Source organism: Leiobunum rupestre, chromosome 3 (assembly GCF_980474605.1).
Source record: "Leiobunum rupestre chromosome 3, qqLeiRupe1.1.hap1, whole genome shotgun sequence".
NCBI lineage: Eukaryota > Metazoa > Arthropoda > Arachnida > Opiliones > Sclerosomatidae > Leiobunum > Leiobunum rupestre.
Window position 1 is genome coordinate 54,070,549 of NC_143386.1, and position 143,881 is coordinate 54,214,429.

General features: G+C 37.0%; 7 protein-coding genes, 1 long non-coding RNA gene and 16 other non-coding genes across 27 annotated transcripts; 17 read left to right on the plus strand and 7 right to left on the minus strand.

The window, feature by feature from the left end:
* Positions 1 to 35,225: 35,225 nt before the first annotated feature.
* LOC149952605 (uncharacterized) lies at positions 35,226 to 36,276 on the minus strand. Its single transcript, XM_090168644.1, has 2 exons — positions 36,125 to 36,276; positions 35,226 to 36,057 (listed from the first exon to the last, which is right to left on the minus strand). Exons 1-2 carry the CDS (start codon positions 36,170 to 36,172, stop codon positions 35,344 to 35,346), a joined length of 762 nt encoding a protein of 253 aa, XP_090024770.1. The 5' UTR covers positions 36,173 to 36,276; the 3' UTR covers positions 35,226 to 35,343.
* Positions 36,277 to 39,812: 3,536 nt separating this feature from the next.
* On the plus strand, positions 39,813 to 39,885 carry TRNAT-UGU (transfer RNA threonine (anticodon UGU)). Its single transcript has one exon. It is a non-coding gene; the product is annotated as a tRNA-Thr (tRNA).
* Positions 39,886 to 40,778: 893 nt separating this feature from the next.
* On the plus strand, positions 40,779 to 40,851 carry TRNAT-UGU (transfer RNA threonine (anticodon UGU)). Its single transcript has one exon. It is a non-coding gene; the product is annotated as a tRNA-Thr (tRNA).
* Positions 40,852 to 41,330: 479 nt separating this feature from the next.
* On the plus strand, positions 41,331 to 41,403 carry TRNAT-UGU (transfer RNA threonine (anticodon UGU)). The gene has a single exon. It is a non-coding gene; the product is annotated as a tRNA-Thr (tRNA).
* Positions 41,404 to 41,468: 65 nt separating this feature from the next.
* On the plus strand, positions 41,469 to 41,541 carry TRNAT-UGU (transfer RNA threonine (anticodon UGU)). Its single transcript has one exon. It is a non-coding gene; the product is annotated as a tRNA-Thr (tRNA).
* An 893-nt stretch (positions 41,542 to 42,434) lies between these two features.
* Positions 42,435 to 42,507, plus strand: TRNAT-UGU (transfer RNA threonine (anticodon UGU)). Its single transcript has one exon. It is a non-coding gene; the product is annotated as a tRNA-Thr (tRNA).
* A 65-nt stretch (positions 42,508 to 42,572) lies between these two features.
* Positions 42,573 to 42,645, plus strand: TRNAT-UGU (transfer RNA threonine (anticodon UGU)). Its single transcript has one exon. It is a non-coding gene; the product is annotated as a tRNA-Thr (tRNA).
* Positions 42,646 to 42,710: 65 nt separating this feature from the next.
* Positions 42,711 to 42,783, plus strand: TRNAT-UGU (transfer RNA threonine (anticodon UGU)). The gene has a single exon. It is a non-coding gene; the product is annotated as a tRNA-Thr (tRNA).
* Positions 42,784 to 43,262: 479 nt separating this feature from the next.
* On the plus strand, positions 43,263 to 43,335 carry TRNAT-UGU (transfer RNA threonine (anticodon UGU)). Its single transcript has one exon. It is a non-coding gene; the product is annotated as a tRNA-Thr (tRNA).
* A 203-nt stretch (positions 43,336 to 43,538) lies between these two features.
* Positions 43,539 to 43,611, plus strand: TRNAT-UGU (transfer RNA threonine (anticodon UGU)). The gene has a single exon. It is a non-coding gene; the product is annotated as a tRNA-Thr (tRNA).
* A 341-nt stretch (positions 43,612 to 43,952) lies between these two features.
* Positions 43,953 to 44,025, plus strand: TRNAT-UGU (transfer RNA threonine (anticodon UGU)). The gene has a single exon. It is a non-coding gene; the product is annotated as a tRNA-Thr (tRNA).
* A 65-nt stretch (positions 44,026 to 44,090) lies between these two features.
* On the plus strand, positions 44,091 to 44,163 carry TRNAT-UGU (transfer RNA threonine (anticodon UGU)). The gene has a single exon. It is a non-coding gene; the product is annotated as a tRNA-Thr (tRNA).
* Positions 44,164 to 45,194: 1,031 nt separating this feature from the next.
* TRNAT-UGU (transfer RNA threonine (anticodon UGU)) lies at positions 45,195 to 45,267 on the plus strand. The gene has a single exon. It is a non-coding gene; the product is annotated as a tRNA-Thr (tRNA).
* Positions 45,268 to 45,332: 65 nt separating this feature from the next.
* TRNAT-UGU (transfer RNA threonine (anticodon UGU)) lies at positions 45,333 to 45,405 on the plus strand. The gene has a single exon. It is a non-coding gene; the product is annotated as a tRNA-Thr (tRNA).
* Positions 45,406 to 45,470: 65 nt separating this feature from the next.
* TRNAP-UGG (transfer RNA proline (anticodon UGG)) lies at positions 45,471 to 45,543 on the plus strand. The gene has a single exon. It is a non-coding gene; the product is annotated as a tRNA-Pro (tRNA).
* Positions 45,544 to 47,451: 1,908 nt separating this feature from the next.
* On the minus strand, positions 47,452 to 47,524 carry TRNAT-UGU (transfer RNA threonine (anticodon UGU)). Its single transcript has one exon. It is a non-coding gene; the product is annotated as a tRNA-Thr (tRNA).
* A 65-nt stretch (positions 47,525 to 47,589) lies between these two features.
* Positions 47,590 to 47,662, minus strand: TRNAT-UGU (transfer RNA threonine (anticodon UGU)). Its single transcript has one exon. It is a non-coding gene; the product is annotated as a tRNA-Thr (tRNA).
* Positions 47,663 to 51,866: 4,204 nt separating this feature from the next.
* LOC149952622 (uncharacterized) lies at positions 51,867 to 52,793 on the plus strand. Its single transcript, XM_090168645.1, has 2 exons — positions 51,867 to 51,963; positions 52,031 to 52,793. The coding sequence occupies exons 1-2, from the start codon at positions 51,916 to 51,918 to the stop codon at positions 52,742 to 52,744; spliced, it is 762 nt and encodes a 253-aa protein (XP_090024771.1). The 5' UTR covers positions 51,867 to 51,915; the 3' UTR covers positions 52,745 to 52,793.
* A 386-nt stretch (positions 52,794 to 53,179) lies between these two features.
* LOC149952623 (uncharacterized) lies at positions 53,180 to 61,179 on the plus strand. 2 transcript variants are annotated; one of them, XM_090168647.1, is made up of 2 exons: positions 53,180 to 53,249; positions 60,352 to 61,179. In XM_090168647.1, the coding sequence occupies exons 1-2, from the start codon at positions 53,232 to 53,234 to the stop codon at positions 61,063 to 61,065; spliced, it is 732 nt and encodes a 243-aa protein (XP_090024773.1). In that variant the 5' UTR covers positions 53,180 to 53,231; the 3' UTR covers positions 61,066 to 61,179. The 2 variants fall into 2 exon arrangements, with proteins under 2 accessions (XP_090024773.1, XP_090024772.1); XM_090168646.1 differs by lacking the exon at positions 53,180 to 53,249 and adding an exon at positions 60,147 to 60,284.
* Positions 61,180 to 65,781: 4,602 nt separating this feature from the next.
* On the minus strand, positions 65,782 to 72,519 carry LOC149952624 (uncharacterized). 2 transcript variants are annotated; one of them, XM_090168652.1, is made up of 2 exons: positions 72,446 to 72,519; positions 65,782 to 66,609 (listed from the first exon to the last, which is right to left on the minus strand). In XM_090168652.1, the coding sequence occupies exons 1-2, from the start codon at positions 72,461 to 72,463 to the stop codon at positions 65,896 to 65,898; spliced, it is 732 nt and encodes a 243-aa protein (XP_090024778.1). In that variant the 5' UTR covers positions 72,464 to 72,519; the 3' UTR covers positions 65,782 to 65,895. The 2 variants fall into 2 exon arrangements, with proteins under 2 accessions (XP_090024778.1, XP_090024777.1); XM_090168651.1 differs by lacking the exon at positions 72,446 to 72,519 and adding an exon at positions 66,677 to 66,814.
* Positions 72,520 to 72,905: 386 nt separating this feature from the next.
* LOC149952625 (uncharacterized) lies at positions 72,906 to 95,005 on the minus strand. Of its 2 annotated transcripts, none has more exons than XM_090168649.1 (2): positions 94,922 to 95,005; positions 72,906 to 73,664 (listed from the first exon to the last, which is right to left on the minus strand). In XM_090168649.1, the coding sequence occupies exons 1-2, from the start codon at positions 94,937 to 94,939 to the stop codon at positions 72,951 to 72,953; spliced, it is 732 nt and encodes a 243-aa protein (XP_090024775.1). In that variant the 5' UTR covers positions 94,940 to 95,005; the 3' UTR covers positions 72,906 to 72,950. The 2 variants fall into 2 exon arrangements, with proteins under 2 accessions (XP_090024775.1, XP_090024774.1); XM_090168648.1 differs by lacking the exon at positions 94,922 to 95,005 and adding an exon at positions 73,732 to 73,808 and having other exon boundaries at positions 72,907 to 73,664.
* On the minus strand, positions 88,320 to 89,311 carry LOC149952626 (uncharacterized). The gene is made up of 2 exons (XM_090168654.1): positions 89,215 to 89,311; positions 88,320 to 89,147 (listed from the first exon to the last, which is right to left on the minus strand). Exons 1-2 carry the CDS (start codon positions 89,260 to 89,262, stop codon positions 88,434 to 88,436), a joined length of 762 nt encoding a protein of 253 aa, XP_090024780.1. The 5' UTR covers positions 89,263 to 89,311; the 3' UTR covers positions 88,320 to 88,433.
* A 375-nt stretch (positions 95,006 to 95,380) lies between the features above and the next one.
* On the minus strand, positions 95,381 to 96,360 carry LOC149952627 (uncharacterized). Its single transcript, XM_090168650.1, has 2 exons — positions 96,208 to 96,360; positions 95,381 to 96,140 (listed from the first exon to the last, which is right to left on the minus strand). The coding sequence occupies exons 1-2, from the start codon at positions 96,253 to 96,255 to the stop codon at positions 95,427 to 95,429; spliced, it is 762 nt and encodes a 253-aa protein (XP_090024776.1). The 5' UTR covers positions 96,256 to 96,360; the 3' UTR covers positions 95,381 to 95,426.
* A 40,443-nt stretch (positions 96,361 to 136,803) lies between these two features.
* Positions 136,804 to 137,395, plus strand: LOC149952628 (uncharacterized). The gene is made up of 3 exons (XR_016479925.1): positions 136,804 to 136,865; positions 137,190 to 137,285; positions 137,344 to 137,395. It is a non-coding gene; the product is annotated as an uncharacterized LOC149952628 (long non-coding RNA).
* The last annotated feature ends 6,486 nt before the right edge of the window (positions 137,396 to 143,881 follow it).

Genomic DNA, 143,881 nt, shown 5'->3' on the forward strand with positions numbered 1-143,881 from the left:
CACAAAATTCAAAAAATATTTCATGGTTTTGAAAATTATATTTCTTTACCGTCACTTCGTAAAAATTATTATAGGTGATATCAACTTGTTTTTTTCGTGTCTTGATATCTTAGAGAACAATAAGGCTATTTCGACAGATATAATTTTATTCGTTAGTTTCAGACCTAGCTCTTTAACTTTATAATGGGAAGCTATTTTCTGCCACCTACCGGTTAAAAGAGACATTTTTATGAATTATTTTCCTAATCAATAAACAAAAAGAAACTAAATTATAGGTTAAATAGTTTTTCAACGAAGTTTGAGCTAACATTTGAGTTATTTGCGAAGCTACCCTTCGTCGTGCAGTGACCGTTAATATTAATATTGGGGAATTTTGACCCGGGAAACTCAAACATTGTCGACAATAATAGGCCCTAATAGTCTAAATTCCTCTTAAATAACGTAAATTTCTATAAAATTCGTGGGTAAATTGATAAATTCCGAATGTGATTATTACCGGTTTCAATGGCGCCTCCGGAAATACCACCATTAAAACGATCAAGCTTGATACGTACGGTAAAGACGAAGATGAGTTGTCGATTGAATCGTGGAACGAAAACACCACCTGTCATGGAAGGAACAATTTATTGTTTTTTTATATACTTTCTAACGAGGGGTCGGACATTTACCAAAATCCCGTACACTTTGTCTAGAATCGCAAAATCTTTCAACTCTCTCTTTGGTAAATTAACATTGAAATCCCAAAATCACTTCAAAAAGAAATGATAAAATCGCCCAAATCTCTACGAAATCCCGAAATCCCGTACAAAATAATTGGTAGATTATTTCAGAAAGGTGGGTAGGCGCGAGACATTAAAAAAAGCTCTGACTTAGCCTCCCCACAATCTTTATAAAAGTTCTTTTAATTGCTTTTGAATTTTCACGGATCATTTTTGCTCCGGCACTTGGTTTTACCATTAAAAAAACTCTCAAGAGCTTACGTTACTTACTCTCGTAGTGAGCGTTGCCGTCTCCATTGATTATTATAACTAGGCACCGATTCCTTGGAGACCTATCGAAATTTCCGCTATACAATGATATGTTTTTTAAGATCGTCCTAAGCTTGCTATTATCGCTAACTTCAACAAGTTTTTATGGAAAGGAAACCGTTCTAGTGTTACATCTAAGCACTTGTTAAATGAAAGCCTTATTTTGTTCTATATTTTTCCGCAAGAAATATACGGATGTATTTACTACCATTAAAGGTTAAAACAGGTTTTCCACCCTTAACCATTTTAAATTTTAAGAAATTTGAAATAAATAAGCTAATAAAATAGTGACCCTTGTAAAAAAATAAATGATAGAAAAAATGATAATGATAATAAAAACATACGATGACTGGCATAAGATTTCGATAAACTTATCAGTAGAAAACGCGATAATTCGATCATCGGTAAAAACGTCAACAAGTAAAAATTTTCCAGTCGCTTTCTCTTATCACCTTGTTGCATAGTCATCATAATCGATTCTTTAGCCCTCAGTTGTATAATACCTTTAGTATCCGGAGCGTGAGTTGAATGAACATCTGGAGCTGATTGAGCTATATCTTCGCTTTAGTCCCATTCGACCGAAATCCCATTCGACCGAAGGCGGTTTTTGAGGTGTCCCATTCGACCGAATTTCGCCAAAACGTGCGGTTTTTATGTGTCCCATTCGACCGAATTTCGCCAAAACGTGCGGTTTTTATGTGTCCCATTCGACCGAACGCTTTTATGTGTCCCATTCGACCGAACGCTGCTATATAAATTGGCTTTTGCTATGTTTTCAATTTAGTTACTGAAGTCGTTTGCAATGGAGCGGATAGCTAATTAAGGAGGGTATATGAATTATATTTTTATCTTCACCTAGTCAAGAAAGGTAACTGAACCAAAACTGAAATAGTAAACTTAACCAACTCTAACCAAACCTAACCTAACCTAAACATGGATCTTCGATAGTACATACCTTATAAATAAAATACCAAATCACCCCGCCAATTGGGCTACATTTTAAAATTCTTTCGGTCGAATGGGATTCGGTCGAATGGGATTTCGGTCGAATGGGAATAAACGATATCTTCACCCAAAGTAATTATTCTAACTTTACAACCACCGGTTCTACATTCAAAGAATCGTGACTGGCCTTTGCATTTATTAAGTCTAAATAAATCCCCGTTGTGCAAGTAGACAAATCCACCTCTATTTTCTAGACGTTCCATTTCAACTAGAGGTCGGGGATGGTTAACCTTTATTCAATAAATAAAGCTCTCAAAATTATTCGTAAAACGTTTTGATCAAGTAATTTATATTTCTGTATTATCCGATTAATTTTTTTATAAATTTGTAAAATTAATCGAAAAAATGACGTTTTTTCGATAAAAACCTCAAATTTTACGAATAATACATGTTTTTAATCATTTTCCGAAATATTAACCGGTAAATTTCTTTGTTTACATTTTTTTCCCGAAAAAAAATCCATTTAAACATGGATAATGATTAACCGTTACCGACCTCTAATTTCAACAAACTGTGAACTGAGCGTACCATAAAGGTATTACGTTTTAGGAAAAAATACTTCAAATTTTATAGTATTAATAAAAAACATTTAATTAAACGAAGACCAAAAAATCGTTTCCAACAGACTTAAAAATATATTAAAACGCTTCCATAAAAAATCGCTCGATTAGAAAAATACAAAACCCGCCTTTGGGCTAATTTCATCAAAAACATTGGCGGAATTCGGTCTAATGGTAATTCGGTCGAATGGGATTCGGCGCAATGCGAAGATACCAAAATAATTGTTTTAAAGATTTCTTAAAGGTTGACAAGGTGGCGTAACGAAGCACACAGTGCTTCGAAAAAGTCATTAAATAATAGGCAGATTCAAATAATACTTGCATATTAAAATCAAGGAAAGGACTAAGAGTGACGTGGTATAAAGATTATCAAACTTAGGGAACAAAAGGTTTATTATAAAATTCAGGTTATACCGATAAATTTAAATTTCTCTACGTTGGAGAGTTTCTCTCTTTCTAGTTTACTTTTGATAGACATACGATTTTTCTGTTTAATAATCGTTTTGTTGACAGTTTTAAGGTTGAAGCCTCTTTCTAGGGCGATAGATCTAATGTAATTAAGTTCATCGTTTAATGTAATTTTCTTCGAACATAATATAAAAGCTCTAAATATTAATGTTTGGAACACACCGATTTTTTGGCTCATAGGGTGGCAAGATTTGAAATGCGGTACGCTTGGAACACTGCACGATTTCCTAAAGACGGTAGTACTTAAATGGTTGTCATGTCTGGTAATTTTAATGTCTAGAAAGGGGAGTGTATTATTTAATTCAAATTCATGGGTAAATTGTATGTTGGGGTCAATAGAGTTTAAAGCTAATAAAAATTCAGGAAATGTGTCCAAGTTCTTAAATTAAATTGATTGGTAAAAATTTGTTTCGATTAGTGAGAAGATACAAGGTTATTTGTTTACAGAAATGAGAAGCAAGCTAAGCCTAGTCGCTATTAAAATTGACCATTTTATACCATCTGTAAGAATAGTTTTCCATAAGACGTTAATTGTTCAAGTTTTTTTTTTCAAAATTGAGATCTATGAGTAATGGCTAAATTCATGTATTAGCATAGGCGTGCGCAGGCATTTAAAGCAAGTCGGGCCAGCTTATTTGTTACGCCCTTTTAAGCTCTTGCGCCCACTATACGTTTTTGCGAAACTTTTTATATACCACGGCTCTGCTGTGTAGTTCCTTTCTTTCTCAATAGATATGGCTAGAAATTGGTATAGTAGAGTATGTGACGAAACAATAGTACTCTTTTTTAAACTAGACTAAAAACCAATATAGTTTACAAAATTACATTGCCGCGTGTTGCTTTAACAAAAACGTGTGCTACTTTTTAAAATTAGATTTTCATAATCCCATAATAACACATTTTTACTACTAATGTTATCCTTTTTAATCCAGGTATCTAGTTTTCGTGTTTGATTTATTACTAGCTTTCTACCTGTAGCCTTTTTAGACGTTCCTTTTTTAAAATCATTGCCCGATTACTTTTTCGATTTATTTCTACGCGCCCTTTTCTCCCAGATTTTTTGCGCCCTTTCAGTTTTCAGGTCGGGCCATGGCCCACCCTGGCCCTATCGTGCGCACGCCTATGTGTATTAGGGTAGAAAGTTCGAGTCGCGAATGCACGAAGGCCGGAAGGAGTGCTTCTTGGTTTCTAATCGAAGAATGACCGAGGAATGGCGAATTCCTATAGGTTAGCGGTGCGAGATAGAAATATCTGCGATAAGGAAGGCGAAACTGTTGGCGAGGACGACCCGAGGCGAGAGTATCCCACTGGTATTTTCTAAGCACTCTAGCCACGCTAATGCACATTATCCGAAAACTCAAGGCAAACCATGGCCTAAACCATACGTAGCTCTGGATTTAGAAATGATCAGTATTCCATTGTCTGATCGATATTTGGAATATTTGGAAGGACTTTGTTTAAATCTTCTCACGCTTCAGCCGCAGTGGTTTTCTAAAAAAATTTAAATCTGTTATCATTGATATCAATTAAATATTGGTTATTTATAATAAAATATAATTACGAGTTCTTAGTTATTTCTGAATTTAAACCTGAATGAGTATTTAAATAGGCCATTGTACCGTAAAAATGAAATTACGCAATGGTCGATCCCTTAGATGCAGACAGTTGCTCTTTTATATGTTCTATAAAGCAGCGAATCAGAATGAAATTTTTAAAAGGGAGGAGGCTGCAGCAAAATAAACTATATGGGTGCCATGTAATTCATTTCTTGGCAAGAGTACAAACTCAATTTTTACTTATAAATTTAAGTTGAAACACCTTACTCTTCTTGATTGAATTAAAAATAAAACAAGTTGGCAAGCCAAAATATACCTCTCCTCGGAAGCATTGTCCCTAGTGGTAATAATTTCTCGAGATGACCCTCTAAGTTATATCTCCCCAATTCAGAGTTATTTACTAATAACGTAATCCCGGTTCAATCCCGCCCGGTATAAAATTTTAATTTGAATTAAAATAATTGAGACGAAACAACCGAGATTAATTTATTCAGAATATTATAAATTAAGTAGTTACAACAGTGAGTTAGACGTACTAAAACAATGCACAATTGACTTTAACCCTATTTACGGTACAAGTTTAGCAGTTAAAAATAATACGAAGCCAATTTTAATGAAAGAAATATCTACAGAGGGTATTTGTATTTTTGTCGCTTACGAAATACTTGCCGCATAGTTAACGCTCATTTTATTTCAACTATCGCCCGATCAAGATACCGTAGATATCTGGTAGTGGACGACTCGTAGACTGTCGGAACCTGTTGACGTTGTGACACATACCGCATGAAAAAGACCAAAACCGTCCAATTTCCCATATCATATAATGACTCGCACACCCAGGATATCAATGACTGCATTAGGAATCGTAGATATCCAAATATCCACACCAACAAAAAACTTATTAACAAGAAGCGAAAAACTTACCATTCACAAAGCACAGAAAGCCACTTGACTAAACGTATATCAATAAATGACCGTAGAGGGAATAGTTAGGGTTCTTTATAAATAAACACAAACGAACCCAATTGATGAACTGCATTAAACATCTTAATCAGCCGAGAAAACGTTTAAAATAAATTACGACCGAGTTGAAAACCAGACCAACTCGATATGTTGTTAATAAATGAATTATTAAGCTTGAAAACCAATACGCTAAACCTAATAGATAAGAATATACGACTGAAAAAAACTAAATAAATTACAAAAAACTAACGGGTTCTACCCTTTATCTTATCTGCTGACTGCGCTAAAACAAGATTTGACCATTAAATTTTTTGAAAATGCGACGTATACACTTTGAAGGTTCCGTCAAAAATTATCCTTCCCCAAACGTAAAGGTTCTCAAAACATTAATACACAAAAAATAAGTAAAAAGGTTCCTCCAAAAAATGAACCATTTTGCGGAAGAAGTAAATAATTTTAAAAGAATAAAAGATAAAACAAATATACAACCGCAAAAATAAAACGTCAAATAATAGAAGAAACAATCTTAAACTCCATTCATTAAAAAAACACTAAACAAAAGTACCAAATTGAAATAAAGCAACTTATTATATTAAACAAGATTAAGTCTTTATAATTTTTTCGTAAAAAAACCACATTAGGCCTTCACAATTTCATTCGTAAAAAATTTCAGGACTTTGTTAACTATAATGCTTACAATGAGTGTCTTATTTGCAGTGTAGCTTGAAGTTATCGTTGGTTCTGTGGTAGAGCGCTCGACTGCCTAACTGAACGGCCCGGGTTCGAAACCTGGGTGACGCATTTGTTTTTAATCAAATGAGAAATCGCTAAATTAGAATTTCTTCGATGCAATAATTTCAATTTCAATTCTATTTCAATTAAACCAAAATTTCGTACTCTATTAAATACGCTTCCTATAAAGCTGAAGGTCTAATTTTCAATAAGGCGTAACAAGTGTCGGTGGTTCTGTGGTAGAACGTCCGCCTGTCAATCAGGAGGTCTCGGGTTCAAATCCCGCCCGATGCGATCGCAAATTGATACTAAGACGAATACCGTGTACAACTGGTGGAAACCCTGCCATTGAACGTTGAGAGGTAGCATTACACTCAGCACTCGGTCCGTCCCAAAGTCATTAAGAAGAAGTTGGAGAGAAAACGCCCATATAAACACAACAGACTCAACATGCACATCCATCAGAACACAAACACAACAAATTCAACACTCACAACCTACGCATAAACATTACAAAAACGTAATACACCAAACCGTCACGACGGTGAGCGAAAAAACACCATCCAAACCAAACCGCAAATGCATCCGTTAACGCTCACCGTCGCACGGTGGTTTTGCCAACCCTTTGAGAAACTGCGTACGCAGTGATTACACTTTGCACCGAAAATGCGAACGCGTTCGCAGTCCTGACAGACAGACACACCCACCCACAGACCCACACACAGACCCACCCACAGACCCACCCACAGACGAACCCACAGACCCACCCACAGACCCACAGACAGACACGGTCGTTGTATAACCCCTCCTAGGGGACTTTGTCCCCTCGGAGAGGTAAAAACCACGAATTTAATGCGTAAGTAAAATTAGTTATTTATTTAAAATAAATAAAAACAAAGCCGACTAGTTTCGACGCAACATTGTGTCATTCTCAAGGCGATAAAGAAGAGCGGCGAAAAGTTGTTACAATATATATACAACAAATTTATCAAAACTAGAGATAAAATAAACATTCGAATTTAAATATGCTTATCAATTATTTTTTGTAGATTGCTCCAGTAAGGTCCATCTGAGATATTAATTAGTGAATTTTTATTTTGGTAGATTTCGATAGATTCGCGTGTGTCTCTCTGCTTCCAAAATTTTGGTTCCGCGATTATTTTCGCCTCCGGGAAATTTGCATAATGTGTTCACTAATACGTTTTTTTAATGATCGTTTTGTCTGACCAATGTAACATTTTTCACAGGAACTACATGGAATTTTGTAAATACCTTGTTTTAGATGGTTTTCGATTTTATCTTTGCCGTTTTTTAGTTGATTTTTAACAAGATTTTTAGGTTTAAACGCTATATTAACATTGTTCTTTTTTAATAAACTACTTATTTTTTCCGAGGTTATTCCTTCATAGGACAATGTTACATATTTTTTTTTTATTCTTATCCGTTATTAAATTTGTATTATTTTGGTATCTACTATTACAGATTTTTTTTTACTCTGGCTATACAGACTTTTAGACTATATAGAAAATGAAACTCGATAATAATTGAAATAGAGAGCTATAGTGATCACTCTCAACAACTGGATGTTTCACTAACATCAAATTTAAATCAAAATAAATATTAAATTGTCTTTCTAAGTTCACAACGCGTGCAACACGAACCGTTTTTAGCTCTCTCGATAATTATTATTTCAGTTGTATACAATACAATGATTCTGGTTGAAAATTTTACTATGAGATATTTGAATAAATTACAGGAATCTCAAGTAAAAGATATTTAAGAAACTTTCTGAAAAAAATACAGAACATTCCTGGCTACTGTGCGTCCAGGAGTTCCATGTAATTTCTACCCAATATTTTTCTCTCAGTGTACTTTAGTACCTTCCTCTTGTACATTTGAAGAAATAACACCTGTTATGGAACATTTTGGCGAAATTATTTGTAACTTTAACTTTGTTTTGCGCCAAAAAGGTCTCTATATCGTCGAACAAGAGGTGGGCAAAACAGATAAATTAATTTCCAAAATATTTATTAACCATAAAAATTGCGATTAACTGTTTATTAATAGATATTATCCACGGATTTAACATGCAAAAAATAATTTTATTTTTCGGATAATCGTGGGTTGGGGATAAAAAAGATAAAGTGATTAATTCTTATACAAACGCCGACCTCTACTCGAAATTTCTTATACTCAGAAGGCCTAAGTGGATAAAGTAGGTTTCTAAATATAATAATAATCAGCTACGCTAATTCTCAAAGCTTAGTCATCGAGCATTAAGGCGACCGGGCTAGAATCCGTATGAGGATGGTAGCATGTCCTTCAAACAACGCGAGCCAAAAGCTCCCTACACTAACTTTTACCGTTAACTTCAACAAGATTTATGGAAAGAGGAAACCGTTGAGCTGGGGGAAAACCCCTCTAACCAGAAAGGGAGAAATCATAAAACCTATTAAACCTAAATACTAATTAAGAGAAAACATATTTACTAATAGAGCCAAAATGTTAACTTATAGATTTCTTAAAATGACTATACGGGGTGTTTTGAATTACTCTGACTGGGCATTTTTTTTCAGAAACTGCAAGAGATAGAGTTGCGAAATTTCAGGGTATTATTTCTAGTGTGGTATTGCTTTAAATCCTAAATTTCTGAAAAATCTGAAATATTTTCGGGTTTTTGTAAAAAATATTTTTTCACCGGTAGGTGCTAGAAAAAACGTTTCAATAAGAAAGTTGTAGAGTGCTGTCGAAAATGTTCAAAGAAATTGGTTTCATTGGAAAAGAACACTTTTTGGTGAAGGGTCGCTCGATACGAATGTAAGTTGTGATTATGAAGAGTGGTCCACACGTAGTACGTCGATAACCCGAGATGGTCACTATTACTATTTAACCTTTTTACAAATGACCTTACTAACCTTGACCTTGATAATATTTTAACTTTGCATCTTGATTCTGATCTAGTTATTGATACATTGTACGAAAAATCGAATGCTAAAAGGTCAAAAATTAAAGATTGGTTTAATGGTAATATGTTGGAGATAAATAAGGAGAAAACTGTGTATATGGTTATTACTGCTCGTAACAAACCAAGTTATAATAATCTACTTAACATTGTAGTTGATGAAATGAATTTAAAAAAGTTTCGGAGGCAAAATACTTAGGTTAAAAAAGTTACGACATTTATCTATAACGACGTAATCGTGAACTTTTTATTGTAACCATTGCTCGCCAACTGTATTTTTCTTTTATTTACTCTCAGTTATGTTACTGTATTTTTATTTGGGGTCATATCTCCTTATATAATTTAAAGCGGCTAATTGTTTTGAAGGAAATAGCCGTGCGAATTATCGATAATGCCTGTTATCTTGCCCATACAAAGCCAATTTTATTTTAAACTTTTATTAACGATTAAAGAAATTCGTCTATATAATGAACTCGTTTTTATTTTTTAAATCATTAACTAACCCAATTTTTAATGTTTTTCAATATAATACTGCTTCTAATTACAATTTTCGAAATCAGAGATATATATCAACAGATAAACCACGTATATATTCAAAATTAAATTCTATATATTATAGTAGTGTAACAAAATTTAATTCTTTGGGTATTGCCGAATTACCCTCTCTGTTTTTTTTAAATAAATTATCCCGTAATTATGTTTTAACAAATCCAGTAAAGCTGAATAAAAGTATTCAATCCATTCACTGTGTTGGCGGCTTTAAAGTCAGACTTTGACTTAGCCCTATTCTTTTTTTTTGTTAAAACAAATAATGTTGCTCAAATAAAATTATTACTATTACAAAAATTGTAAAAAGTGTTTCATAACATGTTATTTTATAGGAAATAAACGAAGCTTGAATTCAATTGAATTATTATTATTATTATTATCGTAGTGACGGTTGCTGCTGTTGACGGTGGGCCTCTTTCCTGGCACATTCGTTCGTTAGCTTTAACTAGTTACTAGTTAGCACCGCGACTTCACGGCAAAAACGCTGAGGACTCCGAAAGAAGTTAGTTCGCACGAAAATTCGGACACAGAGTCAAATGACCATTTGCCACGGCGCCCATAATTTCCAATCTTGAACTATACATTCACAAAGCGGGGTTAATCCCCTTGAAAGTCCCTAATGGTAAATTCGTACGTAAGGATCCTTTACTTAGCGGGAAATACAATAACGAGGAAATTGATAAGGGTGCGGTCCTAGCCAAACCCTTTCTCTTCCCAAATATAGGCCTTATACAAACCTATGAAAATAATATTAAAGTTTTGTGAAATATACCATAAAAGAAGGTTACACTATAACTATCGCCCTTGGTGGTGGTACACATGAATTGTAATTACTCACACTGCTGTGTACAAAAGGGGAGGTGGCCATACAATTATGGGACTTTTCGGATATTTGGATGGCTGGCGTCAGTTGTGCTACTGTCATCTGTAAGGTTCTTCCACTCCGTATGGCTGTTAGTCACTCATCTGGGTTGTGGATGCTATCACAATTAGAATACCGGTAATTTAAGATGATTGATATATTAGCTGCATCGATAAATACATTTTAAATCAATGACTTATATACGAATGTTTTTACTTGGGCATGGTTTCTTTGTTCATAGTTGCCTAAGTGTTTGAATTTTCCGAAACTTTAAACGGAAAATGTAACTGTACTAACCTCAAACTTGCCAAGTACGTTAATACAACACCAACATCATTCATGTATGCGACCACTCTTTGCCCGTCATCTTCGAAAATGATCGCGTAGAAAGCTTTCCCAGGGTGTCATCTTTTGCCCGGAAAAACCTATAATAGATAAGAGTTTTGAAATTTCCAGGGTATAAGTATGAAGTAGGGAAGTATCTAATTTGTAAATAAAAAGAACTGGTGTATTTGTCCTGTATTAGAACAGTGTGCGCTGTTACAAATTAAAAACAAAATTTTAAATCATTTATATAATTGATATTAGTGTTTTCAAAATATGTTTATTAGAGGTGTACAAATTATTGGTGTACACCAAATAGTACGATTGAATACCAAATCGAATAGAACTTGAAAATGTTAGTAAATATTATTTTTCGCTGATCAAATAGTCAAGGGGCTGTGGGGAATTTAAAATATTTGGTTTTTCAAATGGCTGGTGAACTGCTCGTACACGCTTTTATGAGGCGTGACAGTGTACGTTTACTCAGTCAGCGGTTATAGGGCTCTTATTGGCTAAATTATTGAGCCTCGGTTTGTTATGAAATTACGCGGAATAGCGTAGTAAAACCAAGACCAAAACAGGTCAAATACGTTAAAATATTTGGTATTTTATTAATTAACTCGCCTTGTTTTGTCTTTCAGAAATATTCGACAATTTATCTGTGATTTCCAGTAATTTTCTTAAGCGACTTTTCGTGATTACCGACGATTTTTATACCTGACTAGCCGAGAAGCCCGCCCAATGTGATCAGTGCCGTATTTCCGCCTAGGCCAACCTAGGCCGTGGCCTAGGGGCCCATCCTTAGAAGGGGCCCTCCAGTGACCGTAATTACTGTATTCAAAGGCATAAATCTATAATATCATTCGTAATTTATATTGGATAAATTCCTAGGTAGAAGATTTTGTTTTAAAATTACCAAAATTTCTGCCTGGCAGTTTACGGACGCAGCCTTAAATCGCAATGTTGCAAAATTATCGCATATTTAGTCGACGATTGTTAAGAGCTTTTATTTAGTAATATAACCGTAGAGCTCAGACTTCTACGCTGAATCAGGGAAATTCAGGCACAGCCTAGTTCCAGGGATAAGAGTAAATGCAGCGCGTGAAAAGAGGGCCCTGACTCCTTATCTGCCTATGGGCCCAGGATCTCTAAGCAGGCCCGTACACGGGGGGCGCCAGGGGATGCTCAGCGCCCCCAAATGAGTACTTGAGCATCCCCATTCCGACTGACCCAAAAAAATCGATTGCTCAATTACCGAAAGATATGATCTAAAATATTTCTATATTAATCAAAAAGGAAAATTACTTTTACTAGAGAGCTAGTATCAGTAAATATTTGAAACCATTTTACTAAAGTTTTTAAAAATTGCTTTCGCGCGTCTCACTGCACCAGAAAAACTTTTCAATTGTAGAAATATTGAACCAGCTTATCAAAAATGTTTTGACGGATATTTTAGGGCTACAACCGGATTAGTATATTTACTAATTTCATAGGTGGGGAGATAAAAATTACTCAAGGTATTGGCACCCCCAAAAAGAATTTGAGCGGCCCCGAGTTTTGGCGGCTGTGTACAGGCCTGTCTCTAAGTCCGGCCCTGCATGTGATAATTACCGGGGTACCTCTCCCCCTTTTCCCATGTGATAATTACCGTGGTGCCCTCTCTTCCTTTTCTCCATGCGATAATTTCCGAAGTACTCCCCTCCCCCTTTCCGACGCGAGAATTTCCGTGGCCTCCTTTACCCCATAGTCGAACCACTGCAAGAAGGCCCTTCCTCCCCTTTTTTCCCATGTAATAATTACCGTGGTACCCCCTCTCCGCTTTTCCCATGCGATAATTTCCGAAGTACTCCCCTCCCCCTTTCCGAAGCGATAATTTCCGTGGCCTCCTTTACCCCATAGTCGAACCACCGCAAGAAGGCCCTTCCTCCCCTTTTTTCCCATGTGATAATTACTGGGGTACCCCATCCCCATTTCCCCATGTGATAATTACCGTGGTACCCCCTCTCCGCTTTTCCCATGCGATAATTTCCGAAGTACTCCCCTCCCCCTTTCCGACGCGAGAATTTCCGTGGCCTCCTTTACCCCATAGTCGAACCACCGCAAGAAGGCCCTTCCTCCCCTTTTTTCCCATGTGATAATTACTGGGGTACCCCATCCCCATTTTCCCATGTGATAATTACCGTGGTACCCCCTCTCCGCTTTTCCCATGCGATAATTTCCGAAGTACTCCCCTCCCCCTTTCCGACGCGAGAATTTCCGTGGCTTCCTTTACCCCATAGTCGAACCACCGCAAGAAGGCCCTTCCTCCCCTTTTTCCCCATGTGTTAATTACCGTGGTACCCTCTCCCCCTTTTCCCCATGCGAGAATTTCCGAAGTACTCCCCTCCCCCTTTCCGACGCGAGAATTTCCGTGGCCTCCTTTACCCCATAGTCGAACCACCGCAGTAAGGCCCTTCCTCCCCCTTTTCCCCATGTGATAATTACCGTGGTACCCTCTCCCCCTTTTCCCCATGCGAGAATTTCCGAAGTACTCCCCTCCCCCTTTCCAACGCGAGAACTTCCGTGGCCTCCTTTACCCCATAGTCGAACCACCGCAGTAAATCCCTTCCTCCCCCTTTTCCCCATATGATAATTACCGTGGTACCCTCTCCCCCTTTTCTCCATTCGAGAATTTCCGAAGTACTCCCCTCCCCCTTTCCGACGCGAGAATTTCCGTGGCCTCCTTTACCCCATAGTCGAACCACCGCAAGAAGGCCCTTCCTCCCCTTTTTTCCCATGTGATAATTACTGGGGTACCCCATCCCCATTTTCCCATGTTATAATTACCGTGGTACCCCCTCTCCGCTTTTCCCATGCGATAATTTCCGAAGTACTCCCCTCCCCCTTTCCGAAGCGAGAATTTCCGTGGCCTCCTTTACCCCATAGTCGAACCACCGCAGTACGGCCCTTCCTCCCCCTTTTCCACATGTGATAATAACCGTGGTACCCTCTCCCCCTTTTCCCCATACGAGAATTTCCGAAGTACTCCCCTCCCCCTTTCCGACGCGAGAATTTCCGTGGCTTCCTTTACCCCATAGTCGAACCACCGCAAGAAGGCCCTTCCTCCCCTTTTTCCCCATGTGTTAATTACCGTGGTACCCTCTCCCCCTTTTCCCCATACGTTAATTTCCGAAGTACTCCCCTCCCCCTTTCCGACGCGAGAATTTCCGTGGCCTCCTTTACCCCATAGTCGAACCACCGCAGTAAGGCCCTTCCTCCCCCTTTTCCCCATGTGATAATTACCGTGGTACCCTCTCCCCCTTTTCCCCATGCGAGAATTTCCGAAGTACTCCCCTCCCCCTTTCCAACGCGAGAACTTCCGTGGCCTCCTTTACCCCATAGTCGAACCACCGCAGTAAAGCCCTTCCTCCCCCTTTTCCCCATATGATAATTACCGTGGTACCCTCTCCCCCTTTTCTCCATTCGAGAATTTCCGAAGTACTCCCCTCCCCCTTTCCGACGCGAGAATTTCCGTGGCCTCCTTTACCCCATAGTCGAACCACCGCAAGAAGGCCCTTCCTCCCCTTTTTTCCCATGTGATAATTACTGGGGTACCCCATCCCCATTTTCCCATGTTATAATTACCGTGGTACCCCCTCTCCGCTTTTCCCATGCGATAATTTCCGAAGTACTCCCCTCCCCCTTTCCGAAGCGAGAATTTCCGTGGCCTCCTTTACCCCATAGTCGAACCACCGCAGTACGGCCCTTCCTCCCCCTTTTCCACATGTGATAATAACCGTGGTACCCTCTCCCCCTTTTCCCCATACGAGAATTTCCGAAGTACTCCCCTCCCCCTTTCCGACGCGAGAATTTCCGTGGCTTCCTTTACCCCATAGTCGAACCACCGCAAGAAGGCCCTTCCTCCCCTTTTTTCCCATGTGATAATTACTGGGGTACCCCATCCCCATTTTCCCATGTGATAATTACCGTGGTACCCCCTCTCCGCTTTTCCCATGCGATAATTTCCGAAGTACTCCCCTCCCCCTTTCCGAAGCGAGAATTTCCGTGGCCTCCTTTACCCCATAGTCGAACCACCGCAGTACGGCCCTTCCTCCCCCTTTTCCACATGTGATAATAACCGTGGTACCCTCTCCCCCTTTTCTCCATTCGAGAATTTCCGAAGTACTCCCCTCCCCCTTTCCGACACGAGAATTTCCGTGGCCTCCTTTACCCCATAAAACACAGACCTACTAGTTTCGGCACTACCTAGCGCCATTGTCAAGGAATAAAAGAAAAAGGGGAGAATTAATCAAATACAATATATATAGTAGTAAAAAAAAGCAAACAAAGAATTTTTTTTATACATAAATCAACGGGTTACGTGCTTAACTGCTTATCAATTAATTTTTTATAGATATGAGGGAGGAAGGGTCCATCTGAGAAATTTAAAAGGTGGCTACTCCGTTTATAAATTTCAACAGATTCACGAATGTCCCTCTCCTTACTAAACCTTGGCTCAGCGATTATCTGTGTTTTATTTTTAAAAAAACAGTTTTTATTATTTTGTTATTACTTGAAAAACCATAAAGGGAAATTTCTCCATAGGCAACAGTTTCACCATGGCAACAAAATATGTATCTGACCAATTTTTAAAAAAAAACTAAAATTTTTGAAAATATAAACTATAAATAAAAAAAAATAATGAAAAAGTTAGAAAATTGATTAAATTTTTTTCCCGAAAATCGTTGGTAAATATAGACGCTGGGTATTTACCACCGAAAAAAGGGGTTCAATAGACATTCCGTTAATTTAATAGTGCATGTAGGTGTACAACAATCGGATTCCATACCAATTCCGTGGAGTTTGCCTCCCCACTGGTTTAAGGGGTTTTCCTCCGAGTTTTTCAGTTTCCCCTTGCATAAAAACTTGTGGAGGTTAACGTTAATAGTGGCATGAAGGGCTTGCCACCACCCTCCTACGCATTGTAACCCGGCCACCTGAATTAATGGCTCTAAACGTCGCTTGATGACTTAGGCCTAAGGTATTAGCCTAGCTGATTATTATTATTATTATCCTTCATATGGTTCCATTGATTATGTACAAGGGAGAAAGCATAAACATAGCTGAATTTTAATGGTTATTTTTTAAATAAAATTAAGTCTAAATTATTTAACAGAATTCCAAAACTAGCCCGTTGTTCAAGCTTCACCGTGTAATGGCGAAAAAATGAATTTTGTTCAACAATATTGAGGATGATATGATGTCACTTGTGTTAAACGGAAAAGGTGCTCTTATTGTATACTGTCCTAACATTAATTTCTACCTTCGCCATTCCAAACATCACTTCAAGAAGAAGAATATTTTGGCTTACATCAGCAACGAAAGATACGAAACTGCATTCACTCGGTTCCTCTTTAATAAGAACATTTCCATTAGTCTGTTACAGAAAATTGATTACTTGTAAGTTCAACTTCGTCCTTTTTCTGAAAACATAAGTTTTACCAGAAGTAAATGAACCGGAGTTATCGAAATAGCGCTCAGAATCGGAGGGCGTTTTCCTTATGAAAACAAGTTGGCAAGCCAAAATATACCTCTCCTCGGAAGAATTGTCCCTAGTGGTATTAATTTCTCGAGATAACCCTTAAAGATATATCTCCGCAATTTAGAGTTATTTGTTAAAAATATTAACCCATTTCTATCCCGCCCGGTATAAAATTTTTATTATAATTAAAATAATTGAGACGAAACGACCAATTTTAATTTATTCAGAATATCATAAGTTAAGTAGTTACAACAGTAAGTTAGACGTACTATAACAATGCACAATTGAATTAAACCCTTTTACAGAACAAGTTTATCAGTTAAATATAATACGAAGCAAATTTTAATGAAAGAAATATCTACAGAGGCTTTTTGGAATTACTCGCTTACGAAATACTTGCCGCATCTTTAACGCTCATTTTATTTCAACACTCGCCCTTGATGAAGATACCGTAGATATCTGGTAGTGGACGACGTTGTGACGCATACCACATGAAAAAGACCAATGCCGTCCAATTTCCAATATCATATAATGACTCGCACACCCAAGAAATCATTGACTGCGTTAGAAATCGTAGATATCCAAATATCCACACCAAATGTATTTACAAGAAGCAAAAACCTTACCATCAACAAAGCACAGAGAGCCACTTGACTAACCGCCAGCTTTTAAAGCAATTAACGTTAAATTATCTCCTTTGAATTAACAGAACTATATATAGGTCGTTAAGAAAGTGGACCACCCACAGGGTCTACCCTTTAACCCTCTAATCTCGGTTGACTGCGCTAAAACAAGATTTAACCTTTAAAAAATACCAGATTAGGCCTTCATAAATTCATTAATAAAAAAAGACTTTATTACCTATTATGCTTACGATGCCTGTCTTAATTTCAGTGAATCTAAGCAGCTATCGGTGGTTCTGTGGTAGAGCGCTCGACTGCCAAGCCGAATGGTCTGGGTTCGAAACCTGGGTGGCGCATTTGTTTTTAATCAATAGAGAAACGCTAAATTAGAATTTCTTCGATGCAATAATTTCAATTTCAATTCTATTTCAATTAAACCAAAATTTCCTACTCTATTAAATACGCTTCCGATAAAGCTGAAGGTCTAATTTTCAATAAGGCGTAACAAGTGTCGGTGGTTCTGTGGTAGAACGTCCGCCTGTCAATCAGGAGGTCTCGGGTTCAAATCCCGCCCGATGCAAATTGATACTAAGACGAATACCGTGTACAACTGGTGGAAACCCTGCCATTGGACGTTGAGAGGTAGCATTACACTCAGCACTCGGTCCGTCCCAAAGTCATTAAGAAGAAGTTGGAGAGAAAACGCACATATAAACGCAACAGACTTAACATGCACATCCATCAGAACACAAACACAACAAATTCAACACTCACAACCTACGCATAAACATTACAAAAACGTAATACACCAAACCGTCACGACGGTGAGCAAAAAACACCATCCAAACCAAACCGCAAATGCATCCGTTAACGCTCACCGTCACACGGTGGTTTTGCCAACCCTTTGAGAAACTGCGTACGCAGTGATTACACTTTGCACCGAAAATGCGAACGCGTTCGCAGTCCTGACAGACCCACCCACAGACCCACCCACAGACCCACCCACAGACCCACCCACAGACCCACCCACAGACCCACCCACAGACCCACCCACAGACTTTGTCAAATAAAAGCAAAGGCTAATTTCCATCCTCGTCTTTTGACGCGATAAATTGCACTTGGGAATTGTGGGTATAGAGCTATTTCTATGTATAAAAAATGGGTTTCATTAAAACAAAAATGTTTTTTTCGGCCTAGGAGCGCGCAAAATTTCAAATTCGACATCAAAATGTAACTTCATAAGGAAAACGCCTCCAACATGGGGATAATAGCTGTCTGATAACTTCGGTTCATTTACTTTTGGTTATACTTAAAAATGTGCTGTCCATAAAATATAATATTACACATTATAATTTATTCTTTATTTGACTAATTATTACAATTTTTAATTTTTCTAGTATAGTTTATAGTTGCGAAAGCAGTAAATGATAAAAACTAAAAAGAAATTGATATCCGATTTGTGATCCGACAATATCAGATTTTTTTTTAAGTCAGTTCAGATATCGGATTCGGATTTTGACGTCATTATATGCGCAGATCAGATTTCCTTTTAATTTATCAGATTGGCTATCCAAGTATCTTTGGCTCTATCGTACGAGATCTAAAATATGGTTGTAATAGGGCTCTGTCAATCCACTTTGCCCTCTACTTTTTCGTAATTTACCGACCACTTGTTTTTTAAAGAAACCTATAGTATTATTTTTTAAATATTTGGGAATAACGATTGACTCAAAATTAAACTGGAAATTGCATATTAATAATATTTCGAAAAAATTACGTGCATGTCAATATAAGTTCTACGAACTGAAGAACTTCCTACCTATATGTTGGTTAAAAACAGTTTATTTTGCTATCGTTCAATCGATAATTTTCTATGGTATGTTTGGATGGGCTGGAACGTATAAGGCTACTCTGGAACCCTTTGGAGTTATCCAGAGAAACATTATTAGAATTTGTTTAAAGATAAATCACTACGAACAGAATGTTCACCTATATAGAGACTTCTCAGTCTATACTATTAATCAACTGTACGCTAAAATCGAGAATCATTAGCTTCTCAAACGACTTATAGTACCCGTGGTATTACGAAGAAAAATTTACCAATTGAGAAAATGTTTAAATCAATTGGCCAGAATCATATTACTTATCTAGGGCCAAAATTATATAACTTATTGAACACTGAAATTAAAAACTGTACTAATATAAAACTATTTAAACGCAAAATTTGTCAATGGATCAAAAATTATGGTGACGAAAGATTGAAAAATGTGTTTTTTTCTAAGTTATTAATATTTAAAAAAAAAAATAAAAAATGTGAACTGATTAACCTTTAATTTTCTTTCCTAATCTTAAATCTTAAGTAAAATGTAACTCGATTGTTTTTCAACCTCAAAGCCTTGATTTGATTTAAAACTATTATTATCCCCACCACGCACAGGTTTCCCTCATGTGGTTGGGGTGAAGAATTAAACAACTATAAACATATTTTGTAATGTCAACATCAATAAATTATTATTATTATTATTATTATTTTATCTATATCTGCCGTAGTTAAAAAAGACCCTTTCACAAAAACCTTATAAACACAGTTGTCTCTTCAGATATCGTTTTATTACTCAGATAACAGCTATGAATGTTTCTAAGCTATCGTTAACAGATATTTAAAAGTTACCGGATCAGACCTAACTGTTTTAAAAGCAGATATCGATAAGATGTAGAATAAGATTCAAAAGATCAAACTTTTAAGCGCTAGATAGCCTTGGCTTGTTATGCAATTTTCTAGATTAGCATAATAAAACAAAAAAAACCCAGATCCAAACAGGTCAAATACGTTAAATTTTTTGGTATTTACGTTACACGTTTTTACATGTTTGGTGCTATTAAAAGTCAGAGGAGATTTCTAATTTTTATATTTATAAGTTAAACTAGTTTAATATTAACTAGTTTCAATTTATTTGAATGCATATTTTAAATATATAACAACTCATTTTTAGTATTACACTAAAATGAAGCCATTTATGTGTATTTCAAGTTAATATTATTTTTATTTATCATTTTTAAACATTTAACGAGACGATTGTTGTTTTAACTAAAAAGCATCACGCTCTTACAATTTATAAAATTTGAGCTTTTACTCAAAAATAAGGGAGTATACAAATATTTTCTTTTTATGTTTGTGATTAACAAAGATTTGTACTTCTAGGGCAATCAGATTCACCGAAACTGATCAATTAATGCCTTTTAAAAGGCATTTGGACTATGACGTTAACCCAATTAGTTTTTCGAAATCTACTTCTGTTAACGAATTTGCACACATGAGCGTGGACTATATCGCCAATGCGCTTAAAATTTGGTACATTGGGCTTTCTATATACGCTGTTACAAGAGTGATTGAATTTGGAGTTCATTTTCTTCAACTTGAAGCGAAATTTTAATGGCAAATACGTAAAAATTCGCTTGAGATCCAACGTTATTGCCTTACCGAGAATTAAACTAATATTACAGAAATATTCAAGTGAAAGTAGTGGATGTCATTGACGCTTTAAATTAAATAGACGGTAAAATACATGTTGTTGCTGCTCCATCAAACTGAGCGCTAGCTTGGGAGAAAACGTCAGATTGGTTAATATTTGAGCAGGATGATCAAATTAGTGAATAAGTAGACTAATCTATAATAAAATTAAAATAACACGACTGATACTTCATGGTGTAAAAAATTTTAATTGTTATAAACGTTAAAATTGCGAGCTTTCGGGTACGTGACCCCTTGTCAAGCACTAGGTTTACAATAAACTTATCTCAATTTTCATTATTAACAATTCATTTTTTACATTAATTCATTTTTAATTCCCCCCAATTTTTAATACAAATTTTCCCTTTATCTAAATTTAATTTCCCGTCATTTTTTACTGAGACGGCTTCTTTAAAATATCCTTTAAAATAGTTCGATTCTCGGGTCAAAATTTTACCATTATCAAAATCCATCGTGTGTCCCTTTGTTGTCCAAACATGATTCGCTATTCCGTTGCTTTTTTCCCCTATTGTTATACATTTTTAATGCTCTTTTTTTCTAATTTTAAATTTCCGTTTTGTTTCTCCCACGTATGATTCATTACATTCACAAGTCAATTTGTATACGATTCCAGTTTAATCATTTTTATATATTTTAGGTCTATTTTTAATTAATATTGATGCCAATGTTTCTGATTTTTTACTTTTTAAATTAATATCTATGTTTTTTAGCTGTCTATTTGTTTTTTTCAGTTATTCCTTTTTTGTATGGGAGAATCAACATATTTCCAAATTTTTCAATTGTTTTGGGGTAATTTACTAAGTATGAGTCGAAAATATCATTTATTAATTTTTGAGGGTAACTAATCTACTTATTCGCTTATTTTATCATCCTTTGCAATGCAGTTCAAAGGTGGTTCCTTTTAACATACTCTGTGGCCGATAAACAAATATCTATGGTAGGCCTAAGTCACGATGCCTTACAGAGCCCGTAGCGCCATCTAAGTAAACAAAACGGTTATATTTCGGAAATAAAAGCTTGGCTAAACACTCGTTAAACGATAAATTAAGCTATAATTTTGAACTCGTTGAATTAAAGTGGAAATAATTCATTCAGCGAATCATCAGAGACGCGAAGAACAATAAGTAACTTTAACGACTAGTGAAATCGCAAAATATCCCACCATTTCTAGGGAAAAAAGTCAACTATCTTTAGAGGAAGAACGGAAAACTAGAGACATAGCTAGTATTCGTATTCACGTAGAACGCGTCATTAGAAGTGTAAAAAAGTACCATATCCTTAACACTGTTTTCCCTAATAGCATGCACACGCAACTTGAAAAAGTTTGGAGAATATGTGCTTATTTGCATAATTTTTGTTATGAACCATTAGTTAAAGTTGAAAACAGTAAACTTTAATTCATTAAAAAAAGTGAAGTTGAATCCATGAATATGGTTATTTTTGGCATTAAATTTTTTTTCTTACTTAAACACAAAAATATCACTTTTTCACTTAAAAATTAAAATATCACTATAGCTTGAAATATCACTTTTTTGACTGATTTTTAAAAAAAGGTACAACATGACTAGCATAAAAATTTGCTAATTTGGGTAACATTTCATTTTTAAATAGATTTTCATCAAACTTAATTCTTTCTAAAAATGGTGCATTATCACCGCAATCAACGATTAAATCGCACCATGATAGCCCACTAATACCTAGTTGACCCTGAATTTGAAAATAGTGATTATGTTTTTTATCACATACTAAACAACCATTTTCATTTAGTTTTAGGAACTTAGAGGTTGGCTCTTTTTTTTCAACAGCATCCTTGATAGAAATATTTTCAAACTTGCATTTTGACAAAGTTTTTATTTCTAATAACCCATAATCCCCATTGGTTTTGTCTAAAACTAACCTATCAGGAGAGGTACCTAACATTGGTAAAGATGGGTTAACACAAAATCCTACTAAAAATGTTTCCACATCCCCCCTTATATTCTTATATTTTTCTGTAGCATTGTTCTCATTTGCTAACCCTTCTTGGACGTATTTATTCCTTGATATATCAAAACCCACAAAAAGATTTTTTACAAACGTTTCGGTTGCACCTTTCTTTCTTTTGCACACAGATCCAAATTTAGAAGCGGTTATTCTTTCTATTCGCTCGGTTTTCCACATCTCGCAGTTAGATTGGGCCTTGGTTTCGGACTCCAGCGCTGCATCTAGCGTGAGTTTAAGGACGGGGCTAGTTTTGGCCATAGCACCTTCAATAGCGCTGAGAGAATTTGCATTGCACTGGCTCATGTCAAATATTTTAACTGGCAATGAAATTCTATTAGTAGATTCTTTGGACGTTTCTACCGCTAGTAAATCATTTACCACAGCTATCTCAGGAATGAAGTGGTTTTCTTCCTGGATTCGTGCAAAGAATTTACGCTTAGAAGAATTTTTAAATTTGTTGCACAGCTTCTCTATCCTACTTTTAATATCCTCGTTGTCCTGGACTGTACCATGATTTTTAAGAGATTTAAACTGCTTTAACTTTTCTACTCTTTGCTTCAGAGGTTCGTTGATTTACCAGGTACGTGGCGTACGAAATGCAGATTATTAAAAGTTTTTGTTGCTAAGGCACCCTTGGCATTGGGAACACCCCAAACTCGTTTCTTTTCTGTACAAGATTGATCATCAGGAATGAAATTTTGGTCTTCACGATGACAATCTAGCATGTGCCACAAGAGTGCTGACACGTGAATACAAACACCCCCTTTACCTGCCTTGCAATTGCATTTTCCTTTATCTACAACTCCAGATCCGTTGAGTTTAGCAGAAACATCATATTTTGTTGCTAAAGTAAAGGAAGTCTGAACTTTACCCTTTATGAATAAAGAATAGTTCATGTCGAAAGTCAGATCAAACAAATTATCACCAACACTAAGTTGCACTTTTGACACCTTGCCAGCTTTAAACATTCTGTATCCATTTTGGAAATGTTTCTTTGCCTTGTTGCGGTTGAAATGTTTTTGAATACAAGCATATTTCATTTGCTTTGTCCAATTTCCTTTTGGTAGAACAAGGTTCTCCTTATCCTCATTATTAATGTCACAACTGTAATTTATGTTAATTGAATTTTTAGTTAATCCATCTTAACAAAGTTAGTACTCAGTAATAAAATTAGTTTAGTAACTCACCTTGTTTCTTTAACCAATACATTAGATTGATCACCCATCTGGGCCATTTACTACAAGGCTTAAGTATATTTATTTCTAAATTTTATCTTTGAATATATTTTAGAAGAGAAGTGGAAGCAACTAAACCGCTATTACTATAAAAATTAACATGGAAATGATTTTGAGAAGTTAATAAAGCAACTAAACCGCTAATACTATAAAAATTAAAATGTAAGTGATTTTGAAATCCTAAAGTGAAATTGTGCCCTCAACTGTAAGCAGACTACGGTTGTAAAAAAAACGATCTTTAAACTAACCCCCTTTTTGGGTGTAAAATTGTCACGTGATAAAACACTTTATTGACCTCCCCCGTTCATTTCCACCCGTCCCTGATCTTTTCTAAAATCACCTATTGGAATTTATTTTACCGTCTATTGGTAGTTCGAAAATATCTGGTCCTTCTGCTGTTTTCAATTTCAAGACATTCCCCTTTCAGAGCTATTGGTATCGAGTGTAGAAGGAATGTGTATTATATATTTACCTAACATTTAAAGTATAGCCTTTGTTTATTTGCTAAGATAAAAGTGTAGTATATGTTTGACTACAACAAAGACATGAAAAATATAGCGCAAAACATGTGATTTTATAAAGGATAATATAAATAATCTATTTAACTTAAATGAGGTAATCACTGTAACAAGGAAAACATCACTAATTAAATTACCACAGTGCAAAACATCGAAAAAAATTCAATCCCTTTTTTATACTGGAGCAAAACGATTTAATAATATATATTGTGAAATAAAACATATTACCTCTTTATCGGCATTAAAACTTAAACTACAGAAATATATATTAGATAACGACCTCTGTTAAAATTGTATAAGTGAAAAGTCCAGGAAATTTCAAAATTTGTATCAATGCGTTCCATAATTTTAATTTAATTTTCTTTTTTTTTAATTCCATGTGTGATATATTTTTTTATCTCTTTTATTTTATCTCGATTTATTTTTTGAAGAAACTGTTAAATATATACTTGAGTTAACTTTAAATAACTATGTTTATATGAAAAGAGTGAAGGAAATAAATCTGTACTGCTAAAAAACCAAAAGGGCTATAAGTCGCAGGTCGACTTGGCCCTTTAATTACAACATCTTATATCAGAATGAATAAAATAAATTGAATTGAATTGATGATTTATAATTGCATAAAATTTTTCAATGGTCAAAACCTTTTAATTTTAAACATTTAATAATGTTTAAAATACACTGATGCCTTATGAAGTTGAAATATTTTAAGTATTTTTATTTAGCAAAGGCCCACTAATTTAAATTATTTACCGTTAATAATTCAAATGCCATTATGAACAAAAATTTCCATAAATATGCACATATGTTTCCAAGTTTCCAAATATTAAATACATTGTTATTAAATTCATATTCTCTGGATATTTAGACGTGTATAATCTGACTGTCACAATGCGTTGATATCACTGAACTTTGATTTGATGAAAATATTTTAACCGTGGTTATGATATTTAGAAAAATGGTACGCGCAGTATACCGCCCGATTCTCTTACTCTCAATAAAGTGTTTTCTGTCCAGTTAACAGCCCTGGAATATCTTTAAATTTTGTCTAATTTATACCTGAGTCATAAGCTTAATTTAATTATTCATAATGTTACAACTACTCGGTAAATTAAAAGGAACGTCAAAATTTGAAAATTTGTGATTTTAGAGTAATTTTATAATAATAATTTATTATAATAATAATAATTTATTATAATAATAATATTTTATTATAGTAATATTAATTTATTATAATAATAATATTTTATTATTATAATAATAATTTATTATTCAATTCAATTCAAACTTTTTTATTCTGTATAAAAACATGTTAGTAGTAACACTTTTAAAATTTATACAGAGGTTAAGTTATTGTTATATTATTATGTATTTATACAATGTGGATTAAAAAAAATGGCACAAATGTGTTACTTATTTGTTTGTCTGGTTGATTTACTTACATTTAAGTATTTAAAGTTTAAAAAAGTTTTAAAAAAATGAACCATTTGGTTAGATATTATCAATTTCTTTTAAGCGGGCCATTGTATTATTTTTAAAGGAGTTAAGATTCTGGTTATACAAGTCCAACGGGTAGTTATCGGTATTATACAATTTGTTAAAGTTATTTTGAATGCGAGTGATAGGGTTAACAGATTTAAAATTTTTGATTTAAAACATTTCCTTGTTACGTGTATATTACTCTTGGGTATTTTAAAGTGAAGACATGATATTAAACCCGAACAGCAAATTTGATTATTAATAAGCTTGTAAATAAAAACAGCTTCTTGCAAATTAAGTCGGTTAAATATCGTTGTAAGTTTACATTTTAACAAGGTTTTATCGTAGTTAGTATCACTCGATTTACAAATTTTTTTAATGTATAAGTATGCAAATTTCGTTGTACCCTTAACCTTTCGGCTTGTATTTTTAAATAATGAATGCAACCCCCCCAGATTTGTGAACAATACTCTATTTTAGAACGGATTAGTGAGACATAAAGTTGAATAAACAATTTCGGAGAGTTAATCGATTTAGCTAATTTTAATATCGCGTACAATTTAGAAGTGCAATGAGATTTAGGGTTATTAACATGAGTATGAAAGTGTAGTTTTTTGTCAAATATTATTCCCAAGTCTTTTACTGATGTCTCACTTTTTATTAGTACGTTAGCTAGTTTGTACGGGTGATTAACGGCTTTATGTTTAGGAGTAAATGACATTAAAGTGGTTTTAGCGCTGTTTAGGGGAATACAGTTGTCAATGCTCCAAATATTTCCTTTTTCGAGGTCGCTGTTCAGTGCCTGGCAGTCGTTAATGTTATTAATTTGTCTGTATAGTTTGTTATCGTCTGCGAACCCCTTACGGCCAGTGGTGGTAGTATTGCTGTTATTGTTGTTGTTATCCATTATTATAATAATAATTTATTAATATAATAATAATTTATTATTATAATAATAATTTATTATTATAATAATAATTTATTATTAAAATAATATATATATATATATATATACAGGAAATCTTCATTTGATCAGCCCCGGCATTTTTCTCAAGAACAATAGCCTTCTAGAAATGTGCCATTTTTAGTATGTACTCTCTCGGTGGAGATCGTTGTTATTTGTGAATTTCAGAAAAATCGTTAAAGGTTTCACGGTTTTAGAATTTGTAGTTTTTGAACGCTAGGTGGTAAACGAAAAGTTTCAATGAGCAAGTTGTAGAGCATACTCGAAAACCTTTAATGGGGTTGGTATGGTCAAAATCGTACATTTTGTCACTGAAATAATAGGTCATGAAAAATAACAAGCTGGTACTACCCAAATGTTTTTACGCCTCATGTTATTGTAATGATTGTCTGTGAAAAATGAACATGTTCTGATTCGTTTATAATGTGGGTCCGTTCAGTATTTAAAGTGCCACTGCTTTGTTTGAAAAACATTATCTCTACGTAATCCAGTAAAAAAGTATGAACCGTTATACTCGTGAGCAGCGCTCCAGGATGGTTGAGTTATAGTACGGTGATGGTCATCGAATCGCACGTTTAACAAGTCGGTTGTTTCGAATGTTATATCCTGACAGTCAACCAAAGGAGACGGCAATGTGAATCCCAGATTCCGCGGACCTGGACGTCATAACTCTAATATGGAAGACACAGTCATCGCCTACTTTGTCGCTTACCCTCGAGCATGTATAAGAATGGCATGCTCCGATTTGGACTTGTAAAAATATTATGTCTGGAGTGTCCTTAACCACCATAAATTTAACCGCCCGAATAACCATATGCCATTGGGCCATTTTTCTTCCGAATCGGCTTAAAGGGAATATAACCTCAGGTATTTGGTGTGGAACACCAACATTTGCAGCTCTAGCCGCTCTTGCCTTTGGCTTTAGAAATGTTTAGCGCCACTGTACGGGAAATTTTAAAAATTGTAGGGGTCTTCCATAAAGATTGCTTTGCGGGTTATATTCCCTTTAATGGGGTGATCTACTTCGCGTTTCTACGAAATGAAGTAGCAGAAGCATTGAAGATGTCCCTTTAGTCGACCTGCCACGCCTTTGGTTCTTGCATGACGGTGCACCTCCTCACCAGGAACGACATGTGGTGCAATACCTCAACACCGAGTTACCTGAGCGTTGGATTGGGAAGAATGGTCCAGCGCGATGGCCTCCTAGGTCCCCAGATTTGACATCGCTGGACTTTTACCTGTGGGGATTCGTCAAGGAGGAAGTATACAAAACGCCAGTCACTAGCGAAGACGACTCGCGCCAGAGAATCATTGCAGCGTTCCAACTCGTTACTCCAGATATGGTCCGTGGTTCGTTATAGAATATGCTTCATACGGATTTGTATAGCAGCGGACGGTGGCATTATTGAACCGTATTTGTAAAAAACTTTCTGTAATTCCTTATTATAATAATTGCACTTGTTTTAACACTTGATTTGTAAAAGTAAAATAATGATTTGGCTCAAAACATGTTCTTTTTTTTCACAGACAATCATTACAATAACATGAGGCGTAAAAACATTTGGGTAGTACCAACTTGTTATTTTTAATGACCTATTATTTCAGTGACACAATGTACGATTTTGACCATACCAACTCCATTAAAGGTTTGCGAGTATGCTCTACAACTTACTCTTTGAAACTTTTCGTCTACCACCTAGCGTTCAAAAACTACAAATTCTGAAACCGTGAAAAATTTTACGATTATTCTGAAATTCACAAATAACAACGATCTCCACCGAGAGAGTACATACTGAAAATTGCACATTTCTAGAAGGTATAGTGTTTGAGAAATATACCTGGGCCGATCAAATGAAGACACCCTGTATATGTGTGTGTGTGTGAGTGTGTGCCTGTTTTACAGTCAATGTGAGGACAAGTCCTGGATTTTAACTTACAGCACTGGGACCAAACTCGCTTATGGGGACAAAAACCATGGTCCCCACATGGCAAACGTTATAAAATGAGATAAAAATATATCTCGATTAATTTAAAAAATTTCGACGTACAAAACAAAAAATAGTCAAATTCCAAGATGTTACATTAAAAAATTTCTAAATTAGTTTGATTTTAATAGATTTATCAATATAAAACTAATGTTGTCATTTGAACGTTAAAACTAGATTGGGGTGTTTAGAGAAAAACACAGAAACAAATTGTAACACATCTAGATTAACCATGACTGATAAGTGGCGCACCAAACGAGGCCTACGGTAACTAAAAACGTCACTTCCGGTATGAAACACACTATTAATGGTTCCCACAAGGTATGCAACATATGAATATGATAAATGTCACAGTTTTTTCCCCTACAAGGTATATGAATTATTATGACGTCACATCAAGTAAAATAAACTTTTAATGGGTCCCCATAAGGTTTGTCATTTGGTCCGTATAAGTTTTTCCTATTTAAAGAAAAAAACACGTCATAGCAAAAATACCTAGGGGCAATCTCAAACCGACTACGAGATTTGGAAAGTATTTAAAAAAAATTAAATTCATTTCAACATTTTGGAATTTTAATAATAATTTCAGAAGTCTTATTTTGATTTCCCAGATTTTGACGTTATTTCTAGATTGTGACGCTGATTTCCGGATTTCGCGATTTCATTACAGATTTCTGGATTTCGACACAGATTTTGAGATTTTGAAACTAATTTCAAAATTTTAAGGGATTTTGGAACTTGAACAATAGTTTCAGAAATACTATTTTGAATTATGAGATTTCGACGGTAATTTCTAGATTGTGACGTAGATTTCCAGATTTTAAGTCAGATTTGAGGATTTAAAGAGAGATTTCGGGATTTTGAGAGTGATTTCGGGATTTTGAGAGTGATTTCAAGATTTTGAGGGTGATTTCGGGATTTTGAGATTTTGACTTGGATTTCAAGATTTGACGGGAATATCGGGAGTTTGATTTAGATTTAGGTCCTCACAACGTGATTTAAAAAAAATACAAATGATTGGAAAATCAAAGTTAACGTCCTTATATGTGTTGTTTCATTCGAGACACCCGTAAGGTACTTAGTGTGGTTGTTTAGAATATGAAAAAGAAATTAAAGAGACAGTAAGAAAGGTGGTAAGCTACGGTGAGAATCGGACTCGTGATCTCCTGTTTACAAGACAGGCACCGTAACCATTAAGCCATGCGGCCCCGGAACCGGAGTAATTCTTATTATAATATGAAAAACATATACAAAATAAAGTAATAAAGGTGGTAGGCCACGGCGAGAATCGAACTCGCGAAATAAATCCGTCTTAATATTCTGAAAATTAATCCTTAAGAATTTTCGAAATCGGTTTAGCCGCTTCAAAGCAACGGTCGAAAATGTCCAAAATCACTTCTTTCTGCAACTTTGAGAGTCAGTTTAAAGTTTTAGTTTGGCACTTTCAAAGATAATATGGCCCTCGTACCCTAGATTCGAAATAACTGCCTCGAGCTGACCCACTTCCTGCCGGAACTCCGAAAACATTAGCTCCATAGTTACCATAGTAACCATTTAAAAATAAGACCATGGCCAATTTTGATGATGCGCTATTCGCGCAACCGCGTGTCACCAAAGATGGCCGTACTAGGACAATACAGCGACCGATGGAGGCCAATTTTTCAGAGGTCACGTGCCGGAAGTAGGTAAACTCGTCGTTATTAAACCATAAACCAGAAAGCTGTCAGAATTCGAATCTAGTTCTATATTATCTTTCTCACTATAGAAATGTTATGCTAATTATCTGGTGATGGTTTCTTTTAGTAATGGGACTCTTTGACCTATTTTATTTATCTGTGTTATTGAAACTCTGGACCAAAAACCGTTATAACCAAAAATTCTATTATTTTTTATTTTTTGTAAAATATTGGTCTTAGCGGTCAAACAAAGTTACTAATTTTTTTATGGCTGGGTGAATAGTACTTTTAGCCTAACGAGAAGAATATCGAATAGCCCAAAATTGTCTAATCAAATACCAAGGCGAATAGTAGATTTTTAACCAAATGTCGAATAGCTAGGCCTTATGCAAATAATACCTTCTCGAATATTCGTCGAATATAGGTTTAATTTTGGTCAAATAACAAGTCTAATAGTCGAAATATTTATAATTTTAAAATCTTAATTGTAGAACTGAATTATCTATGACGTAAATAAAAAACTAAAAAGTATCTGCTGAGAGCGAACTAACCAATGACGTACGTATATTATAGTATATTATAGATTCGTTTATTTGAATGTTACCATACGCCGCCGTCCTAGCCGTCAACCGCCAGGTGAGAGCTCTACCATAGAAATTTCTTCCCCCAAAACGGGTTTTAGCTTCACCCGATTGGGAGACCGAATATTTACCGAATAATAGAAATGTTATTCGAATATCTAGACGGTCATTCGTCTGGATATTCGACGGAATTATTCGGTGAAGTCGGTTATTCGCTCAGCCTTAAATTAAGGAAAAGAACCTTAAACGAGGTTTTTTATTATTATCAGAATTTTATTAATAGGTTTTTGGTAGCTTTCAACTGCATTTTTTATGTTTACGAGTAACGAATAAAAAATTTCAACACAGCCTTGGGTGTTTTTAGAACTGAAATAAAAATAGTCGTGGCGTCAATTTTAAACAAGGGTTTTAACATGTTTTAAACCAAATTTTGAATAAAACTCTATGTGTTTAAAACGATTGAATCAAACGGTTTTAAACATGATGTTTTTCAAGGAAGATTTTACAGAAGTATATTTTAGGTATTGAGGAAAATCAGAGAAAGATTAATCGATTGGTGCATTGCTATGTCGAAAAGTAAGGTAAAGGACTTGATACTAAAGAGTTACATTCAAAGGTCTGCTTCTTATTTAAGCCTCTATATACACGTATTACTTAATTGAACTCCAGAGATTCTAAGTTTCGTTAGAATAAATTTCACGAAGTCTTTCGTAACTTTGTGAAGTACATCATAGCAGTGTTGGGCACGGCTCCTCTTATTGTGGGCGGATTTGTTATTATGAGCGAAAATGAGCGGTAATTTTTTTTAAAAGAGTGCAAAACAAAAATGAGAGGACGGCAATTTTACCGCTCAAAAAAAGAGCGGAAAGAGAGGAGCGAAAATTTTACCGCTCAAAAAAGAGCGTAAAAAGAAAAACGAAAATTTTACCGCTCAAAAAAGAGCGCAAAGAGAGGAGCGCTGATTTTACCGCTCAAAAAAGAGTGGAAAGAGAAGAGCGAAAATTATACCGCTCAAAAAATAGCGCAAAGATGGGAGCGAAAATTATACCGCTAAAAAAAGAGCGGAAAGAGAGGAGCGAAAATTTTATCGCTCAAAAAGAGAGCGCAAAGAGAGGAGCGAAAATTATACCGCTCAAAAAAGAGCGGAAAGAGAGGAGCGAAAATTTTATTGCTCAAAAAAGAGAGGAGCGAAAATTATACCGCTCAAAAAAAGAGCGGAAAGAGAGTAGTAAAAATTTTACCACTCAAAAATACGGGCTTGTGAGCGGCTCTTTGACGAAAATGCCCAACACTGAGTACATGTAATATAGTTTTCTATACGCCACCTGTTAGTGCATTTCGATAGTCACATTGTGTAGAATTTTCACGATGACATAAAATTTAAAAATTATAGATACTAGCAGAAGATTGTAGTATATGCATTTCGGGTGGGAGGTAGAATCTAATTTAACTTATCGATTTCTATTTTACATCCTTTTGACGAGTTGTGACCCGCAGTCGTCCAAATTAGATTACACCAAATAAAGTAAGTCAAAAATAGTACGTCCATAAATAGTACGTCCATAAATAAAAATGTTCCTTTTTCCAGCGCCTTTACGTGATAAATAATTCGAAAAGGAGAGTTATATAAGAAGGTCTTGATTTAGATAATACGTCAAGACTAGCAAACAACAGTAGGATCTACATTTTCAAAACAAAGAAATACAAGTTGGCAAGCCAAAATATACCTCTCCTCGGAAGAATTGTCCCTAGTGATATTAATCTCTCGAGATAACCCTTAAAGATATATCTCCGCAATTCAGAGTTATTTACTAAAAACGTAATCCCGGTTCAATCCCGCACGGTATACAATTTAATTATAATTTAAATAATTGAGACGAAACAACCGAGTTTAATTTATTCAGAATATTCTAAATTAAGTAGTTACAACAGTGAGTAAGACGAACTAGAACAACGCACAATTGAATTTAACCCTATTTACAGAACAAGTTTATCAGTTAAATGTAATACGAAGCAAATTTTAATGAAAGAAATATCTACAGAGGGTATTATAACGACCGTTCGCCTTTTGGTTTATAATTTTCCAATTTCAATTAAAAACCTTGCGGCATAAAACAATGCAGAAATAATAACTTACCTGCAAAAAAAAATATTTAGCCATACAACTGTATTTTAAGTGCCTTCCAAGAAATGTTGCCATACACATTAATTTTCAGTGCCAACCAAATAACAATACCGAAAAAACCCAAGATAAACTATTTCACAAAAACATTATCAACAAAACAATATCACCCAAAAGCTTAATACAACCAAAAAATTAAAATATGCAAAAAACGTAATCGACCAAACTTCGGAGCCAAAACCACCAATAGAAAGATATATAATAACCCAGACGATCAGGGCTCAGAACAAAAATATGCAAAATAAAAAAAATATAATAATAACCTAATCGATTAGGCTTCAGAGGCAAAATAACGAATAGAAAAATATAAAATAACCCAATCTATCAGGCGTCAAAGGCAAAAGAACGAATAGAAAAATATATAATAAAAACCCAATCGAATAGAAAAATATAATAAAAACCCAATCGATCAAGCTTCAGAGACAAAATAACGAATAGAAAAATATAATAAAAACCCAATCGATCAAGCTCCAGAGGCAAAATAACGAATAGAGAAATATTTAGTTATAACCCAATCGATCAAGCTCCAGAGGCAAAATAACGAATTGAAAAATATATAGTTATAACCCAATCGATCAGGCTTCAAAACCAAAATATGCAATAGAAAAATAAATAATAAGCCAATCGATCAGACTTGAAAACCAAAATATGCAATAGAAAAATAAATAATAATAAGCCAATCAATCAGATTTCAGAACCAAAATATGCAGTAGAAAAATATATAATAATAAGCCAATCAATCAGTCTCCACAACCTAAATATGCAATAGAAAAAAATTTAATAATAACACAATCGATCAGGTTACACAGCCAAAAAATGCAATAGAAAAATATTTAATAATAACACAATCAATCAGGCTTCACAAACAAAAAATTCAATAGAAAAATATTTAATAAACCCAATCGATCAGGCTTCAGAGCCAGAATAACAAATAGAAAAATTTATATTAATAATCCAATAGATCGGGCTTCAGAGAATCAATCCAAACACCAACACCAATAGAAAAATTAATAGCAAAAAGCCAAACACCTTACCTTTGACAAAGAACAGAAAAGGCACTTTTTTTTTATTCAAAGAAGAAAGGGCTGAATTGAGTCTGAGAAGACCGCGAGCCCGGCGAAGACACCATCTGATTAATCAGGGCGAGATATGTGTAACGGCCACGCCATCGGGGGGTTACGTGGGGACAGGGGTGGGGACACCCGTGGCGGAAGTATTCCGACCACCCGTTGGGGGATTGGTGGTCGTCCTCACACGGCCATCCACAAACTCAGCCTTTTATTATTTTCAATGGGAAAATTTAATATTTTGTTTTGTCAAAGACATTTTTCGTTGCCATGGCAAAACGGTTGCCCATTGAATAAATTCCCTTTAGGATTTTTCATGATACATGAAGGGCTACCAATCCCCCGAGTTTGAATAAAATCGGTGGGTTACACTTCGGGATGTCTCCTTGTTAGTTGGTTGTCGTTTCGGTTCCTGAGCAACACATTTACTTTAATAAATTTTATAGAACTATTTTTAACTCAAAACTGTTAGGAAACTTACCACAGAAGCCATTGTCATGAAGATAATTCAGATGACGGCCTTGTTCATCTTCGCTTTACTTAGTTAATTGTAGTTCAAGAGGGGTAGGGGGGCTCCGATAACTTCTGACATTGTAAGCGTTACATTTGGGATATTTATACTCTTTCTGGGGTTTTTAATTAAATGTTTTATCCTTAAGTTAAATTTACATGAATTTTTTCAGCTCTTTTTTTAAATACTAAGCTCACATGTAGTGAGATTTTGTAATCTATGGAAGTGAGGTTTTTTATATGGGCCAACCATGAATCTAAAATGTAACCGAAAGGAAACAGGCTAATTATTTTCGGACGTAAGTTTGGTCCACGGTTTTAAGGACGCTTTGGTTAGCGAAAGTAAGGTAGACCATTAGATAAAAGGAAATCAAGTTTAATTCGAGTGAAAATCTATTTACACATGACATAAATATTTATGGAAATAAATACAGTGTTTAAAAACTAGTAACAAGGCTAGAAGATGCTACATGAACTTTCACATAGCTCCGTGGAAAGTTTTCGAGACGCGGGCGACTTTGTCGTGGAATTTCTTCTCGACCAGGTCTCTGGCCACACCGAAGGAAGCCGCCTTCGACGCCTCCATGTCCGCGATCATCTTTCCTACACCCTGGACAGCTTGGATCTTAGAGTCCATCTTCGAGAAGATGGGACCAGAAGTCTTAGCTCTATAGATTTCAGGGATGGGTTGAGTATAGGCAGACTTGGAACCCTTGACGACCTTCATTTGGGGGATGACCACGTGGTACTGTTGCAGGTTCACCTCTGGTCGGTGCACGATGAGAGTGTGGGGCACCTTGTAGACCATGGGCTTATGCTGAACCACGGGACTGGGGATGACGAAGATGGCCTGAGGCACCCTGAAGAGGGCGGGTTTGGTCTGGACGATGGGCTTCGGAGCCTCGATGACCGGCGAAGGGATGTTGAGGATCACTTTCTTCTCCTTCAAGACATTCCCAGAGAAGGCGATGTTAGCATGAGGAACATCGTGGACTTCCGGTGCGCCTTTGGGCATCTCAATTGTTGGTTGGACGAGAGACAAGGACGGTTGAGGAATGTCGAAGACGGCAGCTGGCAATTCCATTGCCTCTTCGTGAACAGTGTTCAAGGGCGGGGCCATGTCCAAGGGCAACGGGGCTGCTATTTCGACTCCATGAGCGGTCTCAACGTCGATCGATTTCTGGCCCAGAACCTGAATAACACATTCACTTTAATAAATTGGATAGAAACTAACATTTAACTCCTGTTAGTCAACTTACCGCAGAAATGATTGCCATGAAGAGAATTGAGCTGACGGTCTTGTACATCTTTCCTTTATTGGGGAAATTTATTTGAAGAGAGGAAGCTCCGATAACATCTGATACTATGAGCGTTACATTTGGGATATTTATACTCTTTCTGGTGTTTTTTATTACACTTTTGATTTTTAAGTTAAACTTGTATGATTTTTTTGGCTTTTTTATTATTAAAGAGTAAGTTGCAAATTATTTGTACCGCCTTAATATTACTTTTAAACGAAGAAATTACGTTTAAAATACCCGAATATAAAGTTTCGTTGCTTTACGTTTCGTAGATAATTAGAAATTATCGGAACTGAGGAATAAAATATAATTTCAGGACCATTGTACTAGATTTTAATGTAAATAATAATAAAGAGGGTTTCAATTTTACCAAAAAAAGTTGTAATTTGTTATAAGTTATTTATTTTGTCTCCAAATAACACCAAACAGCTGATGTACTGTTATATTAAATGTAGTAAATTGAAATTAAAATATGTACATTGAGATACAAATTTCATTGTTTATAAAATTATAACATACACAGATGATAACTTTTTTCATGTTGATACTTATAAATCAAAACAGCTGCTGATTCAATATTATAACCAGGCGACGAGCCTGCGAAGCGGGCGATTTGGGTGGTGGGATGCCGTTTGGTTTTTTTACTATAGTAATTTTTTCAACGCGGTTACAGGTAAAAGTGGTTGTTGTATAGTGGTAAAACTTTTAAAGTAACTCCAATTATAGTTTCATTGAGTACCTTTGCTATATAATTTCTATTAAATGTAAAATTTATAATTTATTTTCAAAAAATATTGAATATTTCCAGATAAATATAAATAGGTCTCACCAGATGGCGGTAGCGTTTTGGTCAGAAATTTTAACCCTGTTGTGTTAGCCTCTTTTACTGACTTTGGTCCATGAAAAATAAAATAAAATGGCGTCCATATGCGATGCATAAGCTCGAGAATCTTAAGCCTTGGTCTTTTAGTAAAAAAATATGTGATATAAAAATAAGTATTTAGCGTGGTAAATTGTGGTGTAGTGGTTATAGGCGTTAAATTTCGTCGTAAAGTGGTGGGTACGAATCTAGAAAGGGTGAAGATTTTTAAATGAGTGTCATTTGGATGTTCGAATCCAATCCGTGTCAGTAGGAGTGTTTTAAATAAATATTAAATGTAATGAAATTAATATATATGTAATTAAATTAATATAAGTCAAATTAAATTAATATATATGTAGTTAAATTATTATAAATGTAATTAAGTTATTATAAATGTAATTCTTTGAATATTTGTATGCTCTCACTTTCAAGATAAACTTTGGTGGCTTTGGTAGCTCCTACTGGATTGGCTGCTCATAACATAGGAGGAGTTACTCTGCACCGTTTGCTAATGCTACCTGTTCAACGTGGCAGAACTGTGAAATATTACAAATTAGGTCCAGACACCTTGAAGATAATGCAGAACACACTGGGCCATTTGAAGCTACTATTAATTGATGAGTTTTTGTATGGTATCTTCGGCTTTGCTAGCTTATATCCATTTAAGATTATGTGAGATAACTGGTAAAGAACAACCGTTCGGTGGCGTTTCAATTTTACGATTTGTTCACTCTTTATACATTCTTAAGAAAACGTTTTATCTTATATTGACCTTTTTCTTTAATTAACTTGGTAAATTATTTAACTGATATTGTATCATTAGAATCGTTACAGCTAAGCTAAGAAAACTTGTCTCGGCCATCGAGCCGAAAATACGTTCTAGCGCAAGAGCGAGAGATAGCATTTTCAGCCAATAGTGTGTTTTTTTCTTTCCCAGAATGCTTTGCGAACATCCCAAGAACCGTTGAAAATTTTCAAACCAATTTATTTAAAGGTGTATTTGATACAATGCGATTCTAATATTAGCCATTCACTTTGAAATGTTTTATGGTTGTACAAAGGATTTTAACTCAGTAAAACACTTAGGATGCGTAAGGTCTAGCATATTACTTCAGAGCACATCACTTGTCGATAAATAAGTCCAGTTTATGACGTTTATGGGAATATAATTACAGATCTTGTCCGTTATTTGATTTCACTACTTTTATGACCTAGAGTAATATAGGACGTGACGTTTTTGTTTATAGGACCTTGCAATTTTTAACCGAATGGGTTTTGGGTGGATTATTATTATTTCTAGGAATCCATACCTCTACTTGGAATGCTTATCTTGCCGTATCGCGTATGGTAAGATCACTCTGACGGCCCTGGCCCAGCCTACGATAAAAAACCCTTTGCGCTCACACCCCTCACACGTTTTTACACAGAATCCTAAGGATTTGTGTGTATTAGTCTCATGTACAGTGTAGCCGTTGCCGCCGATGCCGCCGATACCGATGGCGCCGTGTCGCGCATACCTCTTCAACGGTTATAACTAGAAGAGTCAATGATATCTCGTTCGAATGTACATACATCGCCATTGATAGCCTTTCATAAAGTTTTCAAATCGGAGCCCAAGAAGTTGGGCATTTGCCCAGTTTACTATTTTCGGTGATTTCGCTTTATGTGGTAGATATTTTCATTAATATTAAGTCCGATAACGTTAAAAAAATTATTGGATAGGTTAGGATTCAGCAGACCTACAACTTCGGTTTTATCATTAAATATTAAATTTAAGTATAGTTTTCAGGGTAATTTACGGGACCCCAATTTTCGTGTTTTTATATTTTCGCCTAAAAATCTACATGCAGTTTCTTAATTTAAGTCCGACTTTCATGAAAGTTATATATTTGAATAGCTGTGGTTTACATATAGCCTAGAATTGTAAAAACGTTCCTTAAATTTAATTCTATGTAAGGTTTTTTGGGCAGCGGATACGGACACCCGAAATTTTCAACATTGTAAATCTGCGTGTTTATAGAGGTCTACGCACTTTCCACGTATGACCAGAAGTAACAATTAAGTATAACACTGATCTACCTAGTCTTCGGCGTATGACCAGAAGTAATAAGTGTGACACTCAACGGCTGACTAGTAGTAACAAATAAGTGTTATCAGAAGTAAAAAATAAGAGTGACACTGATCGAAGGAATCTTCGATGTTTTCAAAGTATGACTAGAAGTAACAAATAAGTGTAAATTTGTATATATGTGTGACCGTGGGTATATTTTGGTTGTGATGCCGGCGTTGATGGTTACTGTGAAAAGCTCAAACAAACTTAACACATTAGAAGGATTGTGTGTATTCTGACCGTCGTCCGTCTTTTTATTAGTTAAGTTAACATAGTGACGTCAATAAAACCGTCAGCCGCATCGAGACGAAAATCTACTGCGAAAGCATTCAAAGTAGAGGGATGGATTCCTGTTAATTCATAATTAAATGATCACCAAAATGTTTAAGCATAAGTGCAGTTCCGCTGTAGGGTGCACTTACTCTGTGGTTTGTTTTGAAGAATTACAGAGTTCAATTCTCACCGTCGCCTACAGCCTTTCTTACTATCTCTTAAATTTCTTTTTCGTATTCTAATAAGAATTCCAACGGTTCCGGGGGTGCTTGGCCTAGTGGTTAAAGCGCCTGTCTTGTAAACAGGAGATCGCGAGTTCAATTCTCGCCGTGGCCTACAGCCTTTCTTACTATCTCTTAAATTTATTTTTCATTTTCTAATAAGAATAACGTAGTCCCTGTGGCCGCGTGGCTTAGTGGTTAAAGCGCCTGTCTTGTAAACAGGAGATCGCGAGTTCGATTCTCGCCGTGGCCTACAGCCTTTCTTACTATCTCTTAAATTTATTTTTCATTTTCTAATAAGAATAACGTAGTCCCTGTGGCCGCGTGGCTTAGTGGTTAAAGCGCCTGTCTTTTAAACAGGAGATCGCGAGTTCGATTCTCGCCGTGGCCTACAGCCTTTCTTACTATCTCTTAAATTTCTTTTTCGTATTCTAATAAGAATTCCAACGGTTCCGGGGGTGCTTGGCCTAGTGGTTAAAGCGCCTGTCTTGTAAACAGGAGATCGCGAGTTCGATTCTCGCCGTGGCCTACAGCCTTTCTTACTATCTCTTAAATTTCTTTTTCATATTCTAATAAGAATTCCAACGGTTCCGGGGGTGCTTGGCCTAGTGGTTAAAGCGCCTGTCTTGTAAACAGGAGATCGCGAGTACGATTCTCGCCGTGGCCTACAGCCTTTCTTACTATCTCTTAAATTTCTTTTTCGTATTCTAATAAGAATTCCAACGGTTCCGGGGGTGCTTGGCCTAGTGGTTAAAGCGCCTGTCTTGTAAACAGGAGATCGCGAGTACGATTCTCGCCGTGGCCTACAGCCTTTCTTACTATCTCTTAAATTTCTTTTTCGTATTCTAATAAGAATTCCAACGGTTCCGGGGGTGCTTGGCCTAGTGGTTAAAGCGCCTGTCTTGTAAACAGGAGATCGCGAGTTCGATTCTCGCCGTGGCCTACAGCCTTTCTTACTATCTCTTAAATTTCTTTTTCGTATTCTAATAAGAATTCCAACGGTTCCGGGGGTGCTTGGCCTAGTGGTTAAAGCGCCTGTCTTGTAAACAGGAGATCGCGAGTTCGATTCTCGCCGTGGCCTACAGCCTTTCTTACTATCTCTTAAATTTATTTTTCATTTTCTAATAAGAATAACGTAGTCCCTGTGGCCGCGTGGCTTAGTGGTTAAAGCGCCTGTCTTGTAAACAGGAGATCGCGAGTTCGATTCTCGACGTGGCCTACAGCCTTTCTTACTATCTCTTAAATTTCTTTTTCATATTCTAATAAGAATTCCAACGGTTCCGGGGGTGCTTGGCCTAGTGGTTAAAGCGCCTGTCTTGTAAACAAGAGATCGCGAGTTCGATTCTCGCCGTGGCCTACAGCCTTTCTTACTATCTCTTAAATTTCTTTTTCGTATTCTAATAAGAATTCCAACGGTTCCGGGGGTGCTTGGCCTAGTGGTTAAAGCGCCTGTCTTGTAAACAGGAGATCGCGAGTTCGATTCTCGCCGTGGCCTACAGCCTTTCTTACTATCTCTTAAATTTCTTTTTCGTATTCTAATAAGAATAGCAATGGTTCTGTGGCCGCGTAGCTTAGTGGTTAAGGCACTTGTCTTGTAAACATTAAATCGAAAGTTCGATTCTCGCCGTAGCCTACCACCTTTCTTACAATCTCTTAAATTTCTGTTTCATTTTCTAATAAGAATTACGTTGGTTCCTGGGCTGCGTGGCTTAGTGGTTAAAGCGCCTGTCTTGTAAACAGGAGATCGCGAGTTCGATTCTCGCCGTGGCCTACAGCCTTTCTTACTATCTCTTAAATTTATTTTTCATTTTCTAATAAGAATAACGTAGTCCCTGTGGCCGCGTGGCTTAGTGGTTAAAGCGCCTGTCTTGTAAACAGGAGATCGCGAGTTCGATTCTCGACGTGGCCTACAGCCTTTCTTACTATCTCTTAAATTTCTTTTTCATATTCTAATAAGAATTCCAACGGTTCCGGGGGTGCTTGGCCTAGTGGTTAAAGCGCCTGTCTTGTAAACAGGAGATCGCGAGTTCGATTCTCGACGTGGCCTACAGCCTTTCTTACTATCTCTTAAATTTCTTTTTCGTATTCTAATAAGAATTCCAACGGTTCCGGGGGTGCTTGGCCTAGTGGTTAAAGCGCCTGTCTTGTAAACAGGAGATCGCGAGTTCGATTCTCGCCGTGGCCTACAGCCTTTCTTACTATCTCTTAAATTTCTTTTTCATATTCTAATAAGAATTCCAACGGTTCCGGGGGTGCTTGGCCTAGTGGTTAAAGCGCCTGTCTTGTAAACAGGAGATCGCGAGTACGATTCTCGCCGTGGCCTACAGCCTTTCTTACTATCTCTTAAATTTCTTTTTCGTATTCTAATAAGAATTCCAACGGTTCCGGGGGTGCTTGGCCTAGTGGTTAAAGCGCCTGTCTTGTAAACAGGAGATCGCGAGTACGATTCTCGCCGTGGCCTACAGCCTTTCTTACTATCTCTTAAATTTCTTTTTCGTATTCTAATAAGAATTCCAACGGTTCCGGGGGTGCTTGGCCTAGTGGTTAAAGCGCCTGTCTTGTAAACAGGAGATCGCGAGTTCGATTCTCGCCGTGGCCTACAGCCTTTCTTACTATCTCTTAAATTTCTTTTTCGTATTCTAATAAGAATTCCAACGGTTCCGGGGGTGCTTGGCCTAGTGGTTAAAGCGCCTGTCTTATAAACAGGAGATCGCGAGTTCGATTCTCGCCGTGGCCTACAGCCTTTCTTACTATCTCTTAAATTTATTTTTCATTTTCTAATAAGAATAACGTAGGCCCTGTGGCCGCGTGGCTTAGTGGTTAAAGCGCCTGTCTTGTAAACAGGAGATCGCGAGTTCGATTCTCGCCGTGGCCTACAGCCTTTCTTACTATCTCTTAAATTTATTTTTCATTTTCTAATAAGAATAACGTAGTCCCTGTGGCCGCGTGGCTTAGTGGTTAAAGCGCCTGTCTTGTAAACAGGAGATCGCGAGTTCGATTCTCGCCGTGGCCTACAGCCTTACTTACTATCTCTTAAATTTATTTTTCATTTTCTAATAAGAATAACGTAGTCCCTGTGGCCGCGTGGCTTAGTGGTTAAAGCGCCTGTCTTGTAAACAGGAGATCGCGAGTTCGATTCTCGCCGTGGCCTACAGCCTTTCTTACTATCTCTTAAATTTCTTTTTCATATTCTAATAAGAATTCCAACGGTTCCGGGGGCGCTTGGCCTAGTGGTTAAAGCGCCTGTCTTGTAAACAGGAGATCGCGAGTTCGATTCTCGACGTGGCTTACAGCCTTTCTTACTATCTCTTAAATTTCTTTTTCGTATTCTAATAAGAATTCCAACGGTTCCGGGGGTGCTTGGCCTAGTGGTTAAAGCGACTGTCTTGTAAACAGGAGATCGCGAGTACGATTCTCGCCGTGGCCTACAGCCTTTCTTACTATCTCTTAAATTTCTTTTTCGTATTCTAATAAGAATTCCAACGGTTCCGGGGGTGCTTGGCCTAGTGGTTAAAGTGCCTGTCTTGTAAACAGGAGATCGCGAGTTCGATTCTCGCCGTGGCCTACAGCCTTTCTTACTATCTCTTAAATTTATTTTTCATTTTCTAATAAGAATAACGTAGTCCCTGTGGCCGCGTGGCTTAGTGGTTAAAGCGCCTGTCTTGTAAACAGGAGATCGCGAGTTCGATTCTCGCCGTGGCCTACAGCCTTTCTTACTATCTCTTAAATTTCTTTTTCGTATTCTAATAAGAATTCCAACGGTTCCGGGGGTGCTTGGCCTAGTGGTTAAAGTGCCTGTCTTGTAAACAGGAGATCGCGAGTTCGATTCTCGCCGTGGCCTACAGCCTTTCTTACTATCTCTTAAATTTATTTTTCATTTTCTAATAAGAATAACGTAGTCCCTGTGGCCGCGTGGCTTAGTGGTTAAAGCGCCTGTCTTGTAAACAGGAGATCGCGAGTTCGATTCTCGCCGTGGCCTACAGCCTTTCTTACTATCTCTTAAATTTCTTTTTCGTATTCTAATAAGAATTCCAACGGTTCCGGGGGTGCTTGGCCTAGTGGTTAAAGCGCCAGTCTTGTAAACAGGAGATCGCGAGTACGATTCTCGCCGTGGCCTACAGCCTTTCTTACTATCTCTTAAATTTCTTTTTCGTATTCTAATAAGAATTCCAACGGTTCCGGGGGTGCTTGGCCTAGTGGTTAAAGCACCTGTCTTGTAAACAGGAGATCGCGAGTTCGATTCTCGCCGTTGCCTACAGCCTTTCTTACTATCTCTTAAATTTATTTTTCATTTTCTAATAAGAATAACGTAGTCCCTGTGGCCGCGTGGCTTAGTGGTTAAAGCGCCTGTCTTGTAAACAGGAGATCGCGAGTTCGATTCTCGCCGTGGCCTACAGCCTTTCTTACTATCTCTTAAATTTATTTTTCATTTTCTAATAAGAATAACGTAGTCCCTGTGGGCGCGTGGCTTAGTGGTTAAAGCGCCTGTCTTGTAAACAGGAGATCGCGAGTTCGATTCTCGCCGTGGCCTACAGCCTTTCTTACTATCTCTTAAATTTCTTTTTCATATTCTAATAAGAATTCCAACGGTTCCGGGGGCGCTTGGCCTAGTGGTTAAAGCGCCTGTCTTGTAAACAGGAGATCGCGAGTTCGATTCTCGACGTGGCTTACAGCCTTTCTTACTATCTCTTAAATTTCTTTTTCGTATTCTAATAAGAATTCCAACGGTTCCGGGGGTGCTTGGCCTAGTGGTTAAAGCGCCTGTCTTGTAAACAGGAGATCGCGAGTACGATTCTCGCCGTGGCCTACAGCCTTTCTTACTATCTCTTAAATTTCTTTTTCGTATTCTAATAAGAATTCCAACGGTTCCGGGGGTGCTTGGCCTAGTGGTTAAAGCGCCTGTCTTGTAAACAGGAGATCGCGAGTTCGATTCTCGACGTGGCTTACAGCCTTTCTTACTATCTCTTAAATTTCTTTTTCGTATTCTAATAAGAATTCCAACGGTTCCGGGGGTGCTTGGCCTAGTGGTTAAAGCGCCTGTCTTGTAAACAGGAGATCGCGAGTACGATTCTCGCCGTGGCCTACAGCCTTTCTTACTATCTCTTAAATTTCTTTTTCGTATTCTAATAAGAATTCCAACGGTTCCGGGGGTGCTTGGCCTAGTGGTTAAAGCGCCTGTCTTGTAAACAGGAGATCGCGAGTTCGATTCTCGCCGTGGCCTACAGCCTTTCTTACTATCTCTTAAATTTCTTTTTCGTATTCTAATAAGAATTCCAACGGTTCCGGGGGTGCTTGGCCTAGTGGTTAAAGCGCCTGTCTTGTAAACAGGAGATCGCGAGTACGATTCTCGCCGTGGCCTACAGCCTTTCTTACTATCTCTTAAATTTATTTTTCGTATTCTAATAAGAATTCCAACGGTTCCGGGGGTGCTTGGCCTAGTGGTTAAAGCGCCTGTCTTGTAAACAGGAGATCGCGAGTTCGATTCTCGCCGTGGCCTACAGCCTTTCTTACTATCTCTTAAATTTATTTTTCATTTTCTAATAAGAATAACGTAGTCCCTGTGGCCGCGTGGCTTAGTGGTTAAAGCGCCTGTCTTGTAAACAGGAGATCGCGAGTTCGATTCTCGCCGTGGCCTACAGCCTTTCTTACTATCTCTTAAATTTATTTTTCATTTTCTAATAAGAATAACGTAGTCCCTGTGGGCGCGTGGCCTAGTGGTTAAAGCGCCTGTCTTGTAAACAGGAGATCGCGAGTTCGATTCTCGCCGTGGCCTACAGCCTTTCTTACTATCTCTTAAATTTATTTTTCATTTTCTAATAAGAATAACGTAGTCCCTGTGGCCGCGTGGCCTAGTGGTTAAAGCACCTGTCTTGGAAACAGGAGATCGCGAGTTCGATTCTCGCCGTGGCCTACAGCCTTTCTTACTATCTCTTAAATTTCTTTTTCGTATTCTAATAAGAAAAGCATTTGTTCTTTGGCCGCGTGGCTTAGTGGTTAAAGCGCGTGTCGGAATATTAGCACTTACAGATTTAGGCACTCTAGCCTTGGAGGGACCAGCTTCATTGCTTACAACAGCTTCAATACCCAAATCCATTTAATTCCCAGTTTGTTAAAATTCCGTTACTGACACGGGTAAACTTGTTTTTGCTGATCTTTTTAGATTAAAGGTTATTTGTGGTAAATCAGGCCTAAACTAAATTCTTAGGCGATTACACTCAACTATTGCTTTACAGTGACACAAAGTACGATTTTGACCATACCAACTCCATTAAAGGTTTTCGAGTATGCTCTACAACTTACTCATTGAAACTTTTCGTCTACCACCTAGCGTTCAAAAACTTTAAATTCTGAAACCGTGAAAAATTTTACGATTATTCTGAAATTCACAAATAACAACGATCTCCACCGAGAGAGTACATACTGAAAATTGCACATTTCTAGAAGGTATAGTGTTTGAGAAAAATACCTGGGCCGATCAAATAAAGACACCCTGTATATGTGTGTGTGTGTGAGTGTGTGCCTGTTTTACAGTCAATGTGAGGACAAGTCCTGGATTTTAACTTACAGCACTGGGACCAAACTCACTTATGGGGACAAAAACCATGGTCCCCACATGGCAAACGTTATAAAATAAGATAAAAAATATATCTCGATTAATTTAAAAAATTTCGACGTACAAAACACAAAATAGTCAAATTCCAAGATGTTACATTAAAAAAATTTCTAAATTAGTTTGATTTTAATAGATTTATCAATATAAAACTAATGTTGTCATTTGAACGTTAAAACTAGATTGGGGTGTTTAGAGAAAAACACAGAAACAAATTGTAACACATCTAGATTAACCATGACTGATAAGTGGCGCACCAAACGAGGCCTACGGTAACTAAAAACGTCACTTCCGGTATGAATATGATAAATGTCACAGTTTTTTCCCCTACAAGGTATATGAATTATTATGACGTCACATCAAGTAAAATAAACTTTTAATGGGTCCCCATAAGGTTTGTCATTTGGTCCGTATAAGTTTTTCCTATTTAAAGAAAAAAAACACGTGATAGCAAAAATACCTAGGGGCAATCTCAAACCGACTACGAGATTTGGAAAGCATTTAAAAAAAATTAAATTCATTTCAACATTTTGGATTTTTAATAATAATTTCAGAAGTCTTATTCTGATTTCCGAGATTTTGACGTTATTTCTAGATTGTGACGCTGATTTCCGGATTTCGCGATTTCATTACAGATTTCTGGATTTCGACACAGATTTTGAGATTTTGAAAGTAATTTCCAAATTTTAAGGGATTTTGGAACTTGAACAATAGTTTCAGAAATACTATTTTGAATTATGAGATTTCGACGGTAATTTCTAGATTGTGACGTAGATTTCCAGATTTTAAGGCAGATTTGAGGATTTAAAGAGAGATTTCGGGATTTTGAGAGTGATTTCAAGATTTTGAGGGTGATTTCGGGATTTTGAGATTTTGACTTGGATTTCAAGATTTGACGGGAATATCGGGAGTTTGATTTAGATTTAGGTCCTCACAACGTGATTTAAAAAAAATACAAATGATTGGAAAATCAAAGTTAACGTCCTTATATGTGTTGTTTCATTCGAGACAACCTTAGTGTGGTTGTTTAGAATATGAAAAAGAAATTAAAGAGACAGTAAGAAAGGTGGTAAGCTACGGTGATAATCGGACTCGTGATCTCCGGTTTACAAGACAGGCACCGTGACCATTAAGCCATGGGGCCCCGGCACCGAAGGAATTCTTATTATAATATGAAAAACATATAAAAAATAAAGTGATAAAGGTGGTAGGCCACGGCGAGAATTGAACTCGCGATATCCTGTTTACAAGACAGGCGCCTTAACCACTAAGCCACGCGGCCACAGATCAAATGCTATTCTTATCAGAATATGAAAAAGAAATTTAAGAGATAGTTAGAAGGTTGGTAGGCCACGGCGAGATTCGAACTCGCGATCTCCTGTTTACAGGCCAGGCGCTTTAACCACTAAGCTACGCGGCCACGGTACCGGTGTAATTCTTATTAGAATATGAAAAAGAAAGAGCGTTGAGCTTACTGTACGCTTTTTTTAACTTCCGGTTTCTACGTCATGTTGCTCAAGGAAGTCAGCGGTCGGAGGAGCAGGTTTTTCCGTTGCTCATCGGTGTTGTGACGTCATTCAACAAAGTTAAATTAGGGGTTGCAGGCGATATTTTGTTCGTTAAGTCAGCGAACTATAAATCGTACAACAACTTTTAGATTTTTGTGACGTAGCGTTGATTAAAAGAACTCAACGATAACTCAGCGGTTTTTCTCCGTTGATAGTTGTTGAACGCAGCCCTTATTAGAATATGAAAAAGAAATTTAAGCAATGCAACAGTTGCTGGTCCTGGAGAAATAACTTTTTCTCGAATGCTTCTGAAAAATTCTGGAATTTGGAAAAAAGCTTGTAAAGTGGAGATAGTATAGCAGGAGTTATCGTTATTAAAAAATCCTTTAATAACCAAAAGTGAATTATCTTTAGGAATATTAGCACTTACAGATTTAGGCACTCTAGCCTTGGAGGGACCAGCTTCATTGCTTACAACAGCTTCAATACCCAAATCCATTTCATTCCCAGTTTGTTCAAATGCCGTTACTGACACGGGTAAACTTGTTTTTGCTGATCTTTCTAGATTAAAGGTTATTTGTGGTAAATCAGGCCTAAACTCAATTCTTAGGCGATTATACTCAACTATTGCTTTACAATCAGGATATATTTTAGACGCATCAAAATCAAGCAAATGAAGGCCATCCAAAGAAATGACTCTTTGAAACAAGTTCGGTCCTATATTTATCAAAGCACATTATAAAAGCGCATGTATAGTAACCCCATAAGCCAAAACCACTAAAAATTGACTTCTTGAAACATAAAAATTTGTCATAATTTCTAACTTAACTGTAACTCTTTAAATTTTTTCTTCAATGGTATGATTATCATATAAAACCAATAACTGTGAAATATTTACATTCGCACTCTTTTTAAACCCTTTTACAGTACCCATGGCTCCATTAACAAGTCCTTTGTCCATATCAAGATTTATCCTTAACATAAAACGTGCATTTATGAAAAGCAGAAGTCTGGATTCCAATCCTGCTGTCACTGATAAATTGCTCTCAACACTCTTAAAAACGTTGGGTTAAATGATTTTGGTTATTTCATTTTTAACTACTTTTTGAGTAAAAAATAACCCAAATGTAGTTGAAAATCTTGAAACGCAAAATTTGGGTTAAACAAAATTAGGTTGTTCTTAAGATAATATAATAGCAGCCCAAAATTGGGTCATACTATCGAACTTAAAGTTCCCATATAACAAGTATACTTGTTTTATTCCTCCAAGATCTTGCATCGTTTCCATGAGTGCTTGAAAGGATTCTTAATTTTTGATTCTAAAGGTATAGAATATTTTTAATTTTATTTACTATTTATAATTTAAATTTTTCCAATATTTTAATTTTTTTTATGTTGTGTTGATATTTCAGCGGAAGAATATAATGAGCTCCCTTGTTTAAATTTCTTGCAAATTGCCAAGGCCTACGATGATTAAATTTATAAACAAAATTAATTGTTAATTTATAACCCAAAATTGAGTCATATATTAACCATATTTTGAGAAACTTATAAATTTAACCCCAAATATCGTTATTAAAATAACCCATTTTGGGTGAAAACGAAAACCACCCAATATTTTGTTTGGTTAAATACTGACCCAACAATGGGTAAAAAAACCCCAATTAATTGTTGAATTATAACCCAAAATTTACTCATATATTAACCATATTTTCGGCTAATGTTCAATCCATATTTGGGAAACTTATAAATTTAACCCAAAATAGCGTTATCAAAATAAACCTTTTTGGGTGAAAATTAAAACAACCCAATATTTTGTTTGGTTAAATACTGACCCAACAATGGGTAAAAAAACAACCCAATTTGGGTCAAAAACAACCCAATATTTATAAGAGTGAAGCTTCCCAAGCTGCTCTTTAACTGTTTAATGCATTTCTTGCTGCCCATTGGCCTTATCATCACTCAATATTTCTAAAATAGGATTACCACATTTTTGAAGCAGAGCACTGTTTATGTCATTGCACATTTTGATGGTTGATAACAGACAAACAGGTTTTTTACCTTCTTTGCACAATGTATCATAATAGCTGGCAACCTCCTCAATATTGTCTGCTTTCGGAATGAGGCGTGTCTTCAAAAGATCAACATCTTAAGAAGTGACCTTCCCAACCTACAGTCTATAGAGTATTCTCAACATTTATCCGTAGGCAAAGTCTCCCTTCTGTCTTTTATTAATTGTTAACTCATCAAATTTGAAACACTGACGAAATAAATTGAATCCACCAACTGAGCCAATAAGTTTACGAGCTTATTTATGAGTAAGCACAGAAAATGCAGGATCCCCTTTGACGGGTTGTAATTGCAAAACCTCCACGAAAGCCAAAATTGAAACGCCACAGAACGTTTGTTCTTTACCAGTTATCTCACATAATCTTAAATGGATATAAGCTAGCAAAGCCGAAGATATCATACAAAAACTCATCAATTAATAGTAGCTTCAAATGGCCCAGTGTGTTCTGCATTATCTTCCAGGTGTCTGGACCTAATTTGTAATATTTCACAGTTCTGCCACGTTGAACAGGTAGCATTAGCAAACGGTGCAGAGTAACTCCTCCTATGTTATGAGCAGCCAATCCAGTAGGAGCTACCAAAGCCACACAAAGTTTATCTTGAAAGTGAGAGCATACAAATATTCAAAGAATTACATTTATAATAACTTAATTACATTTATAATAATTTAACTACATATATATTAATTTAATTTGATTTATATTAATTTAATTACATATATATTAATTTCATTACATTTAATATTTATTTAAAACACTCCTACTGACACGGATTGGATTCGAACATCCAAATGACACTCATTTAAAAATCTTCGCCCTTTCTAGATCCGTACCCACCACTTTACGACGAAATTTAACGCCTATAACCACTACACCACAATTTACCACGCTAAATACTTATTTTTATATCACATATTTTTTTACTAAAAGACCAAGGCGTAAGATTCTCGAGCTTATGCATCGCATATGGACGCCATTTTATTTTATTTTTCATGGACCAAAGTCAGTAAAAGAGGCTAACACAACAGGGTTAAAATTTCTGACCAAAACGCTACCGCCATCTGGTGAGACCTATTTATATTTATCTGGAAATATTCAATATTTTTAGAAAATTAATTATACATTTTTTATTTACATTTAATAGAAATTATATAGCAAAGGTACTCAATGAAACTATAATTGGAGTTCCTTTAAAAGTTTTACCACTATACAACCACCACTTTTACCTGTAACCGCGTGGAAAAAATTACTATAGTAAAAAAACCAAACGGCATCCCACCACCCAAATCGCCTACTTTTTCCCTTATCTTTCCCATAGCGTGAAGGCAACGAGTTTAATGTTAAAAGTCGAGGTACCTATATATAACAAGGCGACAACTCACCCGCTTCGCGGGCTCGTCGCCTGGTTATAATATTGAATCAGCAGCTGTTTTGATTTATAAGTATCAACATGAAAAAAAGTTATCATCTGTGTATGTTATAATTTTATAAACAATGAAATTTGTATCTCAATGTACATATTTTAATTTCAATTTACTACATTTAATATAACAGTACATCAGCTGTTTGGTGTTATTTGGAGACAAAATAAATAATTATAACAAATTACAACTTTTTTTGGTAAAATTGAAACCCTCTTTATTATTGTTTACATTAAAATCTAATACAATGGTCCTGAAATTTTATTTTATTCGTCAGTTAGGGCATTTTCAATTAATAGCATCCTCACTAATACCTGTCCCTTCTTAGCCGCAGTAAAATGCTCAGGTTTACCTATATATCCCCTTTTTTTTCAGCGTAGCTGAGCTTTTTTCGATAATTTCTAATTATCTACGAAACGTAAAGCAACGAAACTTTATATTCGGGTATTTTAAACGTAATTTCTTCGTTTAAAAGTAATATTAAGGCGGTACAAATAATTTGCAACTTACTCTTTAATAATAAAAAAGCCAAAAAAATCATACAAGTTTAACTTAAAAATCAAAAGTGTAATAAAAAACACCAGAAAGAGTATAAATATCCCAAATGTAACGCTCATAGTATCAGATGTTATCGGAGCTTCCTCTCTTCAAATAAATTTCCCCAGTAAAGCAAAGATGTACAAGACGGTCAGCTCAATTCTCTTCATGGCAATCATTTCTGCGGTAAGTTGACTAACAGGAGTTAAATGTTAGTTTCTATCCAATTTATTAAAGTAAATGTGTTATTCAGGTTCTGGGCCAGAAATCGATCGACGTTGAGACCACTCATGGAGTCGAAATAGCAGCCCCGTTGCCCTTGGACATGGCCCCGCCCTTGAACACTGTTCACGAAGAGGCAATGGAATTGCCAGCTGCCGTCTTCGACATTCCTCAACCGTCTTTATCCCTCGTTCAACCAACAATTGAGATGCCCAAAGGCGCACCGGAAGTCCACGATGTTCCTCATGCTAACATCGCCTTCTCTGGGAATGTCTTGAAGGAGAAGAAAGTGATCCTCAACATCCCTTCGCCGGTCATCGAGGCTCCGAAGCCCATCGTCCAGACCAAACCCGCCCTCTTCAGGGTGCCTCAGGCCATCTTCGTTATCCCCAGTCCCGTGGTCCAGCATAAGCCCATGGTCTACAAGGTGCCTCACACTCTCATCGTGCACCGACCAGAGGTGAACCTGCAACAGTACCACGTGGTCATCCCCCAAATGAAGGTCGTCAAGGGTTCCAAGTCTGCCTATACTCAACCCATCCCTGAAATCTATAGAGCTAAGACTTCTGGTCCCATCTTCTCGAAGATGGACTCTAAGATCCAAGCTGTCCAGGGTGTAGGAAAGATGATCGCAGACATGGAGGCGTCGAAGGCGGCTTCCTTCGGTGTGGCCAGAGACCTGGTCGAGAAGAAATTCCACGACAAAGTCGCCCGCGTCTCGAAAACTTTCCACGGAGCTATGTGAAAGTTCATGTAGCATCTTCTAGCGTTGTTACTAGTTTTTAAACACTATTTATTTCCATAAATATTTATGTCATGTGTAAATAGATTTTCACTCGAATTAAACTTGATTTCCTTTTATCTAATGGTCTACCTTACTTTCGCTAACCAAAGCGTCCTTAAAACCGTGGACCAAACTTACGTCCGAAAATAATAAGCCTGTTTCCTTTCGGTTACATTTTAGATTCATGGTTGGCCCATATAAAAAAACTCACTTCCATAGATTACAAAATCTCACTACATGTGAGCTTAGTAATTAAAAAAAGAGCCGAAAAAATTCATGTAAATTTAACTTAAGGATAAAACATTAAATAAAAAACCCCAGATGGAGTATAAATATCCCAAATGTAAAGCTTACAATATCGGCAGTTATCGGAGCCCCCCTACCCCTCTTTAACTACAATTAACTAAGTAAAGCGAAGATGAACAAGTCCGTCAGCTGAATTATCTTCATGATAATGGCTTCTATGGTAAGTTTCCTAACAGTCTTGAGTTATATGTTAGTTTCTATAAAATTTATTAAAGTAAATGTGTTGTTCAGGAACCGAAACGACAACCAACTAACAAGGAGACATCCCGAAGTGTAACCCACCGATTTTATTAAAACTCGGGGGATTGGTAGTCCTTCATGTATCATAAAAAATCCTAAAGGGAATTTATTCGATGGGCAACCGTTTTGCCATGGCAACGAAAAATGTTTTTGACAAAACATAATATTAAATTTTACCATTGAAATAATAAAAGGCAGAGTTTGTGGATGGCCGTGTGAGGACGACCACCAATCCCCCAACGGGTGGTCGGAATACTTCCGCCACGGGTGTCCCCACCCCTGTCCCCACGTATCCCCCCGATGGCGTGGCCGTTACACATATCTCGCCCTGATTAATCAGATGGTGTCTTCGCCGGGCTCGCGGTCTTCTCAGACTCAATTCAGCCCTTTCTTCTTTGAATAAAAAAAAAGTGCCTTTTCTGTTCTTTGTCAAAGGTAAGGTGTTTGGCTTTTTGCTATTAATTTTTCTATTGGTGTAGGTGTTTGGATTGATTCTCTGAAGCCCGATCTATTGGATTATTATTATATATTTTTCTATTTGTTATTCTGGCTCTGAAGCCTGATCGATTGGGTTATTATTATATATTTTTCCATTTGTTATTCTGGCTCTGAAGCCTGATCGATTGGGTTTATTATTAAATATTTTTCTATTGCATTTTTTGTTTGTGAAGCCTGATTGATTGTGTTATTATTAAATATTTTTCTATTGCATTTTTTGGCTGTGAAACCTGATCGATTGTGTTATTATTAAATATTTTTCTATTGCATATTTAGGTTGTGAAATCTGATTGATTGGCTTATTATTATTTATTTTTCTATTGCATATTTTGGTTTCAAGTCTGATCGATTGGCTTATTATTTATTTTTCTATTGCATATTTTGGTTTTGAAGCCTGATCGATTGGGTTATAACTATATATTTTTCTATTCGTTATTTTGCCTCTGGAGCTTGATCGATTGGGCTATAACTATATATTTCTCTATTCGTTATTTTGCCTCTGGAGCTTGATCGATTGGGTTTTTATTATATTTTTCTATTCGTTATTTTGTCTCTGAAGCTTGATCGATTGGGTTTTTATTATATTTTTCTATTCGATTGGGTGTTTATTATATTTTTCTATTCGATTGGGTTTTTATTATATATTTTTCTATTCGTTCTTTTGCCTTTGACGCCTGATAGATTGGGTTATTTTATATTTTTCTATTGGTTATTTTGCCTCTGAAGCCTAATCGATTAGGTTATTATTATATTTTTTTTATTTTGCATATTTTTGTTCTGAGCCCTGATCGTCTGGGTTATTATATATCTTTCTATTGGTGGTTTTGGCTCCGAAGTTTGGTCGATTATGTTTTTTGCATATTTTAATTTTTTGGTTGTATTAAGCTTTTGGGTGATATTGTTTTGTTGATAATGTTTTTGTGAAATAGTTTATATTGGGTTTTTTCGGTATTGTTATTTGGTTGGCACTGAAAATTAATGTGTATGGCAACATTTCTTGGAAGGCACTTAAAATACAGTTGTATGGCAAAACATTTTTTTTGCAGGTAAGTTATTATTTCTGCATTGTTTTATGCCGCAAGATTTTTAATTGAAATTGGAAAATTATTAACCAAAAAGCGAACGGTCGTTATAATACCCTCTGTAGATATTTCTTTCATTAAAATTTGCCTCGTATTACATTTAACTGATACACTTGTTTTGTAAATAGGGTTAAATTCAATTGTGCGTTGTTCTAGTTCGTCTAACTCACTGTTGTAACTACTTAATTTATAATATTCTGAATAAATTAAACTCGGTTGTTTCGTCTCAATTATTTAAATTATAATTAAATTGTATACCGTGCGGGATTGAACCGGGATTACGTTTTTAGTAAATAACTCTGAATTGCGGAGATATATCTTTAAGGGTTATCTCGAGAGATTAATACCACTAGGGACAATTCTTCCGAGGAGAGGTATATTTTGGCTTGCCAACTTGTATTTCTTTGTTTTGAAAATGTAGATCCTACTGTTGTTTGCTAGTCTTGACGTATTATCTAAATCAAGACCTTCTTATATAACTCTCCTTTTCGAATTAATTATCACGTAAAGGCGCTGGAAAAAGGAAAATTTTTATTTATGGACTTACTATTTTTGACTTACTTTGTTTGGTCTAATTTAATTTGGACGACTGCGAGTCACAACTCGTCAAAAGGATGTAAATTGGAAATCGAGAAGTTAAATTAGATACTACCTCCCGCCCGAAATGCTTATACTACAATCTTCTGCTAGTATCTATAATTTTTAAATTTTATGCCATCGTGAAAATTCTACACCATGTGACTATCGAAATGCCCCAACAGGTGGCGTATAGAAAACTATATTACATGTACTCAGTGTTGGGCATTTTCGTCGAAGAGCCGCTCACACGCACGTCTTTTTGAGTGGTAAATTTTTACTACTCTCTTTCCGCTCTTTTTTTGAGCGGTATAATTTTCGCTCCTCTCTTTGCGCTCTTTTTTGAGCGATAAAATTTTCACTCCTCTCTTTCCGCTCTTTTTTGATCGGTATAATTTTCGCTCCCATCTTTGCGCTCTTTTTTGAGCGGTATAATTTTCGCTCCTCTCTTTGCGCTCTCTTTTTGAGCGACAAAATTTTCACTCCTCTCTTTCCGCTCTTTTTTGAGCGGTATAATTTTCGCTCCTGTCTTTCCGCACACTTTTTGAGCGGTTTAATTTTCGCTCCTCTCTTTCCGCTCTCTTTTTGAGCGATAAAATTTTCGCTCCTCTCTTTCCGCTCTTTTTTGAGCGATAAAATTTTCGCTCCTCTCTTTCCGCTCTTTTTTGAGCGGTATAATTTTCGCTCCTCTCTTTGCGCTCTTTTTTGAGCGGTATATTTTTCGCTCCTCTCTTTCCACTCTTTTTTGAGCGGGGTAATTTTCGCTCCTCTCTTTCCACTCTTTTTTGAGCGGTAAAATCAGCACTCCTCTCTTTGCGCTCTTTTTTGAGCGGTATAATTTTCGTTCCTCTTTTTCCGCTCTTTTTTGAGTGGTAAAATCGGCGCTCCTCTTTTTCCGCTCTTTTTTTTTGAGTGGCAAAATTTTCGCTCCTCTTTTTCCGCTCTTTTTTGAGCGGTATAGTTTTCGCTCCTGTCTTTCCGCACACTTTTTGAGCGGTTTAATTTTCGCTCCTCTCTTTCCGCTCTCTTTTTGAGCGATAAAATTTTCGCTCCTCTCTTTCCGCTCTTTTTTGAGCGATAAAATTTTCGCTCCTCTCTTTCCGCTCTTTTTTGAGCGGTATAATTTTCGCTCCTCTCTTTGCGCTCTCTTTTTGAGCGATAAAGTTTTCACTCCTCTCTTTCCGCTCTTTTTTGATCGGTATAATTTTCGCTCCCATCTTTGCGCTCTTTTTTGAGCGGTATAATTTTCGCTCCTTTCTTTGCGCTCTCTTTTTGAGCGACAAAATTTTCACTCCTCTCTTTCCGCTCTTTTTGAGCGGTATAATTTTCGCTCCTGTCTTTCCGCACACTTTTTGAGCGGTTTAATTTTCGCTCCTCTCTTTCCGCTCTCTTTTTGAGCGATAAAATTTTCGCTCCTCTCTTTCCGCTCTTTTTTGAGCGGTATAATTTTCGCTCCTCTCTTTGCGCTCTTTTTTGAGCGGTATATTTTTCGCTCCTCTCTTTCCGCTCTTTTTTGAGCGGAGTAATTTTCGCTCCTCTCTTTCCACTCTTTTTTGAGCGGTAAAATCAGCACTCCTCTCTTTGCGCTCTTTTTTGAGCGGTATAATTTTCGTTCCTCTTTTTCCGCTCTTTTTTGAGTGGTGAAATCGGCGCTCCTCTTTTTCCGCTCTTTTTTTTTGAGTGGCAAAATTTTCGCTCCTCTTTTTCCGCTCTTTTTTGAGCGGTATAATTTTCGCTCCTCTCTTTGCGCTCTTTTTTGAGCGGTAAAATCAGCACTCCTCTCTTTGCGCTCTTTTTTGAGCGGTATATTTTTCGCTCCTCTTTTTCCGCTCTTTTTTGAGCGGAGTAATTTTCGCTCCTCTCTTTCCACTCTTTTTTGAGCGGTAAAATCAGCACTCCTCTCTTTGCGCTCTTTTTTGAGCGGTATAATTTTCGTTCCTCTTTTTCCGCTCTTTTTTGAGTGGTAAAATCGGCGCTCCTCTTTTTCCGCACTTTTTTTTTGAGTGGCAAAATTTTCGCTCCTCTCTTTCCGCTCTTTTTTGAGCGGTATAATTTTCGCTCCTCTCTTTGCGCTCTTTTTTGAGCGGTATATTTTTCGCTCCTCTCTTTCCGCTCTTTTTTGAGCGGAGTAATTTTCGCTCCTCTCTTTCCACTCTTTTTTGAGCGGTAAAATCAGCACTTCTCTCTTTGCGCTCTTTTTTGAGCGGTATAATTTTCGTTCCTCTTTTTCCGCTCTTTTTTGAGTGGTAAAATCGGCGCTCCTCTTTTTCCGCTCTTTTTTTTGAGTGGCAAAATTTTCGCTCCTCTTTTTCCGCTCTTTTTTGAGCGGTTAAATCAGCACTCCTCTTTCCGCTCTTTTTTTGAGCGGTAAAATTTTCGCTCCTCTCTTTCCACTCTTTTTTTGAGCGGTAAAATTGCCGCTCCTCTCATTTTTGTTTTGCGCTCTTTTAAAAAGATATTTTACCGCTCATTTTTGCTCATAATAACAAATCCGCTCACGATGAGAGGAGCGGCCAACACTGCTATGATGTACTTCACAAAGTTACGAAAGACTTCGTGAAATTTATTATAACGAAACCCAGAATCTCTGGAGTTCAATTAAGTAATACGTGTATATAGAGGCTTAAATAAGAAGCAGACCTTTGAATGTAACTCTTTAGTATCAAGTCCTTTACCTTACTTTTCGCCATAGCAATGCACCAATCGATTAATTTTTCTCTGATTTTCCTCAATACCTAAAATAAACTTCTGTAAAATCTTCCTTGAAAAACATCATGTTTAAAACGGTTTGATTCAATAGTTTTAAACACATAGAGTTTTATTCATTAAAACATGTTAAAACCCTTGTTTAAAATTGACGCCACGACCCCAGTTTAAGAAAACTATTTTTATTTCAGTTCTAAAAACACCCAAGGCTGTGTTGAAATTTTTTATTCGTTACTCGTAAACATAAAAAATGCAGTTGAAAGCTACCAAAAACCTATTAATAAAATTCTGATAATAATAAAAAACCTCGTTTAAGGTTCTTTTCCTTAATTTAAGGCTGAGCGAATAACCGACTTCACCGAATAATTCCGTCGAATATCCAGACGAATGACCGTCTAGATATTCGAATAACATTTCTATTATTCGGTAAATCTTCAGTGATTATTCGGTTAATATTCGGCCTCCCAATCGGTCTTGGCCACCGCGTAGCTCTCTATGGGGAGAGTGAAGCTAAAACCCGTTTTGGGGGAAGAAATTTCTAAGGTAGAGCTCTCACTTGGCGGTTGACGGCTAATATGGCGGCGCCTGGTAACATTCAAATAAACGAATCTATAATATACTTCTTTGTATAAGTACGTACGTCATTGGTTAGTTCGCTCTCAGCATAGATAATTCAGTTCTACAATTAAGATTTTAAAATTTTAAATATTTTGACTATTAGACTTGTTATTTGACCAAAATTAAACCTATATTCGACGAATATTCGGCATATTATTCGACGAATATTCGAGAAGGTATAATTTGCATTAGGCCTAGCTATTCGACATTTGGTTAAAAATCTACTATTCGCCTCGGTATTCGATTAGACAATTTTGGGGTATTCGATATTCTTCTCGTTATGCTAAAAGTACTATTCACCCAGCAATAAAATAATTAGTAACTTTGTTTGACTGCTAAGACCAATATTTTACAAAAAATAAAAAATAATAGAATTTTTGGTTATAACGGTTTTTGGTCCAGAGTTTCAATAACACAGATAAATAAAATAGGTCAAAGAGTCCCATTACTAAAAGAAACCATCACCAGATAATTAGCATAACATTTCTATAGTGAGAAAGATAATATAGAACTAGATTCGAATTCTGACAGCTTTCTGGTTTATGGTTTAATAACGACGAGTTTACCTACTTCCGGAACGTGACCTCTGAAAAATTGGCCTCCATCGGTCGCTGTATTGTCCTAGTACGGCCATCTTTGGTGACACGCGGTTGCGCGAATAGCGCTTCATCAAAATTGGCCATGGTCTTATTTTTAAATGGTTACTATGGTAACTATGGAGCTAATGTTTTCGGAGTTCCGGCAGGAAGTGGGTCAGCTCGAGGCAGTTATTTCGAATCTAGGGTACGAGGGCCATATTATCTTTGAAAGTGCCAAACTAAAACTTTAAACTGACTCTCAAAGTTGCAGAAAGAAGTGATTTTGGACATTTTCGACCGTTGCTTTGAAGCGGCTAAACCGATTTCGAAAATTCTTAAGGATTACTTTTCAGAATATTAAGACGGATTTATTGCGGTTAATGATACAAATTTCTTTGTGCCAATTTTGAAAATTCATTAAAAGTACATGGATTTGAGAAATAATTTTATCGTACTTAAAAAAGACCTTTAAAAAGATATCTTGCTCTTTAATGTACCACCGATAGAAGCCAAAACATAAATAAAACAGTGCTCGGAAACTTTCTTCAGCGACTGTTCATTGAATTTTAGTATAAAACATTTACGGATAATCTTTGTAACACGTTACCGGTTATTATGTGACTTATGTTAACATTTAATTCTTATCGCTCTTATAAACAATTTTTCGTTAGTTATCAAACAAAGCTGAAAAATGTCATGTAATTTTAACTTAAAAACCAATAAAAAATACAAACACACATGAAATAAAAAAATCCAGAAAGAGAATAAATATCCCAACTGTAGCATCCTTCGTATCAGAAATTATCGGAGCTTCATCTGTTCAACTACAACTCACTAAGTACAGCGAAGATGTACAAGACGGTCAGTTTAATTCTTTTCGTGGTAATAGCTTCTGCGGTAAGTCGACTAATAGCAGTTTAAATAATGTTTGATATCAAATTTATAAAAATATAAATGTTTTCAGGTTCTGGGCCAGAAATCGATCGTCGTTGATTCTCCACATGGGGTCGAAATAGCAGCCCCGTTGCCCTTGGACATGGCCCCACCCTTGAGCACTGTTCACCAACAGACTATGGAATTCCCAGATGTCGTCTTCGACATCCCTCAGCCGTCCTTGTCTCTCGTCCAACCAACAATTGAGATGCCCAAAGGCGCACCGGAAGTCCACGATGTTCCTCACGCCAACATCGGCTTCTCTGGGAATGTCTTGAAGGAGAAGAAAGTGATCCTCAACATCCCTTCGCCGGTCATCGAGGCTCCGAAGCCCATCGTCCAGACCAAACCCGCCCTCTTCAGGGTTCCTCAGGCCATCTTCGTTATCCCCAGTCCCGTGGTCCAGCACAAGCCCATGGTCTACAAGGTGCCCCACACTCTCATCGTGCACCGGCCAGAGGTGAACCTGCAACAGTACCACGTGGTCATCCCCCAAATGAAGATCGTCAAGGGTTCCAAGTCTGCCTATACTCAACCCATCCCTGAAATCTATAAAGCGAAAACCTCTGGCCCCGTTTTCACGAAGGTGGATTCTAAGCTCCAAGCTGTTCATGGCTTTAGTAAGATGATCGCGGACATGGAAGCATCCAAGGCGGCTTCCTTCGGAGTGGCCAGAGACCTAGTCGAGAAGAAATTCCACGACAAAGTCGCCCGCGTCTCGAAGACATTACACGGGGAGGTTTAAAATTAGCCTTTAAACTTTTGTTATTCAATTTTAGAACCTAGTATTTATTGCTGTAAATATTTATGTCATATGTAAATAGCCACGTACAAATAAAAAAACGATTTTTAAATGGAAGAGTTATGTACTTAATCAAAAGGGACGGTAGTCCCTATGCAAGGTTCGGGTACAGAATAGAGCATCTACCCGAGCACTTGCTATAGTATCTCGAGTCAGAATGAAGCCGATTTTACCCCCTCGTAACTCAAAAACTATAGGTCGTATCAAAACAAGTGATGCATCGTTTGAAAGGTTACAGGCACGCGACAAACATATACGAATTCCATCGAATAGGGTTGAGGGGTAGTAATGGGGCAAAGTAAGGCTTAATTTTTCTTCTTCTTCCATCTTCTCCTCGCAGACCAATCTACAGCAAAAACTACTGAACCGATTTAAAAGCAATTTGGTATACAGTTTTATATTAAGCTCCCATTGTGTCCTTCCAAAGAAGAAGTTCATATATGGTATAGTTCTTGAGCTACGGCGACAAATGTACAGTTAAGCGAGTCGCTAACGAATCCATTGAGTAATATACACATAAGAAGTACTAAACCGGAGTGACCAGCGATTTCAAAAAATAATACAAAAGCTCTGAGGGTTGACTCTAGGTGAAACCGTGGCGCTGTGTTCGAAAAAATAGTCTTAAAGGTTAAATTGCCCGCTATGACGGATGTACTTGGAAACTATGTATGCAACATATTTATAGGTGGATTGTAGGTTAAAAGGGGTGCTGAGTTCGACAACAATAGTCTTGCGAGTGTCAGGGTGGTGGTTGTCCGCCATAGGTCTTGTCGATAAATAAGTCCAGTTTATGACGTTTATGGGAATATAATTACAGAAATAGATTAAACATTCGAATGCTACTGATTTAAGGTTGCTTCTAAGTGAAAGAGGTGCAGTGAGTTTGAAGTGTCTCGCCAGTGTCAGGGTGGGCAGTGTGCCGCTAGAGGGCGGTAAACCATGCCAATGAGTAATAGGCCGCGTTCAGTGACGCTCAACGGAGGGGAAATTGTTGATTAACCGTTGATCTCCGTTTGCAATCGTGACGCCACGTCTGTTGAACGCTTTTTTACGATTGTTGTAAATTTTATCAAATATTGTCTGTCCTGTCGTCTGCAACTAGCCTTCCCGCGTGCTGTGACGTCACGATTGCGTTTATCAACAAAATAACCGGCTCTTCCAGCCGCTTATTTCTATAGCTATTCGATTGCAATCAAGGCTGGAAATGAAAAAAGTCGTACAGTAGAGAATGCGCATTCAACGTTGAGTTTGTGGACGGTTACTGAACGCAACCATAAACACAGTACAAAACGTGTAAAGTTTAATAACAATCGTACAAGCCTATTTATAACCATGAAAAAAATAATTAAAGAGCATAATGACGTCACGTTTTCAAAAAATTAAAGTAAACAATATCTAAACGTACACAATGCTGGCGAAAGAGCTAGGCAGTTCTCAATATTCCAAATAGGTAAAAGTTCACTTTCCAATTTTGTTTATAAATATTATTTCCGCTTTGTTACGTTTGAAGGTATTATAATAACTTCACTGCTATTGTTATAAACAAAAAGGCGTAAAATCCACCCAAAAACCATTCGGTTAAAAATTGCAAGGTCCTTTAAACAAAAACGTCACGTCCTATATTACTTTAGGCCATAAAAGTAGTGAAATCAAATAACGGGCAAGATCTGTAATTATGTTCCCATAAACGTCATAAACTGGACTTATTTATCGACAAGTGATGTGCTCTGAAGTAATATGCTAGACCTTGCGCGTCCTAAGTGTTTTACTGAGTTAAAATCCTTTGTACAACCATAAAACATTTCAAAGAGAATGGCTAATATTAGAATCGCATTGTATCAAATATATTATTTAGATCGAAATATATTATCTACTTTATTTAAATTTACTCTTTAACCTTAAAACCATAATTAAATAAAGGATGATAAAATACGCGAAAAAGTAGATTAGTCCATAATTAAAAGGGATAATATATCTAAATCCTAAACAAATTTGAAGAAATTAAAAAACTTACTAATAACTCGTACCGATAGGTCTTCGAGCGAATCTCGGATCAAATAGATCTTCGAGTAAAAAACTACAGAAAAACTAAATAAAATAGCCGGAAATTCCAACGGTAGACCGGTTTCGTTCTATTTGGAACTCATCAGTACCGTGTGGGAAATCTGGCTGGCGACTGTTATATCGAAAAGAGAAACTAAGCCTAAACATTAAAAATTTCAAAACGCGTTGCATAGCAACGGAAAGCCGAAAAAGGGGGGAGTGTGGTGGAGAATTGACGGATTTTGAAATGACGTTTTAGCGCGCGACACTACAGGTACATGTCTTGGGCACACAGCCTTCTTTGCGTGCTTTTTTGACCATAACACGTGCAAAATGAATTTTAAAAGCCGTCAATAGTATATACGATAAGTTAAGTTAGAAGAGAGCACCTTCTCACAGTCCATAGGTGCTCTCTTCTAACTTAACTTATCGTATATACTATTCTCCACCACACTCCCCCCTTTTTCGGCTTTCCGTTGCTATGCAACGCGTTTTGAAATTTTTAATGTTTAGGCTTACTTTCTCTTTTCGATATAACAGTCGCCAGCCAGATTTCCCGCACGGTACTGATGAGTTCCAAATAGAACGAAACCGGTCTACCGTTGGAATTTCTGGCTATTTTATTTAGTTTTTATGTAGTTTTTTACTCAAAGATCTATTTGATCCGAGATTCGCTCGAAGACCTATCGGTACGAGATTCGCTCGAAGACCTATCGGTACGAGTTATTAGTAAGTTTTTTAATTTCTTCAAATTTGTTTAAGATTTAGATATATTATCCCTTTTAATTATGGACTAATCTACTTTTTCGCGTATTTTATCATCCTTTATTTAATTATGGTTTTAAGGTAAAAGAGTAAATTTAAATAAAGTAGATAATATATTTCGATCTAAATAATATATTTGATACAATGCGATTCTAATATTAGCCATTCTCTTTGAAATGTTTTATGGTTGTACAAAGGATTTTAACTCAGTAAAACACTTAGGACGCGCAAGGTCTAGCATATTACTTCAGAGCACATCACTTGTCGATAAATAAGTCCAGTTTATGACGTTTATGGGAACATAATTACAGATCTTGCCCGTTATTTGATTTCACTACTTTTATGGCCTAAAGTAATATAGGACGTGACGTTTTTGTTTAAAGGACCTTGCAATTTTTAACCGAATGGTTTTTGGGTGGATTTTACGCCTTTTTGTTTATAACAATAGCAGTGAAGTTATTATAATACCTTCAAACGTAACAAAGCGGAAATAATATTTATAAACAAAATTGGAAAGTGAACTTTTACCTATTTGGAATATTGAGAACTGCCTAGCTCTTTCGCCAGCATTGTGTACGTTTAGATATTGTTTACTTTAATTTTTTGAAAACGTGACGTCATTATGCTCTTTAATTATTTTTTTCATGGTTATAAATAGGCTTGTACGATTGTTATTAAACTTTACACGTTTTGTACTGTGTTTATGGTTGCGTTCAGTAACCGTCCACAAACTCAACGTTGAATGCGCATTCTCTACTGTACGACTTTTTTCATTTCCAGCCTTGATTGCAATCGAATAGCTATAGAAATAAGCAGACGACAGGACAGACAATATTTGATAAAATTTACAACAATCGTAAAAAAGCGTTCAACAGACGTGGCGTCACGATTGCAAACGGAGATCAACGGTTAATCAACAATTTCCCCTCCGTTGAGCGTCACTGAACGCGGCCTATTACTCATTGGCATGGTTTACCGCCCTCTAGCGGCACACTGCCCACCCTGACACTGGCGAGACACTTCAAACTCACTGCACCTCTTTCACTTAGAAGCAACCTTAAATCAGTAGCATTCGAATGTTTAATCTATTTCTGTAATTATATTCCCATAAACGTCATAAACTGGACTTATTTATCGACAAGACCTATGGCGGACAACCACCACCCTGACACTCGCAAGACTATTGTTGTCGAACTCAGCACCCCTTTTAACCTACAATCCACCTATAAATATGTTGCATACATAGTTTCCAAGTACATCCGTCATAGCGGGCAATTTAACCTTTAAGACTATTTTTTCGAACACAGCGCCACGGTTTCACCTAGAGTCAACCCTCAGAGCTTTTGTATTATTTTTTGAAATCGCTGGTCACTCCGGTTTAGTACTTCTTATGTGTATATTACTCAATGGATTCGTTAGCGACTCGCTTAACTGTACATTTGTCGCCGTAGCTCAAGAACTATACCATATATGAACTTCTTCTTTGGAAGGACACAATGGGAGCTTAATATAAAACTGTATACCAAATTGCTTTTAAATCGGTTCAGTAGTTTTTGCTGTAGATTGGTCTGCGAGGAGAAGATGGAAGAAGAAGAAAAATTAAGCCTTACTTTGCCCCATTACTACCCCTCAACCCTATTCGATGGAATTCGTATATGTTTGTCGCGTGCCTGTAACCTTTCAAACGATGCATCACTTGTTTTGATACGACCTATAGTTTTTGAGTTACGAGGGGGTAAAATCGGCTTCATTCTGACTCGAGATACTATAGCAAGTGCTCGGGTAGATGCTCTATTCTGTACCCGAACCTTGCATAGGGACTACCGTCCCTTTTGATTAAGTACATAACTCTTCCATTTAAAAATCGTTTTTTTATTTGTACGTGGCTATTTACATATGACATAAATATTTACAGCAATAAATACTAGGTTCTAAAATTGAATAACAAAAGTTTAAAGGCTAATTTTAAACCTCCCCGTGTAATGTCTTCGAGACGCGGGCGACTTTGTCGTGGAATTTCTTCTCGACTAGGTCTCTGGCCACTCCGAAGGAAGCCGCCTTGGATGCTTCCATGTCCGCGATCATCTTACTAAAGCCATGAACAGCTTGGAGCTTAGAATCCACCTTCGTGAAAACGGGGCCAGAGGTTTTCGCTTTATAGATTTCAGGGATGGGTTGAGTATAGGCAGACTTGGAACCCTTGACGATCTTCATTTGGGGGATGACCACGTGGTACTGTTGCAGGTTCACCTCTGGCCGGTGCACGATGAGAGTGTGGGGCACCTTGTAGACCATGGGCTTGTGCTGGACCACGGGACTGGGGATAACGAAGATGGCCTGAGGAACCCTGAAGAGGGCGGGTTTGGTCTGGACGATGGGCTTCGGAGCCTCGATGACCGGCGAAGGGATGTTGAGGATCACTTTCTTCTCCTTCAAGACATTCCCAGAGAAGCCGATGTTGGCGTGAGGAACATCGTGGACTTCCGGTGCGCCTTTGGGCATCTCAATTGTTGGTTGGACGAGAGACAAGGACGGCTGAGGGATGTCGAAGACGACATCTGGGAATTCCATAGTCTGTTGGTGAACAGTGCTCAAGGGTGGGGCCATGTCCAAGGGCAACGGGGCTGCTATTTCGACCCCATGTGGAGAATCAACGACGATCGATTTCTGGCCCAGAACCTGAAAACATTTATATTTTTATAAATTTGATATCAAACATTATTTAAACTGCTATTAGTCGACTTACCGCAGAAGCTATTACCACGAAAAGAATTAAACTGACCGTCTTGTACATCTTCGCTGTACTTAGTGAGTTGTAGTTGAACAGATGAAGCTCCGATAATTTCTGATACGAAGGATGCTACAGTTGGGATATTTATTCTCTTTCTGGATTTTTTTATTTCATGTGTGTTTGTATTTTTTATTGGTTTTTAAGTTAAAATTACATGACATTTTTCAGCTTTGTTTGATAACTAACGAAAAATTGTTTATAAGAGCGATAAGAATTAAATGTTAACATAAGTCACATAATAACCGGTAACGTGTTACAAAGATTATCCGTAAATGTTTTGCTACTAAAATTCAATGAACAGTCGCTGAAGAAAGTTTCCGAGCACTGTTTTATTTATGTTTTGGCTTCTATCGGTGGTACATTAAAGAGCAAGATATCTTTTTAAAGGTCTTTTTTAAGTACGATAAAATTATTTCTCAAATCCATGTACTTTTAATGAATTTTCAAAATTGGCACAAAGAAATTTGTATCATTAACCGTAATAAATCCGTCTTAATATTCTGAAAAGTAATCCTTAAGAATTTTCGAAATCGGTTTAGCCGCTTCAAAGCAACGGTCGAAAATGTCCAAAATCACTTCTTTCTGCAACTTTGAGAGTCAGTTTAAAGTTTTAGTTTGGCACTTTCAAAGATAATATGGCCCTCGTACCCTAGATTCGAAATAACTGCCTCGAGCTGACCCACTTCCTGCCGGAACTCCGAAAACATTAGCTCCATAGTTACCATAGTAACCATTTAAAAATAAGACCATGGCCAATTTTGATGAAGCGCTATTCGCGCAACCGCGTGTCACCAAAGATGGCCGTACTAGGACAATACAGCGACCGATGGAGGCCAATTTTTCAGAGGTCACGTGCCGGAAGTAGGTAAACTCGTCGTTATTAAACCATAAACCAGAAAGCTGTCAGAATTCGAATCTAGTTCTATATTATCTTTCTCACTATCGAAATGTTATGCTAATTATCTGGTGATGGTTTCTTTTAGTAATGGGACTCTTTGACCTATTTTATTTATCTGTGTTATTGAAACTCTGGACCAAAAACCGTTATAACCAAAAATTCTATTATTTTTTATTTTTTGTAAAATATTGGTCTTAGCAGTCAAACAAAGTTACTAATTATTTTATTGCTGGGTGAATAGTACTTTTAGCATAACGAGAAGAATATCGAATACCCCAAAATTGTCTAATCGAATACCGAGGCCAATAGTAGATTTTTAACCAAATGTCGAATAGCTAGGCCTAATGCAAATTATACCTTCTCGAATATTCGTCGAATAATATGCCGAATATTCGTCGAATATAGGTTTAGTTTTGGTCAAATAACAAGTCTAATAGTCGAAATATTTATAATTTTAAAATCTTAATTGTAGAACTGAATTATCTATGACGTAAATAAAAAACTAAAAAGTATCTGCTCAGAGCGAACTAACCAATGACGCACGTACTTACATAAAGAAGTATATTATAGATTCGTTTATTTGAATGTTACCAGGCGCCGCCATATTAGCCGTCAACCGCCAAGTGAGAGCTCTACCTTAGAAATTTCTTCCCCCAAAACGGGTTTTGGCTTCACTCTCCCCATAGAGAGCTACGCGGTGGCCAAGACCGATTGGGAGGCCGAATATTAACCGAATAATCACTGAAGATTTACCGAATAATAGAAATGTTATTCGAATATCTAGACGGTCATTCGTCTGGATATTCGACGGAATTATTCGGTGAAGTCGGTTATTCGCTCAGCCTTAAATTAAGGAAAAGAACCTTAAACGAGGTTTTTTATTATTATCAGAATTTTATTAATAGGTTTTTGGTAGCTTTCAACTGCATTTTTTATGTTTACGAGTAACGAATAAAAAATTTCAACACAGCCTTGGGTGTTTTTAGAACTGAAATAAAAATAGTTTTCTTAAACTGGGGTCGTGGCGTCAATTTTAAACAAGGGTTTTAACATGTTTTAATGAATAAAACTCTATGTGTTTAAAACGATTGAATCAAACCGTTTTAAACATGATGTTTTTCAAGGAAGATTTTACAGAAGTTTATTTTAGGTATTGAGGAAAATCAGAGAAAAATTAATCGATTGGTGCATTGCTATGGCGAAAAGTAAGGTAAAGGACTTGATACTAAAGAGTTACATTCAAAGGTCTGCTTCTTATTTAAGCCTCTATATACACGTATTACTTAATTGAACTCCAGAGATTCTGGGTTTCGTTATAATAAATTTCACGAAGTCTTTCGTAACTTTGTGAAGTACATCATAGCAGTGTTGGCCGCTCCTCTCATCGTGAGTGGATTTGTTATTATGAGCAAAAATGAGCGGTAAAATATATTTTTAAAAGAGCGCAAAACAAAAATGAGAGGAGTGGCAATTTTACAGCTCAAAAAAAGAGTGGAAAGAGAGGAGCGAAAATTTTACCGCTCAAAAAAAGAGCGGAAAGAGGAGTGCTGATTTAACCGCTCAAAAAAGAGCGGAAAAAGAGGAGCGAAAAATATACCGCTCAAAAAAGAGCGCAAAGAGAGGAGTGCTGATTTTACCGCTCAAAAAAGAGCGCAAAGAGAGGAGCGAAAATTATACCGCTCAAAAAAGAGCGGAAAAAGAGGAGCGCCGATTTTACCACTCAAAAAAGAGCGGAAAGAGAGGAGTGAAAATTTTGTCGCTCAAAAAGAGAGCGCAAAGAAAGGAGCGAAAATTATACCGCTCAAAAAAGAGCGCAAAGATGGGCGAAAATTATACCGATCAAAAAAGAGCGGAAAGAGAGGAGTGAAAATTTTATCGCTCAAAAAGAGAGCGCAAAGAGAGGAGCGAAAATTATACCGCTCAAAAAAGAGCGGAAAGAGAGGAGCGAAAATTTTATCGCTCAAAAAAGAGCGGAAAGAGAGGAGCGAAAATTTTATCGCTCAAAAAGAGAGCGGAAAGAGAGGAGCGAAAATTAAACCGCTCAAAAAGTGTGCGGAAAGACAGGAGCGAAAATTATACCGCTCAAAAAAGAGCGGAAAGAGAGGAGTGAAAATTTTGTCGCTCAAAAAGAGAGCGCAAAGAGAGGAGCGAAAATTATACCGCTCAAAAAAGAGCGCAAAGATGGGAGCGAAAATTATACCGATCAAAAAAGAGCGGAAAGAGAGGAGTGAAAATTGTATCGCTCAAAAAAGAGCGCAAAGAGAGGAGCGAAAATTATACCGCTCAAAAAAAGAGCGGAAAGAGAGTAGTAAAAATTTTACCACTCAAAAAGACGTGCGTGTGAGCGGCTCTTCGACGAAAATGCCCAACACTGAGTACATGTAATATAGTTTTCTATACGCCACCTGCTGGTGCATTTCGATAGTCACATGGTGTAGAATTTTCACGATGGCATAAAATTTAAAAATTATAGATACTAGCAGAAGATTGTAGTATAAGCATTTCGGGCGGGAGGTAGTATCTAATTTAACTTCTCAATTTCCAATTTACATCCTTTTGACGAGTTGTGACTCGCAGTCGTCCAAATTAAATTAGACCAAACAAAGTAAGTCAAAAATAGTAAGTCCATAAATAAAAATTTTCCTTTTTCCAGCGCCTTTACGTGATAATTAATTCGAAAAGGAGAGTTATATAAGAAGGTCTTGATTTAGATAATACGTCAAGACTAGCAAACAACAGTAGGATCTACATTTTCAAAACAAAGAAATACAAGTTGGCAAGCCAAAATATACCTCTCCTCGGAAGAATTGTCCCTAGTGGTATTAATCTCTCGAGATAACCCTTAAAGATATATCTCCGCAATTCAGAGTTATTTACTAAAAACGTAATCCCGGTTCAATCCCGCACGGTATACAATTTAATTATAATTTAAATAATTGAGACGAAACAACCGAGTTTAATTTATTCAGAATATTATAAATTAAGTAGTTACAACAGTGAGTTAGACGAACTAGAACAACGCACAATTGAATTTAACCCTATTTACAAAACAAGTTTATCAGTTAAATGTAATACGAGGCAAATTTTAATGAAAGAAATATCTACAGAGGGTATTATAACGACCGTTCGCTTTTTGGTTAATAATTTTCCAATTTCAATTAAAAACCTTGCGGCATAAAACAATGCAGAAATAATAACTTACCTGCAAAAAAAAATTTTTGCCATACAACTGTATTTTAAGTGCCTTCCAAGAAATGTTGCCATACACATTAATTTTCAGTGCCAACCAAATAACAATACCGAAAAAACCCAATATAAACTATTTCACAAAAACATTATCAACAAAACAATATCACCCAAAAGCTTAATACAACCAAAAAATTAAAATATGCAAAAAACGTAATCGACCAAACTTCGGAGCCAAAACCACCAATAGAAAGATATATAATAACCCAGACGATCAGGGCTCAGAACAAAAATATGCAAAATAAAAAAAATATAATAATAACCTAATCGATTAGGCTTCAGAGGCAAAATAACCAATAGAAAAATATAAAATAACCCAATCTATCAGGCGTCAAAGGCAAAAGAACGAATAGAAAAATATATAATAAAAATCCAATCGAATAGAAAAATATAATAAACACCCAATCGAATAGAAAAATATAATAAAAACCCAATCGATCAAGCTTCAGAGACAAAATAACGAATAGAAAAATATAATAAAAACCCAATCGATCAAGCTCCAGAGGCAAAATAACGAATAGAGAAATATATAGTTATAACCCAATCGATCAAGCTCCAGAGGCAAAATAACGAATAGAAAAATATATAGTTATAACCCAATCGATCAGGCTTCAAAACCAAAATATGCAATAGAAAAATAAATAATAAGCCAATCGATCAGACTTGAAACCAAAATATGCAATAGAAAAATAAATAATAATAAGCCAATCAATCAGATTTTACAACCTAAATATGCAATAGAAAAATATTTAATAATAACACAATCGATCAGGTTTCACAGCCAAAAAATGCAATAGAAAAATATTTAATAATAACACAATCAATCAGGCTTCACAAACAAAAAATGCAATAGAAAAATATTTAATAATAAACCCAATCGATCAGGCTTCAGAGCCAGAATAACAAATGGAAAAATATATAATAATAACCCAATCGATCAGGCTTCAGAGCCAGAATAACAAATAGAAAAATATATAATAATAATCCAATAGATCGGGCTTCAGAGAATCATTCCAAACACCTACACCAATAGAAAAATTAATAGCAAAAAGCCAAACACCTTACCTTTGACAAAGAACAGAAAAGGCACTTTTTTTTTATTCAAAGAAGAAAGGGCTGAATTGAGTCTGAGAAGACCGCGAGCCCGGCGAAGACACCATCTGATTAATCAGGGCGAGATATGTGTAACGGCCACGCCATCGGGGGGATACGTGGGGACAGGGGTGGGGACACCCGTGGCGGAAGTATTCCGACCACCCGTTGGGGGATTGGTGGTCGTCCTCACACGGCCATCCACAAACTCTGCCTTTTATTATTTCAATGGTAAAATTTAATATTTTGTTTTGTCAAAAACATTTTTCGTTGCCATGGCAAAACGGTTGCCCATTGAATAAATTCCCTTTAGGATTTTTCATGATACATGAAGAGCTACCAATCCCCCGAGTTTGAATAAAATCGGTGGGTTATACTTCGGGATGTCTCCTTGTTAGTTGGTTGTCGTTTCGGTTCCTGAACAACACATTTACTTTAATAAATTTTATAGAAACTAACATTTAACTGAAGACTGTTAGGAAACTTACCACAGAAGCCATTGTCATGAAGAAAATTCAGATGACGGCCTTGTTCATCTTCGCTTTACTTAGTTAATTGTAGTTAAAGAGGGGTAGGGGGGCTCCGATAACTGCCGATATTGTAAGCTTTACATTTGGGATATTTATACTCCATCTGGGGTTTTTTATTTAATGTTATATCCTTAAGTTAAATTTACATGAATTTTTTCGGCTCTTTTTTTAATTACTAAGCTCACATGTAGTGAGATTTTGTAATCTATGGAAGTGAGGTTTTTTATATGGGCCAACCATGAATCTAAAATGTAACCGAAAGGAAACAGGCTAATTATTTTCGGACGTAAGTTTGGTCCACGGTTTTAAGGACGCTTTGGTTAGCGAAAGTAAGGTAGACCATTAGATAAAAGGAAATCAAGTTTAATTCGAGTGAAAATCTATTTACACATGACATAAATATTTATGGAAATAAATAGTGTTTAAAAACTAGTAACAACGCTAGAAGATGCTACATGAACTTTCACATAGCTCCGTGGAAAGTTTTCGAGACGCGGGCGACTTTGTCGTGGAATTTCTTCTCGACCAGGTCTCTGGCCACACCGAAGGAAGCCGCCTTCGACGCCTCCATGTCCGCGATCATCTTTCCTACACCCTGGACAGCTTGGATCTTAGAGTCCATCTTCGTGAAAACGGGGCCAGAGGTTTTCGCTTTATAGATTTCAGGGATGGGTTGAGTATAGGCAGACTTGGAACCCTTGACGATCTTCATTTGGGGGATGACCACGTGGTACTGTTGCAGGTTCACCTCTGGTCGGTGCACGATGAGAGTGTGGGGCACCTTGTAGACCATGGGCTTGTGCTGGACCACGGGACTGGGGATAACGAAGATGGCCTGAGGAACCCTGAAGAGGGCGGGTTTGGTCTGGACGATGGGCTTCGGAGCCTCGATGACCGGCGAAGGGATGTTGAGGATCACTTTCTTCTCCTTCAAGACATTCCCAGAGAAGGCGATGTTAGCATGAGGAACATCGTGGACTTCCGGTGCACCTTTGGGCATCTCAATTGTTGGTTGGACGAGAGACAAGGACGGTTGAGGAATGTCGAAGACGGCAGCTGGCAATTCCATTGCCTCTTCGTGAACAGTGTTCAAGGGCGGGGCCATGTCCAAGGGCAACGGGGCTGCTATTTCGACTCCATGAGCGGTCTCAACGTCGATCGATTTCTGGCCCAGAACCTGAATAACACATTCACTTTAATAAATTGGATAGAAACTAACATTTAACTCCTGTTAGTCAACTTACCGCAGAAATGATTGCCATGAAGAGAATTGAGCTGACGGTCTTGTACATCTGTCCTTTATTGGAGAAATTTATTTGAAGAGAGGAAGCTTCGATAACATCTGATACTATGAGCGTTACATTTGGGATATTTATACTCTTTCTGGTGTTTTTTATTACACTTTTGATTTTTAAGTTAAACTTGTATGATTTTTTTGGCTTTTTTATTATTAAAGAGTAAGTTGCAAATTATTTGTACCGCCTTAATATTACTTTTAAACGAAGAAATTACGTTTAAAATACCCGAATATAAAGTTTCGTTGCTTTACGTTTCGTAGATAATTAGAAATTATCGGAAAAAGCTCAGCTACGCTGAGAAAAAAGGGGATATATAGGTACACCTGAGCATTTTACTGCGGCTAAGAAGGGACAGGTATTAGTGAGGATGCTATTAATTGAAAATGCCCTAACTGACGAATAAAATAAAATTTCAGGACCATTGTACTAGATTTTAATGTAAACAATAATAAAGAGGGTTTCAATTTTACAATAAAAAATAGCTCCTTTTAAAAAGTTGTAATTTGTTATAAGTTATTTATTTTGTCTCCAAATAACACCAAACAGCTGATGTACTGTTATATTAAATGTAGTAAATTGAAATTAAAATATGTACATTGAGATACAAATTTCATTGTTTATAAAATTATAACATACACAGATGATAACTTTTTTTCATGTTGATACTTATAAATCAAAACAGCTGCTGATTCAATATTATAACCAGGCGACGAGTTGTCGCCTGGTTATATATAGGTACCTCGACTTTTAACATTAAACTCGTTGCCTTCACGCTATGGGAAAGTTAAGGGAAAAAGTAGGCGACTTGGGTGGTGGGATGCCGTTTGGTTTTTTTACTATAGTAATGTTTTCCACGCGGTTACAGGTAAAAGTGGTTGTTGTATAGTGGTAAAACTTTTAAAGGAACTCCGATTATAGTTTCATTGAGTGCCTTTGCTATATAATTTCTATTAAATGTAAATAGAAAATTTATAATTAATTTTCTAAAAATATTGAATATTTCCAGATAAATATAAATAGGTCTCAACAGATGGCGGTAGCGTTTTGGTCAGAAATTTTAACCTTGTTGTGTTAGCCTCTTTTACTGACTTTGGTCCATGAAAAATAAAATAAAATGGCGTCCATATGCGATGCATAAGCTCGAGAATCTTAAGCCTTGGACTTTTAGTAAAAAAATATGTGATATAAAAATAAGTATTTAGCGTGGTAAATTGTGGTGTAGTGGTTATAGGCGTTAAATTTCGTCGTAAAGTGGTGGGTACGAATCTAGAAAAGGCGAAGATTTTTCAATGAGTGTCATTTGGATGTTCGAATCCAATCCGTGTCAGTAGGAGTGTTTTAAATAAATATTAAATGTAATGAAATTAATATATGTGTAATTAAATTAATATAAATGTAATTAAATTAATATATATGTAATTACATTATTATAAATGTAATTAAGTTATTATAAATGTAATTCTTTGAATATTTGTATGCTCTCACTTTCAAGATAAACTTGGTGTGGCTTTGATAGCTCCTACTGGATTGGCTGCTCATAACATAGGAGGAGTTACTCTGCACCGTTTGCTAATGCTACCTGTTCAACGTGGCAGAACTGTGAAATATTACAAATTAGGTCCAGACACCTTGAAGATAATGCAGAACACACTGGGCCATTTGAAGCTACTATTAATTGATGAGTTTTTGTATGGTATCTTCGGCTTTGCTAGCTTATATCCATTTAAGATTATGTGAGATAACTGGTAAAGAACAACCGTTCGGTGGCGTTTCAATTTTGGCTTTCGTGGAGGTTTTGCAATTACAACCCGTCAAAGGGGATCCTGCATTTTCTGTGCTTACTCATAAATAAGCTCGTAAACTTATTGGCTCAGTTGGTGGATTCAATTTATTTCGTCAGTGTTTCAAATTTGATGAGTTAACAATTAATAAAAGACAGAAGGGAGACTTTGCCTACGGATAAATGTTGAGAATACTCTATAGACTGTAGGTTGGGAAGGTCACTTCTTAAGATGTTGATCTTTTGAAGACACGCCTCATTCCGAAAGCAGACAATATTGAGGAGGTTGCCAGCTATTATGATACATTGTGCAAAGAAGGTAAAAAACCTGTTTGTCTGTTATCAACCATCAAAATGTGCAATGACATAAACAGTGCTCTGCTTCAAAAATGTGGTAATCCTATTTTAGAAATATTGAGTGATGATAAGGCCAATGGGCAGCAAGAAATGCATTAAACAGTTAAAGAGCAGCTTGGGAAGCTTCACTCTTATAAATATTGGGTTGTTTTTGACCCAAATTGGGTTGTTTTTTTACCCATTGTTGGGTCAGTATTTAACCAAACAAAATATTGGGTTGTTTTAATTTTCACCCAAAAAGGTTTATTTTCATAACGCTATTTTGGGTTAAATTTATAAGTTTCCCAAATATGGATTGAACATTAGCCGAAAATATGGTTAATATATGACTAAATTTTGGGTTATAATTCAACAATTAATTGGGTTTTTTTTTACCCATTGTTGGGTCAGTATTTAACCAAACAAAATATTGGGTGGTTTTCGTTTTCACCCAAAATGGGTTATTTTAATAACGATATTTTGGGTTAAATTTATAAGTTTCCCAAAATATGGTTAATATATGACTCAATTTTGGGTTATAAATTAACAATTAATTTGGTTGCATAAAAGCATGTCTTGAAATTATAAGCCTTCCAAATTTATTCTTTGTACCTGCATGTCCTGTTAAGATTTTTTTTATGGGGATATAAAGATGCCTATCATTTGACGACTCATTCAATTTTGTTTCCACAAAAACATCCATTTATAAATTTGATCACACTTGAAAGAACATCGTAAGGCCTTGGCAATTTGCAATAAATTTAGACCTAGAAAAGTCAGGGAATTTGAAAATGTTTCCAAAAGGTCAGGGAAAAGTCAGGGAATTTGAAAATGATTCCCAATGGTCAGGGAATAGTCAGGGATATTTAAAATGGTCCAAAATAGTAAGGGAATTTTAAAATGACCCCAAAAACAAATCCGGCAAATAAATTTTTGAAAAATGTATTAAAATTACACAATTAACATTTTTCAAGATTTTACCTCGAAACATAAATTTATTTTTCAAAAATGGTCACGGAAATTTGGCAATTTAGTCAGGGAAAACCTGGAAATTTCAGGGAATTTAATTCCGGAAATTGTGTACGAACCCTGGATGGGGATAGGTGAAGCCGGAGGTTTGTACTGGCAAAAGTTAAATCTAGTGCTCCGTCAGGGCCTTGAGTCAGTGGCGAGTGAATTATCCGGTGTTGAGAAGTACCAGATGACCCCTGCCTTAAAACGAGGCCTGAATGAGCCCGCCCTGAGGGTCAGTGTGACAGCTACCCTAGATGGTGTTGTGGGCATTGAAATTTCTACACTCCGAAATAGGCGATCTAAAAACTCAGCCACACTCTTAAAAATAATGGGTTGTTTTTGACCCAAATTCGAATGTTTTTCTTACCCATTGTTGGGTCAGTACTTAACCGAACACAATAATGGGTTGTTTTAGTTTTCACCCAAAAAGGGTTATTTTCCTAACGCTATTTTGGGTTAAATTTATAAGTTACCCAAATATGCGTTGAACATTAGCTCAAAATATGGTTAATATATGACTACATTTTGGGTTATAATTTAACAATTAATTGGGGTTTTTTTTTACCCATTGTTGGGTCAGTATTTAACCAAACAAAATATTGGGTGGTTTTCGTTTTCACCCAAAATGTGTTATTTTAATAACGATATTTTGGGTTAAATTTATAAGTTACCCAAAATATGGTTAATATATGACTCAATTTTGGCTTATAAATTAACAATTATTTTTGTTTATAAATTTAATCATCGTAGGCCTTGGCAATTTGCAAGAAATTTAAACAAGGGAGCTCATTATATTCTTCCGCTGAAATATCAACACAACATAAAAAAAAATTAAAATATTGGAAAAATTTAAATTATAAATAGTAAATAAAATTAAAAATATTCTATACCTTTAGAATCAAAAATTAAGAATCCTTTCAAGCACTCATGGAAACGATGCACGATCTTGGAGGAATAAAACAAGTATACTTGTTATATGGGAACTTTAAGTTCGATAGTATGACCAAATTTTGAGTTGCTATTATATTATCTTAAGAACAACCTAATTTTGTTTAACCCAAATTTTGCGTTTCAAGATTTTCAACTACATTTGGGTTATTTTTTACTCAAAAAGTAGTTAAAAATGAAATAACCAAAATCATTTAACCCAACGTTTTTAAGAGTGTTGAGAGCAATTTATCAGTGACAGCAGGATTGGAATCCAGACTTCTGCTTTTCCTAAATGCACGTATTATGTTAAGGATAAATCTTGATATGGACAAAGGACTTGTTAATGGAGCCATGGGTACTGTAAAAGGGTTTAAAAAGAGTGCGAATGTAAATATTTCACAGTTATTGGTTTTATATGATAATCATACCATTGAAGAAAAAATTTAAAGAGTTACAGTTAATTTAGAAATTATGACAAATTTTTATGTTTCAAGAAGTCAATTTCTAGTGGTTTTGACTTATGGGGTTACTATACATGCGCTTTTATAATGTGCTTTGATAAATATAGGACCGAACGTGTTTCAAAGAGTCATTTCTTTGGATGGCCTTCATTTGCTTGATTTTGATGCGTCTAAAATATATCCTGATTGTAAAGCAATAGTTGAGTATAATCGCCTAAGAATTTAGTTTAGGCCTGATTTACCAGAAATAACCTTTAATCTAAAAAGATCAGCAAAAACAAGTTTACCCGTGTCAGTAACGGCATTTGAACAAACTGGGAATGAAATGGATTTGGGTATTGAAGCTGTTGCAAGCAATGAAGCTGGTCCCTCCAAGGCTAGAGTGCCTAAATCTGTAAGTGCTAATATTCCTAAAGATAATTCACTTTGGTTATTAAAGGATTTTTGAATAACGATAACTCCTGCTATACTATCTCCACTTTACAAGCTTTTTTCCAAATTCCAGAATTTTTCAGAAGCATTCGAGAAAAAGTTATTTCTCCAGGACCAGCAACTGTTGCATTGCTAATACAGGGTGGGGGTTGTCCGCCATAGGGCTTGTCGATAAATAAGTCCAGTTTATGACGTTTATGGGAATATAATTACAGATCTTGTCCTAGGGAAATAGATTAAACATTCGAATGCTACTGATTTATAAGTAAAAGAGGTGCAGTGAATTAGAAGTGTCTCGCCAGTGTCAGGGTGGGCAGTGTGCCGCCAGAGGGCGGTAAACGATGCCAATGAGTAATAAACACAGCTCAAAACATGTAAAGTTTAATAACAATCGTACAAGCTTATTTATTAACATTAAAAAATGAATATAAGAGCATAATTAAAAAATTAAAGTAAACAATATCTAAACGTACACAATGTTGGCGAAAGAGCTAGGCAGTTCTCAATATTCCAAATTGGTGAAAGTTCACTTTCCAATTTTGTTTATAAATATTATTTCCGCTTTGTTACGTTTGAAGGTATTATAATAACTTCACTTCTATTGTTATAAACAAAAAGGTGTAAAATCCACCCAAAAACCATTCGGTTAAAAGTTGCAAGGTTCTTTAAACAACAACGTCACGTCCTATATTACTCTAGGCCATAAAAGTAGTGAAATCAAATAACGGGCAAGATCTGTAATTATATTCCCATAAACGTCATAAACTGGACTTTTTTAACGACAAGTGATGTGCTCTGAAGTAATATGCTAGACATTGCGCGTCCTAAGTGTTTTACTGAGTTAAAATCCTTTGTACAACCATAAAACATTTCAAAGAGAATGGCTAATATTAGAATCGCATTGTATCAAATATATTATTTAAATCGAAATATATTATCTACTTTATTTAAATTTACTCTTTTACCTTAAAACCATAATTAAATAAAAGATGATAAAATACGCGAAAAAGTAGATTAGTCCATAATTAAAAGGGATAATATATCTAAATCCTAAACAAATTTGAAGAAATTAAAAAACTTACTAATAACTCGTACCGATAGGTCTTCGAGCGAATCTCGGATCAAATACATCTTCGAGTAAAAAACTACATAAAAACTAAATAAAATAGCCAGAAATTCCAACGGTAGACCGGTTTCGTTCTATTTGGAACTCATCAGTACCGTGCGGAAAATCTGGCTGGCGACTGTTATATCGAAAAGAGAAACTAAGCCTAAACATTAAAAATTTCAAAACGCGTTGCATAGCAACGGAAAGCCGAAAAAGGGGGGAGTGTGGTGGAGAATTGACGGATTTTGAAATGACGTTTTAGCGCGCGACACTACAGGTACATGTCTTGGGCACACAGCCTTCTTTGCGTGCTTTTTTGACCATAACATGTAGAGGTATTTTCACGTGCAAAATGAATTTTAAAAGCCGTCAATAGTATATACGATAAGTTAAGTTAGAAGAGAGCACCTTCTCACAGTCCATAGGTGCTCTCTTCTAACTTAACTTATCGTATATACTATTCTCCACCACACTCCCCCCTTTTTCGGCTTTCCGTTGCTATGCAACGCGTTTTGAAATTTTTAATGTTTAGGCTTACTTTCTCTTTTCGATATAACAGTCGCCAGCCAGATTTCCCGCACGGTACTGATGAGTTCCAAATAGAACGAAACCGGTCTACCGTTGGAATTTCTGGCTATTTTATTTAGTTTTTATGCAGTTTTTTACTCGAAGATCTATTTGATCCGAGATTCGCTCGAAGACCTATCGGTACGAGTTATTAGTAAGTTTTTTAATTTCTTCAAATTTGTTTAGGATTTAGATATATTATCCCTTTTAATTATGGACTAATCTACTTTTTCGCGTATTTTATCATCCTTTATTTAATTATGGTTTTAAGGTAAAAGAGTAAATTTAAATAAAGTAGATAATATATTTCGATCTAAATAATATATTTGATACAATGCGATTGTCGTGAACAGCGAAATAAAAGACGCGAACTTTTCCGACATAAAAACCGGTAAACCTTTTTCCTCTTATTTCAAAACAGAACTGGCCGTTAATTTATTTTTACACGCGCAAAATAACACCTTTTTTAACAGCAACCAAAAACTCACTTTCACGCGCGCGTGCGCTATAAAAACATTTGAAAACGAATATAGGTACATGTACTATACAAAATTACGATGTGTACAACCGAACATTCCGCCCGCCTTGAAATAACGAATTTCAAATGAGATAGTAAAAGTCCGAAAAGTTACATTTGCATACATAAATAACCCTTAGTAAACACTTTGAATACAATTAAAATCAGTCTAGTGGTAACTGGCATAATTTAACTACGGGTCTTTTCAGTGATTTGTCAGAGGTTCTGACAGTTACGACGCGAACTTGATTGTCTTGTCCTGGATGAAGTTCAGTGATTCTTGCCATTCTCCACTTGGTTGGAGGTAAATCTTCATCCTTGAGCAAGACCAAGTCGCCGACTCGTAGATTCGGTTTTGGTGTAGTCCACTTTGGACGTTGTTGAAGGCGAGAGAGGAATTCATTTCGCCAACGGTTCCAAAAGTGCTGCAGTACTTGTTGGCCCAATTGCCAACGTGACAGGCGGTTGACGTTTTCAGAAGTGAGATCGGGTTCGGGTATTGCGGTGAGCGCATCTCCGATTAGGAAATGTCCAGGTGTCAACGCATTGAAGTCGTTTGGATCCGAGCTTAACGCCGTTAAAGGACGTGAATTTAAGCAAGCTTCGATTTGGCAAAGAAGCGTTTGCATTTCTTCAAAGTTTAGAACCATGGTGCCAAGAACTCGTTTCAGATGATACTTGACGGACTTCACCCCGGCTTCCCAGAGGCCTCCAAAATGTGGCGCTGCAGGCGGGTTGAAGTGCCAATTAATTCCTTCGTCTGCGAGCCATCGTGATACTTGATCGTTGTTGTTTGTAGAGACTATGAATTTGATGAATGTTTTCATCTCTCGATCGGCTCCTGTAAAGTTGGTTCCACAGTCGCTGTAAATGTCGGCGCATTTTCCTCGTCGAGCAACAAAGCGTTTCAATGCTGCCAGAAATGCTTCGGTGGTCATGTCACTGACAAGTTCAAGATGAATTGATCTTGTGGTAAAGCAAGCGAAGACGGCAATGTATCCCTTAAACCTGAAGTGACTTCGTCCCTTCATTAGTTTATGGGTAAATGGTCCTGCGTAGTCGACTCCACACTTCAAAAATGGCCGAGCAGGATTTACTCTCGCTGGTGGTAAATCGCCCATAAGTTGCTTTACAGTGACTGCCTGCTGTCGTACACATGAAACACATCTTCTGATATGGAAACGTATGGCATCACGAAGACCGACGATCCAATAACGTTTCTGTAAGACAGAAGTTAGTAGTTGAGCACCTCCGTGAAAATGTTTCTCGTGCTCGTGTTGTATTAGAAGTTCTGTTAATTTGCTCTGTCTCGGTAACAGTGCCGGATGCCTTTGTTCGTATGGTAAGTTGGAGTGGCAAAGTCTGCCACCAACTCTAATAATCCCATCTTGATCGATGTACGGACGCATCGAAAGGATTTTACTTTTCCGTGGTAATTCCTTGTTTTGTTTAAGGCAAGCTGTCTCTTCGTTAAAACTGTTGCTTTGGACGACCCGAATCCAATGGGATAGCGCCTTTTCGTTCTCTTCCTTCGATAAAGGTCCAGTAATCCTCAATTCTGTCGCATTTCGCGAATTGAAGACAAAACGTAGAATGTAGGCGGTGATATGAATGAGTTTTTTAAGCGCTGAAAATTTGGAAAGGAGCGTGAAATCCATTTGATGATGTGTTACTAACGAAATAATTCGTCTTTCCTCGGATAAACATTCATTTGGCTCTGAGAGTTCATGTAGTTCTTGCGTTGTTGCGGCGAAAATAAGGCACTGCGGTCCATGCCACCAGAGACCATGATTTCCCAGTTCGCTAGCGGATATTCCTCGAGAAGCGCAATCTGCAGGGTTGCTGTCTCCTGAAATGTGATGCCATTGCGCTCTCGGTAGTTTCTCGTGGATTTCTGACACTCGATTGGCTACGAACGTTTTCCAACGTTGCGGTGGAGCTTTCAACCAAGCTAGGACGATTGTTGAGTCCGACCAGCAATGAACATCAGCTATATCCAATCTCAATGACTCCCTGATCAGTTGAATCAGAGAAGCCAAAAGTAATGCACCAGATAATTCCAGTCTCGGAAGTGTGATTTGTTTGAGCGGAGCGACTCTTGTTTTCGCAGCGATCAGTTGTATTTTGATTTGTCCGTTGTTATTCACCGTCTTCAGGTATACGGCAGCTGCGTACGCTTTCTCCGATGCGTCACAAAATCCATGCAGGCTAATGTCTGTAGCATTAGCTTGCGAAATGTGCCGTTGAACCGTAATGTTTTCAATTTCTGGTAAATCGGTTCGAAACGACCTCCATTTAGCTTCAAGTGGTTGGGGAAGTTGCTCATCCCAATTCAATTTTAGCTGCCACATTTCCTGTAACATCAGTTTCGCTCGAACGGTTACTGGTGCCAACAGTCCCAGAGGATCGAATATCCTTGCTGTATCCGAAAGAATCGTACGTTTAGTGATTGAACTTCTTGACGCTGGAGAAGTAACCATAAACGAGAAATTATCAGCCGAAGGAGTCCAATATAGGCCGAGAGTCTTGACTGATTCGTCGTTCTCGATGCATAGTGGCTTTTGTAAATCCTTCATGTTGGCTGGTAGTGTATCCAATAATGCAGCTTCATTCGACGCCCATTTCCTTATTTCAAATCCTGCTTGAGATGTAGCTTGAATGATTTCTGACTGAAGTCTTAAAACGTTCTCAATCGTTTCGTCTCCTGTCATTAGATCGTCCATGTAGAAGTCATTTTGTAAAGCCGAAGATGCCAACGGAAGTGTCTCTTTCACGTCATGGCCGAGTTGCTTCAAGACTTTAGTTGCTAGGTATGGCGCTGATGCGGTTCCATATGTAACCGTTAGCAAACGGTATTCGAGCAAGGGTTCGTGTGAGTTGTTTCGCCAAACAATTCTTTGAAGATCGGAGTCGTCTGGATGTACTCTAATTTGACGAAACATTTTGGCAAGGTCTGCTTTCATTACAATGCGATGTTGACGAAAGCGAATAAGGAGGTTGACCAAATCATCTTGAAGTTTTGGCCCCACTAGCAGATGATCGTTTAGGGAAACTCCAGTTGTAGATTTGGCAGAGGCGTCGAACACCACACGAACTCTCGTGGTGGTACTGTCTTCTTTGAATACCGCATGATGAGGCACGTAGTAAGATGGATTGGTTTCGATTTTTATTTCATTCGAGGGAATGAGTTCCATATGTCCAAGGGCAATGTATTCCCCCATGAACTTGCGGTACTCCTCATAGAGATTCGGGTTAACACGTAGACGTCGTTCTAAGTGAGAGAATCGACGGATTGCCATTTGTTTAGAATCTCCAAGTTTTGGTGCATCGTTTATCTTTGGTAATCGTACAGTGAATCTTCCTGTAGAGTCACGTGTATGTGATTCTTCAAAGTTCTTTTCACATTGAATTTCTGTTGGAGATAGTATTCTTCGAGGCTGGATGTCTTCTAGCTCCCAAAGATGTTTCAAATCTGCTTCCAATGTACAATGGTGGACCTTTATTTTCGAACTTCTTCCGGCCATCAGCAATGGACCGGAAACTGCCCATCCGAAAAGAGTATTAAAGGCACCTGGAAGACCTTCTTTCCCCTTGCAAATGCCATCTTGTAAGAGCTCTAGATACACGTCAGCACCTAGTAAAATATCCACTTGTCCAGGGCTATGAAAAGTTGGATCAGCAAGTGTTAAGCCTTTCAAGTGTAGACAATTTCCAGGATCGAACGGACTGTTAGGTAAATAATCCGTGACCTTTTTCAGGACGATTGCCTCGACGATGACCTCCGACGTGTTAATGATATTTGACTGAATATTCACCATGACACTGCCTTGAGAGGTGTTCATTCCGGTTGCTCCAATTCCGTCAACTGAGACGTTGAAACGTGTTCGCTTCAATCTTAGTTTCCTCGTGAATTGTTCCGTGATGAAACTGGCTTGAGAACCCGAGTCCAGAAGCGCTCGGGCTGGATAAAGTTGCTCGTCAAGTCCCTTGACTTGGACCATTGCGGTTGCCAAGATAACTTGGGTTGATCCAATTATTTCACGAGATGGGCATGAAACTACACCGGAGGTTGCCTTCGTCTTCGTCAATTCCTTCTCTTGATGTAGAAGTGTGTTATGTCGTGCGTTGCATTTCCTACAATGACCAGATTTGCAGTCATTGCTTTGATGACCGGTTCGTAAGCAATTGAAACACATGGCACTCCTCTTGACCATGTTCCAACGCTCGTCCGAAGATGCATTCAGAAAATTGGTACATTTGTATACAGAGTGTGTTTCGTTGCAAAAGTGACACGTCTCGCTCAGAGCACTCGGTCTCTGATGTAATGGAGGCTTCGACTTGATTGCAGTAGTTGTAGGCGGAGCTGCTGCTAAGGCTCTGGCCCGTTGTTCAAGAAATGTAACGAGATCCTCGAAAGTTGGTCTTTCGGTCCCCCTCAGGGAAAGTTCCCATTGTCGGCGAGATTCTGAATCCAGTTTTTCCTTTACAAGATGAAGTAGTATGGAGTCCCAATGTTGTACTGGTTCTTTGAGAACCTTGAGCGCCCTTATGCATTCGGCGGTGGTATCGATGAGCGTTCGTAAAGCGGATGAAGATTCTTGGATGACGTTAGTTTGACTGAAGAGACGTTTTACGTGTGCATCGATGATTTCCCGGGTATTGTTGAACCGATTGTTTAAGATATCCCAAGCCTCCAAATAGTTAGCGTCAGTTACCGGAATAGATTGAACGAGGAGCGCTGCTTCGTTTCGTAATGATGACTTCAAATACTGAAACTTCTGAGCTCCGGTGAGCGATTCGTTGTTGTGTACGGTGCCCGTGAAGAGATCGTGAAATGGAAGCCAATCGACGTAACCACCGCTGAATGATGGAAGTTCCAGCTTCGGTAAACGTACATCACTAGCTGGTCTGACTGGAATGTTTGCTGCTCTTTCATTCGATTCAGTGACGAGTAGGATTGTCAGATCTTCGAGTCGAGCGATTAGGGGGTTGTATTCATCTTCGTGATCCGCGAAATCGTCGTCGTCGGGATCGACATTTGCAACTACGGCATCTTGAACCTCATCCAAGTCTTTCGAAAGTTTTTCCACCTTGTCTACATACAGCTTCAAGGCGACGTCAGATAGATTCGTTGCTGTTTGACCCACCGCATTTTCAATCCTGGTGATCTGTCCCTTGATAGCTGCTCTTCTCCTCACCAGAACATCCATGATGACTTATGTTGATTCGTTTACGATCGGGATATGATCGATGGTTTAAACGGTTTCCAACGGAGAATCCACGCTAATTTTCACTGTCTCTCACGGAAAGATAGCCGATTCGATGATTAGTTGAGGAACATAATCAAGTTGACGAATGTATCCGGCTCGACGGACCAAAAAATGTCGTGAACAGCGAAATAAAAGACGCGAAATTTTCCGACATAAAAACCGGTAAACCTTTTTCCTCTTATTTCAAAACAGAACTGGCCGTTAATTTATTTTTACACGCGCAAAATAACACCTTTTTTAACAGCAACCAAAAACTCACTTTCACGCGCGCGTGCGCTATAAAAACATTTGAAAACGAATATAGGTACATGTACTATACAAAATTACGATGTGTACAACCGAACAGCGATTCTAATATTAGCCATTCTCTTTGAAATGTTTTATGGTTGTACAAAGGATTTTATCTCAGTAAAACACTTAGGACGCGCAAGGTCTAGCATATTACTTCAGAGCACATCACTTGTCGATAAATAAGTCCAGTTTATGACGTTTATGGGAACATAATTACAGATCTTGCCCGTTATTTGATTTCACTACTTTTATGGCCTAAAGTAATATAGGACGTGACGTTTTTGTTTAAAGGACCTTGCAATTTTTAACCGAATGGTTTTTGGGTGGATTTTACGCCTTTTTGTTTATAACAATAGCAGTGAAGTGATTATAATACCTTCAAACGTAACAAAGCGGAAATAATATTTATAAACAAAATTGGAAAGTGAACTTTTACCTATTTGGAATATTGAGAACTGCCTAGCTCTTTCGCCAGCATTGTGTACGTTTAGATATTGTTTACTTTAATTTTTTGAAAACGTGACGTCATTATGCTCTTTAATTATTTTTTTCATGGTTATAAATAGGCTTGTACGATTGTTATTAAACTTTACACGTTTTGTACTGTGTTTATGGTTGCGTTCAGTAACCGTCCACAAACTCAACGTTGAATGCGCATTCTCTACTGTACGACTTTTTTCATTTCCGGCCTTGATTGCAATCGAATAGCTATAGAAATAAGCGGCTGGAAGAGCCGGTTATTTTATTGATAACGCAAACGTGACGTCACAGCACGCGGGAAGGCTAGTTGCAGACGACAGGACAGACAATATTTGATAAAATTTACAACAATCGTAAAAAAGCGTTCAACAGACGTGGCGTCACGATTGCAAACGGAGATCAACGGTTAATCAACAATTTCCCCTCCGTTGAGCGTCACTGAACGCGGCCTATTACTCATTGGCATGGTTTACCGCCCTCTAGCGGCACACTGCCCACCCTGACACTGGCGAGACACTTCAAACTCACTGCACCTCTTTCACTTAGAAGCAACCTTAAATCAGTAGCATTCGAATGTTTAATCTATTTCTGTAATTATATTCCCATAAACGTCATAAACTGGACTTATTTATCGACAAGACCTATGGCGGACAACCACCACCCTGACACTCGCAAGACTATTGTTGTCGAACTCAGCACCCCTTTTAACCTACAATCCACCTATAAATATGTTGCATACATAGTTTCCAAGTACATCCGTCATAGCGGGCAATTTAACCTTTAAGACTATTTTTTCGAACATAGCGCCACGGTTTCACCTAGAATCAACCCTCAGGGGTTTTGTATTATTTTTTGAAATCGCTGGTCACTCCGGTTTAGTACTTCTTATGTGTATATTACTCAATGGATTCGTTAGCGACTCGCTTAACTGTACATTTGTCGCCGTAGCTCAAGAACTATATCATATATGAACTTCTTCTTTGGAAGGACACAATGGGAGCTTAATATAAAACTGTATACCAAATTGCTTTTAAATCGGTTCAGTAGTTTTTGCTGTAGATTGGTCTGCGAGGAGAAGATGGAAGAAGAAGAAAAATTAAGCCTTACTTTGCCCCATTACTACCCCTCAACCCTATTCGATGGAATTCGTATATGTTTGTCGCGTGCCTGTAACCTTTCAAACGATGCATCACTTGTTTTGATACGACCTATAGTTTTTGAGTTACGAGGGGGTAAAATCGGCTTCATTCTGACTCGAGATACTATAGCAAGTGCTCGGGTAGATGCTCTATTCTGTACCCGAACCTTGCATAGGGACTACCGTCCCTTTTGATTAAGTACATAACTCTTCCATTTAAAAATCGTTTTTTTATTTGTACGTGGCTATTTACATATGACATAAATATTTACAGCAATAAATACTAGGTTCTAAAATTGAATAACAAAAGTTTAAAGGCTAATTTTAAACCTCCCCGTGTAATGTCTTCGAGACGCGGGCGACTTTGTCGTGGAATTTCTTCTCGACTAGGTCTCTGGCCACTCCGAAGGAAGCCGCCTTGGATGCTTCCATGTCCGCGATCATCTTACTAAAGCCATGAACAGCTTGGAGCTTAGAATCCACCTTCGTGAAAACGGGGCCAGAGGTTTTCGCTTTATAGATTTCAGGGATGGGTTGAGTATAGGCAGACTTGGAACCCTTGACGATCTTCATTTGGGGGATGACCACGTGGTACTGTTGCAGGTTCACCTCTGGCCGGTGCACGATGAGAGTGTGGGGCACCTTGTAGACCATGGGCTTGTGCTGGACCACGGGACTGGGGATAACGAAGATGGCCTGAGGAACCCTGAAGAGGGCGGGTTTGGTCTGGACGATGGGCTTCGGAGCCTCGATGACCGGCGAAGGGATGTTGAGGATCACTTTCTTCTCCTTCAAGACATTCCCAGAGAAGCCGATGTTGGCGTGAGGAACATCATGGACTTCCGGTGCGCCTTTTGGCATCTCAATTGTTGGTTGGACGAGAGACAAGGACGGCTGAGGGATGTCGAAGACGACATCTGGGAATTCCATAGTCTGTTGGTGAACAGTACTCAAGGGTGGGGCCATGTCCAAGGGCAACGGGGCTGCTATTTCGACCCCATGTGGAGAATCAACGACGATCGATTTCTGGCCCAGAACCTGAAAACATTTATATTTTTATAAATTTGATATCAAACATTATTTAAACTGCTATTAGTTGACTTACCGCAGAAGCTATTACCACGAAAAGAATTAAACTGACCGTCTTGTACATCTTCGCTGTACTTAGTGAGTTGTAGTTGAACAGATGAAGCTCCGATAATTTCTGATACGAAGGATGCTACAGTTGGGATATTTATTCTCTTTCTGGATTTTTTTATTTCATGTGTGTTTGTATTTTTTATTGGTTTTTAAGTTAAAATTACATGACATTTTTCAGCTTTGTTTGATAACTAACGAAAAATTGTTTATAAGAGCGATAAGAATTAAATGTTAACATAAGTCACATAATAACCGGTAACGTGTTACAAAGATTATCCGTAAATGTTTTGCTACTAAAATTCAATGAACAGTCGCTGAAGAAAGTTTCCGAGCACTGTTTTATTTATGTTTTGGCTTCTATCGGTGGTACATTAAAGAGCAAGATATCTTTTTAAAGGTCTTTTTTAAGTACGATAAAATTATTTCTCAAATCCATGTACTTTTAATGAATTTTCAAAATTGGCACAAAGAAATTTGTATCATTAACCGCAATAAATCCGTCTTAATATTCTGAAAAGTAATCCTTAAGAATTTTCGAAATCGGTTTAGCCGCTTCAAAGCAACGGTCGAAAATGTCCAAAATCACTTCTTTCTGCAACTTTGAGAGTCAGTTTAAAGTTTTAGTTTGGCACTTTCAAAGATAATATGGCCCTCGTACCCTAGATTCGAAATAACTGCCTCGAGCTGACCCACTTCCTGCCGGAACTCCGAAAACATTAGCTCCATAGTTACCATAGTAACCATTTAAAAATAAGACCATGGCCAATTTTGATGAAGCGCTATTCGCGCAACCGCGTGTCACCAAAGATGGCCGTACTAGGACAATACAGCGACCGATGGAGGCCAATTTTTCAGAGGTCACGTGCCGGAAGTAGGTATACTCGTCGTTATTAAACCATAAACCAGAAAGCTGTCAGAATTCGAATCTAGTTCTATATTATCTTTCTCACTATCGAAATGTTATGCTAATTATCTGGTGATGGTTTCTTTTAGTAATGGGACTCTTTGACCTATTTTATTTATCTGTGTTATTGAAACTCTGGACCAAAAACCGTTATAACCAAAAATTCTATTATTTTTTATTTTTTGTAAAATATTGGTCTTAGCAGTCAAACAAAGTTACTAATTATTTTATTGCTGGGTGAATAGTACTTTTAGCATAACGAGAAGAATATCGAATACCCCAAAATTGTCTAATCGAATACCGAGGCCAATAGTAGATTTTTAACCAAATGTCGAATAGCTAGGCCTAATGCAAATTATACCTTCTCGAATATTCGTCGAATAATATGTCGAATATTCGTCGAATATAGGTTTAGTTTTGGTCAAATAACAAGTCTAATAGTCGAAATATTTATAATTTTAAAATCTTAATTGTAGAACTGAATTATCTATGACGTAAATAAAAAACTAAAAAGTATCTGCTCAGAGCGAACTAACCAATGACGCACGTACTTACATAAAGAAGTATATTATAGATTCGTTTATTTGAATGTTACCAGGCGCCGCCATATTAGCCGTCAACCGCCAAGTGAGAGCTCTACCTTAGAAATTTCTTCCCCCAAAACGGGTTTTGGCTTCACTCTCCCCATAGAGAGCTACGCGGTGGCCAAGACCGATTGGGAGGCCGAATATTAACCGAATAATCACTGAAGATTTACCGAATAATAGAAATGTTATTCGAATATCTAGACGGTCATTCGTCTGGATATTCGACGGAATTATTCGGTGAAGTCGGTTATTCGCTCAGCCTTAAATTAAGGAAAAGAACCTTAAACGAGGTTTTTTATTATTATCAGAATTTTATTAATAGGTTTTTGGTAGCTTTCAACTGCATTTTTTATGTTTACGAGTAACGAATAAAAAATTTCAACACAGCCTTGGGTGTTTTTAGAACTGAAATAAAAATAGTTTTCTTAAACTGGGGTCGTGGCGTCAATTTTAAACAAGGGTTTTAACATGTTTTAATGAATAAAACTCTATGTGTTTAAAACGATTGAATCAAACCGTTTTAAACATGATGTTTTTCAAGGAAGATTTTACAGAAGTTTATTTTAGGTATTGAGGAAAATCAGAGAAAAATTAATCGATTGGTGCATTGCTATGGCGAAAAGTAAGGTAAAGGACTTGATACTAAAGAGTTACATTCAAAGGTCTGCTTCTTATTTAAGCCTCTATATACACGTATTACTTAATTGAACTCCAGAGATTCTGGGTTTCGTTATAATAAATTTCACGAAGTCTTTCGTAACTTTGTGAAGTACATCATAGCAGTGTTGGCCGCTCCTCTCATCGTGAGCGGATTTGTTATTATGAGCAAAAATGAGCGGTAAAATATATTTTTAAAAGAGCGCAAAACAAAAATGAGAGGAGTGGCAATTTTACAGCTCAAAAAAAGAGTGGAAAGAGAGGAGCGAAAATTTTACCGCTCAAAAAAAGAGCGGAAAGAGGAGTGCTGATTTAACCGCTCAAAAAAGAGCGGAAAAAGAGGAGCGAAAAATATACCGCTCAAAAAAGAGCGCAAAGAGAGGAGTGCTGATTTTACCGCTCAAAAAAGAGCGCAAAGAGAGGAGCGAAAATTATACCGCTCAAAAAAGAGCGGAAAAAGAGGAGCGAAAATTTTGCCACTCAAAAAAAAAGAGCGGAAAAAGAGGAGCGCCGATTTTACCACTCAAAAAAGAGCGGAAAAAGAGGAACGAAAATTATACCGCTCAAAAAAGAGCGCAAAGAGAGGAGTGCTGATTTTACCGCTCAAAAAAGAGTGGAAAGAGAGGAGCGAAAATTACCCCGCTCAAAAAAGAGCGGAAAGAGAGGAGCGAAAAATATACCGCTCAAAAAAGAGCGCAAAGAGAGGAGCGAAAATTATACCGCTCAAAAAAGAGCGGAAAGAAAGGAGCGAAAATTTTATCGCTCAAAAAGAGAGCGGAAAGAGAGGAGCGAAAATTAAACCGCTCAAAAAGTGTGCGGAAAGACAGGAGCGAAAATTATACCGCTCAAAAAGAGCGGAAAGAGAGGAGTGAAAATTTTGTCGCTCAAAAAGAGAGCGCAAAGAAAGGAGCGAAAATTATACCGCTCAAAAAAGAGCGCAAAGATGGGAGCGAAAATTATACCGATCAAAAAAGAGCGGAAAGAGAGGAGTGAAAATTTTATCGCTCAAAAAGAGAGCGCAAAGAGAGGAGCGAAAATTATACCGCTCAAAAAAGAGCGGAAAGAGAGGAGCGAAAATTTTATCGCTCAAAAAAGAGCGGAAAGAGAGGAGCGAAAATTTTATCGCTCAAAAAGAGAGCGGAAAGAGAGGAGCGAAAATTAAACCGCTCAAAAAGTGTGCGGAAAGACAGGAGCGAAAATTATACCGCTCAAAAAAGAGCGGAAAGAGAGGAGTGAAAATTTTGTCGCTCAAAAAGAGAGCGCAAAGAGAGGAGCGAAAATTATACCGCTCAAAAAAGAGCGCAAAGATGGGAGCGAAAATTATACCGATCAAAAAAGAGCGGAAAGAGAGGAGTGAAAATTTTATCGCTCAAAAAAGAGCGCAAAGAGAGGAGCGAAAATTATACCGCTCAAAAAAAGAGCGGAAAGAGAGTAGTAAAAATTTTACCACTCAAAAAGACGTGCGTGTGAGCGGCTCTTCGACGAAAATGCCCAACACTGAGTACATGTAATATAGTTTTCTATACGCCACCTGTTGGTGCATTTCGATAGTCACATGGTGTAGAATTTTCACGATGGCATAAAATTTAAAAATTATAGATACTAGCAGAAGATTGTAGTATAAGCATTTCGGGCGGGAGGTAGTATCTAATTTAACTTCTCGATTTCCAATTTACATCCTTTTGACGAGTTGTGACTCGCAGTCGTCCAAATTAAATTAGACCAAACAAAGTAAGTCAAAAATAGTAAGTCCATAAATAAAAATTTTCCTTTTTCCAGCGCCTTTACGTGATAATTAATTCGAAAAGGAGAGTTATATAAGAAGGTCTTGATTTAGATAATACGTCAAGACTAGCAAACAACAGTAGGATCTACATTTTCAAAACAAAGAAATACAAGTTGGCAAGCCAAAATATACCTCTCCTCGGAAGAATTGTCCCTAGTGGTATTAATCTCTCGAGATAGCCCTTAAAGATATATCTCCGCAATTCAGAGTTATTTACTAAAAACGTAATCCCGGTTCAATCCCGCACGGTATACAATTTAATTATAATTTAAATAATTGAGACGAAACAACCGAGTTTAATTTATTCAGAATATTATAAATTAAGTAGTTACAACAGTGAGTTAGACGAACTAGAACAACGCACAATTGAATTTAACCCTATTTACAAAACAAGTGTATCAGTTAAATGTAATACGAGGCAAATTTTAATGAAAGAAATATCTACAGAGGGTATTATAACGACCGTTCGCTTTTTGGTTAATAATTTTCCAATTTCAATTAAAAATCTTGCGGCATAAAACAATGCAGAAATAATAACTTACCTGCAAAAAAAATGTTTTGCCATACAACTGTATTTTAAGTGCCTTCCAAGAAATGTTGCCATACACATTAATTTTCAGTGCCAACCAAATAACAATACCGAAAAAACCCAATATAAACTATTTCACAAAAACATTATCAACAAAACAATATCACCCAAAAGCTTAATACAACCAAAAAATTAAAATATGCAAAAAACGTAATCGACCAAACTTCGGAGCCAAAACCACCAATAGAAAGATATATAATAACCCAGACGATCAGGGCTCAGAACAAAAATATGCAAAATAAAAAAAATATAATAATAACCTAATCGATTAGGCTTCATAGGCAAAATAACCAATAGAAAAATATAAAATAACCCAATCTATCAGGCGTCAAAGGCAAAAGAACGAATAGAAAAATATATAATAAAAACCCAATCGAATAGAAAAATATAATAAACACCCAATCGAATAGAAAAATATAATAAAAACCCAATCGATCAAGCTTCAGAGACAAAATAACGAATAGAAAAATATAATAAAAACCCAATCGATCAAGCTCTAGAGGCAAAATAACGAATAGAGAAATATATAGTTATAGCCCAATCGATCAAGCTCCAGAGGCAAAATAACGAATAGAAAAATATCCAAACACCTACACCAATAGAAAAATTAATAGCAAAAAGCCAAACACCTTACCTTTGACAAAGAACAGAAAAGGCACTTTTTTTTTATTCAAAGAAGAAAGGGCTGAATTGAGTCTGAGAAGACCGCGAGCCCGGCGAAGACACCATCTGATTAATCAGGGCGAGATATGTGTAACGGCCACGCCATCGGGGGGATACGTGGGGACAGGGGTGGGGACACCCGTGGCGGAAGTATTCCGACCACCCGTTGGGGGATTGGTGGTCGTCCTCACACGGCCATCCACAAACTCTGCCTTTTATTATTTCAATGGTAAAATTTAATATTTTGTTTTGTCAAAAACATTTTTCGTTGCCATGGCAAAACGGTTGCCCATTGAATAAATTCCCTTTAGGATTTTTCATGATACATGAAGAGCTACCAATCCCCCGAGTTTGAATAAAATCGGTGGGTTATACTTCGGGATGTCTCCTTGTTAGTTGGTTGTCGTTTCGGTTCCTGAACAACACATTTACTTTAATAAATTTTATAGAAACTAACATTTAACTGAAGACTGTTAGGAAACTTACCACAGAAGCCATTGTCATGAAGAAAATTCAGATGACGGCCTTGTTCATCTTCGCTTTACTTAGTTAATTGTAGTTAAAGAGGGGTAGGGGGGCTCCGATAACTGCCGATATTGTAAGCTTTACATTTGGGATATTTATACTCCATCTGGGGTTTTTTATTTAATGTTTTATCCTTAAGTTAAATTTACATGAATTTTTTCGGCTCTTTTTTTAATTACTAAGCTCACATGTAGTGAGATTTTGTAATCTATGGAAGTGAGGTTTTTTATATGGGCCAACCATGAATCTAAAATGTAACCGAAAGGAAACAGGCTAATTATTTTCGGACGTAAGTTTGGTCCACGGTTTTAAGGACGCTTTGGTTAGCGAAAGTAAGGTAGACCATTAGATAAAAGGAAATCAAGTTTAATTCGAGTGAAAATCTATTTACACATGACATAAATATTTATGGAAATAAATAGTGTTTAAAAACTAGTAACAACGCTAGAAGATGCTACATGAACTTTCACATAGCTCCGTGGAAAGTTTTCGAGACGCGGGCGACTTTGTCGTGGAATTTCTTCTCGACCAGGTCTCTGGCCACACCGAAGGAAGCCGCCTTCGACGCCTCCATGTCCGCGATCATCTTTCCTACACCCTGGACAGCTTGGATCTTAGAGTCCATCTTCGTGAAAACGGGGCCAGAGGTTTTCGCTTTATAGATTTCAGGGATGGGTTGAGTATAGGCAGACTTGGAACCCTTGACGATCTTCATTTGGGGGATGACCACGTGGTACTGTTGCAGGTTCACCTCTGGTCGGTGCACGATGAGAGTGTGGGGCACCTTGTAGACCATGGGCTTGTGCTGGACCACGGGACTGGGGATAACGAAGATGGCCTGAGGAACCCTGAAGAGGGCGGGTTTGGTCTGGACGATGGGCTTCGGAGCCTCGATGACCGGCGAAGGGATGTTGAGGATCACTTTCTTCTCCTTCAAGACATTCCCAGAGAAGGCGATGTTAGCATGAGGAACATCGTGGACTTCCGGTGCACCTTTGGGCATCTCAATTGTTGGTTGGACGAGAGACAAGGACGGTTGAGGAATGTCGAAGACGGCAGCTGGCAATTCCATTGCCTCTTCGTGAACAGTGTTCAAGGGCGGGGCCATGTCCAAGGGCAACGGGGCTGCTATTTCGATTCCATGAGCGGTCTCAACGTCGATCGATTTCTGGCCCAGAACCTGAACAACACATTTACTTTAATAAATTGGATAGAAACTAACACTTAACTCCTGTTAGTCAACTTACCGCAGAAATGATTGCCGTGAAGAGAATTGAGCTGACGGTCTTGTACATCTTTGCTTTATTGGGGAAATTTATTTGAAGAGAGGAAGCTCCAATAACTTCTGATACTGTAAGCGTTACATTTGGGATATTTATACTCTTTCTGGTGTTTTTTATTACACTTTTGATTTTTAAGTTAAACTTGTATGATTTTTTTGGCTTTTTTATTATTAAAGAGTAAGTTGCAAATTATTCGTTACCACCTTAATATTACTTTTAAACGAAGAAATTACGTTTAAAATACCCGAATATAAAGTTTCGTTGCTTTACGTTTCGTAGATAATTAGAAATTATCGGAAAAAGTTCAGCTACGCTGAGCAAAAAGGGGATATATATAGGGGATATATAGCATTTTACTGCGGCTAAGAAGGGACAGGTATTAGTGAGTATGGTATTAATTGAAAACGCCCTAACTGACATCGTACCTAATGACATCTTATTTAGTGACATTGCCCTTAGTAGAATCGTTCCTAGTGGTATCGCCCTAAATGGCATATCGTACCTGTGGCCTTGCCCTAAGTGGAATTGTACCTTATCTGTTACTGAAGTCTGGTGTGTATTGAAAGGGGAGGTTGTGCTTTTCAGCCTATATATCACGGCCTTTACAAACTAAGGGGCCTGCCACTTAAGTAAAAAATGTACACCAGATTTTTGATTATCAAAGATTTCCTTTGATTTCAAAAGATTTCGTTGATTCTCGAAGATTTTCCGATTACAAAAAAATCTGTGATTGAAAAAATTTCCACAAAGATTTCCGTATTATTTTTTGTTTTACCTAGATTTCTTTGATTTTTTTGTGATTACCAAAGATTTCCCGTGATTTTTTTGATTTTCAACGATTTCTTTAGTTTATAAATAATCTTTAATTCCCATCTAAACCATGATTTCTTCGATTTTTGTCGTATTTCTAAATATTCTTAGATTTCTTTTGATTTTTTAAATTTCGGAAATAATATTTGATTTTTTTTTTTCAAATGTTTTGAAGGGCTTCTATATCTAAGCTTATTGATTTTTAACGATTTTCAATTTCTATATGTATATTTTTTAATACTTTTTCATTATTCTTATTCTTACCAATGATTAGTCGCTCTTACCTTTCATTTCATTACCTTGGATTACTTGTGATTTTTTAGCTTAGTGTCACCCGAGTGTCAACTAGTGCGCGTAACACCACGACAATCCAAATTGTTGTGTCCGAATATCTTATGTGCGCCAAAATATTAACGTAATGACGCGTGCTAGTGGAAACCAAGCTTTATACTCTCCACGAAATTCATTCTACCGGTCTAAAATTTTCTCATAAAATATCACAAGCTAATAATTGTTACAAATTTTAATCTTGATTGAAATTTAAATATGAATTGGTACAAAACTTGTAAAGTAGTCTTAAACAAGTTTAGCTTAATTACTGCCGATTCTTTAACCAAATTACTTTAAACTATTATTTGCTAAATGGTAAATTTAATAGCGAAAAATATATTTGTCTCATTTAACCATTTGGTTTAATTTCTCCAATGTGGTTTTACTAACGAACAAATCGTTTCCCATAATTTCGGGACGATTAATAGTATACGCGTGGTATTGAATATCATAAAATCCGTGACCTTGATTTTCTGCGTTACGTAAAATACCACTAGATTCCCAAAAGAACCAGTTACACAGTACACCCATACCCTTCGCATTTTTAGATGGAGGCTTAATGGGCACTGAGTTCAAAGTATATTCCCTGGATTTTCCAACACCCTTTCAGTAGGAAAAATGTAGTACGAGTCCACTTGGCACAATTTTTCGGTTTTCTTTCCAAAATATTGGTTATTCTGAAACGTTTAATATTTTTTCTTTGCGGAATGGTTCTAAAAGGGGAAAATTGGACGTGCAACTAGATTTTTTATTATTAACAATATTTGATGTATCTGCTTTTTGCGTCACTCGCTTTAAACGATCACTACTTAGTTTTTGATCTCCTGTACTTAACAGCCAGCATAACGAAGATTTCTTGCCATTATATATATAGCCCATTCCCGCTATAAGAAAGAATCTAAACAAAGCTACTGCGCTCCTCTTTTAGTATTACATCTGCCCGAGTTCCTGCGTTTGGCTACATCCTTATTGATAACTTAACCGGACAATAGTTGAAGAAAAACGTGGTCAAGAAAGAATGCGGCTTACGGGTATTTCCCTCGCTATTTCCATTTCTCGAGTTGGAAGCCAACAATAGCGAACAAAAAGAGATCAAGTGTCTAAGAAGCCACTTGGACAAACTAAGGCGAGGTCGGTGGGTCGAGGGGTAGGTTAAAAAAAATCGTATTTCTATCGATTTTATGGATTATTTTTTATTTTTCCTGATTATTTTTGATTTTTCCAGATTATTCTAGATTATTTTCATGATTTGGGCTTTTTTCGATTCTTTTAAAATTTAGTGATTTTTTTAAACTGGTACGATTACTCTTGATTTTTTCGAGATTTTTTTATTTTATTTTGCCTTTCTAAAGATTTTTGGATTATTTTGGAATTTTACGATTATTTCGGATTTCTTCCGATTTCTTAATTTTTTTTATGGATTTCTTGATCGTGATTTTTAGTAATCCGATTATCGATTTTTTTTTAAATGTACACCTGATTCCTCAAGTGACAGACCACTTGGTATGATTCTACTAAGGGCAATGTCCCTTCGTACAATGTCACTAAATAAGATGTCATTAGGTACAATGTCACTAAATAAGATGTCATTAGGTACAATGTCACTAAATAAGATGTCATTAGGTACGATGTCAGTTAGGGCGTTTTCAATTAATACCATCCTCACTAATACCTGTCCCTTCTTAGCCGCATTTTTTCTCAGCATAGCTGAGCTTTTTCCGATAATATCTGACCCTTCTTCTGAACTGAGGAATAAAATAAAATTTCAGGACCATTGTACTAGATTTTAATGTAAACAATTATAAAGAGGGTTTCAATTTTACAATAAAAATAGCTCCTTTTAAAAAGTTGTAATTCGTTATAAGTTATTTATTTTGTCTTAAAATAACACCAAACAGCTGATGTAGTAAATTGAAATTAAAATATGTACATTGAGATACAAATTTCATTGTTTATAAAATTATAACATACACAGATGATAACTTTTTTCATGTTTATACTTATAAATCAAAACAGCTGCTGATTCAATATTGAAATATTTTTTTGTACTAAATTTGTCATTCCAAAAATAAAATAGTTTTCAAAATTAGTACAATGTTACTTTTTAAATCAAACCATAATTCTTAAATTATTTTCCAAATTGCATACAGTAACGTTTCTCTCCATTTAATTTTATTTTATTCTATCTATAAATGAAAATGATTTTAAACTTAATAATAACATTATACCATATTTAATAAATGGTCTGGTGCCACATCGTCATTCAACAAACCCACTGACCTTAAAATGCAGAATTGAAAAAACCTGCATTTATAAACTAACATTGTAAGCATAACCCAGACACGACTTTACAATTCGCTAGTTGACTAAAGCCAACGGGGTACATAAAGCATTAGCTTAGCTGAATATTATTATTAATACCTTATTTAAAGTATTGTCTTGAACTGAATTTTTTCATTAGAACCATTTTTAGAAATGAAACGAGTGGCACCTTGGAAATATCAATTATAACTAAAGGAAGGGGTGTAACATTTCAAACTAACATTAAAATACAATTAAAATATGTCCCAATAAAAGCCTCTGTAAACTCCAGTGCGAGAGTCTGTAAAATAAAATACAACACTTTTCATGTTGTGGTGTGATTGATAAATTTAATTAGTTTGCTTCCTTGATGGTGTGAACTAACTGAGTTCAAATAAACCACTTTCTCAGCCAATTGATATCATCTCACAATCAACGAAAAAAACAATGCAACAGTTGCTGGTCCTGGAGAAATACACTTTTCTCGAATGCTTCTGACAAATTCTGGAATTTGGAAAAAAGCTTGTAAAGTGGAGATAGTATAGCAGGAATTATCGTTATTCAAAAATCCTTTAATAACCAAAAGTGAATTATCTTTAGGAATATTAGCACTTACAGATTTAGGCACTCTAGCCTTGGAGGGACCAGCTTCATTGCTTACAACAGCTTCAATACCCAAATCCATTTCATTCCCAGTTTGTTCAAATGCCGTTACTGACACGGGTAAACTTGTTTTTGCTGATCTTTTTAGATTAAAGGTTATTTCTGGTAAATCAGGCCTAAACTCAATTCTTAGGCGATTATACTCAACTATTGCTTTACAATCAGGATATATTTTAGACGCATCAAAATCAAGCAAATGAAGGCCATCCAAAGATGTGACTCTCGAAAGAGCAACGTAAGCCATCCCACTTTGAAAGACGCTTGGTCCTATATTTATCAAAGCACATTCCACACTCATACCTTGACACTTATGTATAGTAACCCCATATGCCAAAACCACTGGAAATTTACTTCTTGAAACATAAAGGTTTGTCATAATTTCAAAATTACTACAATCTTCCATGTTGCTTACTAACTGCGACCATGGTCAAGTGGTGCCGCCATGTGTCGACAGCCCAAGGGTCACACAAACTGATTGGTGAAGACCCGAACCGAGGCGGGCGCTTTCCAAAGGCAAACGTAACGCCAGAGGCTGCGTTCAACTAGCCATTGAGATAGTACCATAAAGCCTTCTAGCGGCTATCGCAAGAAGCTCACGTAGCTACTGGATTGTCGTCCGAAAACTCACTAAACCTCTACAAGACTGGAGGTAGACGACCTTAGCAGAGAATATACAGTAGGTAAGCGAACTTCTTGCAGTGGCCGCTAAATGCTTCTATGCTAACCGAAATGGTTAACTGCGGAATATTAAACTAATCTCAAAAGTGATCGCAATTTCATCGACGGCCATCGTGACGTCAAAGGCACCGGTACGCTTCGGCCGTCGCCTGGTTATAATAAGAAGGTTTGAAGGTTATGCTGCCATATACACCAATTCTAAATTTAAATATTTGGAGATAAAAAAAATCACCAGTGGAAGCATGAACGATATGAGGGATGTGGTATCAAAGATAATATTTATTTATTTAATAGACACACCTAGAGAAAATTAGGGAAACTTGTTTGCTGTCAGAGTTTATTTATTTATTTATTTAATAGACACCCCTAACGAAAATTTAGGAAACTTGTTTGCTGTCAACTATTTTAAAGTTCTTATGTTAATTTCAAGAGAAAATAACTGTCAAGTACGTGATTAAAGGGGCCCAAAACCTTACATGTACGAGTGTAGTCCAAACGCTCTTATTAACTCTTCATGTACCAGCTATACCTAACTCTTTGTAATTTCTGACAAATTATTTACATGGCCAAAGCTGAGAGATTCACGCATGTTCAATGAATTGAAAAAAATGTACTAGCAATTTTTTTAATGCGTCTCAGCTTTTGAGCCCCTTTAAGGTATTTAAAAAGATAGTTTAAACCTATTAAAAAAAAACTTTAGAAGCCACGTGACTACCGAATAGATATTTTGAAGTAATTATAGACAAAAAAATGACAATTAGTAGCACACCGACGCGGAAAAGGAGTCAATGGTATTCAATTTCAGGGTAGTTGATCATGATACTATTTAATTACTGGAAAAAACTTCATACGGGAAGGGGGGGGGGCACAAATGTCTTGCAATTGAAACCAATTCAAATATTTCGTCCCTCTTTAGATTCGAACGCATAACATTACAACGAGATGCGACGGAATTTCTAACGCCTATAACCACTACACTACACTTTACCACGCCGAGATTTTACTTCTATATTGTTATAATATGAATAAATATGCATGCTCACTTTATATTTATGACTATTTACTTTAGTTCTAAGTACATACTGCAACACTAAGTAGGTGAGAAACAACTGATTCCAAACGTTTGATAGGTTTATTCAAGCCGAGGGGTCCGTCACTTCGAGGAATCTCGTACGGACCTTGATTCCGTGATTCCGAATCTCAAGAATCTAATCAGGAATCTTGGGAATATTCGAATCTTCGGAATCTTGGAATCCTACTCGAATCGATGAATCACGGAATCTCGTGTGAATCACGGAATCTCGTTCTAATCACGGAATCAAAGATTAATCACGGAATCTACTATTGATTTAAGGATTAACAGTCATAAGCTTCGGTCACACTTACAGCAACTGTCGGCTCTATCATTGTCACCTGTATTATGAAAAGGCCCCTGTTATTAGAGATGGCTATGAATCTATCCGATTCTTCTAAAAAAGCGACTTGAGTGGAGACCGCGGTGCCATCTATTAATGAAAAATGAAGTTAAATTTTAACGTCCACTTTGAATTTTATGATGTGTTCCGCGCGGACTGCGTTTCTCTCCCACCCCCGGCGTAAGCGTTGCGATTCTGGTTGCTAGTTCTCTTCCGACGGTACAGCTTCCTTCCCAGGATGTGTCGGGATGGAAGTGCTGGCTTTTAAGATCCGCATTACCGCTGGTTGGATTATGCTTTTTAACATCTATGACCCGGGTGGTGTAGCCTCCAGACAATTTTTCGACGATCTTCTCCTAGGAGTTGACACACCAGCCATTATCCTAGGCGATTTCAACACACTCTGGGGTAGTAGTCATACGGATCAGCAAGACCACCTCATCCAGAGTTGGATAGAAGCCCAGTACCATCTGGTGCTCCTCAACACCACCTCAACGCCATCCGCCGCCCAACTCGGGGCCCAGAGGCTGCCCTCGATCTGACTTTCGTAAGCTCCAAATTGGCTATCTCCCTCCCCTGGACAGTCTTAAAACGAGGAACAAATGATCATATCCATATTTTTATAGGTGACCCAGCATCATACACGAGCAAACCTCCGGAGGGCTTTGAGGGCCTCATTGAAATTAACGTTAAACCCTCCAGCCCTCCGAAGTTCCCTCCGGGGGTTTGCCTTCGTATGTCCAGCACACACTACACGTTCTACGGCAAGTGGTATGCATTGGCACTATCCAGCGGCGGACAGGAAACGTTTTAGAATCCTTTTAGATGACACACTGGGGGACGCTCCGTTATCGGTATACTTTGCGGAAAATCTTCTCCGCCAGATTGCCCTGGCTACGATTCCTATCAAAAAGGCGGGGGCGCTCGTCTCCTCGTCAAACTCCATGGTGGGATGAACGCTGTTTTAACAAGGCCAAGGAAGTCCGTCAGACACGTCGCAGGGCCCAGCGGTCAGGACTCCTGTTGAACCAGGTTGCTTACATAAGGGAGAAGGCTGTCTATAAACGACTGATTAGTGACACGAAGCGTGCTAGTTGGAGGGCCGATTGCGACAGGCTACATGCACACACGCCCCTGTTTGGAACCAGGTTAGGTGGTGCAAAACAGGGATCCGCCCCAGGAAGTTCCTTACGCTCCATAATGGTGCTGAAATACTCACTGACCAGAAAAAGGTTGTGGAGTGTTTGGCATCCTCAGCTGGCGCTGACATACATCCCCCGCCGGTGTATGTCCCTGAACGACCTACCACCAGGTACAATGCCCCATTCTCGGCAGAGGAACTATATGGAGTCATCTCCGGGTTACGCAATACGGCTCTGGGCGTGGACAACATTTCTAACCTTATTATCAAAAAGACCGAACGGGTTTCCGGAAGGGTCGGCGGGCGACGGATAATGCTTTCCGGTTGACTACGGCGGCATAGTGCGCCTTAGCAACCAACCAACATTGTCTATAAGACACATTCGGGAGTGTTCATAACCACGCGCTCCTCTATTAGTTCCAACGTTGCGGCCTCGAGGGCAACCTTCTCAGCTGGGTGGAAAGCTTCTTGACAGATCGTACCTCCGAAGTGCGAGACAACGTTTAAGCAGGGCGTCCCTCAGGGCAGCTCGGTAAGTACCCTCCTCTTCAGAATCATGCTGGATGGGATTCCCTTGCTATGTCCCAGGGCAGTTGACAAAGGTGAACACGCAGATGATATCGCTGCCTGGATATGTGATCGGAACTTTGAACGTCTATATACGATCATGCAGGTCACCCTGGACAATGTTTCGTCCTATGGCGTAAGATGGGGTCTAAACTTCCAGCCGCTGAAATGCAAGTACATGGTTCTATCCAAGGTCAAACAGATTCTAGACGCTCTTCAACTTCAGCTAGGATGCAATATCCTGTCGAGGGTGACGTCATACAGATATCTAGGGGTTACTATAGACGACAATCTATCATGGGCGGCCCACATCGACGGGCTGATCTCGACTTCTCTGCAGCGTCTTAATCTTTTGAGGGCGGTTTCGGCGACTGACTGGGGGGCCGACGGAGCAGTCTTTAGACTGCTTTACACCCATCTCATTCGCTCCAGGATGGATTATTCCAGCTCTCTCTATGCGTCGGCCACCTCCACTGCTCTTGCTAAGCTCGACAAGTTTCAAAATGCAGCTCACAGAGTCATCCTTGGCAGCGCTTCCTCCATTGTGCTTCAGACGCGATTTTTTGGATTTCCTCAACCTCGCTCCGTGGGCCGCCGTGGACACTCCTTACTACACCTCCTTTTTGAGGGAAGGATCGTCTCCTAGCTCTCGAGACTTTGGAGCATCGCTTCCCGTTGGGACGTTTACTATTCCTCCTCAGGGGTTGGCGTTTGGCACAGGTCCACAACCTGAGCTGGCTCTTCAATACCTCCCGTCGCCATTTGTCTTTCATGATAACGTCGTCAGAGAGCCGTTGTTGAGTATTATATTTAAACAACTTAAACTCTATTTAGTGGACTTTAACCTAAATTATATATCCCATGTAAAACTTTCTTGTTTTGGTGTCAACGATAGCGACATCTGTTGAAAAAAGAGCTACTTGACACCGAGCCGACACTGACTTTAAGACCCGAAAACGGTTTTTTAGTTATTTGAAACGGTTTTAGGCGATTTAACCAGAGATAATTTAGAATGTTATATTATAAATTCTCTCTGATTTAACTAACGAAGTTCACACTTATGGTCGACAACGATTTGAAGAGCTTCGAAACCTTTTTAGACGAAACGCGTATGTGTGAACGTGGCTATAGTTGAATCGTATTCGTATTATCAAGCGTATTAGCTCGTCGTATTCTCGGCCGTATTACAATCGATTACAATTTGGTTGGCTCGAATTTTGAACTTTGAAGGCGAGAATTGAATCTCATGCAGACGGAAAATAAAGGGAGCCCCTTTACAGTTTGGAAAATAAGGAACTTTTTAAAGTGAGCCAGTGAGTGGCAGTGACCATCGACTTAGCCTTCGAGCCCGTGCCCTGAAATACCTGAGCTGATCCATAATAGGTATCCGTAGACCAAGTTGATTTAAAGGCCACACCGGACTTCGAATTATTACAATTTTCCGTGCGAAATTATGACATAGGGAATGAAAAGTAACCTGCTACTCAATTTTCTGGCTGGATTTTTCAAACACCAGTGGGACCCTTTTATTAAGTGGTCCAGTGAACCACTGACCCCCAATTTTTAACTGGTAATTTGCCTAGTCACACCGCCTTTTCTATAATATTCGAACAGCTAGATTGGTTTTGGTTGCGAATATATGAATCAAGGAACCTTGTACAAGTGTGTAGTCGAACAAGAATCACGGAATCGAACAAGAATCAAAGAATCAAGAGTGGAATCGCGGAATATTAAGGAATCATGGCGGAATCACGGAATCTGGCTAGAATCTAGAATCTCAGTAGAATCAAGAATCTTGATTCCAGATTCCTTGATTCGGAATCGTACACTTTTCCTCGACGTGACGGACCCCTCGATTCAAGCACACAAAAAAAGAGTAATGAAAAACCCAAAAATAGCAGATGACCCTTTAATTTCAAAGGGCCGAATATAAACCAAAAATAAATATAACAAGGCTGCCATATGTGAAGCATAATCGTTTTCCCATAAACCACATAGTCCCCCTGCTTCACATATTCAGTCAGTCACATAATCAGTCAACACTTGTAACCTTTCTTTCGGTAAGGCTTTGGTGAATATATCTGCCAGGTTGGCTTTTGAGTTGACATACACGATTGTAAATAAACCTTCGGCCACTTGTTCCCGCAAATATTTCACACGTAGATCTAAATATTTTGTACGTGCATTGTCAACTTTATTCTTCATGTACTGTATAGCAGCTTGGTTATCTATTTTCATCTGCATCTCTTCGGTTAAGGAGGGAGGGAAAACCGCTCTACATTCGTTAAGAATACGCTTTATGTAGAGGAGTTCTTTGGTTGTTTCTACAGCCACTATTAACTCAGACTCCACTGCCGAGAGTGCAGTGAGTTATTGTTTCTTTGATTTCCAAGCTATCGGTGTTTTTCCACACATGATGAGATAGCAAGATGTCGACTTCCTGGTTTCGGGGTCTGAAGCCCATGAGGCGTCGCTATAGGCAATGAGTTATGGGTTTTCAGTGTACTCCATGACTAATGATTTCTTCTTCGTCGTGATGATATAATTCCACAAGTGCAGTAAATGATTCCAGGTGTCGAGGTTATAGTTATTGTTATATTTCGTGAGGACGTTCACAGCATATAATATATCTGTGCGAGTATGACGTGCTATATATAGTAGCCGCCCGATCATACTTCGAAAAGGTACTTGTGGTTCTTTCCTTTATTCTTCTTGGTTAGATCCCGTGATCACCTTTCGAAATTTTAGAGGTTAGTAGGTCCTCTTGTAGGGAATGCCATCAAACTGTTTCTTTAAATGGTCAATATATCTCGTTTGTGACATTCGGAATCCTTGTTCGGTTATTTGTATGTCAACTCCCAAGAACGTTTTTACTCTTCCTAGGTCTTGGATGTCAAACTTTCCCGGATTTTGGTCATCACTTGCTGATCTCGAGTTAAAATCAGGATATCATCTACATATACCGGAATGATACAATCCCATTGGAAACGATATACGCATTGACATGATCTTAGTTCTTGAAATCCCATCGTTTTCAGTTCTTCATCAAGTTTATTATGCCAACAACGTCCTGATTGATGAAGCCCGTAGAGGCTTTTAAGTATTTCCCATACCTTGTTGTCAGTCGTTTCGTACCCTCTTGTACGTAGGTTTTCTGGTCTAAAACGCCATACAAATAGGCACTTTTGATGTCTATGTGTTTATTTGACCACTTCAGGATGACAACAAGTACAAACATAAATAAACGGACTAATAATAAATCGACCACTGGTCAGTATATTTCTTCATAGTCTGTTCCTTGCTGTTGAGCATAACCTCGTGCGACCAATCGTGCCCTATGGCGAACAATCTGTCCATTTTCGTTCCTTTTTCGGACATATACCCATCTAGTACCGAGTATTTTCACTTTGCCTGGTCTATTAACTGGCGTGAAGACGTCTCTTACACTCTTAAAAACGTTGGGTTGTTTTCAACCCAAAATGGATTAAAATTCAGCCAAAACCTGGGTCCGTATTTACCCAGCCCAAAATTTGGGTTGTTTAGACTCAACCCATTAAAGGTTCAAAATTCAACTTGATTTTGGGTTGAAAACTACCCCGCATTATGTTGAAAACTACCCGGCCTTGGGTTGAAAACTACCCCGCCTTGGGTTGAAAACTACCCCGCCTTGGGTTGAAAACTACCCCGCCTTGGGTTGAAAACTACCCCGCCTTGGGTTGAATACTACCCTGCCTTGGGTTGAAAACTACCCCGCCATGGGTTGAATACTACCCCACCTTGGGTTGAATTTAAATCGCGTGATTGGCCGTTCAGCAAGGTAGGTAAGTTTTTGACCTGAAAATTTTCGTCTGCCTATAAAAGACCATATGAATGTCCCTCTTAGATATGAATCATTTAAAGGATCCATGGAGAAATTATAGGAATACAATTTAAACGGAGGACACATGGATTACTATTTCTCAAGGTAATAATTGTCTTGAGCTTTCGACCCGCAGGTCTTTGTCACACTAATTTGAACGAAACCAATTTTCCTATATATATCGTTTCGTAAAAAACCTACAAAGTTATCAATTGGTAAAAATAAAAATAAATTTTTTTTTAACGATTGATAACTTTGTAGATTTTTTACGATACGATATATATATAAGAAAATTGGTTTAGGTCATGACGAAATGTCCCATTTCCACGAGACCAATTCCGTTAAGGGTTTTCAAGTATGCTCTACAACTTGCTTATTGAAAATTTTCGTCTACCACGTAGCGTTCAAAAACTAACATTTCTAAAACCGTGAAAAATTTCCCGATTTTTCTGAAATTTACAAATAATGATTTCCCTCAAGAGAGTACATACTGAAAATTTTTATATCCGTTTCGTTGTATTATTTTTATGCATTTTTTTTTCTATTTTCAACATATTTTTTTTAATTATTAAGGTAACAAAATATGTACTTTTCAACAAATATGAGAATCGGTAGGAATAAGCTACCATTGTTGAAAATTTTGTAACTAAATGAGAGTTGAAACGTTTATATATGGATTTCAACCCAAATTTTTAACCTAATTTTGGATTTAATAAAACAACCCATAAAAAATTACCCAATTTTTAAAAATTAACTAATATTGGGTTGTTATTAGCCCAAATTTGGGTTGAAGTGAGACAACCCATTTTTTTAACTCTTTATTTTTAAGAGTGTACTTGTAGTGTCTGCTCTTCGTCATCCATGGCTTTCTTCCATTCCACTGAGTCATTAGCACTCATGGCTTCTTCGTATGTTGTGGGATCATCTACATTGGCGAAGCATGTTTCCATGATATCCCTCAGGAAAACCAAATCTGGATCTCTTTAGTTCTTTAGTTCTTTTATTGCTCAACAAGAGGTCTAAGACCCATCACGTTAAGACAGTGGACAATACAAATTATACATATACAGAGAAAAAATATATACAGTTTGTATGTACAGGAAAACAGTACAATGTGAGGGAGATACAAGGGAAATAAAACAAAATAAAGGAGTTATATTACATTATTACATGTAAACGAGTTAAATATGAAGTTCTAGGAACTCAGTTAGCTCCTTGCGGAACTGTTTGGGGTTGGGAATGGACTTTAGGAAGTCCGGGAGAGAGTTCCAGTCACGGACCGAAGAGGGGAGGAAGGAGTGCCTGCGGACGGAGAGTCGAAAGCCAGGAAGAATGAGAGCCGCGGATTTCATCCCGCGCGGAGCACGACGCCAAGACGAGATGGCGGACGTAAGCGGGGCCAGGGCTCCGTTGGAGCGGTGAATAACACTGTTTACTATTGCGAGGCGTTTGACGCGGCGACGGTCCGAGAGGGAATCCCATTTAAAGTTTTTCAAGACTCGCGTCATGCTTGTACTCCAAGAGAAACCGATGTTGGCAACAAAATGGAGGGCTTTACGTTGGATGGTTTCAATGGTATGCATACCGCTGGCGGTGTTGGGGGACCAGACTGGGGAACAATACTCCAGAATGGGGAGGACATATGTTTTTATAGCGAGGGTTTTTGTCTGGAAGGAGCAATGTGAGACGTGTCGGCGCACAAAACCTAGGGCACGGGCGGCTTTGGAAGTGACGGTCAAGATATGGGGATTCCAATCAAGGGTACAGGATAGCGTTACCCCGAGGTATTTTTGGGAGGTGACGGACTTAAGTTCGACATCCCCCAAAGTGTAGTGGGGAGAGTGAGCTGGTTGCCCCGAGCGGTGAAGGGAGAGGACTGAGCATTTGGAGGCATTAAGAGGTAGCCTGTTCGAGTCACTCCAAGACAGAATACGATTGAGATCCTCTTGTAGGGTAATAACATCGGAGGGGGCGAAAATGGTTCTTGAGAGCGCAACATCGTCGGCGAAGATATACAGTCGGGAGATAACATGGTCCCCTATGTCGTTTATGAAAATGACGAATAAAAGGGGGCCAAGAACTGAGCCCTGTGGAACACCAGAGGCCGCAGGAAGCCAGTCGGACGCAGCCCCTGGAATAACAACACGGAAACGCCGGTTTTGAAGGTAGGCAGCCAGCCAAAGCAAGGTCTGGCCCCTAATGCCATAGGAGTGGAGCTTGGCTTTTAAGAGTTCGTGAGACACAGAGTCAAATGCTTTACGGAAATCGAGGAAGATAATGTCAACACGTCCAGTGCGTTCCAGCTGATATCGTCGAATCGCTGTTTCGGTGTTAAATAACAAATTCCCGAGTATGTGTTTTTCGTAGAGTAGTCAATTAGCTCTGGGTTAATATCGATCTCATTTTCTCTGCAATATTCTAAAAGCTCTCGTCTACTTCGGAAACATCGCTTCATATCTCCATGTCTATAGTAGATGTCATATCTTCCGGCTGTGTCTCCAGTCGTTCTCCGTCTAGCTGTACGTCGCCATTCCTTCTCTTCTGTCGCTGCTGGTCTACCAAGTGTGATGTGATCAATAACTTTATCTTCACTAGTCTCTTCTTGACTGGCTGGGTGTTCCGGACAGCGGCGGCGATCGGAAAACATTTCTGTGGGGGCACGGGCCATTATTTTTTTATCCAAAAATTCTTATACTTAAAACTTAAGCAACAAAATGTACAGCTCAAAATTTTTATTACTATATATATATATATATATATATATATATATATATTAAAGTGTTCTTTCTAATATCTCATCCGTCAATGAATACATTGATAACAAAAGTTAAGTCGATATCTTTAGAAAAATATAGATAATTAAGCCTTTCTTGGCCACATACTTTAGGAAGGTATTTTAGGTAAAATAGTGTACACGACGGGCCAATTTTTTGTTTGGACGAATCTATCCACATCAATTTTACGGTTATATCATCTTAATGCTACTCGCATCTGCAATCTCAAAATAACTTCTGTAAAAAGACTGAATTCGAAGATTATAAATTTCTCCCTGATTGCTATTTTTCCTCAATTTTATTTCGGTGGGGGCTCTTTTCCTCAATTTTATTTCGGTATGGGCTCTGTTTGTTTTTTCCTGTGGAGGCTCGAGCCCCAGAGCCCCCACGGGATCGCCGTCACTGGTTCCGGATGTGGTGAAGGAGAATGTCCTTTTGGCGGTGTTGGTGAAGCTGGCGCTGTAATCCTTTTCCTGGATCTCGACTTGACCCCGTGTATTTCTTCTTCACAATCTGAAAATCGTACATTATCTTCTGAACGGTGGTCTTCGTCAGTCTTGAGGTCTTCCGCTCCTTGCCCAGTATGGGTCTCGTTGAACTTGACATTATCGCTTTCAATAATCTTGTCAGTGTTTGGATCCCAGATGCGATACCCACGTGTTGGGGTGGCGTATCCGATTAGTATGCCTTTCTTTGCCGTATCCGCAAATTTATTAACACGGGTCTGTTTCGGTACAAAATAATGCGCTTGGCTTCCTATCCTCTTACAATGTTTCACAGTAGGTGTGTACCCATAGCGTTTTTCGAATGGGGTTTTGTTCTGCAACTTCTTTTGCGGTAACCGATTGTTGATGTAATTGAAAGCTTTCAACAATTCAGCCCCAAAACGGGGAGGGAGGTTGCCATCTTTCAGCATGGCTCTTATTGCGTTTAGCGCTGATCGGTTATATCTCTCCGCCGTTCCGTTCTGCTCCGGTGTATAGGCGTTCGTTCGTTGGTGGTGAATACCCATATCGTTGAGAAAAGTCTTCATTTTGTTGCTACAGTACTCCATACCGTTATCGCTCTTGATACATACGACTTTCTGTCCAGTCTGTCGTTCCATTCTGGTGATATATTGGCGTACCTTCTCAAAACACCTCCCTTTTGTGTTTCATTACATCCACCTCGGTCCATCGCGTATGGTCATCCATGAAGGAGATGTAATAAATGTTCCAAGAACCTGATGGATACGCAGATGGACCCCATACATCGGTATGTATCAATTGCATCATTTTTGTTGTTCGTATTATTGGGTTTGGTTTCCGGGTTAACCTTGTCAAAAAAGCGGCATCTCACCTCCCAAAACGCCTACTTTTTCCCTTAACTTTCCCATAGCGTGAAGGCAACGAGTTTAATGTTAAAGGTCGAGGAACCTATATATAACCAGGCGACGACTCGTTAAAATACATTCATTTATACAATAAGCGGGTCTACCTTACAATAAGACACCGGTTGAGTAACGATAATTTCCCTCGAAGTGCAGTTCTTTCGGAGTGCAGCTGCTAAAACTGACTCTTACTTTGGAGGACAGCTCACACAACTGGAAGCCGTTTTATTTATTTTTTGATTAACCGAGTCATAGTGAAAGTTTAATTACATTTATAATAATTTAATTATATTTATAATAATTTAATTACATTTATAATAATTTAATTACATTTATAATAATTTAATTATATTTATAATAATTTAATTACATTTATAATAATTTAATTACATTTATAATAATTTAATTATATTTATAATAATTTAATTACATTTATAATAATTTAATTACATTTATAATAATTTAATTACATTTATAATAATGTAATTACATTTATAATAATTTAATTACATTTATAATAATTTAATTACATTTATAATAATTTAATTACATTTATAATAATTTAATTACATTTATAATAATCAAATTACATTTATAATAATCTAATTACATTTATAATAATTTAATTACATTTATAATAATCTAATTACATTTATAATAATTTAATTACATTTATAATAATCAAATTACATTTATAATAATTTAATTACATTTATCTTATATTCTGGCAGCATGCTACGCTAGTGTCCCACGTGCTTCTCGCGTTTTTCTCGGTCTTTTTAGCTTAGCTCTTTAGTCTTTTAATTTTTACCTCTCCGAGGGGACAAAGTCCCCTAGGAGGGGTTATACAACGACCGTGTCTGTCTGTGGGTCTGTGGGTGGGTCTGTGGGTGGGTCTGTGGGTGTGTCTGTCTGTCAGGACTGCGAACGCGTTCGCATTTTCGGTGCAAAGTGTAATCACTGCGTACGCAGTTTCTCAAAGGGTTGGCAAAACCACCGTGCGACGGTGAGCGTTAACGGATGCATTTGCGGTTTGGTTTGGATGGTGTTTTTTCACTCACCGTCGTGACGGTTTGGTGTCTTACGTTTTTGTAATGTTTATGCGTAGGTTGTGAGTGTTGAATTTGTTGTGTTTGTGTTCTGATGGATGTGCATGTTGAGTCTGTTGTGTTTATATGGGCGTTTTCTCTCCAACTTCTTCTTAATGACTTTGGGACGGACCGAGTGCTGAGTGTAATGCTACCTCTCAACGTTCAATGGCAGGGTTTCCACCAGTTGTACACGGTATTCGTCTTAGTATCAATTTGCGATCGCATCGGGCGGGATTTGAACCCGAGACCTCCTGATTGACAGGCGGACGTTCTACCACAGAACCACCGACACTTGTTACGCCTTATTGAAAATTAGACCTTCAGCTTTATCGGAAGCGTATTTAATAGAGTACGAAATTTTGGTTTAATTGAAATAGAATTGAAATTGAAATTATTGCATCGAAGAAATTCTAATTTAGCGATTTCTCATTTGATTAAAAACAAATGCGTCACCCAGGTTTCGAACCCGGGCCGTTCAGTTAGGCAGTCGAGCGCTCTACCACAGAACCAACGATAACTTCAAGCTACACTGCAAATAAGACACTCATTGTAAGCATTATAGTTAACAAAGTCCTGAAATTTTTTACGAATGAAATTGTGAAGGCCTAATGTGGTTTTTTTACGAAAAAATTATAAAGACTTAATCTTGTTTAATATAATAAGTTGCTTTATTTCAATTTGGTACTTTTGTTTAGTGTTTTTTTAATGAATGGAGTTTAAGATTGTTTCTTCTATTATTTGACGTTTTATTTTTGCGGTTGTATATTTGTTTTATCTTTTATTCTTTTAAAATTATTTACTTCTTCCGCAAAATGGTTCATTTTTTGGAGGAACCTTTTTACTTATTTTTTGTGTATTAATGTTTTGAGAACCTTTACGTTTGGGGAAGGATAATTTTTGACGGAACCTTCAAAGTGTATACGTCGCATTTTCAAAAAATTTAATGGTCAAATCTTGTTTTAGCGCAGTCAGCAGATAAGATAAAGGGTAGAACCCGTTAGTTTTTTGTAATTTATTTAGTTTTTTTCAGTCGTATATTCTTATCTATTAGGTTTAGCGTATTGGTTTTCAAGCTTAATAATTCATTTATTAACAACATATCGAGTTGGTCTGGTTTTCAACTCGGTCGTAATTTATTTTAAACGTTTTCTCGGCTGATTAAGATGTTTAATGCAGTTCATCAATTGGGTTCGTTTGTGTTTATTTATAAAGAACCCTAACTATTCCCTCTACGGTCATTTATTGATATACGTTTAGTCAAGTGGCTTTCTGTGCTTTGTGAATGGTAAGTTTTTCGCTTCTTGTTAATAAGTTTTTTGTTGGTGTGGATATTTGGATATCTACGATTCCTAATGCAGTCATTGATATCCTGGGTGTGCGAGTCATTATATGATATGGGAAATTGGACGGTTTTGGTCTTTTTCATGCGGTATGTGTCACAACGTCAACAGGTTCCGACAGTCTACGAGTCGTCCACTACCAGATATCTACGGTATCTTGATCGGGCGATAGTTGAAATAAAATGAGCGTTAACTATGCGGCAAGTATTTCGTAAGCGACAAAAATACAAATACCCTCTGTAGATATTTCTTTCATTAAAATTGGCTTCGTATTATTTTTAACTGCTAAACTTGTACCGTAAATAGGGTTAAAGTCAATTGTGCATTGTTTTAGTACGTCTAACTCACTGTTGTAACTACTTAATTTATAATATTCTGAATAAATTAATCTCGGTTGTTTCGTCTCAATTATTTTAATTCAAATTAAAATTTTATACCGGGCGGGATTGAACCGGGATTACGTTATTAGTAAATAACTCTGAATTGGGGAGATATAACTTAGAGGGTCATCTCGAGAAATTATTACCACTAGGGACAATGCTTCCGAGGAGAGGTATATTTTGGCTTGCCAACTTGTTGTTTTTGTTTTTTTTTCTTCTTTTATTACTATTCCGTATCCGGCTTTTTACTTAAGTTACGTTTATCACTTTCACCTCATAGGCCCAGCGTTATCTCTTTTTGTATATATTTTGTTCATAGCCATTTAGTGTGTCTTATTGTTATTCTATTGCTTTTTACCTTATTACTTGTAATTTCGCCAACATTTGTACCATGTATAGTTTATTTATCTGCTTTAGATCCTTATTCTCGTCACGGTTCGACTCTTTACGACATTGTCGTGCAGAACTATTTACATGGAATAACAATTTTTGTTTATCTTCTTTGGTGACGGTGAACTGCTAAGTCTGCTAACTTTCAAAAGTCTTATCTCCGGGCGTGACCAACTTTACTATTTTTATTTTGCTGTGCAGATCTACTACTCCCGTATCTTAATTATCATTTCCCAAAGGCAGTGTATATACTTTTCGGTTGTGTCTTTCCCCGGGGAGTTTATATCCGACTAGGATACTCTATCGTACCACGCCTTAGTCTTCCTACATTCTCATGGCCCCATCGAAAGACATTTGCCTTAAATGTAAAAAGAATTTTTACGGCAGACAAAGCAGTGCCCCTTGCCTTCTTTGCAAAAAGCGAATACATCGTTCATGCGCTACTCAATTTACCGAAGACCAATTTTCTGCCTTATGGGACGGAATTAATCCCGCTTCCAGTTCATATTCCTGTCCATCTTGTAGTGCCAAGCAGAAGAAGGCCAAGAAAAAAACTGGTCATTCGGACACATCCCTGGTGTCTGGTTCCTTGGCTGAGAATAGCGATTCGTCTCTGTCTTCGATTATGAATTCTACTATCAACCAAGCCGGCCCCGTCTCGGGTGAATACTTGGATATTTTAAACGAATTTTTCCTGGTGGATAGTTTATCTCGTCATAAACAATCGAGTATCGACTGCAACACCTCCAACATGAGCCTTCTTATTGACATGGTGAGAGAACTGCAGGGTACTGTCACCAAATTAGTCAACGAAAACGCAAAAATTAACTTGGAAATCGCTCAATTGCGATCTGATCTTAAATTTAGTTTACCCACCGGGTTAAACCCTACCGCTTCCGCTTTCGATCCTCTATCACAAACGAATGTAAAGGAGTCCTTTGCAAGCTCAGTCGCCTCGGATAGCACTCCTCAAAATTTGAAAACATCTAAAAAACCTAGGGTTGTTACGCAACCTAAGGCTAACTCGGACGTGAAGAAACCCGAGAGGATTGGAATCCAGGGCACTAAATCCGAATCTAAATTGAAAGCGGTCACTCGCCACGCACGCCCCATTAGGAAGGCTTTATTTGTCACACGACTCTCACCAGATTTAACTGCGCAAGAACTTCACGTCGTACTCCTGGAAGAAACAAAACTGACAACCCTAATTTGTGTTAAGCTGAAGACCAGATACGACAGCTACTCCTCTTTTCATATCAGTTCGGATGCCCATGAATTTGAGGAGTTGGGGGCTCCCAACAACTGGCCCGACCACTGTCTGATAATGGAATTTCATGGCAAACTTCACGATGATCAGAAATTTGATTATGTTCCTTCCACTACCGCCAATGACTAAACAACTCGCAATTGCCTATCAAAATGTTCGGGGTCTTCGGACCAAATCTCATATATTTTTCACTAATGTCAATTTATCTAATTTCGACGTCATCTGTATCACCGAAACGTGGCTCAATAGCACTCATTTTAACGACGAATATTTTCCGAACACATTTAACATATTTCGCTCGGACAAAGATTATTCGGCTGACAATGGTATCCGAGGCGGTGGTGCCTTAATTGCCATTAAAAAATCTTACATGGTTATACGACGCACCGATCTGGAAAACACCCCCGAATCCATATTTTTAGAAATCAAAATTAACACCAATAAATCCGTAATCCTTGGGACTGTCTACTTTTCTCCTAGCAGTAGTGTGAAGATCTTCGAGGACCTTAGTTCGCATTGGCAACGCTGTGCGCCCCATCTACAACAAGACATTATCATATTGGGCGACTTCAACTTACCTAAAGTTAACTGGTCGGGGAATGACACATCCGACTGCACTCATTACGTCCGTAAAAAATCTTGCCATATCTTTGACATGTGTTACGCTAGCAACTTACACCAAGTTAATTATTTAAAGAATCACTGTAACAACGTCTTGGACCTTTGTCTCACTAATGTATCTAACGCTAAAATTTGTCCTCTCCCTGATCCATTTGTTGATGTAGATGTCGCTCACCCACCTTTTGTATTGCATTATACCACGTTATCCGATGGTACAGTGCCATCTAGCGTTAAAAATTTTAATTATCTTAAAGGTGATTATCACAGCCTATATACATTTCTGAGAGATTCCGACTGGTCTGAATTCTACAATCAAACAGATGTTGACTTTTGCGTAAATGAACTTACGAGTAAAATTGAATCGGCCATGAATTTATTTATTCCGAAAAAAGTGTACAAGAGGTTAAAAAATTATCCAGATTGGTATTCACCGGAATTAATTGCTTTATTTAAACGTAAAACATACTATCACAAAAAATTTAAGAGAACAGGTAATCCTCTGGATTACGCGCATTATACCGAGCTCCGAGCTAACTCTAAAATTTTAATTAAAAGAGACAATTGCGATATGAATAAGAATTTGTGTGATATGGCACTAAAACACCCTAAAATGTTTTGGAATTACGTAAATCGTAATATTAAGAGTCAACCAATGGACATTAGGTTAAAACAAGGGGGAAATTTCGTTACCAGCCCAAAGGATTTAGCAGATATCTTCCTGGATAATTTTTCTAATATAGCGGTTGATACCGTCAGTCGTGACCAACCTTTTGACTACGGTGCTTCTAATTCTTTCTCAGATAACTTTAACACTTTCACAATCACTAATCTTGACATTAAAGCTGCTATTATTAAACTTAAACTTACATTTTCTACTGGAGTTGATAACATTCCTCCATTTATAGTTAAGGGCTGTGGCGATATTTTTGCGCCTCTACTCGGTCACATTTTTAATCTGTCCATTCGTTGTAATAAGTTTCCCAATTTATGGAAATCGGTGATTGTTAGTCCAATTTTCAAAAGCGGTTTCGCTGGTGACGCCAAAAATTATCGTCCTATTTCTTTGTTATGTGTTTTTGCTAAACTTTTTGATAGTATTATTATTAGTTGGTTCAGCGCCTTTCCAAACCCATGTCAACATGGTTTTACTAAAGGAAAGAGTGAAGAAACCAACCACGTCACCTTTCTTAACACCTTAGCACCCAATATTGAAAATAGGCATCAGGTTGATGTGATATTTTTAGATTTAGCCAAAGCCTTTGACAGGGTGTCACATCACTACCTTCTAAAAAAGCTCGACAGCTATGGTCTTCATGGAAATTTATTAGAATGGGTTCGTGATTATTTGAGCCAGCGCAAAAACGTCATCAAATGTAATGGAGTCGTCACTGACGTAACATATCCGGTCACTTGTGGAGTCCCGCAGGGGTCCTCACTCGGGCCGCTCCTATTCAATATGTACATCTACGACCTTCAATTTAGATTAAATCATTCGGAACTCTATCAGTTTGCTGATGATAATAAAGTTTGTCGTGTTATAAGGGATGTAGGTGATTGTGACTCTCTGCAAAGTGACTTAAATATAATTAATTCCTGGTGTAAACAAAATAATTTACCAATTAATCCCACAAAATCAGTAGTCGTCTCTTTTTCTAGAAAAACCAATATCATTCGGTATAATTATAGAATTAATAATGATGAAATCACTCGAAAAAGTAGCACTAGAGATTTAGGGGTCATTTTTGACAAAAACCTAAATTTCCGGGAACAAATACAGAACATTATTAGCTCCTGTAAACGTTTATTAGGAGTAATCCTTAAACTTAGCAAAAACATTAAATCTAGTAAACATTTTATTTTATTATATATAAGCTTAATTCGTTCCAAAGCTATGTACGGGTCATTAACCTGGGGAGGTTGCAGTAATTATCTGTTACTAAACATAGAAAAAATTCAACGTAAATTTGTAGATCAACTATATTATTTCTTTCTTCGAAAACACTGCAGATATAATTACAAAAATATACTTAAAGACATTGGATTAAATACCCTATCCACCATTCGTGAGCAAACTGAGCTAATATTTATGTTTAAACTAACAAATAACATTACACTATGCTCAAATCTATTACCCTATATCAATCTATGTGTGCCTAATTATAAAACAAGAAATTTTAATTTGTATAAAACCGAAAAAAGCCCATTAAATCCAATTAATAGAGTACTAAACACTGTAAATAAATATAGTGGCAAAATTGATATTTATAATTGCAGAATTGCCCATTTAAAACAAGTAGAATATTAAACCTCTCATTTATATACTCAAAATTGTTTAAATTGTTTTGAAATTTTCCTTTTTTTTTTTCTTCCACAAGAAACATGTATAATTTTTTAACTGTGTGTTAACTTGCTGATACAACCCTGTATTGTTTTAATGCACATTAAACTACTTTTTCATTTCATTTCATTTCATTTCATAATAACCAAATTACATTTATAATAATTTAATTACATTTATAATAATTTAATTACATTTATAATAATCTAATTACATTTATAATTTTTTAATTACATTTATAATAATCTAATTACATTTATAATTTTTTAATTACATTTATAATAATCTAATTACATTTATAATAATCTAATTACATTTATAATTATTTAATTACATTTATAATAATCTAATTACATTTATAATTATTTAATTACATTTATAATAATCTAATTACATTTATAATTATTTAATTACATTTATAATAATCTAATTACATTTATAATAATTTAATTACATTTATAATAATTTGAATGAATGAATGAACGTGGGGTTTATTGTGTAACAAAACAATCCTGGTTACAAGATCAGCTAGTTGATACACATTTTAACAAATGAGAAAAATATACAATGGTGAAACTAATGACATAAATGCATTTTTATGAAAATGTACAGCAATAGATTTATGGAAGTAAAAGTTATAAATTTTTTATGTCTGACAATTTACAGCTAAATAGGTCTAGTTTGTGCGTATAGTTATTTGCAGTTTTTTGTAGACGGTTTAGTGGGTTAAGGCTAGTATACAGTGTGTTGAATATTTGCTTATTTCTTAGCTTGTAGTTTGGTACAGATATGTTTAGATTAGAAACAATATTTTCACTGGCCACTCTATTATTAAGTATCTTAAAGAGAAATATTAATTCAGTTTTATCTCGAAATTGTGCTAAGGTATTAATACTAAGGTCAGTAAGAATTTTTCCATAATTATAATTGTGGGATTTTAAAAAGTTGGTGTGAAGATATTTAACAAATTTCTTTTGTATATTTTCTACGCTATGCAAAAGGTATGGGCTGTACCCACCCCAAGCTAGTGAACCGTACATGGCCCTATCTAACTAAACTCTTGTATAAGAGAACAAAGTGTTTTTCATAATTATTTTTTTTTTGCAGAGTTTCAGAATGACGCCCAGCAACCTCCTAGAGCTGTTAACGGTAAACTGAATATGTTCCCTGAAGTATAAACCCACGTCCAGGAACACGCCAAGGTCTTTAATAGAAGATTTTCTAGGTATTGAACCGTTGCCAATTTTAAAGTTATACCTTAGGATATCAGTTTTTCGAGAGAACGACACCAGAGCGGATTTAGATGGATTTATCGGGAGGTTGTTTACTGTGCACCATTCTGAAACTAAATCAATGTCGTTCTGTAGAAGTTTACAATCATCAGGTTTTAAAATATGCTTGCAAATTTTGTGGTCATCCGCGAATTGAAATAGTGAGGAATTTTTAATAATGAACTGCGGGTCGTAAATATACATATTAAATAATAGCGGCCCAAACGACGATCCTTGAGGGACCCCCGTAGTGACACCGTAGGATACATCCGTTGTAACACCATTACATTTAATTAAATTTAATTACATTTATAATAATTTAATTACATTTATAATAATTTAATTACATTCATAATAATTTAATTTCATTTCATAATAATTTAATTACATTTATAATAATCTAATTACATTTATAATAATTTAATTACATTTATAATAATTAAATTACATTTATAATAATTACATTACATTTATAATAATTTAATTACATTTATAATAATTTAATTACATTTATAATGAGTTCTTCCGCATCGACAGTCTATCTCGCACTAAATTCACAAATCTCGATTCTGTTGACACAAACGTATGCCTTCTTATTGATATGGTCAAAAATCTTCAATGCACTGTATCTATTTTGGTCAAAGAAAATGCTGAAAATAAGAGTAGTATTGAGAAATTGGATCGGGACAATGCGGAACTGCGATCGGAAGTGCTAAAATTGCAAGCACATACAGGTTTGAATCCTTCCGCACCTTTATATGTTTCAAAAGGCGATTATCGTAATTTGTACACTTATCTACGTTACTCTGATTGGTCAGACTTATTCAATCAGACAGATGTTGATTTATGTGTAAATGAACTTACTTGTAAAATTGAATCGGCCATGAACTTATTTATTCCCAAAAAAGTGCACAAGAGGTCCAAAAATTATCCAGATTGGTATTCACAGGAATTAATTGCTTTATTAAAACGTAAAACATACTATCACAAAAGAGGACAGGTAATCCTTTAGATTACGCGCATTATAGCGATCTACGAACTTACTCCAAAATTTTAATTAAAAGAGACAAATGCGATATGAATAAGAATTTATGTGATATGGCACTAAAACATCCTAAAATGTTTTGGAAATACGTAAATCGTAAAATTAAGAGTAAACCAATGGACATTAGTTTAAAACAAGGGAGAAATTTCGTCACCACCCCAAAGGACTTAGCTGATATCTTCCTGGATAATTTTTCTAATATAGCTGTTGATACCGTCAGTCCAGACCAACCTTTGACTACGGTACTTCTACATTTTTCTCAGGTACATTTAACGCTATCGTAATCACTGATCTTGACATTAAAGCTGCTATTATTAAACTTAAACTTACATTTTCTACTGGAATTGATAACATTCCTCCATTTGTAGTGAAGGGCTGCGGCGATATTTTTGTGCCTCTACTTGGTCATATTTTTAATCTGTCCATTCGTAGTAAAAAGTTTCCCACTTTATGGAAATCAGTGATTGTTAGTCCAATTTTCAAGAGCGGTTTCGCTGGTGACGCAAAACATTATCGGCCTATTTCTTTGTTATGTGTTTTTGCTAAAATTTTTGATAGTATTATGCACGCCAAATTATCTGGTTGGTTCAGCGCTTTTCCAAACCCATGTCAACACGGTTTTACTAAAGGAAAGAGTGTAGAAACCATGTCACCTTTCTTAACACCATAGCGCCAAATATTGAAAATAGGCATCAGGTTGATGTAATATTCTTAGATTTAGCCAAAGCCTTTGACAAGGTGTCACATCACTACCTTCTCAAAAAGCTCGACAGCTATGGTCTTCATGGAAATTTGTTAGAATGGGTTCGTGATTATTTGAGCCACCGCAAAAACGTCATCAAATTTAATGGAGTCGTCACTGAAGTAACATATCCGGTCACTTGCGGAGTCCCGCAGGGGTCTTCGCTGGGCCCGCTACTATTCAATATGTACATCTATGACCTTCAATTTAGTTTAAATCATTCGGAACTTAATCAGTTTGCTGATGATAATAAAGTTTATCGAGTTATAAAGGATGTAGGTGACTGTGACTCTCTGCAAAGTGACTTAAATATAATTAATTCCTGGTGTAAGCAAAATAATTTACCAATTAATCCCGAAAAATCGGTAGTCGTTTCATTTTCGAGAAAAACCAATGTCATTCGGTATAATTATAAAATTAATAATGATGAAATCGCTCAAATCGATTCAAAATGCGCCGAAGAAGGCAACGGCATGTACGAGATGTGGAAGATTGGACCATACTCCGCCAAATTGCCCATATCTGTCTACAATAAGCTCGAAATGTCAAAGGACTGGACACTTGGCTAAGAAATGCTTCACTGAACAATAACAAGCTAAGAATAAACAGAACCAGACGAAGGGCAGAGTCAATACGGTTGGCACACAGGATAACGAGTATTCAATGTTTCATGTGCGAGGCGTGGAACCAGCAACGGAACCGATATTGCTAAATTTTCTAGTTAACGGCAAACCGCTGGATCTAGAATTGGATACAGGTGCAGCTTACACCCTCATATATCTACTACTTGGAACAAGATTTCTAGCAACTATGAAGGAAGGCTAATTAAAGTTAATCCAGGTTTAGAGTCTTTCACTGGACACTCGATAGGAAATTTAGAAGCTGCGAAAGTTTTGGTTACATTCCAAAACCGTTCTGAAACCCTAGAACTTTTGATATCTCAAGGAACCTGCCCAGATATTTGCGGGTGTAGTTGGATATTTTCGGGTTTAAAAATATTGGATCGAGAAGATATTAATGAAGTAGCGGAAGGCTTTTTATCTGAAGAGCGAATGGACAAAGAGCTAAATGCCCATTTCGTCAAATATCCACAGGTTTTTGATCCTGAATTATTGTTGATGAAGAATTTCAAAGCTCGATTGGATTTAAAGGAAAACGCCACACCGCGATTTCTTTCGGCAAGACCTGTTCCATACGCCTTACGAGAGGGTATCGAAGCGGAACTTGTCAGATTATAGGATTTGGGAGTTATAGAACCAGTGAGGCATTCTGATTGAGCTACACCTATAGTTGCAATTCTCAAAAAGGAGCGCAAGGACAATTCAATGTTATGTGGCGACTACAAGGTCACACTTAATCCGAATTTAGACAGTGATATTTAAGAGAAACTGGCGGGAGGTACAATGTTTACAAAACTTGACCTCAAAGACGCTTTTATTGCAATTCTTATTAGAATATGAAAAAGAAATTAAAGAGAAAGTGAGACAGGTGGCAGGCCACGGCGAGAACCGCACTCGCGATCTCTTGTTTACAAGACAGGCGCCTTAACCACTAAGCCACGCGGCCTTGGAACCAATGCATTTCTTATTATAATATGAAAAATAAATTAAAGAGAAAGTAAGAAAGGTGGTATGCCACGGCGAGAATCGGACTAGCGATCTCCTGTTTACAAGACAAGCGCCTTAACCATAAGCCATGCGGCTTCGGAACCGATGCAATTCTTATTATAATATGAAAAAGAAATTAAAGAAAAAGTGAGAAAGGTGGTAGGCCAAGGCGAGAATCGAACTCGCGATCTCCTGTTTACAAGACAGGTGCCGTTACCACAAAGCAACGCGGATTCGAAACCCACGCAATTCTTATTAGAATTTAAAGAAGAAATTAAGAGATAGTAAGAAAGGTGGTTGGCCATGACTAGAATCGAACTCGCTATCTCCTGCTTACAAGACATGCACCTTAACCACTAAGTCACGTGGCCTTGATCCTGATTGAATTTTTATTTTTTAATTAACAAATTAAAGAGAAAGTAAGAAACGTTGCTGACCCCGGCGGGAATTGAAAACGCGATTTTTTGTTTACAATACAAGCGCTTTAACCACTAAGCCACGTTGCCTGCCAGTGCAATTTTTACTATAATATGAAAAAATATAAAGTGAAATTAAGAAAGGTTTTAGGCCCCGTTAGGAATCGAACTCGTGAATAAGTGTAAAAACTCCTTTTAAAGACAAGTTTGTTAAATCTAGTTTTCTCCTGTTTTCAAGAAAGGCGCTTTTACCACTAAGCCACGCGGCTTCCGAACCGAAGCAATTCTAATTAAAATATGAAACAAAATTTAAGGGAAAGTAAGAACTTTTTCTGGTGCGGGCGAGAATCGAGCTCACGATCTCCTGTTTTATTTATTTAAAATGTGAGATCAAGCTAACGTCACTTTGGGAATAATTAATAAATAATTAGTAATAATAATATTTTGGTGTATACTTTAATGGTAAAGTGTACCGGGTGAACTTCAAAGAAGAGCTGTCAGATGTTACTCACAAACAACAGTCGTACAGAGATCTACAGAAAAAGCAGCTAAGTTTTAACGTTTCGTATTTGTATCTACATTATTTGTACGGGGTATACTTCAACGAAAAGCTGTCAGAACTAACTCGTAAACAACAGTCGCACGGAAAAAAGCACGAGAGTTTTAGCATTTCGTATTTTTAATAGTTCTGTCCGCCGCAGCCGCCACCGCCGCCGCCGCCGATGTTGGCACGATCTCTCGCGGTACGTTAGAGGTCAATCGATTGGAAATATCATGCTCTCGCCGGAATTGCACATTTGTGAGATCGGGACCACGGGAGTGGGGCATTTGCCCATTTTTAATAATTTTTGGCTAGTATCGTCTTAAAATCTGCATACTTCTTTAGATTAAGAACGACTTGGTTGAGTATAATATTTAAAGTTAGTACTGATAATTTCTGAACTACGTTTTCCGTTGCATTAAGAAATTTAAATTTTAAGTGATATTTCTGAGCAATTCGTGTGTTGTTTTTGTGGGTGTTTGTGCTGTGCTGTTGATAGTTACTGTTGTTTACGTTAAAGACGGACCGAGTGCTGAGGGTTACGAGTAACGTCTCAATATCCAAACGGCAGGACTTCCACCATTTGTTTATGGCATACGTCTAATTGTCAACGGCAATAGCTTCGGTTGGGATTCGAATCCGGGTTTCCTGCAGGCGCGTGTTCAACCATTGAAACACCAAAGCTTATTACTCAGTAAAGAAATCAGGAATAAACTTAATCTTCGGTGGAAAAGAATATATTCGTGCCGGGCGGGAATCGAACCTGTTTTAAGATCGAGCCACCGACACTTGTATTGGCAAATATTAGTTTAAGTTTTCATTTCGAGTATAAATACAATTAAGTATTCATCAAAGACTAAAAAGGAAACTACTTTTCCCCTAGTTTTCATTGCATTACAGTTTTATGCTATATAATTTTTTATTTTATCGTGATTGCATTTTAGACGTTCCTCATTAGCTAGTTATATTAGATCTTATATTAATTACCTTTTCGGTGGGTAAGATGTGAATAGACGACTCGCGATGAGCTCACATTCGTACGACGAAAGGTACTATTTTGGTTTTCCAACTTGTTTCTACATATCTGTTAACGGAGTGTACGTTATTGAAAAGCTGTCAGAACGAAATCATAAACAACAAGAAAATGACAGATGAGTTTTGACGCTTCATATTTTTGCTACAGAATTAATTCAAAAACAACAGTCGTACAGCGCTTCACGAAAAGGGCGGGTGAGTTCTATCGCTTCGTATTTTTTCGTTCTCACATATGAATTGTTAATCAATTAAAATATTAATATTTTCCTCGAGGGCGAAATTAATCGTCGAAAATGTAGAAAGCATTTTGGTTATTTGGAAAGCCTAATCTGAAGAAATACATGGGTGATTCGAAAGCACTCTCTTAAATTAATGTACGGCGTGTTCTACTTCAATTTAAAATTTTAAGGTAGGATGATGATTGCATAACAGTACACAGAAGGACATTATCATTTAACATGGCACCTTTGATGGGGGAATAAGGTAGATTCAACACAGATGACTGTGCCACGAACACGGAGAAGTGTTCGAATTTTTGGTGTTTTATATACTCATAAAAACGCGGTAAATTCAAAACGCTTAAGGTGTAAATGAAATAAAACTTTTGGCGTTGTCTTTATGTACTTGCTGCACGTAGAGGTGAAATCTGGTATTCGTAGATTCGAGCAAAAAGGTCGCTCGAGTAAGATTTGCTTTAGGCAATTATATGCTGTAGAGGATAATATTTTATCAATAGATTAGAAAGAAAAATTGAAAATGCAAAAAGTTCTGATGTACTGAAATTTTTCATTCTTTGAAAGTCAGATAAGTCTTGCCAGTCTTAGAATATTATCTGAAATGAGAAACATGCTGGGGCTGCTGAAACCGGGGCTGCAAAGCCTACACACACCAATTATAGAGTTACACATTTGGGCCATGCTGGTAGTTCTACGAAAATTGCTTGAAAGTGGTATTTTTTTAAATACTTAAGAGATCCCCAACTGTTGTACACGCGAGCAGACTGAGCAATAGGGGTCTGCAAAACCACCATGAAGGAGCCTTAAAATTTGGAATTCATATAATTTCTGACAAAACGCGTTAGATTAAACTGCATCATAAAAATAATCCAAGTTAAATTATCCTCGACAAAAAGCTCAAGCAACGGGAATAAACTAGCTTTGAAAAATTACTAAACGAATACGTTGACCTACAATTGATCTACTATGGGTAAACAAGTTTGGAAATTGTGTTCGTGAAAAGAAAGATTTAGGCAACAATATTTACATTTGGTTCTAGTTGGTTTAAAACGAAAAGATAATTTATTAGCTACTTTAGACTACTAACATTCTTTAATGATATAGCCGTCTTAAATTTATCCTTTCGTGTGGTTAATTTATTATTATCATCAGCATGTGAACATGTTATTGACTTCCTCGGGTTGCTATGATTTTCTAAATACTCGATTTTTACGTACTTATTTGGTGTGAAAAAATATTTTCATCCGAGGGTCAGGTCTTATCACCATTAGTAAAGTACCCTCAAAAGATAAAATCATATTAAATCGTGATTAGTGTTTAAATAATAATTAAATGTATTAAATTATGATTAAATAGAAACCGTGAGTCAGCCACTATCAAAACTTGAATATAAAAAAATAAATTTTAGCTTCAAGCTTTGATTTCTACCTATCTATATATTTCATTCCTTAGAGAAATAACTTGCTCATCAGAAGTTGAAATCGCCAAGGAACGAACCAACTCGTCATGAATTACATTTACATAATTTTCGCAGTCCTTATCGGTTTTTTTGGGAAATCATCAAGTCAAATCTCAGATGCTCAAGTGAACGAACTTTTGGGCGCAATTAGAAGGACTGGATGCAGTATGTACAAATAATTTTTGCTTAGGAAAGTATATGTTTGAAAGCCAAATGTTTACCGAAAAACTATTTGAGGTCGTCTGCTATTTCAATAAGTGCTTCAATAAAATAACCTATTATTTTAATTTCCCCATACGTGACTAAAAGGGTACGCCGAATGAATTATTTCGGTTGGTCGGCTACCAGATGCGTTCGGTTAGCCAATGAAGCCAACCGCAATCCATACAATGTTAAAATTTGTATCAATTAAATTATAAGTTTTTATCTCTATTTTATATATTAAAATTATAAATTAATATATATATATATATATAACGTCAAAAAACGCGCATATGTGCAGTTTCTATCATTCCTTGGACCCAATTGTTTCGTTTTACTAAGCATTAGGTTTTTATCGAGAAAGATGAGAAAACGATCACTAGTGTCAAAAGTTCGTTATTTATTGATAGAAGTATTCTACGTGTAGAAATTAACAATAAGAAGATGTTTCATAGTGACCACGTCATTTGCAAGAAAGTTACTTATGGAATTTCGTTTTTTACACACAATCCTTAGGGATTTGTGTGTATTACGATCACCTACTGTGTAGCCGCCGCCGCCGTACACACGATTGCTCGCGGTACGTTAGTGGTACAAAGGCGATTGATATCTCAATCGATAGGCACTATTATAGCCTCGACGGGATTTTCGTAATTTTTGGGATCGGAGCCTGAAAAGTTGGGCAAATGCCCAATTTACTATTTTTGGTGGTTTCGCTTTGTGTGGTTGATATTTTATTTAAAATTAAGTCCGATAACGATAAAAAAAATATTTTTGGTTAGATTAATAATTATTAAAAACAAAAGATCTGCTACTTCATGGTTTATTTTAATTTAAAATCACTCGGGAGCTTTTGGAACGAGGTCCTTCTTCAGCCGCGTCTTACAATTGATTAGTTACAATTTTCAATTTCCTAACATTCCAGATAAGATTTACATTTTTTACCTCTCCGTTTTGTCCCCTAGGAGGGGTTATACAACGACCGTGTCTGTCTGTGGGTCTGTGGGTGGGTCTGTGGGTTCGTCTGTGGGTGGGTCTGTGGGTGGGTCTGTGTGTGGGTCTGTGGGTGGGTGTGTCTGTCTGTCAGGACTGCGAACGCGTTCGCATTTTCGGTGCAAAGTGTAATCACTGCGTACGCAGTTTCTCAAAGGGTTGGCAAAACCACCGTGCGACGGTGAGCGTTAACGGATGCATTTGCGGTTTGGTTTGGATGGTGTTTTTTCGCTCACCGTCGTGACGGTTTGGTGTATTACGTTTTTGTAATGTTTATGCGTAAGTTGTGAGTGTTGAATTTGTTGTGTTTGTGTTCTGATGGATGTGCATGTTGAGTCTGTTGTGTTTATATGGGCGTTTTCTCTCCAACTTCTTCTTAATGACTTTGGGACGGACCGAGTGCTGAGTGTAATGCTACCTCTCAACGTTCAATGGCAGGGTTTCCACCAGTTGTACACGGTATTCGTCTTAGTATCAATTTGCGATCGCATCGGGCGGGATTTGAACCCGAGACCTCCTGATTGACAGGCGGACGTTCTACCACAGAACCACCGACACTTGTTACGCCTTATTGAAAATTAGACCTTCAGCTTTATCGGAAGCGTATTTAATAGAGTACGAAATTTTGGTTTAATTGAAATAGAATTGAAATTGAAATTATTGCATCGAAGAAATTCTAATTTAGCGATTTCTCATTTGATTAAAAACAAATGCGTCACCCAGGTTTCGAACCCGGGCCGTTCAGTTAGGCAGTCGAGCGCTCTACCACAGAACCAACGATAACTTCAAGCTACACTGCAAATAAGACACTCATTGTAAGCATTATAGTTAACAAAGTCCTGAAATTTTTTACGAATGAAATTGTGAAGGCCTAATGTGGTTTTTTTACGAAAAAATTATAAAGACTTAATCTTGTTTAATATAATAAGTTGCTTTATTTCAATTTGGTACTTTTGTTTAGTGTTTTTTTAATGAATGGAGTTTAAGATTGTTTCTTCTATTATTTGACGTTTTATTTTTGCGGTTGTATATTTGTTTTATCTTTTATTCTTTTAAAATTATTTACTTCTTCCGCAAAATGGTTCATTTTTTGGAGGAACCTTTTTACTTATTTTTTGTGTATTAATGTTTTGAGAACCTTTACGTTTGGGGAAGGATAATTTTTGACGGAACCTTCAAAGTGTATACGTCGCATTTTCAAAAAATTTAATGGTCAAATCTTGTTTTAGCGCAGTCAGCAGATAAGATAAAGGGTAGAACCCGTTAGTTTTTTGTAATTTATTTAGTTTTTTTCAGTCGTATATTCTTATCTATTAGGTTTAGCGTATTGGTTTTCAAGCTTAATAATTCATTTATTAACAACATATCGAGTTGGTCTGGTTTTCAACTCGGTCGTAATTTATTTTAAACGTTTTCTCGGCTGATTAAGATGTTTAATGCAGTTCATCAATTGGGTTCGTTTGTGTTTATTTATAAAGAACCCTAACTATTCCCTCTACGGTCATTTATTGATATACGTTTAGTCAAGTGGCTTTCTGTGCTTTGTGAATGGTAAGTTTTTCGCTTCTTGTTAATAAGTTTTTTGTTGGTGTGGATATTTGGATATCTACGATTCCTAATGCAGTCATTGATATCCTGGGTGTGCGAGTCATTATATGATATGGGAAATTGGACGGTTTTGGTCTTTTTCATGCGGTATGTGTCACAACGTCAACAGGTTCCGACAGTCTACGAGTCGTCCACTACCAGATATCTACGGTATCTTGATCGGGCGATAGTTGAAATAAAATGAGCGTTAACTATGCGGCAAGTATTTCGTAAGCGACAAAAATACAAATACCCTCTGTAGATATTTCTTTCATTAAAATTGGCTTCGTATTATTTTTAACTGCTAAACTTGTACCGTAAATAGGGTTAAAGTCAATTGTGCATTGTTTTAGTACGTCTAACTCACTGTTGTAACTACTTAATTTATAATATTCTGAATAAATTAATCTCGGTTGTTTCGTCTCAATTATTTTAATTCAAATTAAAATTTTATACCGGGCGGGATTGAACCGGGATTACGTTATTAGTAAATAACTCTGAATTGGGGAGATATAACTTAGAGGGTCATCTCGAGAAATTATTACCACTAGGGACAATGCTTCCGAGGAGAGGTATATTTTGGCTTGCCAACTTGTTTAAAATTAATAATAAACAACGATTAAAAACAATAATGAACAAGTTGGCAAGCCAAAATATACCTCTCCTCGGAAGAATTGTCCCTAGTGGTATTAATTTCTCGAGATAACCCTTAAGGATATATCTCAGCAATTTAGAGTTATTTGTTACAAATGTTATCCCAGTTCTATCCGGCCCGGTATAAAATTTAATTATAATTAGAATAATTGAGACGAAACGACCAATTTTAATTTATTCAGAATATCATAAGTTAAGTAGTTACAACAGTGAGTTAGACGTACTATAACAATGCACAATTGAATTACACCCTTTTTACAGTACAAGTTTGTCAGTTGAATATAATACAAAGCAAATTTTAATGAAAGAAATAGCTACAGAGGGTATTATAACGACCGTTCGCTTTTTGGTTTATAATTTTAACGGAATCGGGCCGATTTTAATTAAACGATAGTTTATCGAAATTTTGTTAAAAGAATATTCCCTAAGGCCGCGCGATAAATTTACGAGAATAATTTCCCGTCGCCGTTATATCGCAAATTTAGTTGATTCGGGATTGCCAGAACTTTAATGTTGTGGGCGAGTGATTAGAAATAAAATGGCAACCAGAATTATGCAAAATTATAAATGTTTATTTTTATTCAGAACAGTCTATGTAACGTTCTAGATTTAACTTTCATCAATAACCCAACAATATATATCCCTCCTACGTAATTGTGCAGAACTGGTACTCAAGTGTCCAAGACTAGATTTGTCTTAGTTTATTGAAAAATAAACCAAAACACACTTACACTTACACTTAAGTAAATATCATAATACGGTAAATACGGTGATTGTATAACCATAATGCTTTCATTCCCTAATCTCAAAATCTCCCCACCCTTTTACGTCTATTAAACCCTTATCTAAATTCAAATATCCCATTTATTTTATATACACCTAGGTTACGTCATATTAATGAAAGGATATCAACTATAAACAACCAATTAACCTTTTTACATAAATGCAAAGCTCATAGAATTATACCAACGGGCTTGAGATGTCATAGAGACTTATTTATAAATAGTGGGTATCCAAAATATTTAATAGACACAATTTTCGAATAAGGAAGCTGTGTATATAAAAAAAAATGGGACATTTGAATTTAGATAAGGGTGTAATAGACGTAAAAGGGTGGGGAGATTTTGAGATTAGGGAATGAAAGCATTATGGTCTAAAGGGGTTCGTTGGTTGTATTTATTACTTAATATTGTTTTTCATTGTTGTTTTTTAATCGTTGTTTATTATTAATTTAAAAAAAATGTAAATCTTAACTGGAATGTTAGGAAATTGAAAATTGTAACTAATCAATTGGCCTTGGGTCGACACCGATGTGTGGATGTCAAAACAAAAAAAGTAACTAATCAATTGTAAGACGTGGCTGAAGAAGGACCTCGGTCCGAAAGCTCCCGAGTGATTTTAAATTAAAATAAACCATGAAGTAGCAGATCTTTTGTTTTTAATAATTATTAATTTAGTCAACCATGGTCAAAAAAGAAAATATTTATAATTTTTGGTTAGGTTAGGATTCAGTGGATCTACAACAATTCAGTTATATCAGTAAATATTACATTTAAGTATAGTTTCCAGGGTAATTTACCGGACCCCAATGTTCGTGGTTTTATATTTCCGCCTAAAAGTCTACATAACGTTCCTTAATTTAAGTCCGATTTTCATGAGAGTTATATTTTTGAATAGCTGTGGTTTCCATATAAATTAAATTTGCAATTACGTTGCTTAATTTTAATACTAAGTGAGGTTTTTTGGACAGCGTATACGGACCCCCACAACTTCCAACATTGTAAATCCGCGTATCTATAGAGTTCTAAACGACAGTTTTCCTGTCGCATTTTTCAACGCCTTTCGCGCCGAGCTTTCAACGTATACCCAGAAGTAACAATAAGTGTGAGACTCAACTTTTTACGCACTTTTTACGCCCTTACGCACGTCGTACGACAGGAAGATGGTAAGTAAGATTTGACCAAAAACCACAAGTTTAGTTTCTTCTAGGCCCATTCCAGCTTGGTTGGTGAGTTAATTAGCCATTTCGCGTCGTACCTGAATTCTTTACGCGCTGAAGCTATATTCGCATTCCATTGAAAGCCTGCCTGAAATAAGAATAACGGTCGCGTAATAAATAAGTGTGGCAGTCGGGTTGAAAAAAAGTTAATTTTAAGTGAGTTAATTAGCCATTTCGCGTCATACCTGAATTCTTTGCGCGCTGAAGCTATATTCGCATTCCATTGAAAGCCTGCCTGAAATAAGAATAACGTATGACCAGGCGCGTAATAAAGAAGTGTAACCCTAAATATTTGTTATGCCCAGGAGTTTAGAATAAGTGTGCCACTAAATATTTTTAGCCGCGTACACACGATTGCTCGCGTATTAGGATGGGCATTGCGGATATTTAACCAGGCTTAATATTAATTTAACCAAGGCTTCCCATGTTATGGCCAAATTTTGACGCGATTCGCGTGCAATTTGAGGTATAACTTTGAAACTGGCAGTAGTTATTAGGATGGGCATTGCGGATATTTTACCATACTTAATTTTAATTTAACGAAGGCTTAGCATGTTTTGGTCTAATTTTAAAGCTATTCGCGTGCGATTTGAGGTATAACTTTGAAACTTAAATAAGTGTAACATTAATTAATAGTTAGGTTAGCAGTGCTATATGCGTAGTTAAATTGTAGGTTAAAATAAAAACTTCGTTATATTTGCATAATAAATAAATAAATGTGACACTTACGCAGAGTACGTGACCTACATATCGAAGCCGTGTATGGCCAGAAGAAACAAATAAGTGTGACACTTACTTATCGAAGCCGTGTATGGCCAGAAGAAACAAATAAGTGTGACACTTACTTATCGAAGCCGTGTATGGCCAGAAGAAACAAATAAGTGTGACACTTACTTATCGAAGCCGTGTATGGCCAGAAGAAACAAATAAGTGTGACACTTACTTATCGAAGCCGTGTATGGCCAGAAGAAACAAATAAGTGTGACACTTACTTATCGAAGCCGTGTATGGCCAGAAGAAACAAATAAAGTGTGGCACTTGCTTATCGAAGCCGTGTATGTCCAGAAGTAACAAATAAGTGTGACACTTGCTTATCGAAGCCGTGTATGTCCAGAAGTAACAAATAAGTGTGACACTTACTTATCGAAGCCGTGTATGTCCAGAAGTAACTAAGTGTGACACTTACTTATCGAAGCCGTGTATGTCCAGAAGTAACAAATAAGTGTGGCACTTACTTATCAAAGCCGTGTATGGCCAGAAGTAACAAATAAGTGTGACACTTACTTATCAAAGCCGTGTATGGCCAGAAGTAACAAATAAGTGTGACACTTACTTAACGGAGCCGTGTATGGCCAGAAGTCACAAATAAGTGTGACACTTATTTAACGGAGCCGTGCATGGCCAACGCTATTCGCGTGCGATTTGAGGTATAACTTTGAAACTGGATGAAGTTATTAGTATGGGCAGTGGGGTGGCGGAGTGGTTAGCACTTTCGCCTCGCAGTAAGAGGAGCCGGGTTCGATCCCAGCTTGTGGCACTGGGTGAAAACTCGGAGCAACTCCTTCTGCGTTGAGTTTGCAAGTTCTACCCCCACTGTTTAAGGGGTTTTCCCCCGAGTTCTTCGCTTTCCCCTTCCATAAAAACTTGTCGAGGTTAACGGTAATAGTTAGTGTAGGGAGCTGTTGGCTCGATCTCGTGGCATGCAGGGCTTGCCACCACCCTCCTACGCATTGTAACCCGGCCACCTGAATTAATGGCTTCAAAAGTCGCTTGATGACTTAGGCCTAGGGTGGTGCCTTGGGTGTTAGCCTAGCTGATTATTATTATTATTATATTTTAGCAGACTTAATTTTAATTTAACCAAGGCTTAGCTTCTTTTGGCCTAATTTTAACGCTATTCGCGTGCGATTTGAGGTACAACTTTGAAACTTGATGTAGTTATTTTGGCCGTTAATTTATCTGTTCCGCCAAGCTCTATACAGGCGCCATCTAACTCGTTCGCGTTTCGCTACTTTATTTCCAAAACCAGGTAACTCGAAAAATAATATTATTTGTCTAAAAATTAATTTAAATTAGCGTGTTCACGTTTCGCTACCTTATTTCCCAAACTAGGTAACTCTAAAAATTCGTTTTCGATAAAATTCCTCTTGGGTTTATGAAGTTAAAGTACAAGATGATCGAAAATTTGTTCAAATATAAATTTAATATTTGAAATATAGTTAATACATCGGCGAGATTGTGTGTACTTAAATGTCCGTGACATCTTGTTTTTCTTCAAATGTCTTCCGTACAAATTTAACTGAATTACAAAAAATGTACAAAATGTTTACCTGGGGGATAGGCAAATCATTCTTGAAACCGTTCGAAAATTCGAGGCGTGTTACGAATTTTCGACCGAAAACTATGGTTGCGCTCACTAACGGTGGCGGGCGTAACTACTCGTCGGGGGTCAAATTTAACGCCGTGTGGAAACTAGAAAGTTAGAAACTGAAGCAGACGCTTGACATAATAAGCCCCTAATCCGGTTCGGCACAGTTGTGTCATCTAGACCCGTTTCGGTAAATTATGACTATAAAAAGTACGTCTGTATGTTGTTGAAATAGTTAACAATTATCTATCTATTCTAATTGGCTGAAGAATGATTATCAAAGAATTAATAAGGAAAAATATTGGTTTTTTTTTTCAGCGAAAGACGCGACCGACGAACAGTTTGAAGATTTCAAAAAGTGCTACATAAAAGCTAATACGTTTTCTTCTCCAAATGTACGTGATTTTAAGTAAAATTGGGGCATTTTCAATCCCATTATTGTTTAGTGTCGTTTAATTAGGCATTTGCAGCTGCAGGTACACATTGAAACTATAAGAAGTGCTGGTTCGTTTGAAGTTCTTAAAATATTATTAAAGTAAAATTTCGTTTAATATAAAATAATGGTATTTATAATTTATTCAGTTTGAAGGTTAAATTAAGTCATAAGTGTATAATTTTACGACATAAGTGTGACACTTCCTATTCTTTATATGCAAACGTTTTACTGTGAGCCATTCACAAGTCAGACTGCATTACGGGTTTCGTCCACTAACTCTCACGTCACACGTAACCTTTGACAGCACCTCGCTAGGGTTCGATTTTAATCGTGTGAACACGTTTGTGACTAGCACTCAGTAAAATATTCCCCAGTGTGACAAACTTATGGAACAATATTATAGACTTATGCTAAAATATATTGACATGAAGTTCGGGTTTGAAAATAAACATTTATGCAAATTGTTATCGTAGGATACGATTATTTTCCCAGACAAGCTTTGAAGAGCTGTAATGTCCTTTTTTGACTGCATTTTATTCAAACAGCTCTAATTATTGACTCCGTTACTATTACAAGTAAACTTTAAAACGTTTCAGCATTATGATGCTTGCAAAAAATTCTTACAACCGCAACTTCAAGAGATAGAAGATCAGGAAACACTTCAATCCATCTGCCAAAACGTCGGTTCCTCGACGCAGGTAATTATACATTTAGTTTAATAGCACATCTACTTATAAATAGTCAAATCATTCAAACCCGAAGGCGCATCAATATTCAATATACAATTAACAAAAGAATAGTAACCTCTATATATATATTCCTTTTCAGCTTCTTCAATTAAGAAAATAAGTAAATAAATATTACTTTATACCATTAAGAATATCTATTATCAGTGCCGTGCTTAGATATCTCGCGGCAAGTGAATTTAGCGGCCCTCCGGTATATACATTCCTATGGCAAAAGCGCCTTTTCCTGTTTTCTAAATCCCAGATTATTAATTTGCTTTTGTACGTGTCATACAGGAGGAAATGATAAGATGCATTCACAACGAAAAAAAGATAGATTATCCTGAGAAAACCAGCGTTGACATTTTTCAAATGACCATCAACGCATTCAAGGTATGTGTAGGATTAACATTGGTTTTTCAGATTTTATTTACATTTTCTTACGATGCAGGCTTGTCCGTTGAAGACCTAAAAACAAAAACTTCGTTTTTCAAGAACATTTGGAGCAGTTGGAATTATTAACAAAACAAAAGTTCTTATAAATCACTGTAATAAAATAAACATTTACCAAACAATTTTTTAAGTTGCGGTCATTTGCCGGAGTTAAGCGTTAATTAACCTCCGGAGAGAACTCAACATGCTATGACGGCACCACCTTGGTTAAGGTGAGTAATCAATTGGGAAGATGGTAATTGCTACGAGAAAAGTGTAGTCGTTGCATTTTGCGAAACCCTGAGCATCTCTTTAAAATTGATTATCAGCAAATCTTAGGGATGTATGTACTTCAGGGATTTTCCCTAGAAAACATATTTTAAAGAAAGAATATAAAATAACGATAACAAGTTAAGAAAAACAATGCGTGGACTAACAAGTTAAGTTCTTTTGTAAAATAATTCAGTAATTTCAAATTTGGAAGCTGAAAAAACCAGCGCTTTTGAACAAAGGAACTTGAGTGTCTTAAATTTACTCGAACAATGAATATTGAATATATTTCCCATTATTTCCCCTTCAAGATATTTTCTAAACGTTTTCCCCGAGTCTAATGTAAATCCATGCTGCTTCATAATTGTTTAATTTTCACATATGTAATGGTGGCAAATATTTAAAGGTAAACCAATATATCTAACAATTAAAACTATGCACTAGAGCCAGCACAATAAAATAATTCTACTTCAAATTACCAATCAATAAAGCGCGTATAAAAATAGCCTAGAAGTACGATTTTACGTGTAGGGAATTATATAAACAATTAAATTAAGTAATTAAAGATAAGTCGGGTGTCAAAACGATATATGGTAACAAATCGAGTTCAACAAAAATAATAACACTAAATTTTAAAAAAAGGTTCTCCATAACGTACCGTCTAGTTTAATCCAATTATCTCCAGGGCTGTCTTAATGATTTTTGGGCCCTGTGTCCCATGAGATTTGGAGTCGCTTTTTGGCATTGGATTTTATAAAAAAAGCTTTAGAAAACAGTTTTTAAAAAATATAATTTTCAATAAAAAGTTTTATTGTACTTCCAAATTGAAACAACTATAGCATGTATTGTATTTTTGAAAAACCAAATTATTAATAATTATTTTAAAAGATTTCTTTTGTGTTTGAAGTTCTGCAAATTCTCTAATGAAGGACGAAGATTCAATTTCTCCGAGGACATCTGATTTAATGCTCTTTATTGACAGACTGATCAATCTAGACTAAAGCATGCATGTAGACAGCTCATTTCTTAAAGCTTCAATTTCGAAAATGATCGCTCTCAACTGCAATTTGTTACCATCATAGATAAAAAGATTCGCAAATCGATTTTAATGTTAGGGAATATGGAATTTAAATTATCGGATTTATTTTTTTATAAATATCTGACATGGATGTTAGTGGAGTTTTTCTGAAATGTAGTATTTGAAGTGCTGACATTCCGAAATTAGTTCTACTTCGACCAGATCGTTATGGTAGTGCAATGAAAGATTTTTACACTGTAGCGGAATCTCTTCCGAATTAATTTCTGGAAATTTCATAAAAAACCAAAACGATCATTAATTTCTTCGTATGCTTTGCCTCGTCTTGTTAATCCCTCTATCAATGAATCTATTATAGGTATGTTTCTACTTTGAACTTTTGACTTCCAACTAGAAATGTGTCGGTATTGCTGTCACTGTAATTAGACTTGGAAGCTTTGGATTTTCCACACTTTTTCGTAGTGGTCGAAATAGCCTCTCAGGGGCCCTATTCTGAAAGCAGTTCTCACGAGATGTCGAAAAACGCTATTCTATAAAATATTTCTCGAAAAATGCTACTCGAATTCGATGGACTTCTCGAAGTCGATCTCGTCGTGTCCGAAGCTTACGAGATCGCTTTCGACAGAGGTTTCAACCAATCATCGAGCTGGTAGTTCTTTTTAACTCCCTCCCCCCACCCTTCTCCCGTGTTGCCAAAAAGCTACCACTAGTCCACTACCCAAACCGTCTTTCTTACTTTCTTAGGGAAAAAAGCAATGTCGCTTGCTATAGCTCGGCTTGAATTGTTCGTGATGAGACAAAAATTCCGCTATTGCCTCTTGCTGGGAAACTGAAACACGACTTTGTCTCTCCGACATTGAAAAAATTAGTTCAGCGATTAATTTATTTCTTTATAGAAGATAATTCTAAGCTAATAAAAGAAATTTCATTAAAAAAACACAACCAATTCTTTACACCAAAACTTTTTACCAAACAATAAATCCTTTGGACTTTAAATATATACTGCAATATTACAATTAAAATAAATATCCTTTCTCTAAACTATAAAACATGTGCGTTTGTAATCAGCTGTTTTTGTGATGGTGTATTCTTATTTGTCGGAAAATAGAGAGTCTATGCGCGATTACAACCGGAAATATGTAGAACCCACGTGGTCTACTCGCTTGTCGAGAGTCGAGATGTATCACTTCGAAGTCGATTTCGATGAAGTATAGAATAGCGTTTATCGAGAAATGACTTCTCGATCGAAGTGATCGCCTTCGAGATCGACTTCGAGTCGACATCGAGAGTGAGATCGAGATAAATTAGAGAATAGCCTCCCTGATCTTGAGTATAAGACTTTAAAGGCCTTATGAGATTTACAACAACAGATAAGTTGATATCTTCTTTCTGTACACTTTTAATGGTTTCATTAAAGCGGGAAAAGATGTCGTTCCAAAATATACTCAAAATTACTGTCTCCAGTTTGTCCATTTTTTTGTTGAGTGATTGAGCATCATGTCTGATATCTTTTGTCTGATTTTCATCTTGAGGCAAATCGACAAGTGCAGCTTGAATCTCTTCACATAGTGCTATACTGGCATCAGCATGGGCTGACCACCGAGTAAATGCTTAACAACTTTGTTATTCTTTAAGATGAAACACACATTCTAGCGATGATTAGACTACGAAAAATATACATACAGCCGTTGTACAAAGTTAAAATGAGAGATAACTTGCACGTTGCACTTGACAGTTTTAACACCCTCCCGGTTCAATGAATGTCCTGCACAGGAAACGTAAACGGCAAACTCATTCAACTCTTTAAGTCTTGCTTGCAGACCAGAATATTGTCCTGCCATATTTGAAGCATTATCGAATGACTGGCCACGGCAATCTGATACTGAAATTTCTTTCTGTTTCAAGAAATTTAATACAAGGTCTGCTAGATACTCAGCACCGTGTCCATAAATAGGTATACACTCCATAAACAGCTCAACTGACACACTCCCTTTGACATACTGAGCTGTAAGACTTAATTGATCAACATGAGATAAATCCGGAGTAGAATCCACAGAGATTGCAAAATACTTTGCTTTGCATAGTTCAGAAATAATTACGGACTGAACTTTCATACCCATTATGTTAGTAAACTCTTCGCTAATATGAGGGAGTTCCTCATCCTACATTGCCATATTTTTTGATGTGCTCTTCAAGGAATTTATCAAACTGACTCAGTAGCTCTAGATTCCCAAATAATTTCCATTGTGCTGTGATCCAATTGTTTGATTATTGCCTCTGAATGCCAGACCTCTTAATTCCAGAAATTTCACAACAGCCACAATTATTTTTAAAACTTCCTGCCAATAAACTAGTTCAATTAAGGTGCATATGTTGCAAAAGTTAAGAATAAATTCGACCAGTTTCTCTTTGTGGATTTCAATAAATCAACATATATTTTTGATATTCCACACCCTTTTCGTGTTCAGAAATACGAGTGGATGAGTGTTTCGAATCATTAAAGCCGGTTGAACTGAAAGACGAAGGCGAGTCTTTTGTGTTAGAAAATAATCGGCAAACCAAACTATAAACTGTTCCTTTCGATGGTGAATACAGTAATCACTCACGGTTAACCGATTCCTCGTTACGAAGGACCCGTTTAAAAGCGGTTGTTGTTAAAATTATCTTTTTCATTTTACCACATGTTTCGTAATAAACACGTAAAGACTTGCTATAGTCACCGTCCTTATTTTGACAGGCTGAAGGCCCTTTGCTAATCCAGTAATATTAGTAATGGGTGCCCAAAGAGCAGGAACCGTTGAAAAACATTTGGCATTGGAAGTCGTGTTTGATACCGTGTGTATTTGATATTTCTGTTGATATATTTTGTTCACATCCAGCGAGATCTGAAGACGCCACCAATTGAGTTGTGTTAAATTCTTCTTCATTTGATCTAAGAGTACTTTGGGAAGCTTGAGAACTCTCACCTTTGTTTTTGGTTACGGTCCCGGATTGCACAGTGTTTCAAAGAGCCCAAATTTTGACAAAATTTAAAAAATGGTCTGTTACAAATAATATGTACATTTTTATAATAAGTAAATAATGGAGAGTGACGCAGCACCAATAGTTTATAGCTGTGACCCCTAGCGGTGAAGTTACTTTCTCTGAAGAAGCACAGAGTTTTCGTTGGTGTCATTCCATAGATCTTAGCGAATTTAGGACGTGGAAAGAAATTCAGTCATATAATAGTTACAACTAGTTTAAGGGTTGGAAAAAGCCATTTTGTAGCATTTTAACACGCGATTTATTCCGAGAGACAATAGTTCTTTTTATAAAATAACCTTGGCCGTCTTGTTGAAATGTTGTCTCCCCGTTTCAGCTGTGGATCCGTTTTCTCTCCCTCTAAAGAGCTTATGAACTCATTCTTAGGCATTGTCTGAACTATTCCAGGGCGACATTTCAACAAATTGTGCAAGCGTAAAGACATTTTATAAAATCAAATATTAGTTCATTTAATAAATTTATTAAGTTTCCCTTTGCAACCTTTGGAGAAAATTGGGTTTTAAAATTTTAAAATTAATAAATTTGGCTAGAAATAATTGTAGCAGAATAGTCCTACCTTTGCGCAAATTAGTGTTACCACTTGCTAAACAAATTTGCACAAATAATTAAATGATAAACAATATTAACCTAATCTAATTTGTACCAGTAATCGCTAGAGTACATTAAAAAGATTTCATTCTCAGATAAATACCGAGGGGTGATAACTCCCAGCAATAGGTGTAAAAATTTGTAGCTCTGACTGTACTTAACTAAAGTGATTACGTTACTGATTATATAATTAGCATTGCCAAAGGCTGTATTCAGTTTCATATGCCTGTAACCGGTGTACAGAATTTTAGGAAGTGGTTAGCCCCTTGATACATACTGAAACTACTTTCTCCAAAGATTAAATTATCAAATGCACTAATTGTAACATTTACTAATAATCGTTTGAAAAATTATAGTTATCCACATGCGTCTCTCGGAATAAATCGCGTGTTAACATGCTCCAAAATGGATTTTTTCAACCTTTAAACTAGTTGTAACTATTGTTTTAAATACCGTATGACTGAATTTCTTTCCAGGTCCTAAATTCGCTAAGATCTATGGAATGACACCAACGAAAACTCTGTGCTTCTTCAGGGAAAGTAACTTCACCGCTAGGGGTCACAGCTATAAACTATTGGTGGTGCGTCACTCTCCATTATTTACTTATTATAAAAATGTACATATTATTTGTAACAGCCAATGTTTTTAATTTTTGTCAAAATTTTGGCTCTTTGAAACACTGTGAGTCGGGATGAAAAACGACTGCGGTAACGTCGAAGCTCATCACACGTAGCGATCAAACGGAGATACTCATCTTCAATTTTTGCCAAAATAACCTTCCAAAATCCATTAGTGAAACCATCAGTTCCCAAACTTTTACCATTGCGAAGCATCAGCACGATTGCCAAAACCTCAGCCCAAGTAATATCCGCATCACACGTGACACTCAAATTATCAGGAAACGATTACGAACGTGCTGAAGAAAATAATCGCGAAGATGGGGATCGACAGCTTTACGTTAGCTCATTTCCGAATAATGATTAAATTAATTTCTTCTTTTGCCTATATTTTTAAGGCGCGATGGACGCGCTCCAAATACGCGCCACTCTTGATTGAACCGGACAACTGCCACACGCAAATTCTCTTGGTCGAAGTCTATGAGGGAATCACCTAATCTCGCAAATTGCGCACGGTCTGTCAGGCCACGAGAAAATTGATCCCGAGCTTCATCCAAAGCGACTCGCAGTGCTGCGAGTTCGAACCTTACTAAAGCGACTCGCAGTGCCGCACGCCTTTCACGCTGCCTGCGAGTTCGAACCTTACTAAAAAACATGGCATGGTCTCTGAGGTGACGTTTCAAATGTTCATACCAAGTAATAATATCTTCATGCCATTCGGACAAAGAGCGACTATACGATATATAATTCTGTCAACGGAGCTCACGAATACTGGGTCTTGTAGAAGTTGCGCGTTGAAAGACCGAGTGCCGGGCTTCTAAATCAAGACGCAACTCAACCGCATCGTGGTCCGAGATGGGGCTAAGAAAATTGTAGTCTATGCGAGAGAGGGTATGCCTCCCTAAAACATAACCCGCTCAAGACTGACGAAAAATCTAAGCGTGCTTCATTCTCCACGTATCAACCGCGACATCTAAATAGTGAGCGGCGTCAGACGAGAGTAA

Excerpts from the sequence above, each read along its gene's own strand:
- LOC149952605 (XM_090168644.1), bottom strand. The coding sequence starts at position 36,172 with ATGTACAAGACCGTCAGCTCAATTCTCTTCATGGCAATCATTTCTGCG. Across the intron at positions 36,058-36,124 it reads TCATGGCAATCATTTCTGCG|GTTCTGGGCCAGAAATCGAT; the intron begins GTAAGTTGACTA and ends TGTGTTATTCAG.
- LOC149952622 (XM_090168645.1), top strand. The coding sequence starts at position 51,916 with ATGTACAAGACGGTCAGCTCAATTCTCTTCATGGCAATCATTTCTGCG. Across the intron at positions 51,964-52,030 it reads TCATGGCAATCATTTCTGCG|GTTCTGGGCCAGAAATCGAT; the intron begins GTAAGTTGACTA and ends TGTGTTATTCAG.
- LOC149952623 (XM_090168646.1), top strand. The coding sequence starts at position 60,237 with ATGTACAAGACGGTCAGTTTAATTCTTTTCGTGGTAATAGCTTCTGCG. Across the intron at positions 60,285-60,351 it reads TCGTGGTAATAGCTTCTGCG|GTTCTGGGCCAGAAATCGAT; the intron begins GTAAGTCGACTA and ends AAATGTTTTCAG.
- LOC149952624 (XM_090168651.1), bottom strand. The coding sequence starts at position 66,724 with ATGTACAAGACGGTCAGTTTAATTCTTTTCGTGGTAATAGCTTCTGCG. Across the intron at positions 66,610-66,676 it reads TCGTGGTAATAGCTTCTGCG|GTTCTGGGCCAGAAATCGAT; the intron begins GTAAGTCGACTA and ends AAATGTTTTCAG.
- LOC149952625 (XM_090168648.1), bottom strand. The coding sequence starts at position 73,779 with ATGTACAAGACCGTCAGCTCAATTCTCTTCATGGCAATCATTTCTGCG. Across the intron at positions 73,665-73,731 it reads TCATGGCAATCATTTCTGCG|GTTCTGGGCCAGAAATCGAT; the intron begins GTAAGTTGACTA and ends TGTGTTATTCAG.
- LOC149952626 (XM_090168654.1), bottom strand. The coding sequence starts at position 89,262 with ATGTACAAGACGGTCAGTTTAATTCTTTTCGTGGTAATAGCTTCTGCG. Across the intron at positions 89,148-89,214 it reads TCGTGGTAATAGCTTCTGCG|GTTCTGGGCCAGAAATCGAT; the intron begins GTAAGTCAACTA and ends AAATGTTTTCAG.
- LOC149952627 (XM_090168650.1), bottom strand. The coding sequence starts at position 96,255 with ATGTACAAGACCGTCAGCTCAATTCTCTTCACGGCAATCATTTCTGCG. Across the intron at positions 96,141-96,207 it reads TCACGGCAATCATTTCTGCG|GTTCTGGGCCAGAAATCGAT; the intron begins GTAAGTTGACTA and ends TGTGTTGTTCAG.